This window comes from Haemorhous mexicanus, chromosome 27 (genome assembly GCF_027477595.1).
Source record: "Haemorhous mexicanus isolate bHaeMex1 chromosome 27, bHaeMex1.pri, whole genome shotgun sequence".
NCBI lineage: Eukaryota > Metazoa > Chordata > Aves > Passeriformes > Fringillidae > Haemorhous > Haemorhous mexicanus.
Window position 1 is genome coordinate 4033631 of NC_082367.1, and position 105838 is coordinate 4139468.

General features: G+C 49.4%; 5 protein-coding genes across 14 annotated transcripts; 4 read left to right on the plus strand and 1 right to left on the minus strand.

Moving 5' to 3' along the window:
* The first annotated feature begins 10657 nt into the window (after positions 1–10657).
* Positions 10658–13342, plus strand: LOC132338721 (interferon alpha-inducible protein 27-like protein 2A). Of its 2 annotated transcripts, none has more exons than XM_059868522.1 (5): positions 10658–10772; positions 11070–11125; positions 12196–12246; positions 12621–12782; positions 13008–13342. In XM_059868522.1, the coding sequence occupies exons 2-5, from the start codon at positions 11122–11124 to the stop codon at positions 13085–13087; spliced, it is 297 nt and encodes a 98-aa protein (XP_059724505.1). In that variant the 5' UTR covers positions 10658–10772; positions 11070–11121; the 3' UTR covers positions 13088–13342. The 2 variants fall into 2 exon arrangements, with proteins under 2 accessions (XP_059724505.1, XP_059724506.1); XM_059868523.1 differs by lacking the exon at positions 10658–10772 and adding an exon at positions 10781–10802.
* A 3976-nt stretch (positions 13343–17318) lies between these two features.
* Positions 17319–55468, minus strand: ZMYM4 (zinc finger MYM-type containing 4). Of its 7 annotated transcripts, none has more exons than XM_059868459.1 (29): positions 55294–55468; positions 44411–44453; positions 43483–44010; positions 41877–41944; positions 41140–41310; positions 38337–38415; positions 37376–37628; positions 36630–36804; positions 36308–36520; positions 34215–34365; positions 33416–33531; positions 33028–33297; positions 32400–32550; positions 31968–32140; positions 31721–31871; positions 30531–30671; positions 30203–30240; positions 28874–29018; positions 28574–28698; positions 28058–28229; positions 27410–27463; positions 27114–27293; positions 26503–26597; positions 26200–26371; positions 24398–24549; positions 23004–23115; positions 21680–21928; positions 20668–20797; positions 17319–19092 (listed from the first exon to the last, which is right to left on the minus strand). In XM_059868459.1, exons 1-29 carry the CDS (start codon positions 55333–55335, stop codon positions 18885–18887), a joined length of 4557 nt encoding a protein of 1518 aa, XP_059724442.1. In that variant the 5' UTR covers positions 55336–55468; the 3' UTR covers positions 17319–18884. The 7 variants fall into 7 exon arrangements, with proteins under 7 accessions (XP_059724442.1, XP_059724443.1, XP_059724447.1 ...); XM_059868460.1 differs by having other exon boundaries at positions 34215–34362; positions 55294–55465; XM_059868464.1 differs by having other exon boundaries at positions 43894–44010; positions 55294–55464.
* An 11345-nt stretch (positions 55469–66813) lies between these two features.
* On the plus strand, positions 66814–81693 carry SFPQ (splicing factor proline and glutamine rich). 3 transcript variants are annotated; one of them, XR_009489507.1, is made up of 12 exons: positions 66814–67552; positions 67943–68131; positions 68226–68527; positions 68637–68732; positions 70015–70211; positions 70493–70577; positions 70872–70989; positions 71196–71244; positions 71325–71446; positions 74061–80408; positions 80681–80755; positions 81615–81693. XR_009489507.1 is itself a non-coding variant. In XM_059868494.1 (11 exons), exons 1-10 carry the CDS (start codon positions 66929–66931, stop codon positions 80382–80384), a joined length of 1803 nt encoding a protein of 600 aa, XP_059724477.1. In that variant the 5' UTR covers positions 66814–66928; the 3' UTR covers positions 80385–80408; positions 80681–81693. The 3 variants fall into 3 exon arrangements, 1 of the variants encoding a protein (XP_059724477.1); XR_009489508.1 differs by having other exon boundaries at positions 80364–80408; XM_059868494.1 differs by having other exon boundaries at positions 80364–80408; positions 80681–81693.
* A 2093-nt stretch (positions 81694–83786) lies between these two features.
* TMEM35B (transmembrane protein 35B) lies at positions 83787–85526 on the plus strand. Its single transcript, XM_059868818.1, has 3 exons — positions 83787–83943; positions 84787–84967; positions 85059–85526. Exons 1-3 carry the CDS (start codon positions 83836–83838, stop codon positions 85187–85189), a joined length of 420 nt encoding a protein of 139 aa, XP_059724801.1. The 5' UTR covers positions 83787–83835; the 3' UTR covers positions 85190–85526.
* A 1957-nt stretch (positions 85527–87483) lies between these two features.
* LOC132338661 (platelet-activating factor receptor-like) lies at positions 87484–88488 on the plus strand. Its single transcript, XM_059868400.1, has one exon. The coding sequence runs from the start codon at positions 87484–87486 to the stop codon at positions 88486–88488; it is 1005 nt and encodes a 334-aa protein (XP_059724383.1).
* Positions 88489–105838: the final 17350 nt, after the last annotated feature.

Sequence of the window (105838 nt, forward strand, 5' to 3'; positions counted from 1 at the left end):
GGCTCGGGGGTGAGGGGCACGGGAGCTGCAGTGGGACAGCCCGGGGGAGAGCACAGGGACTCAGGATTTCGCCCCTTCGGGTGTCTGCAGGGCTGAAGGAAGGCGGTGCTGGGAGAGCTGCTGCTGCCTCTGGGACCCTGCCCTGCCTGGCACAGGGCACGGGGCTCCAGCCGGGAGGGGGTCTTTACTGCCCACACTGCTGCCCATTTGTCCTTTTCCTTCTTAGTTCCAGTTCCAGTCATCCTTGCAATTTTAAAGGTCCTTGGATTAGTTGTAGTCATGGCAGGAATTACAATTATAGGTGAGACTCTGGCGTGGGATAAGCAGAGTTTGGGTTCTCTCCGGGCGCTGCTGAGAGGGAAGGGGCTGCTCTGGGCACTGCCTGGCATTCTGCCTGCCCCTGCTGCTGCAGCCCTGCACACTGCTCCTCTCCTGCCACCCATGGGTGTCCCCGTCCCTGCAGCCCCAGCCCTCGCTCCCCGCTCTGGTCCCTGGGTGCTTTTGGGGAGGCCGGTTCTGGTGCTGATGGCAGGGGGAGATGTGGGTCACAGCAAGCAACCTAAACGTTTCTCTCTCCTCCCTGGAGCAGCGGTGTGCAAAGACAAGATAACCATCAAAATAAAGAACAGATATTTTTCCTTCTATTTTCAAGCTGGTGAGTGGGGAGGGCAGGAGGCATTGCTGTGCTGGGTGGAACACGGGGTTGTACCCTGGGCTTACTCTGAAGCCAAAGCAGCCCTTGAAGCCATCACTGGTCTGAATTTGCCCAGACTGTGGGAAAGGGATCCATCCCAATGGGGTGGGAAGAGCCAGGACCTGCTGGGGTAGGGGTCAGGGCTGAGGGCATCAGGGGCTGTGCAGGCAGGTGACTGCTCTGTGACAAGAACTGCTGTGTCCACTGGCAGCTGTGGCCAGAGGTGGAAATGGAGAGCAGAAAGGGGCTGGGTGTGCTCAGGGAGCAGAGCTGACTGCAGGCCAACTCTGTGGCACAGAGTGAGGAGACTCTTGCTGTAGAGATATTTTTGGCTGTCCCTGCCTCGTGCTTGTCCATCAGCAGGCAGCCTCGATGCTTTAGGAACTTGATACTCATGTCTTTAAAGAAGGGAAACACGAGGACTGACTCTGCCCTGCAAGCAGCAGCAAGCATGCTGTCCACTGGAAGAACTCCTGGTGCCCACTGCCATCAAACAGAAAGTGATTTTCTTCTTTCCAACTGGCTTGATTCGTGTCTTCCCACTACTGGAACTGGAAAGCTCCGAGAGACCGCCAGCTGCCCCTTTAAAAGTTTTGGATTGCCTTGAGCAAAAAATGCTTTTGAAAGCTTTAATAAAAGTGCATTGCTGGTGTGGCTGTGTGTGGTGGTGCCTGGTGTGCATTGTGGCTCAGGTTCCTGCCCTGCAGCTGGGGGTGTGCTCTGCTCCAGGAAGGGATTGCACAGGCAGTGTTTCCAGCCTTGCTCCCTGTCCCTCTGCACAGCCAGGGGCTGGCTCCCGGGCTGCTGGCAGAGCATCCTGGGGGGAGCATGGCTTGCACCACAAGCTCTGGGGGCTTTGGAGACCTGCTGTTTGCCTGGGGGCTCTTCTACTGGGGGGCTGTGTTGTGCTTTTGCTTTTGGGGCTTGGTGACTTTGGGGGTTTTGAGTTTGGGGGCTGGTGAGCCTTGTGTTTTTGCTTTGGCTCCAGCCTGCTGAGCTTCTGTGCTTCTTTGCCCTGGCCCTAGCCCGCTTTTTGTCCTTTTTGCCGTTACTCTCCGCCTGCCTTTTGGCTCTTCTGCCCTGGCGGGCTCTCGCTCGCCCTGGCGTCTGTCCCGCCTCCCTGTGTCCCTGCCCGCCGCCCTGCCGCTCTGTCCCTCAGTTCCTGCCTCAGCCGCCTGCGTCCCACCCAGCCCACCGTGCCGTGCCCCTGTCCGGGCTCCCGCACCTCCTGCCCCAGCGCCCGCTCACTGCCCGCGGGTCCGGCCGCCGGGAGCCGCAGCCCATCCCGCGTCCTGTGAGCATCGACGGCACTCCCCATCTGCTCCTGCTCGCTCCCGCTTTTTGTCTCTGGCTTTCTCTCTTTCTCTCTCCACCCTCTCCTTTTCCATTTTCCTTTCTCTTTTGTCTTTTCTAGCACTTTTTAGTAGGGTAATTTATTTTTTTGTTTGTTTTTCATCATCAATATGTGACTTTCAGATACACTGTTGTCTCAGTTGACTTAACTTCATTCCGGATCATCTGGTTTTAAAAGAATTCCTCACACTTTCCCAGAGTAGAAAGCCACAGGCTCCCTGCAGGGACAACTCCAAGGTCCAGTGTCCTGGAGATGGGGGAGCCCCAGCCCTGCTCAAGCAGAGACAGCATAATCAAGAACTGATGAGAATGAAAGTGAAACTCAGTGATTGAGCAATTTCTTGTAACTTACCTGTCCTGACATTTCCTTTTGGGCTCTTTCCTGCAGCCCTTTGACCCTCAGAGCACAGCAGACACAGGACAGGTTGGTGGTGTGGGGTGCTGTGTTCCCACAGTGGATGTTTGGGGACAGCAGCCTTCCTCTGTGCAGGGGGGCAATAACGGGGGGCTGCTCACCTCCCTGCACCAGTGGGGAGAGATAAGATAGAACTGAGTTACGGGCTGTGGGATGCGCCTGCAGAATGCCATGGCAGCATGGAGAAGCTCATCTCCCCTGCCCTTGGGAAGAAATGCCACTTGGTGGACGCCCTAAGGAGGGGAGCTTGCTGGAATCTGCCAGACACCTGAACAGCATGAGATGACCCCAGAGAAGGATGATAAGAAAGCGTTGAGAACATTGCTGATGTGGTAATGTGTGAAAGGTCACTTAGTGAAAAAAACCGTACAAGGAAATAGTGGGTCTTGAGGAAGGCTATAAAACCAGCTCCTTTCCCTCAATAAATAGCTCAGTTCCCTGCAGGTCTGAGTCTGTGCCTCCTTTGTTTACACAGGGCAGAGCACACCAGCTGTGGGCCCGGCAGGAGACTGGGCGTGGACTGAGGTGTGTCTGCTTTTATGGCATGTCCAGGGTTTCCTGGGTGGGAGAGAAGTGGTTGTGATGGTGCAAGGTGGCAAAGCCCTGCTAACCCCACCAGCAGCGCATGGAAATACATCTTGTTCTTGCTTCCCAAGGGACCTAGCTTAGAACAGCTCTGGCTCCTATGACCATGGGTAAGTTGGGTGGCTTGTGGGGTCTGGGACACGGGAAATGCAGTGGGACAGATGGGGGAGCACAGGGACCCTGGGATTTGCCCCTCCTCCCCTCCCGGGCATCCGCAGGGCTAAAGAAGGGCGGTGCTGGGAGAGCTGCTGCTGCCTCTGGGACCCTGCCCTGCCTGCACAGGGCACTGGGCTCCAGCCGGGAGGAACTTTAATGCCCACATGCTGCCCTTCTGCCATTTTCTTTCTTAGACTTTGAGGCATTGGTTACTGCACTCCTTCTGGGACTCATCGTGGTACTTCTGCTTATAGGTGAGATTTTGGCATGAGATGAGCAGCACTTGGCTTTGCTACTGGTGGTGCTGCTGAGGGAAGGGGCCACTCTGGGCACTGCCTGGCATTCTGCCTGCCCCGGCTGCTGCAGCCCTGCACACTGCTCCTCTCCTGCCACCCATGGCTGTCCCTGTCCCTGCAGCCCCAGCCCTCGCTCCCCGCTCTGGTCCCTGGGTGCTTTTGGGGAGGGGGAAGGCTGGTTCTGGTGCTGATGGCAGGGGGAGATGTGGGTCACAGAGAGCACCCTAACACTGCTCTGCCCTCCCTGCAGCACATGCAGTGATTAAGCCCGTGGACTTGACTGTGAATACCAAGGTTGCACATTTTCATATTGGTAAGTGGGGAGGGCAGGGGGCCATTGCTGTGAAGGGTGGGAACATGGGGTTGTACCCTGGGCTTGTTCTGAAGCCAAAGCAGCCCTTGAGCCCATCAGTGGTCTGAATGTGCCTAAACTGTGGGAAAGGGATCCATCTCAATGGGGTGGGAAGAGACAGGACCCATTGGGGGAGAGGTTAGGGCTAAGGGCATGAGGGGCTGTGCAGGCAGGTGACTGCTCTGTGACAAGAACTGCTGTGTCCACTGGCAGCAGTAGCCAGAGGTGGAAATGGAGAGCAGAAAGGGGCTGGGTGTGCTCATGGAGCAGAGCTGACTGCAGGCCAACTCTGTGGCACAGAGTGAGGAGACTCTTGCTGTAGAGATATTTTTGGCTGTCCCTGCCTCGTGCTTGTCCATACGGAGGCAGCCTTGAAGCTTCTGTGTCATGACACAACTGTCTTTATAGGGGGGAAAGGAATGGCCTGGCCTCCGACCAGCAGCTGATGCCTTGCTGTCCAGAAGAAGGACTCCTGATTACCATGGCCAGCGAACAGCATCAGATTTCCTTCCTTCCAAGAAACTTGACTTCTGTCTTCCAACTTCTGAAACTGAACAGCCCCTACAGAACCGCAGCTGCCCCTTCAAATATTTTGGATTACCTTCAGCACTGAATCCTGAGAAATCTTTAATAAAAGTGCATTGCTGGTGTGGATGTGTGTGGTGGTGCACAGCCTGAGCAGCCCCAGCCCGTCCCCCTCAACCCCCGCAGGTCCCGTCCGGGGCGGTCGGGGCGAAAGGGCTCCCTGAGGGGACACCCCCAGGGTGGGACCCCGAGGACGGGAGAGCCCCAGTCCTGCTCTAGCAGAGACAGCACCATTAACAGCTAACCAGAAGGAAAAACGGAGCGAGCGGCTTCAGAACTTCCCGGAATTCAGTTGGCTGACCCGGGCCGTTCCTGACGGGAGCTTTTCCGAATGCCATTGGTCACTCAGAGATCAGCAGACACACGGGTCAGGTGGCGTGAGGCGCCGCGGTTCCGGGGCGGGTGTTTGGGGACAGCAGCCTTTCTGTGAATAAGGGACAGTAGCGGGTGAGCTGCTCTCCTCGCCGCGCCGGCGGAGCAGCCACCGAAACCCGGCCGGGCAGGAGCCGGAGCGGGGCTGGAGGGGCGGGAGGGTGGGGGGGGGTCTCTTCTTGTCCGGGCAGGGGCTGCCTGTTTGGTGGTAGAGGGTGGCTGGGGACGATTGTGCAGGGCAGCAAAACCCCGCTGACCCCACCTGCTGCCTTCGCAAAAAAAATCTACTTCTTGCTTCGCAAGGGACAAGGCTTAGAGCGTACTCATGGAAAAGCTGACAGATACAGATACACATAGAGATCCCGTCGAAGGTAAGTTGGGCAGTGGTGGTGTGGAAGTGTTGGCCATAACGTGGAAGAGATCGGGGGGGATACGGGGACCCTGGGGTTCGCCCCTTCTCTCCCTCTCCTCCCGGGCCTCTGCTGGGCTGAAGGAGGGCGGCGCTGGGAGAGCTGCTGCTGCCAGCGGGACCCTGCCCTGCCTGGCACAGGGTATGGGGCCCCCGCTGGGAGGAGCTTTACTGCCCACACTGCTAATCTGTCATTTTCTTTCTCAGAACTTATTGTACTTGCAGTTGGATTCTTTGCCGGACTCATCACAGGTGCTGTAGTTTCAGGTGAGAGTTCATCATGGGATGAGCAGCAGTTTGTGTTGAGGTGCTGCTGAGGGAAGGGACAGATCTGGGCACTGCCTGGCATTCTGCCTGCCCCCGCTGCTGCAGCCCTGCACACTGCTCCTCTCCTGCCACCCATGGGTGTCCCCGTCCCTGCAGCCCCAGCCCTCGCTCCCCGCTCTGGTCCCTGGGTGCTTTTGGGGCAGCTGGTTCTGGTGCTGATGGCAGGGGGAGATGTGGGTCACAGAGAGCACCCTAACACTGCTCTGCCCTCCCTGCAGCACTGGCAATGAGAAAGCCTCTAGACCTCTCTATCAATTCCTCAGGTGTACGTCTCCGCGTTGGTGAGTAAGGGGGGCGGGGGGGGCTGGGCTGTGCTGGGTGGAACACAGGGTTGTACCCTGGGCTTACTCTGAAACCAAAGTAGCCCTTGAGCCCATCAGTGGTCTGAATGTGCCTAAACTGTGGGAAAGGGATCCATCTCAATGGGGTGGAAAAGGGTGGGGGTCAGGGCTGAGGGCATCAGGGGCTGTGCAGGCAGGTGACTGCTCTGTAACAAGAACTGCTGTGTCCACTGGCAGCATTGGTCAGAGGCAGAAAGGCAGAGCAGAAAGGTGCTGGGTGTGCTCAGGGAGCAGAGCTGACTGCAGGCCAACTCTGTGGCACAGACGGGGGGGATCCTTTCTGGAGAGACATTTTTGGCTGTCCCTGTCTCGTGCTTGTCGATCATTTGGCAGCCTCGATGATTCTGGGTCATGACACTCCTGTCTTTATAGGGGGAAAACAAAAGGACAACCCTCCAAATAGCAGCTCATGCAAAGAGGTTGTGAAGAAGGACTCCTGATTACTGTGGCCAGTGAACAGAAGCAGATTTCCTTCCTTCCAAGTGGCCTGATCCATGTCTTACAACTACAGGAACTGCAAAGCCCCTACTGACCGGCAGCTGCTCCATCAAAAAATAGGATTGCTTTGATCAATCAATATTTTGAAAGCTTTAATAAAAGTGCATTGCTGGTGTGGCTGTGTGTGGTGGTGCCTGGTGTGCATTGTGGCTCAGGTTCCTGCCCTGCAGCTGGGGGTGTGCTCTGCTCCAGGAAGGGATTGCACAGGCAGTGTTTCCAGCCTTGCTCCCTGTCCCTCTGCACAGCCAGGGGCTGGCTCCCGGGCTGCTGGCAGAGCATCCTGGGGGGAGCATGGCTTGCACCACAAGCTCTGGGGGCTTTGGAGACCTGCTGTTTGCCTGGGGGCTCTTCTACTGGGGGGCTGTGTTGTGCTTTTGCTTTTGGGGCTTGGTGACTTTGGGGCTTTTTGAGTTTGGGGGCTGGTGAGCCTTGTGTTTTTGCTTTGGCTCCAGCCTGCTGAGCTTCTGTGCTTCTTTGCCCTGGCCCTAGCCCGCTTTTTATCCTTTTTGCAGTTATTCTCCGCCTGCCTTTTGGCTCTTCTGCCCTGGCGGGCTCTCGCTCGCCCTGGCGTCTGTCCCGCCTCCCTGTGTCCCTGCCCGCCGCCCTGCCGCTCTGTCCCTCAGTTCCTGCCTCAGCCACCTGCGTCCCACCCTGCCCGCCTCCCACCCAGCCCACCGTGCCGTGCCCCTGTCCGGGCTCCCGCACCTCCTGCCCCAGCGCCCGCTCACTGCCCGCGGGTCCGGCCGCGCGTCCTGTGAGCATCGACGGCACTCCCCATCTGCTCCTGCTCGCTCCCGCTTTTTGTCTCTGGCTTTCTCTCTTTCTCTCTCCACCCTCTCCTTTTCCATTTTCCTTTCTCCTTTGTCTTTTCTAGCACTTTTTAGTAGGGTAATTTATTTTTTTGTTTGTTTTTCATCATCAATATGTGGCTTTCAGATACACTGTTGTCTCAGTTGACTTAACTTCATTCCGGATCACCTGGTTTTAAAAGAATTCCTCACACTTTCCCAGAGTAGAAAGCCACAGGATCCCTGCAGGGACAACTCCAAGGTCCAGTGTCCTGGAGATGGGGGAGCCCCAGCCCTGCTCAAGCAGAGACAGCATAATCAAGAACTGATGAGAATGAAAGTGAAACTCAGTGATTGAGCAATTTCTTGTAACTTACCTGTCCTGACATTTCCTTTTGGGCTCTTTCCTGCAGCCCTTTGACCCTCAGAGCACAGCAGACACAGGACAGGTTGGTGGTGTGGGGTGCTGTGTTCCCACAGTGGATGTTTGGGGACAGCAGCCTTCCTCTGTGCAGGGGGGCAATAACGGGGGGCTGCTCACCTCCCTGCACCAGTGGGGAGAGATAAGATAGAACTGAGTTACGGGCTGTGGGATGTGCCTGCAGAATGCCATGGCAGCATGGAGAAGCTCATCTCCCCTGCCCACGGGAAGAAATGCCACTTGGTGGACGCCCTAAGGAGGGGAGCTTGCTGGAATCTGCCAGACACCTGAACAGCATGAGATGACCCCAGAGAAGGATGATAAGAAAGCGTTGAGAACGTTGCTGATATGGTAATGTGTGAAAGGTCACTTAGTGAAAAAAAACCGTACAAGGAAATAGTGGGTCTTGAGGAAGGCTATAAAACCAGCTCCTTTCCCTCAATAAATAGCTCAGTTCCCTGCGGGTCTGAGTCTGTGAGCTGGTGGAGCAGCCAGGTAGGCCCGGGCTGGGCTGGAGCCTGGGCAGAGACTGAGGGGTCTCTGCTCTTATGGGATGGCTGGGGTCTCCTGGGTGGGAGAGGGGTGGCTGGGGGCAATCATGCAGGGTAGCAAAACCCCCCTGACCCCACCTGCTGCCCATGGAAGGATTTCTTGTTCTCACTTCTCAAGGTACGGGGATTAGAGCAGACTCATTGCAGCTCTTCCTCCTGCCTAGCTGACCATGGGTAAGTTGGGTGGCTTGTGGGGTCTGGGACATGGGACTTGCAGTGGGACAGACTGGGGGGGGGAACAGGGAGCCTGGGTTTGGCCCTTTCTCCCCTCTCCTCCTGGGCTGATGCAGGGCTGAAGGAGGGTGGTGCCGGGAGAGCTGCTGCTGCCTCTGGGCCCCTGCCCTGCCTGCACAGGGCACTGGGCTCCAGCTGGAAGGAGCTTTATTGCCCAACTCTTGCTCATCTGCCATTTTCCTTCTTAGAGACAGCGGTAGTCATCCTTGCAGTCAGTCTATGTGCATTTTTAGGTGAGATTCCAGCACGGGATAAGCAGCGTTTGGGTTCAGTTGTGGTGCTGCTGAGGGAAGGGACAGATCTGGGCACTGCCTGGCATTCTGCGTGCCCCCGCTGCTGCAGCCCTGCACACTGCTCCTCTCCTACCACCCATGGGTGTCCCCATCCCTGCAGCCCCAGCCCTCGCTCCCCGCTCTGGTCCCTGGGTGCTTTTGGGGCAGCTGGTTCTGGTGGCAGGTGACAGGGGGAGATGTGGGTCACAGAGAGCACCCTAACACTGCTCTGTCCTCCCTGGAGCAACAGTACTGAGATTCAGGCGAAATCGGACTTCTGCATGAATGCTGAGGGTGCACGTTTCCATGTTGGTGAGTGGGGAGGGCAGGGGGGCTGGGCTGTGCTGGGTGGAACACGGGGTTGTACCCTGGGCTTACTCTGAAGCCAAAGCAGCCCTTGAGCCCATCACTGGTCTGAATTTGCCCAAACTGTGGGAAAGGGATCCATCCCAATGTGGTGGGAAGAGACAGGACCCGCTGGGGTAGGGGTCAGGGCTGAGGGCATCATGGGCTGTGCAGGCAGGTGACTGCTCTGTGACAAGAACTGCTGTGTCCACTGGCAGCAGTGGTCAGAGGTGGAAATGGAGAGCAGAAAGGGGCTGGATGTGCTCAGGGAGCAGAGCTGACTGCAGGCCAATTCCCTGACACATTCCATGGAGACCTTTGCCTCTCCTGCCCAGGAGAAATCTCTGGCAGTCCCTGCCTCATGCCTGTCCCTCAACAGGCAGCCTTGATGCTCCTGGAACATCACACTTCTGTCTTTGCAGGGGCAGCATAAAAGGTCTGACTCTCCCCTCTGAGCAGCCAATTGCATAATGATTCTCTATGATCCACGCAAGGGAACGAAAGCAAGATTCCTTCCTTCCAAGCACTGGATTTGTCTTCGAACGGCCAGCACTGGAATGTCAAATCCCTCCCACAGCTTCTGCTTTACATGCTTTGCATCCATTTTACTAATAAAATCATGTTAAACAATAAATGAACAGTGTCAGCATGTCTGTCTGGTGGTGCCTGGAGTGCATAATGGCTCAGGAACCTGCCCTGTGTCTGAGGATGTGCAGGAAGGGATTGCAGCAGAGTTTTCAGCCTTGCTCCCTGTCCCCCTGCACACCCACTCTGTTTGATTTGGGGTGGGACAGGGGTGCTGGTCCTGCCAGACACGCTGTGCCCACGGCTCCTGCTGGGCTGGGCTCTTGTGTTGGCTCCTGGGAGCTGTGTCTGGGATCCTCAGGGCCAGATCCCTGGGGACCAGCCATGGGGGAGCTCCTGGGGTGCTGGCAGAGCATCCTGGGGGGAGCAGGGCTGTGGTGACAGCCACAGTGCTGGCTCACAGCAATGGTTGGTGTCTAAGGGGTGGCACTGAGTAGTGATTGTGCTGCCTGTGGGTGCTGTGAGCAGGGCCAGTGATGTGAGGCTGGACTTGACACCTGGGGGCTCTTTACCAGGAGCTGTGGCCACAGCTCCCTGTGCTGAGTCACTGCAAACAAGTTGGGCACGGGCATGGGGGTGTGGGGGTGGGGGCCCCCTACACTGGCCCAGCTGCACCAGCCTTCCACACTGCTCTGAAAAATGGACAGGGGAATGTTGATTTTGGAGTCCTGTGGGGTACAGGGGAATGACTTGCTGCATCCTGACCCAGCTCAGCAGCAGCAGCAAAAGGGGGGTGCAGACGGGGGCTTTGGCTGGTTTTTGAGGCTGCCCGCTGGGGAGGAGGCAGGCCGAGCGCTCCAGCTCTGCTCTCCAGACTGCTGTGGGTGCTCCTTAGAGCTGCAGAGTTTCATCGGTCCCACACCTGCTGGGCAAACGCCCCATGAAGCTGCAGGAGCCCTGGCACAGCCTGAGCAGCCCCAGCCCGGCACGTCCGTCCCCCTCAGCCCCCGCAGGTCCCGCCCGAGGCCTTCGGGGCGAAAGGGCTCCCTGAGGGGACACCCCCAGGGTGGGACCCCGAGGACGGGAGAGCCCCAGTCCTGCTCTAGCAGAGACAGCTACATCAAGAGTTAAGGATAAAGTGAAATTGAGCCAGCGGCTTCAGAATTTCTGGAAAATCAGCTGACCCGACACACCCCACATCGATCTTTCCTGCGGCCCTTGGCCTCTCAGAGCACAACAGACGCTCAGGACAGGTTGGTGGCGTGAGGTGCTGCGGTCCCGCGGTGGGTGTTTGGGGACAGCAGCCTTTCTCTGTGGCGGGGACAGTAACGGGGGCTGCTCCCCTCTCTGTGCCGGCCGAGCAGCCACCAAAACCGGGCTGGGCAGGAGCCGGAGAGGGTGTGGAGGGGGGACAGGTCTCTGATTTTAAGGGGAGGAAGCTGGCGTTCCTGGCTGGGAGAGGGGTGGCTGAGGGCGATCGTGCCTGGCAGTGAAACCCCGCTGACTCCACCTGCTGCCTAGGGAAAAAAATCTTGTTCTTGCTTTCCAAGGTACCGGGATTAGAGCAGACTCATCACTGATCTTGCTCCTGGCCAGGCGACCATGGGTAAGCTGGGAGGCTCGTGGGGTGGGGGACGTGGGCCCTAACAGGGGACAGATATTGGGGGGCACAGGGACCCTAAGGTTCGCCCCTTCTCTCCACTCTTCTCCCGGGTGTCTGCAGGGCTGGGAGAGCTGCTGCTGCCTCTGGGAACCTGCCCTGCCTGGCACAGGCAGCTGGGAGAAGCTTTATTGCAGGGGGGCTGGGCTGTGCTGGGTGGAACACGGGGTTGTACCCTGGGCTTACTCTGAAGCCAAAGCAGCCCTTGAAGCCATCACTGGTCTGAATGTGCCCAAACTGTGGGAAAGGGATCCATCCCAATGGGGTGGGAAGAGTCAGGAACTGCTGGGGTAGGGGTCAGGGCTGAGGGCATCATGGGCTGTGCAGGCAGGTGACTGCTCTGTGACAAGAACTGCTGTGTCCACTGGCAGCATTGGCCAGAGGTGGAAAGGCAGAGCAGAAAGGTGCTGGATGTGCTCAGGGAGCAGAGCTGACTGCAGGCCAACTCTGGAACAAACTGGGGATACCTTTAGGGGGGTGCAGCCTTCCAGGTGTCCCCACAGCCCAAACCGCTGAGCCTCGGCTGCATCCTGGAGCATCCCATCACCCACAAAGGGCAGCCAGCCACCCCCAAAACAGCAGCCTGAGCATCCTCCAGCCACTGGGGGGCTCTGGGTCTGAGGCACACATGGGTTGGCCATAGGTTTAAATACGAGGTAAGAATTTAAAAAACGAGCTCCGTGCTCAAGGGTGGCTGTGGGCACAGGGGCCATGTGGGCAGTGCAGGTGACAGACTGGGCTGACACGTGCCGTGTGTCCCGTGCTGTTCTGGGTTGGTGGGGGCGGCGGGCAGGGCACGGCAGGTCAGAGCAGGGTGGATGGGCACTACGGGGTGTGCCCCTTCTCCCTGTTCCTCCCAACCTTGGGGGGCACTGGGACCTACCCCACCAGTGGCCTCTTCCCAGGGGTCTTCAGGGGCTGAAGGCAAGGGGAGGCTGGAGGAGCTGCTGCTGCTCAGGGGAGCTTTGCTGTCCATGCTCATGTCCTTCCTCACCTCCTGCCATTTAATTTTTCAGGAAAGAATGGAAGTGCCATTAGAATTGTCATTGGAGCCACAGTGGGAGCAGGTGAGGGTCTGGCACTGGATGAGCAGCGCTCTGGTTCACTGCCTGTCCCAGCCCTGCGTGGTCCTGGGGACTGGGCTGGGCTGGGGGCCGCTAGTACCAGGGCTGGGGAGAATTGGGGTGCAGGTGGGAGGAGGAGGGGCAGCTGTCGCCCTCCTGGAATGGAATTCTGCCTGCAATTCTGCCTGTCCCCGCTGCTGCAGCCCTGCACACTGCTCCTCTCCTGCCGCCCATGGCTGTCCCCATCCCTGCAGCCCCAGCCCTCGCTCCCCGCTCTGGTCCCTGGGTGCTTTTGGGGCAGCTGGTTCTGGTGGCAGGTGACAGGGGGAGATGTGGGTCACAGAGAGCACCCTAACACTGCTCTGTCCTCCCTGCAGGATTGGCACTGATTGGCCTCCCTCTGGGCATTGCTGCGCTGGGGTTCACCGGGGCCGGCATCGCCGCCGGCTCCGTCGCTGCCAAGATGATGTCGGCAGCTGCCATCGCCAACGGCGGCGGAGTGGCTGCTGGCAGCACCGTGGCTGTGCTGCAGTCCATCGGTGAGTGGGGAGGGCAGGGGAGCTGGGCTTCATCTCCATGGCAGGGAAAACATGCTGGCTCTAGAGGCAAAGCAGCCCTTTAACTCCTCCCTGGTCTGAATTGCTCCAAGCTCTCTGGGCTCTCCCTGCCCAGGAGGGATCCTTGGCTGGCTGTGCCCAGGGCTCGGTCCCTCAGCAGGCAGCCTTGATGCTCCTGGGAGTTCACATCTCGATTTGTCTTTGCAGGAGCTGCAGGTCTCCCTCTTGCTGCCCAAGTTGGGCTGGGCTCAGCTGGTGCAGCAAGCGGTGCCTGGCTGTCCAAGTGAAAGAAACCTCCAAGTGACAAACCCAAGTGACAAACCCAAGAAAAAATAACTCAGATGACAAACCTGTGGAGGAGACAACTCCAGACGAGTAAACCAAGAAATGCCAAGCAGGTTCCTGATCCCAAGGCTTTGCCTGCAAAATGCAGATGCTGGGAAACCCCCACAGACCCCTCAGAGCTCTGCCTCCCCTTTTAAAAGCTTTGGATTCTTGTGAGCAGCAATTGCCCTGAAGCCAATAAATGTGCTTTGCTTGCAGCAGAGTTGGTGTTTCTGTGTGGCTGCAGCTCTTGGGTGAAGGTGGCATTAGAGGGGGACAGGGCACAGGGGATGTCAGTCCCCAGGACTGACCTGCTTGCTGATGGTGCCCCCAGTTCCCCTGCACTCAGTTTGGGGCAGGGGAGAAGTTACAGCCCACACCAGAGGAACAGAACCAAGTGTGAGTGGGAACCACCAGGTAGGAACACCAGGTGTGGCTGTGCAGGTGATCAGCTGCAATTTTAACTGTGGCTTAGAAACTGCTGAACCTCCCCATTTGAAATCTGTGAGATTGTGCTTTTAAGCTGTGTACTGGTTTGTAAACTGCTTTTAGATTCCAGCATCATACAGGAAAGGAGGGATGCACTCTTTTATTAAGGTTAAAGGTTTTTAATCACTTTTCCAGAATACAGATATGATTGAAACAGAAACTCTTTTGAGGGTCTCAATAATCCACTTATGAATACCATACATTGAACTCTATAAATTCTCATATTAGAGAATGTCTGTTTCATATAGGTTGTGATGCGCTGGTGACCTAGTTACATCTTCTGAATTAACACTTTGCAGTTTTATAGCACCTTTCATCACGGGGCTGCAAAGCATCCTGTGGAATTCTGCCTCATAATGCCCAAACGAGGTAGGAAAGTCTGGCCAATTTACAGAGGGTACAACCCAGGGACAGACTGGAAGGGACAAGACCTTGGGTGTCATCGACCCTCAGGAGTGACGGGATCTGTCAGGGCTGGGGCCGGGGGATGAGTCAGTGCTTTAGCTGGGGGGAAAGTTCAGGTGCCACCACCCTCACCCTTCCCTCCAAAGCTGCAGCCTGGCTCCCAGCAGGTCAAAAAGAGCTTTGCAAATTTCTCTGGCTGTTTGTGCTAGAAATATGCAGAGGAGAGGATAAAAAGCCCAGCACTCACAGGCCCAAGCCCCTGTGTTGATATATCCAAGGGCTGACTAAGAGTCAAGAAAACCAAGCTGGGGTGTGTGGCTTGTGCTGCCCACACCCACTTGGATCTTCCAAGATTAAAACCATGTTCTTGGGATTCATTTTGAGATGTGGGGTGTAAAGCTCTGTCTAACTTCACTGTTTCATTGTCATGAATTCCCTTCTCCCACCTGAGAGGTGAAAGTCAGGTATCCTAGCTCTTGTTTCTTTAATAAAAGCTGAATGTCTGCTGAAAATCCATCAGCTTAGGCAATGTGATGTCCAATGGACATTTCAATTCTGTGGCTAGAGGAATCCAAGCTGCCCAAGTTCTTTTGAGCCTTTATGACTTTAAAAACCAATCTGCATCTGTGCAACATTCCCTGGAGCAGAGCCAGCACTGGTGCCAGTGGCTGAGCACCAAGGACCTCCTCAATGAGATGTTTGGAATAGAAAACCATTAATCTTAGGGACTTAATATTTATCTTAGTGTTTTGCCATGTACCATCAATTACCTGCCTCCCCAAAGCACATTCCCAGCACCTTGCAACAGCTCTTCTGCCACTAGCTCTTCCTGGCAGGTCCAAAATTGCTTCCTCTGAAAGCACAACACAGCAGAAAACTTCTGGAATGCTCCTTGGGATTTTGGTGGGGAAACTGAAGATAAAAAGGCAAGTTCTTATAGCTTTGCTGCTGGAAGAAGTTGGTGCCAGTGGTCAGACTAAATGAGTGGGTTTTTTTTTTTTCCCTTAGTTTAAAAAAATCCACCTAAAAAAGGGCTGGGGACAACTTCCTTACAAACACAGTAATATTGTGCAAAACCATTTGTTCTCCTCATCATTTCCAAACCAATTGTTTCCTCCTGGGGAAGATGCAAAAGCAGAGTCAGTCCTACCTGCCCAGCTCTGTGGTGCTGGAGCAAAGGGATTTCCCTGTGAGGCAAAGGAGGAGATCCTGTGGGGACTCCTCTGTCACATCACCCACTGCAGGTGTGAAGCTCTGGCAACATGAGACAAGACCTGCAGCTCTCAGAGGCACAACACACCCATTCCACTGCTCCCAAAACTCCTTCTAGCCTTTCTCCTCAGCAATGGTCTGGGATTTTTACAGACTTTTGGTGCTCATACACAGGTAAAGATAAAAAACCCAACAGTTAATTCTTGAGAGCTCAAGGGCTCAAAACTTATTTCTTACATAGCATCTTACAAGGCTGATGATGCCACAGGGGAAGTACTGCCAGGGAGCAGCTCTTTAGTGAAGGCAGCAAATCTCTGTTTTGCCTCTGGAATGTTTAAAAAGGACAAGAGGCCAAGGAAGAACGGGGAGAAACCTGTTGTGCTGAGGGGAGCAAAGCTCCAGCCATGCCAGGGTTGAGAGCACAGTAAGCACTGGATGCAGGAGCAGTTGTTCTGGGTTCTTTGGTTGTTAAGGCAACAGTGAATCTGCTGCTCAGGAAACCTGGGAGTTACTGAGATTGTTACCAAAACCCAATGACTTCATTGCACATTCCTCTGAGTCACCTCTGTGAGCCCTGGCACTGAGGCAGCACGTGATGAGGGACTTTGCTGCTGTTTTAAGTCTCCGAGGAGCTGGAAATTATTCCAGAGAAATCCTGGAGTGGCTTTTTTTAGCAGTAGTTGGCAGAATAATTCCCAAGGTAATTTAACTTCCTTTTGCACCCAGTTCTGTGGCTTTCAGGGTGCCCCCAGTTCCCTTCTTTAGTGAACTGAAGCCAGGATGGAGCAGCAGGTTTGCACTGAGCACTTCCTGCACTGGAAGCTGCTGGAACCCTGTAGCAGGAAGTTTTCCATTTTTCTTTCTCACACCCATCTTTATTGCTTCTCTGTCCACACTGAAACTACCATTTTAGACTGGATGTGGCACTCAGTGCCATGGTCTGGTTGCTAAACTGGTGCTGGTCTCAGGATGGACTCAATGATCTCAAAGGACTTTTCCAGCCCAGTTAACTCTGGCATTCAGCAGGACACAGCATGATTTTTTTATTTAAAAGAATATCTCGATAAATGTTGTGTGCTCAGCAGCCAGAAATGGTGATTACAAACAAGATTGTGCTCAGAACTTTGAGCCTGTGTGTATAATTTGTATATACTTTAATCCTTCAAGGTAATCCTTCTTGTGTTATCTGAGTGAACTTGAGTTGAGCTGACAAGAAATCCCTCACGAGGCAAAAACAACCCAGGCAGACCCTGGGAAAAACAGACCATTGCCAAAGGGCCTCCAAGCAGGAGTGAAAGAGAAACTAACACTACTTACTGTGTTAATTATTACCATGGAACTGCAAGGAAATGTTTGTCATGTCACAGCCAGCACACCAAAGGAGTTTACACAATGTTTAACAACTCTGCCCTCAGCCAGTGAAAGTTCAAGTGGTTTCACTTGCCTTGCTGAGAGAATCTGTAAGGCAAGTATCTTTCATTCTCAGTGCCTGCAAAAAATTGGCCTCAATGAAAGTGTTCCCAGACAAGAAACAGTGAGGATGTTCAGAGGAGGAAAAGTGTTTCTCATAAGGTACAAATATCCTACGTCATTCTATGGGAATATTTCTGTTAAGGTCCATTAAGGATCACTCAGCTTTGGGATTATTTTTCACAGCATCCCCATCCTGCCCTCCCCACAGCCTGTCCTCACTGCTGCCCTGCTTCTTCCCAGGGGGGTCAGGGAAGGAGGGAGCACCCCCAGCAGCTGCCAGGAGACACAGGAATTCCTGGAGCCTCCCTGTGCTACAGCCACTGTGGCTCTGGGCACACTGTGAGCAGCAGACACACCTCAGACATTCTTAATCCCCTACAAACTGATCTTTCCAGCATGATTTTGTTTTCCCTGAACCTTCCCAATCCAAACCACTGTGCCTGCAATGTCACTGTTCAATGTAACAATGAGGAGGGGCAGGTTGGTGTTCATGGAGCAAGAACTGAGCCTGCAGGAGCATCCCTGTGCTGAGGAGTGGCCAAAACATCTCCCCTGGGAATGCCAGGCCATGGAGAAAGCAGAACCTTTGCTCAGAAATGACAGACACAGATGGGCTTTGGTCAGACAGAATCAGGGGCAGGTTTTACTTTTCACATAATTTTCTGTATTAAAAAATACATCAGTGAAATCTGTTACAGGCAGGGACAGGACTACCGAGTACACAACGTCAATAGAACTACTTTCTGATTTTATTTTTGTTAAATTACTTTTGTAACTGCTAAAAAAATAATAATAAAAAAAACAACCAACCAAAACAAAACAAAAAACCTGAAATATTATTCAAGGCTGTTGATTTTCATCTCTTGAAATTTTAGTGACAAGCTCAAATATCAGACCCTTGTTACAGAAGATGGATAACTGACCAGAGCTAGATAAAAACCATATAATTCTCCTCTTCAAAAATAGCTTGGGTTTCCAATGAATTTGTGACCACTGGTCATCAGAAACACACACCTAGAGCTTGAGAAAACAGATATACAGACAGTATCTGATAATGTCCTGTCCTCTAAACACCACATGGGAGCTTTACTCTTCCAAAAGACTCAGTAACAGCCAAGCCTTAAAAAAAAAATCTCTTTCAATTTCCAACACTATGACTAAATCTCTTTGGGTGGGGTGGGATAAAAACACACATGGTCATTTTCTACCACAGTTCTGTTGTCAGAAGTAATACTGCATCCTTTGTACAACACTGCCTGTGTTGCAAAGGTGGAAAGAGAAAGAGTGTGTGTGTGTATTCCTGTTTGAAATGACAAAGCCCTCTCTAGATTTGCCTTACAAAAGAATCAAAACCATAGGAGTAGGGAAAGAGGAGAAAGGAAAGCTGCCTTAAGGGAAATAAACTTTCCACGCACCACAGTATTCACTGGGTTATATGGACAGACTGCAGACTGGGATAGGAATTCTGCACAGAGCCCAGGACATCCCCTCCTGGACATTCCCCAAAGGTCACTCAGGAGTTTGACCTGCAGCACCTCTTCCAACACAGCTAGAGTTGGTGTGAGCCCAGAGCGGAGTCCGGCCTCGTGTGACCAGTGAACAGCAGCCAGAGTTGTCCCTTGGGATGGCCAGTGGCTCCTGCCTTCCTAACACTAGATCCCAGTTTCAAAAAAAAAAGTATAAAAGTGTAGGTGTGGGTGTATTTATAACGGAAGGTGTCTGTCTAAACCTCACCCCTTTCTCTCGCATCCTCTGGAAGAGCTCAAGGATCTCCACGTGTTCCTTGGCAGCAAGGGCTGCCAGCCAGCAGGCTGGGAAGTCACCTGAGCCACAATCTAGCTCTCCATGCCCACCAGTGTGAGGGTAGATTTTACACAACCATTTTCCTTAAAAATATCTCACAACTTTTAAAAATCCTAAACAGATAAAGGATTTATGCACCAATCCAATGGGTGAGTTCCACTTGGATTTGTTCTGAGGATTGATCAGTGCTGCAGGACGTTGGGATTTGCAGCTTACACAGCTTGCTTCCTTCCAGTTCCAGTTTGTACATCCACTGTGGTACAAAATCTGCCTGTAGGTGACGTTATCTTGGCTTATTTGATACACATTTCCAAAGGCTGGACGTATTCACATTTTGGTGCTTCTGATGTGTATTCAAAGGAAAATACCCCACTGCACTTAGTCTGATAACTCAATATCAGAGTCCTCTGATTTGACTTTGGCAAGTTCTTCGTGTACCTCCCTCACCATAAGAATCCTTGTTAACATGATGTCCAAGGTTCCTGGGTCTATTGGCAATGTGGAATACCATATGGGGCTGTTGGGAACACAGGAGCGCTCGGGCTGCAGGTAGAACACATCACTCCTCTGCTTCACACTTTCAGAACTGCCAAGGCAAAGGAAACAAGGTTCAGGAACTTCAGGCTGCATTTACAATCTTACCAAAAGTTTAAGAGAGAGTGGCAAAGAAATCAAAGTTACATTGGCATGGCAACACTGTCTCCCCCTTCTTCAGAGGGAACAGTTAAGTTGTTTCCAGGTCACTCAGCATTAGTTGCTTATAAAGAAACAAAGAAAATCAAAGTAACTTCTTTACAGCTGTGGTTCTTCAGTGTCATCCAATTAATGGTAGAGTGAAAAATGCATTTCACATGCAATCTGTGAGTGAAACTGGTTCTGGGACTCCAGAATTGCTGGAAATGACCTCAAGGCTTAGACTGGATATCAGTGAAAAGTCTTCACTGAAAGGGTTGTCCAGCCCTGCACAGCTGCCCAGGGCAGTGGTGGAGTCCCTGTCCCTGGAGGGATTTAACAGCCATGGGGATGTGGCACTTGGGGACATGGGTTGTAGTGACCTTGGCAGGGCTGGGGGAACAGCTGAATTTGATGAGCTTATAGGGCTTTTTGAACCTAAATGATTCTAAGGTGGAGTTTAAGAGTGAGTAAAACTAAACCCCAGCTTGCCTGGCCATGCTGCAATGCTGAGCCCATCTGCCTGAAAGCCTGACTGACTCCAAGGCACTTCCAGGCTCTGGTAGGGTTCTAAGTCCCTCCTGCCTGGTTTTGGGATAATCACACCAAAACAGCAAAGGGAATTTGTACTGCTGCTTGCACCACAGCAGAGCTCAGCTGTGAAATGTGATGGGGAGCAGAAAAATGCTTCCCCAGCCCAAGAACAATTAAAAGCTTCTAATAATGTGCCAGTGAAGACAAGGAAGGTAAGAAGAGGGAAAGAAAGAGTCTGGACAGCTGCATGCCTGCCTCTGCCTCAGGAATGGGATATTTGTAGTAAACTCAGTAGATACATTTCTGAGAGTGATTTATCTGAGTTTCAGCTGACACTAATGAGATGCTGTTTCATTTTACGTGTGTGTTTCCTTTGAAGAGAGAAGAACATCACCTTCCACCTGCTCAAGGATCTAACTGAAGTTTATATAGAAACAGGAGAGAAAAATGATTTATATCTCTGTCCTTCCTATACTCTCCTTCCTAACTCCTAAACACAAGTTAATCTCACATCTCAGCAGGCAAAATTTATCAGGAGTTTTACCTAATTCACTCTTCTCCTATACTCTTTCAGAAGAAACATGAAGTTCCCTGGGTATTAGTTATAATCTCCTCACAACAAGGATGGTGTATGGGAATTAAGGGAGATGAGAATGCCATGGGCACTGTAGTAATGTCTCACATTTATAGCAAAGAATTTATTTATTTAAAGAATGCATCTCTCTCTGTAACTCTGTTCTTGACTCAACACCATTAACAAACAAACAAAAAAAAGCTGTTTGGGTTTGGGGGTCTCACAGCAGTGCTGCTGCTGGAATTCCAGTTCTGCTCCCACTGAGGGATTGGGAACTGGGGAGAGGAACCACAGCACAGGCATAGAAGGTCTGAGTGGGCTCCTTGCCCAAATGCCTGTTCTAATCTACACACAGACCAAAACTCAAGTTCTGTCACTCACCATTTTGATAAGTAAAATTCATAAAGTCGGACAGGGCACCGGAGGGGATTATCTGTGTTTTCAGCCATTTCCACTGCTGTTGGAACCTCCTCATCTTCACTGCGTTTCCTCTTCCCTACTGATAATTTATCTGGATACACAAAAATGGCATCACAGCAGCTCAGTGAAAAGCAGCACCTTCAGAAACAAGGCCTGGTGTTTCAGCCCAGCACCCAGTGGTGACTCTGCATCACCCACACCGACTCCTTGAATTGGTTCTGTCACGTGTCACCACCCAACCATGGTCACCTGGTGTGATCTGCTGGGTGGGCAAGGACTGCACATCCTACAGGCCAGGTCCACAGCCCATTCCTCATCTAGGAAACCCACAAGAACTAGCAGAAAATATGGAGGATATAATTTTACTTATTAAAGACAAATTCATGTAATGCACTGGAGCTATGAACTGAAGAAGCCAAAAGGATTAAAGACTTTTCTTTCCCAAGTGCCAAAATTTATTGAGAACAAAAATCTGTGTCTTTGCCTCTGAGTGCCAGCCTCATATTGTTGTTCTCCACTGGGGCTGCCTGGTCTGTTCCCCACACAGACCCAGGACAAATATGGGAATTAAAAAGGCACAATAAAGGTCTGGACCTGCAAAACCCAAGGTTATGAAGTGCTGAGGAGGAGTTTAGAAAAGACCTTTAAATCTTGCAGTATTAATAGAGCTTTATGCAAGCTGAGGATGTTATGAAAGACTATTAAACAAATTTGCAGTCAAATCTGTGACACCTTTGTTAAGTTTTTCCTGGGTGCCTTGGCTCTTTGAGAATTTCTCTTTAAAGCAGTGAAAAATACTGCAAATGTATTCAGGATAACAGCATATGCTTAGCTCTGCTTCCTGCAGAACACATTTCTCCCCAGTAATTTTTAAAAGAGAAGCAGACAATACAAAATCACAGAATTCTCTGATTCTGTAATTCAGACCACACAAATGTGACTGCCCAAACACCAATGATCAGAGAGCACTCACCTGATTCTACCTCTTGTTTTGGAAAGGGTGGGAAAAAACGTAAATATGTCATCTTAGTATTATACTTCAGAGTTCGGGTGCGCCTCATAACATGGGCAAAGGACAGTTTCAGGTGCTCACTGACATTCTTTAGTTGGAAGTATTTGGTGTTGAAGAACAGAAGAGTGTTCAACAAAACGATGGGGGAATATGCACCCAGCTGCTTACATTCCCACAAGTGTTCCTCTTCGATTCTTGAGAACATATAACCTACAAAGAATGGGCAAAGAAAAAAGGAAATAGGTATTTATGCATATAAAGCCTCTTTCAGCTAACCTCTGTTAATGAACCACATATCAAATCAAATTCACACCTATCATCAGCAACTGTAATCCAACAAAACCAGAATAACTCCATGCACAAACATAAGAGGGAGCATGGAGAAGCAAGCTGTGGAACAGCATAATCTTCCAATACCTAAAGAGAAGGATAAAAAGGAACTGCAGACACCAGCAGATTCTCACCAAGTTCTAATTTCACTGTATTAATCCACAGTCAGCCAACTGCAACATGTAATTCCTACAATGTGAAGTATGAGTTTAAAATGTCCCATTTTGTGTATAAATAGCCCATTGTGATTATCCTAAATCAGGAAAGGGAGATGTGGGGGCTTAGAGGAAATTTGTTGTAAAAAAATGTCACTGTGTGCAGCAAACTATAGATAATTGGATTATTTCTGTATGAAATAAAAAGTTCATTTTTCTAAATGAAAAGGTAGTTGTGGAGTTGCCAACCTTATTCAAATTCCACTGATACTCTAAAGATGTGTGCTGGTCCACTAATACTCTAAAGATAGGGCTGCTGTCCAGCTCTGTAACCACATAATCAGGCTTGAAAATCAATTAAAAGTATCTCCAGAATTTGGGAAGTCTTAATTTGGAGTTGAGACAAGATTCCAATGATTTGCTAATGTGATCCCCAAACTCAGCAGGAGTATTTCCAGCACTAATAAGGAAATATTAGTACACAGATTTTGCAGTACCTCATCTCAAATACAGTATTAAATTCTGGCTACTTGTATTAAAAAAAGAGCAAAAATTTGAGGATGAAGAAAACTAATGAGCTGAGTGCCAGAATGGGAAACCTTTCTCTCCAAGGATTGATCAGAGGCAAAGATACATTGAAGTGTAATCATAACTGGTAGAAACAAACATAAAACCCATTATGTAGAGAGGGGAGACTAATGTGAGAGCTTCAGATCACATTCTCTTCCTGGCCCTGAGAAAACATTAATTTATAATACAGCTTTGTCATGCAGCTACACAAAACAAAAGAACTGTCTTACCATTTGGAAGAATTGTAGGTTCCCAGATTTTCAAAAGTTTTGTAAGTTCAATCATAAACCTGGAATAGGGCTCGGTGAAAATGTTATCTATTCTACCATTCTCAAACAGGTACTACAAGAGAAAAAAAATAGGAAGAAAACCAGTTTATGATTCTATAACATTGTAGAGAAGATACAGCACATCAAATTCTTCTCCTTTCTTATGGCCCAGTGGCTTATGGAGTCAAACACTTTGGTGAAATCTCCAGTAAAACAGCAAATCAAACTTTCTGCAGAGACTGGGACCACTCCAGTATGAAAGGAGAGATCTTGGCAAGAACTGTGGTTAATATTTCAAGCTCTAGAGCTGCTTTCTGCAAAATCATCTTCCTCTAAATATTTTTGAAAGAGTCTGCTGATAAAAACCAGAATAGGTATTGAGAATTTTTCTATTGAAATGAACTCGACATGTTAATACCTCCTGACAAGAGACACAGGCTGCTGAAATTGCTCAACTTGCAGCACCAAGGAGGAAAAGTTCCTTAAACTTTTCAAGGAGCAGTTTAAAAAAGTTTTCTCAAAGGAGTTTGTATCAATAAATAAGTCAAAACTGTGACACAAAAATCCCTGATACTCTGAGAACTTATCAATCTCCCTTTGAATTTTAACTCTGTCTACATTTTGTCCAAGCATAGCAAGGAAAAAAACAAAAGATAATTCCATGTCTAATTAAAGAGGTTTTATGTCAAAATAGCTTTTGACTGTTTATCTCAAAATGACTGTTTCAAAACAGGACCAAGCAGGCTGTTCTAAAGGAAAGAGAAATGTACTGAACATGGAGTTTTAAACACAAATTAGCATTATTCTAAGTTTGTATTGCTACTGTTGCAAGGCTGATAATAAGGACTTACTACATTATTCTTAGTATTTTCTAATTACAATGCAGTTATTCCCAGTGTATTTTCTCTGTAAATATTGCCAGAGGTATCTGTCTTGTCACTGAGAATCCTTCCTGGGCAACCTCTTCCACATAAAATTATAGATTGGAAGAGCTCTGTGCAATTATTTTAGCTCTAAACCATTCCATCTTAAAATAAGGATTTCTGAGGAGCAGATCTTTCCTAAACATGAAAAATGATCCACAAAGTTCCAAATCCAAGTACTTATAACTAGGTAGAAACACTCAGCCCCAACATCACACTCCTATAAAAGGACAGAAGAACTTGGTCACTGTGACCATAAGAAAATCCAGAAAAATGGGTCCTACACAGGACTAAGGCAAACAATGAAACACAAAAAAGAGACATTCTTGCCTCCCCTAAAAAGCCCAGGCTGCTCTGTGGGACTGTGGATGTCCCATAAGTGACCAGAGCAGTTCTGGATGTTCTCAGCAGTGCCCCAAGCCCCAGAGTTACCTGCTGAATTCCAAGGCACAAGTACAAGATGCTGTCAGGGTCGTATTTTTCTCCGTTTGGTCTCCGCACCTCTTGAATAAACTGGCACAAGCCAAAACTCAGCTCAGCAAATGTGCATGAGAGAATGTCCTCCTTGAGCTTCACAGGATGAACTGGGCCCAAAGAAATGATTAGAAAAATTATTTCAGCACATTAAATCTTCCCACTTTCCTTATTATTTCATGTAGGCAGAACTCCCAAATTCCTGTCTCACACATGAATTACCCTGTATGATTAAATGGTGAACTCCTTCCTATCTGTTGGCTGAGAACTGAATGATTTGGCCAATAAAACTCAACCAGCTGCATTGCAGTCAGTACAAATGTTACAATGAGTACTGAGGCTGCAGGAATTTAGAGCACAGACATGGAAATGTTTGGGAATCTGCTGAACCCAAAATGTGGGGCAGCAATGGCTGCAATGAGCTCGAGGCTGATAAATGGGTTTCATCCCTCCAGCTGGACTCAGGGGAGTGAGAGACTCACCAGAGTCAGAGAGAGACCCTGAGTATTTCTGGCCATGAGTTGAGTGCAACATATCCCACTTAAAGGAAGAGTTCAGTGGGACATGCAGGGGGTTTGGAAAGGGAAGCAGCACAACCAGGAATTGATTGATCAAATGATCTGCAATGAAATTACCAGGCTTGGCTGCTCCACACCTCAGAAATGCCTGCTTGGGAATAAGCAGGGAATCTTTCTGGGAGTGGGCACATTTTCCTGGAAATGACTGTAATATTTACTTCTTTGGCCTCAAGAAGAAAACATAGTAACTCATGTGAACACTCCTCTTCTGGGAAATAAACCCCAGCTGTTCTCATGGAGGGACAACAAAAATTCCAAGTAAGAGATGAAAAAGCAGATCTCATCCTAACCAGAATTCTTCCCTTTGCAGGTCTTTCTTATCAGAGTCCTGCCATGCTTAGTTCTTTAAATTGAAAAAGTATTATTATGGTTTGCTCTCTTCCCCACCATTCCCAAAGAGCTCAATTCTATTCCTAAATTCTCTGCTTGACTCTGAAAATTTGCCCACAAAACTCAGTGCAGTGATGTAAGATCTGAGACCAGGGAAAGGAGGAGTTAGACACTGCCAAATCCCAGTTCTGCTGGGCTTTTGTAAAAAAAAAAAAAAAATTAATCATTGGAAAAAACCCCAAAATTGTATTTGTCATTGTTATCTATCACCCCTGTGAGACATGAGGAGCAATAAAGTTTCAGGCAGGTTGCAGCACAGAATGGGTAGACTTTTGAAATGTTTCTTTCCAGCTATGAAGCCTAGAAATAAGGTGTTAAGATTTTGATGTTGGATCACAGGATTTTTTTACAGCAAACAGTTCTGCTGACCAACAAATACTTTGGGAATGTGCCAGCTACAGATAAAATGGATGGGGCCCAGTTGGTGTTGTCAACTTACAATTATGGCCTGATAGATCTGTAATTTCATGGTTCTATAATAGCTCAGAAAAGCTCTGCAGCTGCATAAAGCATCTGTGCTGCAAATGAAGAACTACTGCATGCAAAGGAAGGCAAAGTGGAGATTTCTAATGCTTTAGAGCCTTTTTTTTAAAGGAAACAGATCAATTAAGAATGTAATAGCTATGATTTTTAAATGCATGGAAAGATGTAAGACAGAATTCTATAAAATCTGTTTTCTACTCATGGGCATTGCAAAACCCAGTGGTATCTAATCCTAATTTTCACCTGAACAATTAATCAAGCCAAATGCTCTTCAACAGTATTTCTGTTTCCACTGAGAGACAAATTTACCTGAAAACTTCAGGTCCCCTTGTTCCTCCTGTGCATTTTTCCACTGGACCCAGTTCTTCCAGGCATTTACCCCATACATGTACTTGAGGGTCATCCCAGAAACAGAGCAGCCAGGGTAGGAGCCCTGCATCAGACTCCGGGGCTCCACAGCAACTACAGACTTCTTCCGTCCCTACAGGCAAGCAAAGACATCCAAACAAAGCAGCATTTCATCAGCTCCTCATCCATGGATGGTTAGATTAGGGCACATAATGTGGTCATTTCAAAATGGAAGGGGTTTGTGTTCCAGAAGTACTTCCTTACCCTTCTTTTTGGCTGTGGGAAGCCATCCCTGTGTCTCCGTCTTGCCCGTGAACGTGAATGCAAACCCGGTCCTTTACTGAGAGGGTCAAATGAGTCTGGAGTCAAATCAACACCATGAAGAGTTTAATCACATGATTTAGCAGCCCAGGTAGAAGTGTCACTGTCACTGAGATACTATGGAACACCTTACAGCTGACAATCACGCCTGTGTATTCAAGTAATCCTGACATTTGACTAATTTAGCAATCTGTGCATTTGCTGTATAAAGATGGTAAATTCTCAGTAGGACAAAAAAGCCCCCAAAACAGTGGGAGTGTTTATTCAGGCAAATATCTTAGCAACCACTCCACATGGATTATACCCAGGGACACAGAAGTGATGAACTCAAAGGAGGTAAGCCAGAACTTCCTGCTACTCCTGTCAGGGGTTCTGCAGAGTGCTGTCTTTAAAGACAGCAGTAATATTCTAAAAATAGTAATATTTTGTACTGCAGCTTTTAACATCCACTGTCACGACATGAAAATGCACAAGCAGGCTGCTGGGACAATGTTCATGCAGAAAATTGTGTGTGCTTTTATAAAACAATGAGTTTTTCTTCACATGACACCGACCTGATGGGAAATCTGCCTCCAGGTCCTGTTCCACATCACCTTTGGAGAACGGCTTGAGTTCTGGATCAGGTTCTGGAAGGGCATTGGATCGTAAGGTGTAGTGATTCAACTCCTCCTCCCAGCTGTGTGGAGTGGACACTGCCTCTGATTCCAGATCTCCACTGTACGTGCTGCCCTGGTCTGCAACGAGAGGGACCACAGGGACCATGTGCTACAGGAAAGGCAGAACCAGGAGTTTGCAAGAAAAGATGCAGCAGGATCAAAATTCATTTGTAAAATCAAGAAATCTGACTGACCTTTCTCAAATATCTTGGGGTCCAGGAAGAGCTCATGCTCAGATGTTTGTGATCCTTTAGAAAAAGAAGAAAATCTGTATCTACACATGACTGACAGTTTGAACAACTAATATAAAATACTTTGAACAGCAAAAATCCATGTATTAGGTCATAACATGAGCACACATGCGGTGCCTTCTCCTCCACTGGAGCTCCCCTACCAGCTTTCTACCTTGGTTATGCTATTGCAGGGGAAACAGAAATCACAACTAACATAGGTTTGGTTTTCCAAAGGCTTCCATCCCTCCCTGTTTGTTATTTGAGTCATCTATAGACCAGTAGGATATTTTGTTTATCTCTTTCCAGCTTGTTTCACTTTCATTACATGGACTGGTTGCTCTCCAACAAACTCTGACCTGCCTCACCCTTCACGAATCCTCCATAAAAAGCTTGATAGGAAAATATTATTTTAAGGCAGCTGCTCTGTCTTCTTGCTTTTGACTCTTCCTTCTAACACATGATGTACTGATCTGGAGGTTTCTACCTCTGGTAACCTGTCCCTGTCACCACAAGTCAAATCAGCCTGTAGAATCAGGGAAAGGGAAATTTCTGTGGTGAGAGGACCTTCACCTCACTGCATTTCATATCCTTTTTAAAACCACCACTTACCACCATGAGAGTGTGTTTTTTCTCTCTCTGCATCTTCTGCAATCATTTCTGCCATCTGAAGGAGATCAGCTTCAAATGGATTAATGGAAATCTTTTCCTTGTTTTCCTGAATGTTTTCAATGATTTTATCAGCATTATCTGGGGTGGTTGGGATGAGCATGGGAACTGGTACCTATGGAACATATGGAAAATATCAGAACATACTTAGGGGTGAAGGGAAACAGCAAATACACTAAGGAGGTCCCTCCCATTTAACTTTATGTATATTTTAGGACTACTAAAATGAAGTTAAAAATAACTCCAGACTGGACAACTCTGTACTCTCCCTCCAATTTGGTAGTTTTGTGTGATAATGTTTAACCAAATATGATGTAATAAGGAGGGAAATGGCATCAAGGACTCCAAATCCCACTTGCATGAGCAGACACAGCACCCAGTGACACAGTGCTGGGTGTGCTGGATGCAGAACAAGCCTGTAAACCACTGCCTTCTGTAGTGACCTGCAGCATAACTTACAGGTACTGGCATTCCCAGGGGAACTGGTGTGTACTGGGTGTAGAGGTGGAGGGGCACTGGCACAAACACTGGTACAGGAACAGGTACCACGATGATCTGGGGCTGAGCAGGTGGTGCTTCTCCTTCTGTTGTAACAAAAACAGAATACACCAAAAATTGTTGGAAAATACCATACAACAACTGAAAACTAGTTAAGGTTTAATAATACATTCAAAAATACTCTCTGTTACATAAATCATGTATTACTCTCTCAACTGCAGTACAGACAATTCCAACAGGGGTAAGAGATCAGACACCCACCTGTCTGGCATTCTTTGTTTTGTGTGTGAGGTTTGCACGAGGTGGCCTTAGTCTGAGTGATTGGCTTACACAATAAAGCTTTGTTTTTCAGAAGCCTGGGTGGTTTTGATGATGGGAGCTTTAGGGCATCTGTCTGGGTACTTGCCTGTTTGGAAAACACAAATGAGGGTCAAGTCAGATTTGGTTTGAAAGATAACATAAGACTAGAATTTGTTCCATACTAGGGGAAGCTGAACAATTTAAAACTGTATTTTCTGATAAAAATGATCATTGAAAAACTACTGCAAAATGAGCTTGCTTATTTGGTGCTTTCTGGTCTCCATCTTAATTTATTTTGATCCAACAATAATGTTGTTTAAAGCTAATTTTGCTAATAAAGCTTATTTTGTTAACAGTGCAGTGAACAAATCTGCAAGAATATTTGGTTTCTGACGTCAAATAACTGCTATAAACTTTTGACCTTGGAATTTTATTGATGGCAGAGACATAAGAGGAATTATGTTAAGATACTTTTGATGACTAAAAGTCTGCCTGATACAGACACTGATAAAACTGAGTAAACTAATGTGAAACCATTGAAAACAAATAAATGCAAAAATGAACAGCAATGCTGGCAGCAGCACTATAATTTCCTGATACACACAGACTGACTACTCATGCTTGTACTAATGTCCTGCTAACTGTAATTTTCAGTCATGCATTCAAATAACAGGATCTATTTCAAGAGGAAAAACATACTCTAATTCATAAGTGACACTCCAGCTAAAAGCAAAGCTGTCAGTCTTCCAGAACCTAAAGCTACATAAAAGCATCTCTGTATTTTAGGAGAGTTGCAGGATGTTATACCACATACCTCCAAGAGCTCAGGAACATGAACTCTCTGAGTTATCCCCAGATAAGTGGTGACAGTGGTTCCCCACAGCTCTGTCACCACTCTGCCAGGGAGTGGGGAAGGAAAATGAAGCTGCAGGAGCTTGGTCATGTCAGTCCCAGCAGCCCAGGCTGGTCCTTTTGCTATCCTATCCCACTTCTGGGCACAAAAGGCAGCCTCAAGTGCAGAAGCCACACATTAATTACTTGGGAAGCACAGACACCTCAAGAGCTACAATCTGACAAGTTTTGCCTTAAAACATCCAATCTGTCAGTGGACACAAGACTTCTCTGTACCACCTAGGTTATATTCATTTTTTAAAAAGCATCTGCAAGTTGGGTGAATTTTAAATCTTCATCAAAAATTAATTACAAAATGATTGTGCCAAACTCTTGGATACATTACTTGTTATTGATACAATCTCGGCAAAACTGAAAAAAGTTTTTTGTAAAACTTACATCTCCTATTGTTTTTGCTGTCACAGTAGGAACTGCACCTGTGAAGGAAAAAAAACATACAATAACATGTCTACTTATCATCAAGAACAATAATCCATATTCTGCCAAGGTCAAGAAAAAGAATTCCAATTAAAACTCATTCCCTGATGTATGTACATAAATTTAAGTCATTATTTATCCCTAGATAAAGGAAGGACAAAAGCAATCATCTGCACTGATGTGAAGCATAATGAAGAAGTGGCTGTTGTTCTCAGTAAAATCCCTGAGCAAATATAAATGTTCAGGAATAGAGATGTAAAAGTACAGGCATGGTATTCAGCTGCCTTACCCTGTAAAACATTGTTGGAGTTAACAGTAGGCTGGGCAGCTGGGGTGCTTGCAAGGGACACCACGTTTGCTATGACAGGGGTTGAGTCCTTTCTTAAAGAAGGAGGGCCTGAGGAGGAGGCTGGTGCCATGGAAAGGTTTGCTGGACACAGTGGACAGAAGAAAATGAGAATAAGCAGTAAGATAATTGAGAAAAAAAGCATTTCTGAAACAACACCCACCCTTCAGATCTGTCTCCAGATGAAAGAGGCTGCTGTGTGAGAAGGGGATGTAGGTGTCAAGTTGCAGCATTTCAGTTTAAACAGGAGCTAGTTCCACAAGCAAATCAAGCAAGAAGGGAAAAGAGCTCCCACCAACGTAAGCAGCAGATTGCACTGAATTGAAACAATGTGCACCAAGCTGAGCATGGCCTGGAGCACACTAAAAACTTAATATTTTATTGGTTTTGGGTATCCTACTCTTGCAGCCACTCAGTGGGAAATTATGCCCCTCTTCAGGATCACTGATATTCCTGTCTTTTGTTTCCCTTTCTCTTCCTGTCCTTGAGGGCTTTCCATCTCTTTGTGTCTCATTCTCTACAGAAACTCACAGTTCCTATTCCTGTGGGCTTCATTCCTACCCTCATTCCCATTCCACCTGCTCAAGCTACAGCACTTTACACCTTGGGATTGACACTTCCCAAGAATCAACACTTAGTGACACAGAAATGGGAAGCCTTCATGTGCCTACAGACTGCACAGAAGGGGCTGGTTAAAGTGCATATATAGGAGAGTGTATTTAAAACCATTAAGTCTATTAGTTTCACCACTTGATTGTTACAAGAATATTAACATTCTACCATATCTTGGTGTTATGAAGACAGAAGAGATATTTACCATGTCTGTACTAAATATCAGTAGATTTTACCCCAATGAAACAGGTTTTTGTTTCATGAAAGTGACTGAAAGCAAATGCTTTTGCTTCATCTTCTTTAAAATTTGTTTGGTACACAAAGCAATTGCATTTCACACCTACAGAAGTTTGAAATGGTCTCAGGTAAGAGTGATCTAAACCAGAGCCCATTCAACAGCAACAGAAAAGCTCCCCAGGAGAAGACAGATCTTAAAGAGTTCACTGAAGTGAATCTGCAGACAAACATCCATCTCACTACCCCACACATCAAAAGGCAACACCATCCCCAGCCTGCTTTACCTGTGTTGTTTGGGAGTGGAGGGTCAGGACCACCTTGCTGTTTACAAAACAACAGAATACAAAGCAGATTGCAAAAATGCTTCATCTCCCCTTGCCATTTTATGGACTCGTTGAGTTTACCTTGTCTCTTACAACCATCACACTTTGCCATCTAGGAAAACAAAGCGAGGGAGACATTGAACACATTTGGAAACACCAACAAGGGGTATAGGTATAAAAAAATAGAGGATGTGAGAATATAGCTTACCTGGTAAAACAAAACAGTGAATTTAGACATGCACTCCTCTGAGCAAAACTCCTCCGTTTTCCCCCCAAAGTGATTCTGGACCAGTTTGGGGGAGGTTTGTAAACAGTAACTGCACATTTTACAGTGGTTTCCCCAGCGCTTAGACAAGTCGTGTTTATAGAGCAGTTTACAAACTAAAAGAAAACAGCAAAAACATTCTTTAATACCAATATGATAATCCCTCAGCACTCCTAATTCCTGTACTAAGTGATATCTTTATAATTCACTGAAACATACCATTAAAATGTAAAGTGTGAACAGGGTTCTGTGTTCCTAAACCTAAAAACCAGATTCTTAACTTAAAAATATTAATTTCTTCTAGCATTACTGATAGCTTTTAGGCAAAACACTTGTGACTTGATTTCTTTGAGGCAGGGTTTTGCCCTTTCTTACCTTCACTACAGAATGTTTTATCTATGCCTGAGACCCTCACTGTCTCCTTGATAATTTTCTCAAACCTGCAGTATTCACACAAAGCCGTCATATTGCCCTTCTTCTTATACTCATCACAGCAGGTCTTCCCACAGAACTGGAACATTTTACCCTGCAACACAGCCAGAATGTTTTGGTTTCAGTGTTTGAATGAGTCACATCCTAGATAATACATTTAAATTGTTAATAGAAACGCAGAAGAGTATTTATACCCTTAGAAATCAACAACACAGCACTGGCAGATGAGTCTCCCCATTTAGTTTTATAATAAAGCAAAATTTCTTGCAGGAAGCCTTCACCAATGTTCTTTGTCCTTGGTTTAAAAGGTGCAAGAGACAGGGATGTGTTTATTTAGACAGGCAATTGTTTGGTTTGGGATTTTTTTTGGAGCTCTTTTTTTTCTGGTTTTAAGACCATACAGATTGTATCAGTATTCATTTGATATTGGTTAAACCAATTCAGTTTCAAAACCCTTCATAGCAGGTCTGTGCAAGCAACAAAGCAGTACTGACAGACCAGTGCACATAAACTACAATTTTTTAACTTTCTGTTGTGAAAAAAGAGCTTGGAAAGCCCTGATCTTTATTACCTTGTAGTCAAGCAGCTCTGGTTTGGTGGCAAATGATCTGTTACAGTGCTGACACTTGATTTTCACAACAGAACGGGTAAAGGTGACCTGCTGGCACTGGGCAGCCAACCTCTGGAGCCCTGCTGCAGCTGGGGTGCTCGTGGAGCTGGGGGATACAGTTGAGGTGGTGCCAGTGGCTGAGACTGTCCCCGAGGAGATGCTCACAATGACCTGGCCCTGAGACAGGGGCACCACCGAGGAGTTCAGTCCTGTTGGCTTGTTGAACAGATTCTGTGGGAAAGCAAACAGACAGGCTTTACTTTCCAGGGTTACATCTTGCACCTGGGTATTTCCACCATCAATTTAGCATTCTGTTAATTCAGCTAAGAAGAAATCCTAGATGTCACACCTGAAAAGCTACTACACAATTGTAGCTGCAAAAATTGCGAATGCTCCCATCTGACATAGCCAAGTGATACTGAGGGTTTGCTGAGGTTTTACAGCTGTTGCACTGAACTTGAACACCTGAGGGTGAAACAGAGAAGAAAAAGTGATTTATGCAACATCAAGTTGTATTGCAGCTAATTTTACAAAAACAGAGTCTGAGTGATGAGCCAAGGCACAGACAGAAGCCCAAGATGATGTTTCCACAGATTCAGAAGCAGACACTGCAGCTGCTGTGCCTGTTGCTTGCCAGAAATTTAATTAATCTCCCAGTATCCCTAGGATGTCAGTAAGCATTTTTCTATTTCCACATGAAAAATAGCTGAAAATGTTTGCCTAGCTCCATGCAACATTGGGCAGAGGTAATAAAGCTGATCACCCCAGGGAACAAGGGCCAGGAGAGTCCCAGCAGTGGGATGGCACATGTCCACACAAGAGCTTTGTCTAGCTGGAAAACCCACCAGCTGCACTTGCAAAAGCAAAAAAAAAAAAAAAAAAATTAAGATTGGTTATCATATGGAGTTCCCTAAAATCAAAAGTGAAATAGCTGTACTGTGACTGCTACATTTATCTACAATAGAAAGCCCTTTCAATCCCATCTCAGCACTTCCCTTTAAAAAAAAAACAACAAAAAAAAAACTTCTCACCCTCCCAAAAAAACTTCCCACCCTCCAAAAAAAGAATATCAGCCTTAATTCCAAGACAAAGTTGGGATATAAGTCACAGGAAATGAAGTTTCTACAGAAGTAAAAGGAAAAGCTTACCTGAAGAAGTGACCATTTTTACTCTGTATGCTGACAAACAGTTAACAGAACAAAACAGTTCCATCTTCCCCAAGTTATTTGTGCCCTCCACCATCTCAGCTGAAGATCTCAGAGATTTACACAGTGTGCAGGGTGTAATTTTAGCTGACTTCTGTGAAAACAGGGAAATTGCTTATTCATTTGAAACTTGGCATTTTTTATTAACCCGGAAATTGTTGCTAATATATAAAATATTGACAAAACATGCTGGTGTGCTTGGAACAGCACTTGTTTTATAGCTGTGTTATTTATGGTGCAGATTCATTGATCTGAGCTGTGGTTTGAGCACCTTCCCAGGCCACTTTAACCAGTTCCAGGCTCTGGGTGCTGCAAACACTCCTACAGGTACTAACACAGATCAGCACCTTGTAGCAGACAACTTGCAGTATTTGCTGAGGGGATTGACATTTTCCTAATGGTTTTAAACACATCAGCTCTGTAGATAAACAAGATTCCCACTGAAAAGATGAGGAAACAAGGAACAGGGAGAAGCAGATCCCCTGATGATGTTTGGTAGCAAAATGGGAAAGAGATCCTTATTCTAGTAATAATCACAGTTTTCAGTGTGTGGTCTACAAACTTCTTTTGAAGAGAGACACAGGAAAAAGCCTGATTTTCATAGACACATTTTCTGTGTTTAAGATTTTTTTTAAGGTCTTTAAGTTTGGAAAAAAGTTTGAGAATTAGTGCACTAGATTATTTTAGTATGACAGCCTTAAAAATGCACTTTGTTCTATCACCAGCTATTCCATTTTTTCACAGGACAGAACAGAATACAAGCTTTTAGGGATTTTAAAACACCCACAAACCTCCAGAAACTATCAGAATGTACCTGAACACTGTTTAAAAATCAATTAAAAATAGATTTGACTTAACCTTATAAGCTTTGAACACACTGTATTTTCAAGAGAACTATCACATATGGAGTTTTGATGTGTGATATAAAAGCAGCATGAAAATGTTTCCAGCTTATTTAATTTTATCTCCAGATTTGTTTCAGAGGACAACTAATTCTGAAGGCAATTTTCTGGATGAAATACATTAACCTTTTTTTTTTTTTTTTAATTCATTAGGCCTTTCTTGACCTAAGTGGCCTGGATAATGGGACAGCAGAGTCAAATCATAAAATGAAGGTCCATTCTTTTACCAGAGAGCAATTTTTCCTAGAGTTATTGCATTAGAATAAATAAGTCAAAAATAATTGAGCTATTATAATAAATTAAGGTTCTCTTAAATGCTCAGGTCTTCAATAATCAAAAAGAAATATGAAAAATATAAAAGTTAAAATCATAATTATCAACTAATTATTACTTTTCCTTTCCACTTCATTCAAAGGCTACAATGTAATAAAGAAAACTCTTTAAGGAGCATCTCAAGGCTAAAAACAGCCACAGGAGGCTGCTGCTGGGGGGTCCCACTGTGTCTTCTCCCACACTGGAATTGTCTGGTAGCTGGTCCAGTGGTGATAAAAAAACAGAACAACACATTTGGGCAAAGATTAAGCAGCAAATGATCATTTCTGGAGGTGTTCAAAACCCACTTTGACCTGTGACACTTTGTGATATGGTTTAGTGAGCATTGGGTATTTGTCTGAAGGTTGGATTTGATGATCTTGGAGGGCTTTTCCAACCTTAATGATTCTGTTATTCTTGAAATGACAAAATCAGTTACCTTAGACCAATACAGAAACTGAAATAATTAACCAGTAAATTTGGTGTTTCTTAAAACACTTAAAATCTAATAAAAAATTTGATGGATTCTATTTTTAGTGTTTTGTCCAAATACAGAACCATGGAATCCCAGAATGTTTTGGGTTGGAAGGGACCTTAAAGCCCATCCTGTTCCACTCCCTGCCATGGACAGGGACTCCTTCCACTATTCCAGGTGGCTCCAAGCCCCAATGTCCAACCTGGACACTTCCAGGGATCCAGGGGCAGCCACAGCTTCTCTGGGCAACCTGTGCCAGGACCTCCCCACCCTCCTAGAGAAGAATTTCTTCCCAATATCCACCTCTGGCAGTGGGAATCCATTCCCCCTTGTCCTATCACATGTACCTGCTTGTAACCTGTCACACATATGGAACTGCAGAACTTTTTGGACTGTCCCTCTATCTGCAGGATGTGACACTGGCCAGAGCCACTGTAGCAGTACCCCCCACAGTATTCACAGCAGTTCATGGTCAGGTTGTTGGCAGAGCGGAACTGGGAGAAACAGGCGTCACTGCAGAGCTTGTGCACCACGTTCTGGTAATTCACCTCGTGCCTGATCTGCAAGAAAAGGAATATACAGCAAGGACAGGAAGAATATGTGTGGTCATCTCTGAGACAGCAAGTTGTGCTGAGCTAAAGAAATTTAAACAAAGAAATTGGCAATTACCACCGCATTCTTCTGGCACATGCTGCACTTGCTGGAAATGCTGTTGGTGTGGATAGTGACAATGGGTTTCCTTTTCAGTTCATATGTGGACAGACAAGACTGGCTGCAGAAATCCTTACTGAAGTCTGTGTTGTCAAACTGGGCAGTGATTACATCCTTTGGATTTAGAATTTCTCTATGGAAAAAGAAAAACACAGACATAAAGGATTAATGTGAGTTTCATGTCAACTTGCTGTTCTTGCTTATCCTGGAAACTACACATTCTCCAGGGGAGGGTGGATCCATTTAATTGAAACCTTGAAAACATTAACTACCCATGTTTTACTACATTTTAGGGATTCATAAATCTATTTTTCTTTAGAAGAAATAATGCATAAAATACTTCTTGAAAGTGTACTCTTGTTAGTAATTTTGAGAGTGCAATGACATTTTGAAATGGCAGGCAGATGCTGCACCTTTTGAAACACAGTTTTTCATATTTGGCTCATTTAAATAAAAAAAAAGAGAAGATGCATTCTGCACCACAGAAGCTTTTAAATCTATATATGTGTAAAACCCAATTAAGGAAATGGAACTGCAAGCAGACAGACCAATTAACAAAGAACAGCATCAGCCACCAATTTTTGAAGGGAAGCATAAGAGGAGCAGCACTACCAACACAGCGAGGGGCACGAGGACAGAACTGAAGCCTTTCATTACTGCTTGAATATCAATTATTAGTAGAACAAATGAAAGCACTGTCCTACTTTGAGCAGCTTGAGCAGGTTTTCTTGGTAGAAGCTGGTGGGCGAGAAGCTGGAATGGTGTATCCAGTGAGGCACAGTGTGGAGCAGAAGAGCTGGGTTGAGCCTTTCCTCTGGTAGGCAGTTTGCCCCTTCTGCAGGATTTTTTTACAGCCAGAACAGGAAACCCGAACAGCTGTGCTTGGAACTGAGGGTAGCATTTTACTCATGCCAGAGGATGCCACAGCAGGCTGGAAACCTGATGACAGCTGTGGAACTAAAAAAAAACCACACAGAGAAAACACAGAGTAAGTGTTACAGATCCATTACAAAGAACTCACTGGTGTGCAGGGGCAAGCACAAAGCTCATAGCTTTATTTGGGTTGTCAGGGTCTAGAGGAGAATCAAATAGCAGATGAACTCTCCACAAATACATGCCCTGTGCTGTTTTTCTGCATAGCAGATTTTTATAACTACTCTGAAGATGGAGAATGCACTTTTAACAACCCTTTCAAGGAATCATAGAATGGTTTAGGTGGGAAGAGACTTTAAAGATCATCCCATTCCACCCCCTGGCATAAGCAGGGACACCTTCCACTATCTCAAGTTGCTCCAAGCCCCAATATCCAACCTGGCCCTGGACACTTCCAGGGATTCAGGGGCAGCCACAGCTGCTCTTGGCAACCTGTGCCAGGGTCTCCTCACCCTCACAGGAGAGCAATTGTTTTCTAAGACCTAATCTAAATCTGCCCTCCTTCAGCTTAAGACTATTTAACACATTCTCCTATGCATTTCACATTCAATTTTCCTATGCCTCAAAACAACAATTATTTTATAATCTCAATTTCATTCTCTCTAAACCAAACTAGTTCTTCATTCCTACTGGGATCAGACACAGTGAACAAAATGCAGAGTGAGACCTGCAAGACTATTTGCAAAGTGACACATACAGATTTAAATGAAATTAGTCTTGCCTATTCCTTACCAAGAGGATTGCCACTGACTGAAAATACAGCACTGATTTTCAGCTCCCCTTCCTGAGATTTTGGCTGTTGGCCGTACTCCTAAAACAAAGGGAAAGGAAAAGGAGAACAAATACACACATGTAATAACAGGTTACATCATTCCATTCTTTCACAATGCTGCATTGAACCTCAGGGAAGAGTGGGTGTCCTAAGCCTCCTCCAAAGGCTGGGTGACAAGTGAGCACCACACAGAGCTCCTGCTCAGAGCTCCACTGCAAACCACACCTGAGGGGGCACAAATGGACAGGTGGGGCTGCCTGGTGCATCCCCCTCTCCAGCTGCAGTCCAAGACACCTCAGAATTCAGCCAAAGCTTAAGGAAATCTCTGCTTTCCATTCCAACTTTCCAGCTGGAAATGCTTTTGCAGCCCTTGTCCCTGTTCTGGGAAAGAAGTTTTATCTTCACACAAAGGAGGATAGCAATGAAATAGAGCTGGGACCTCGTGGGGGAGCACTCTGTATTAACCAGGAGTTAGGACCTTGGAGCAGCCTAAGGTGAAGCTTTGCAGCAGACCAAGGCTGGCACCACCAGGGCCAGACCATCACAGTCCCAGCTCCAGCACGAGGGGAATCACCTCACATTTGGTACAGGATGAGAAAATCCCTGGACAGCTGCTGCTGGAATAGCTGTCATGCTATAAATGACTGGCTTAGTCCCCAGCAGCTATTCACACTGACAGCACACTTCCTGCCCCTGCTCTGCCTAGAAATCTGAGCCAGAAAGCAGCTTGGAACACTCCACATGTAAATCTTAATAGGCTGAATAACATAATCTCTTGGAACTACAGAGATGATAAGATTTAGCCTACTTACAGTCGTTTGGGAGTAGTGAGGCATGATGTCATGTTATGACTGAGCTAAATTCACAGTTGCTGCCTGGCTGCCAGGGAAACCAATTCAGAATCACTAAGCAAAAGGAAGCTCTCCCTTCCCAGTGGCAGTGAGATGCTCCCCCAGCTTCTGCCAGCTCCCAAAATCCCACAACAACCTCCAAAGAGCACGTGCTCAAACAGAGCACTCCTCTGACTCCTGTGGGAAAACTGGGAGTTTCTATATAGACAACCAAACTATTTCTCAAGATATTTCCCAGGAGACAGGCAGTGGTATTCCTTGACCATGTGAACCATCAGACTGAAACAATCAAATCTCAGGTTGAGAAGCTCAAAGCTGGGTATGGGCATGCTGTGATGAGATTCTTAAGCACCATTTTTATTATTATTATTATTTTAAAATTAATCATTTGCAGACATACAGTTTTTTAAGCACTTTAACTGTAATTGTATCATTAGTCAAGAGTAGGAAAAGAAATGGAGGCAAATCCTGACATCAACTGTGCATGATCAAGCAGTTTCACAGCAGCTAAACAGTGCTGAAAGCCAAAAACCTTCAGCTCCAACTATTGGTTACAGCAAGAAATGCTCTTATCTTTCAGGAAATATTGAAAAAAAAAAAAAAAATCCATAAAAACCCCCCCATAGTAATTCCAATCTAAAGCAAAACAAAATGAACTCAGTTCTCCTACTTTTCCAGTATCAGGCAGAGTTGATAATCACAGGATTTTACTCCAGGAAGGAATTTTTTGAACCATACGATATTTGACATTTAAATTCTTCAAGTCTTCATTTTTACTTATTAATATGATCTTTGATAACCACAGACATCTCGCCTTGCATTCCACACAAATCCACACAGCAGATGCCATCTTGGGAGGACAAAAGAAGAGACAGATTTAACTAATCTACACGTGGTTTGACATTCTACAGGTTCAAGGAAAAATAAACCCAAACAATCCCACAGAGACTGAACAAATCAGAAGGACAGTAAAATCTGAAGTTGCAAATATTTTACTTATTAAATTGAGAGTATTATGGGAAGAGAAGAAAAAGTGCTGGGAAGACAGGCCCAGAGAGCAGAGGAGGTTCAGCAGAAGGACAAAGACTGATGCTAAAAACTAACACCTGCACAGGAACACCAACACTCCTGTGTTGGTACAAAGGGATGCATCATTTTGGGAAGTTTTGCACACCTTTAACACATAAATTCTGATAAGTAACCCAGATATGAGCAGTGAAGAGACAGGAATTGCAGCACAGCTCGTTTCCCTGGTGTCACACAGCAAACCAGTGGCACAGAGACTGGCTGAAGCTCAGCAACCCTGGCCCCAGCACTGCTCAATCCATGGGTCAGACCTTCTCCAGATTGCAATTACTGAGTTTTACCTGTATCATTACAAAAAGTGTCAGTCTTGAATGAAAAAGTCACTTAAACACATATTTAAATTGACTTCTCTAATGTGTAAGTACTTAAATATTTGCTAAATCCTTTAAGTGCTAATTTAAAACAAGAACAAACTACTGTGCTTGCAAAGGCAGCTTTTAAGAAGGAAGCAGCAGCAATAGCTGCTTTAATTTATATCTCTAATTGTGACCACTCATAAGTTATTTAACAAAATGTGATTTACAGTTTATTTCCTAGTTAGATAAAGTGTCTATGTTGCCACAGATTTAGTTACAGAAGTTTTAGAGCACTTGGCTTTGTTTCTAACTGAAAAGAAAAACATTTTCGGAGACAAGGTAACAAGACATCAAAAAGTTGACGGGGGGTGGGTAATTTTTTCATAGTAGTGTAAGAGGGAAAAATCCTTCTACTAAACTATTCTCTTCAAGTTAAGTTTCGGTCAACAAACCAAATAAATGGCTGAATTTTTGTTCAGCTTAAGCGGTCAGCTGTCAGACCAAAATGAGAAATGCAATGGGAAACTTACCTCAGAATTACCAGGTTCATCTTTAATTTTGTCTAATAGTCCCTGCTGTGGGGCCATAGCTTTAGCATATTCGTCATCCAAAGGCTCCTTCTTAATTCTAATATTTGGTGCAAAGGAATTCCCCAGCTCTTGTCCAATAGATTCCTTACTAGAAAATAGGTAGCTAGACTCCTGAAACAATAATATGAAAAAGAATTCACCCTCCTGCATCTGCCATGAGGAGTTGGGCTGCTGCCAAGGGGAGTTTGTGTTGCAGACCAAGAGATTTGGGTCCTGCCAAGGTGGGAGAAATGCTGGGCAGCAGCTGCTGCCTCAACCTCCCTGCAGCCCCCTGTCTCATCCCGCCCCCAATGCTTTCCACTCCTCTGGCCAAAGCAGAAGACACCCAGCTCTGTAAGTTGGTTGTTTGGGAGTGTCTCCTGTGGATACAGCTGTTCCCTGGCTCATGTGGAAAAAAAGCAGCAGGTCAGGTGGATGCATCCAGCTGTAGGTTCGGCTCACCGGTCACTCCAACCATGCTGAACAGGAAAGTGGCTACCAAAAGAATCCTCAATCCAAAGAGAGGCTCAGGAAAATTTTACAAAATTATATGTACTGTTTAAGTAGCAAAGATGTCTAAGAGTCAGAAGATCAGTTTCCTTAACACTCAAATTTACACTCAAATACAAAATACGTATTTTGAATTATTCCAGCATATTGCTGCACTTGCAAAAGTGGTTGAAAGATCTATAGCTTACCCTGAAGTTAGTTTCTGGAGTTTGTGGCGCTAACTGCGTCCGTAATGTTTCTTCTACTTGATTATGAACTGAGGAAAACATATACATTAAATAGAAATGAATACAGGTTCCAATGCATTTCCTTTAAAACTATCAGAGTCTCATCCTGCTCCCCAACCCCAGTGTCTGACAGCACCTCACCACTATTAAACTACTCCCTTTCTCCTCCCTGTAGGTAAGGTGGTAATCCCTAAAGAGAATTGACTCTTTTTAAATTATTCTATTGGATCATTATTTTCCCATTCCAGCAAAATAGTTGCAAACTTCCGATGCAAATTCTTCATTCAGAATTTTCCACACCTCAGCAGGTTCTGAACTCCCCTGTTTTGACATTTAAATCAGAAAATACTTTTCAGAGCAACATCTTCCAGCTTTTTCTTTGCTGTTCTGTTCTTTTGCCTTTTCCCCTCTTCTCAGGAAATAGCATCTTCTGCTTTTTTAGAATATATAGTTTAAAAACTTTGGATTTGCCTAGATTCTGGATGCTACCATGAGCATTTATCATTCTGGTTTCAACTACTGACTACTTTACCTGATCTTTTAACTGTAGGTGTTTACAACTTTCTGAAATACATCTTATGTACAGAAACATTCTTCCCTTGACTTCTAACTGAAGGTACAAGTAGAGATACATCTGTAACTTTCTTTTAAAAGATATCTTTATTGCTTCTCTATCACTGGTGCCACCTGGAAGCACTGATTTGAAGATGCTGTTGCTGAACATTTAAAGTTTAAAGCTCAGAACTATAAGCTGTGAATGTGAACAAGCAGCCAGGAGTCCCTCACGTGCTGGCTCACCCTCCCTCTGCTGAATGAGATTAAACCATGTGTTCCTGCTTGGTTATTCTTAACTCCTTCATTCACTGTTCTGCTGTAACATTCAGAGCTTGGGAAGACAGAAATAAGTGTGTGGGCAGCAAGATTATGGAGACTGTCAAATGAGAAAGGGATTTTAGGCATCTTTGGTTCTTTCCATGTTGGCTGGATGAAGTCCAAGACACAAGTATTTGAGGAAGAAGGGGAGCAGTCTCCCAGGAAAAGCAGATTTCCAGCTATGTTCTGGCTTAGTTCCTGCAGACACTAACTCCTTTCTAGCAAGCCTTTCCCTGATACTATCAAATCCACAGTGTTTTAAATTCCTAGGCATTAGTGAAGAAATAGTGCTTTGCTCAAAAAATCTTTACTGGCCACCAACTTAACCTAAACTTCATCACCTTTTCTTTTAAGAAGCTCCATGGTCTATAAAAAACAGTGAGAAAAACCAAAAGGAAGCTTGAATTGTCACCCAGCTTGGTTTAGGAAACCACAACAACAAAGGATATGTTGAGGCTCTGTAACAAGCTGTGGAGGAAGAGACCTCCCTGACACTGCCAAGCCCTTTGCAAATCCTCCTTCTAAGACAGAGTTCATTGGATTTCAGGGTTCTTCATAAAATGCTCCCCTACACACAGCTCTGCCTGTTCTCTTCAACAAGGTGATGTTTTTAATAATTAGCCCTATTGCTGATTTCTCTCTAGTTCTTTCTTCCTCTTTGCTGGGCAGCCAGGTCTATGATGTCAACAGTTACCTGCTTTGTCAAGAAAACTGCTTTTCAATCTAGAATCCATATCTTTAGGGATTTTTTCCAACCGTTTTTCACGTTCTTGAAAATGTCCTTCTCTATTCTTGTCCTTTGCTGAAAAAGTCTCTTTGCCATTATCTCGTGTTATGCTAAAATCTTTTCGAAGTGATTTAAATATGGGGCCCTGCTCAAAGGGGGAAGTGAGATCCTTCTGGATTGCATTCTGGACCTGAATTTCTTTTTCACTGTCCAGTTCATGATCTCGAACTCTCTTGCCCTCTTCCAGATGATCTTCATCATGAATTGCTGAAGAAAGAGTGTCTTTTGGAGTGAAATTCTGATCATCTTCGTTGTCACTCCCAACAACAGGTATGCCTGCAAGATCCCCAGAGTTCAGAAAATAATCATGATCATCACCCTGCAGTGAATTCTCGGCTCCGGCTCGGTTCGCTACTCCGTAAGACAAGCTGTCCAGGCCAGGTGCTAAGTTGTGCTCAGCGTCCTCAGACATCTCTGCATCCAGAATTTCACCACCTAGGGAGAAAAAAAAATCCCAGTGAACTGTCAGAAAATGGACCAATTTCATGTGTAACAAAGGAGAAGTGTGAGTGTCCTAATCTGGCTGATGCTGTAATTCCTTGAATATTCTCAGCCTTTTCATGCCAACATAACTGTGAAAACATTGCTGGCATAGGAACGGTTCAGTCGCCCTCACCACTCTGAAGCAGCAGCTGAACTGAGTAAAACTAACCAAAGAAAGAAAAAATATTAATTTCCTTTCACCTCACTTGTAGCATTTGTGGAGAAGGCAATGCAGGAGGGAATGAGCAGGAAGGGCTGGGATGAGGGCAAGACAGTCTTGTTCAGCAGCAATGACACTTCCAAGAAAGGCTTTGTGAAACTATGACATTAGAGAATAAATAGAAATACTTACATTTTTCTGTAATATCAAATACCGCATCAGATTTATCTTCAAACTGTAAAAAAGGAAAGCACTGTGTCATTGTCTTGGTCAGCTGCCACGTACTTTGCTAAAAAGTATGTGATCAAAACCAAGCAGAAGGATCACAATTCCTCCTCCTCCTCCTCCTTCCTTCCTTGCCTCAAGCAAATTTTTATGAATTAAGACTGTTACATCACTGAGATGTCACACTAACCCTAATGAGTTCAGAATACACAGAAAAGGCACACAAGGAAAATTTAGAAATAGTGTTGCTTCCCAGAGGAGAGAGGAAAGGGAATGTCAATTTTCTCTGCTACCTGGGATACCAGTACCAGGCCAAGGCCATGGATTCTGCCCTGATACTCCACGAGCCTTCATTCCCTCTGAACACCATAAATAAAAACCAGGAGCATGGGCAGCTCCCACTGCCACAGGCTGCACAGGCCCAAGGGTTTCCCTCTCCTACAGGGAATTTTCTCCTTTCCAGGAACAGGGAAATGCAATGCTTAACTTCCCAACACAGAGTGTCAGTGTGAGCATAAGCACAGAAGACCCAGATGCTGACTGAGTGCTGTACAGACATCTGTCTGCATTAAACATCCTCTGACAGATGTTGAAGCTGTTGGCATGCTTGGATGGTGCCTGGAGAAGGATTATTAAAGTTTCCTTCAGAATGTCCAACTCATTAGCAGCCTTCTTTTCTGCCCAAGAGATAACAGTAATTCATTTAAGCCCTCTCTCCTTTCTCTGCCTTGCCAGCTCCACACTTCTTTCTTGGTAGATCCTGCTCACACTGCAATTCTTAAGCCATCTTAGGGACAGTAATGGGATTTGATAGCAAAGGGATGAGCCCTAATTTCATTTAACTCAAGTCATTTAGTTGATAAATCCGGTATTTCTCAGGACTGTGATGGGAGCTATCAGTTTGGTAGCAGGCAGCTCTAGGAAAGGATGACAACAGACTGTCCCAGAGGTCATTTGATGGCAAAATGTCCCTTTCCAATACCACTTGCAGGTCTGCAAAGACAAGGTAGCTCCTTCAGCTTAACTGGACACACATGGAATAGTGAGGACATGTCCAGCATGGCATCAAGTCACTTGGATACTGTACCAGAACTTTCTAGTTTCTCTGAGCAGACACTTGAGGCTGGAAAAGTAAAAGAGAACCAAAACAAAACAAAAAAAGGTTACAGTTCCACAAGGCTGATGCAAGTCTTCTCCATGTCATTATCTACAAGGAAAGAGTAAGGAAACACCTCTCAGGAAGGTTTGCAAGGCCTGAGCTCTGTTCCTGCTGTAATGATCTCAGGAGTGTCTGGAAGATGGAAATTTAATGTTGATCTAGAAGCCCATTAACAGTCAACTAAGTTTACACAGGTGTAAAACTAATCCCCATAAATACTGGATATACTAAGTGCTCATGCAAGCTGCTGAGGACAGGGACAGCAGGGGTGGGCTGCTTTTAGAGAAGAACATGGAAAGGAACTTGTTGCCATTTGATAATAATATCAGAGCATGAAGTTTTTGGAGGCAAAGAACCAACAGCCCAGGTCCTTGACTCTACACTGACCTTTTTTTGATCATTTTTTGCTTCCTGTCAGGAATTCTCTATCCTCTCCTAAAATGTCACAACAGAATTTGATGGTAGGATGAAGGGAATTTTCAGCTGAGATGAGCTCATCCTTTTCTCAGGGTAGATTTGTATCAAAGTAGTTCTTTAACTCTTTTGAGACTCAAAGTACCTGGGGAAAAATATTGCAGGTCCTGGCTGCATTAGACACTCAAACCCGAGGTATTCCTTCTCCTCTTCTGGTGGTTACAAATCTTTTGCCAAGAGCTGACAACCCCAGGAATGCTTGTATTACCAAGGGATACATTTTGCAGTGTGGATCTCTCTCACTGTTTCATTCAAAGAAACACTAACAGGCAAGGCAGCACCAGGGGCCACCTGCAAGAGCATGAGGGACTCCCAGAAACATTATGGAGAAGCTGGAAAACATTTACAATCTACCTGGAAAGAACCCAAGACACTTCCCAAACACAAGGTCATCCTAGGGAAAAAAAACAACCCTGTTTTGTTTCTTCACTCATTATTTTGTGAGGATATGAAAAGAAGACATCATCTTGGATATCTTCTTCTTTCAAAAGGTTTTTGAGTACAGAGGAAGATCTGTGTCTGTGGTCAAAAGCTTTCCCTGGAAATATTTATAAACCAGGAACTCCAGCATCTGACTATACCAGCAGCCTTATCTAAGCCACCATCTAGTTTCTGACTGTGAACAGCATCACAACTCCCACATTGAGTAAACTTAAAGGGAGAAAACCAGGGAAAGTGTTGGGATGATTGTGTGTGTGTACACATATGTATCTACACACACATAAATATATATATATATATATATATATATATATATATCCCCAACAAATTACTCATTCTATAAGTCTATAACTAGACTGTCCCTGAAATTAGAGCTTATATTTTTTTTTTCAGCATTAATGTGGGGTATTTTCTCAGTTATACATTTCTAGTCCCTTCCCCAATGTCACTACAGTCTTGTTCAATGCCACCTCAGGAGAAAATTTTGTGTATCACCAGTTACAAAAATGTGTCACTTTAATAAATCATGTACATTAGCTTTTAACTGGATTATGGTCTTGTATCACACAGAAATGTGAACAACAACACCCAAGTCACTATTTCTGTATTATTCTATTACAATTCTGCAAGGCAATTCCCTCCCTCCTGTCCTCATGCTTCCTCCTTTCATCACTGTTAATTCCTTTTATTTCTTCTGCTCAGATTTTTTAAGATTTAGTGAGAAGTGGAGCAAAAGTACTTGAGGGGCAAACATGGAACTGATGGCATTTCCTTTGGGTCACTTTTGTCAGATCTAAGGAGAAAGGTACCTCAACACTCTGCATTAAGTCTTTGATAAAAGACTTTCCTACAAAAGGAAAGTCTCAGGAACAGTTTTATGTTCAAATACTGAGGCTTCAACCCTTCAACTCAGTCCTCAAAACTCACTTGCAATTGTAAAATAAAACTCAATAATACAATATTCTAAACCACCTTCATTAAATCATCTTGGCAAATATTTGCCAGAGAATAATAATTCTTAGTGGTTTTAATCATTTAGCTCCATAAGAGTTTGCTACAGAACAGTTTGACTTTGGTATTAGTGGAATTCAATGTTTTTAGGCTATACTTTTTCAGTGACTGCCTCATTAGCTAGGACTGCACACAAAGTGGTGCTCTGCCTACTCAGGCTGTAAAAAGCAAATGAATGAATGAATGAAATGAAACAAGAATACAGAAATGGTGACAAAACAATGAGGCATTTCTGAAAGCAATGTGACTTGCTTAAAAGTAACTACTCTGTAAAAAAAGACAGCATTGCTTTTATAAACAAAATAAAATTCCACCAGATATGTCACTGTTTTTTAACAGAGGTACATGAGGCTGAGGGAGCAGTGTCACAGCCTCAGCACTAACCTGCCTTTGCTGGGAGTGGAGGACAGAAGGACACATTTACACTTCAATATAACATGCTAATTTGAAATAACTAAAAAGCTGATCCATACCTTCATGGTGTTCAACATAGCCATGTCATCCATAAATCAAACAATTCATAGATTATTTTGGTGCAATATAAAGAGAGAAGCTGCCTACGGCTACATTATTGCTTTGTATGCAAAACAGAGAATTCCATTAAGAAATAAACAAATCAGTGTATCTACTTTACACACACAGAATGTCTTTCTAGTAAGCTTCTGAAGTTTGATCCTAGATTTCAACATACCCATAAGCAAACTGTGGAAAGGAAGCAGATGTTAAGAGAACTGCAATTAAAAATAGTCAGAAATGATTCTCAGTTTGCCTGTAGTTTCCTTGTCCCTCCATGCACAGCATAACCCCCACTCCAGAAATCATTCAACTACAAGACACCGTATGAAACAAAACAAAACAAAAATAAGGAATTGAAATTTCAATCGCTATTCTTGAGGCAGGTTGGGTGAGCTCAGGAAGCACCCCCTGACCTTTTCCACATGGCAGGGATGTCGGGCAGGGATGCCGGGCAGGGATGCCGGGCAGGGATGCCGGGCAGGGATGCCGGGCAGGGATGCCGGGCAGGGATGTCGGGCAGGGATGCCGGGCAGGGATGCCGGGCAGGGATGCCGGGCAGGCAGCCAACCGCGCTGCACCTCTGCCACCGCTAAACTCCGCGGCACGCGCGGAATTCCGCAGCGGGTCCTGCCGGAGCTGCTTCCCACCGAAACACGGCCAGCCCTAGGGATCCGTACCTTCCGAGCACCTGGGGAGGGAAGAGACGGGGTAACAAAGAGCCAGGCTGCTGCAGATACCTGCCACAGGAAAGGAAAGGCTGCGGCAGGAAGAGAACCTGCCGGGGTCACAGCCATAGAGCCGAGCGCGGCCGGGCCGGCAGAGCCCCCCCTAGCCGGCTCCGGGACCCCCGGCACCTTCCTGCCTGGGGACAGGCTCCGAGTCCCTCTGGGGACAGGGAGAGCGCCAGCTCGGCAGGGTGGGTGTCTCTGAGGCTTCCCTGAGCCATGTTGAACACTTGAAAAGATTGTTCTTAATCTAGGCTGAGGGTAATACGGTGGAGATGGTGATGGGAGTTTTTAAAGGCAAATCTCAAACATGTAACAAGCAGGCATTTTCCAGCTGCTGGTGGCTCCCTACATTCTGGCCAAGAAATACAGTTTTACCTTGTGTCTCACTTACACATCTTCAATTTTTAAGTGTCAGGACAGAAGATTTAGGCATGTGCTGCTCCCCTTTCATTTCTGCATTTTAAGAATTCTGGATCATTCACCAGAAATCACAGGGAGCAGCTCAGCATGGAATTTTATTGTCCCTTTCTGTCACCAGGCTTTTCTGATATTCCTGAGCTTTTGGAATATTCACAGGCCAATTCCAAACAACTTTATAGTTTCCATACCTACCCAGCACACACACAGAACCTGCATACTGTTACCAACAGGTATGGGGCCAAGATGAATTTGTCAAACACACAGAAGTTGTAGGAGAGCCTTATTTTTTCTGGAATATTGGTGGGTTTAGTCTATACCTACAAAAACCACAGGAGGATCCAAGCCCTTCTCCCATTCCCACACAAAATCATGGATTTGAGAAGGAAGCAGCTCCACATGTGATGGTTTCACCTGGCAATCACAGGATCCCAGACTGGTTTAGGTTGGAAAGGACCTTAAAGATCATCTTGTTCTAAACCTTGTCATGGGCAGGGACACTCCCACTGTCCCAGGCTGCTCCAAGCCCCGTCCAACCTGGCCTTGGACACTTCCAGGAATGGGGACAGCCAGAGCTGCTCTGTGCAGCTGTACCAGGAATTCACTACCCTCAAAGGGAAGAACTTCTCCCTAATATCTGTTATTAACAACAAATTTCCTTGCAATGGTCTTTGCAAAGACACCAGATTTTGATGTGCTTTGGGTTTTTCAGTTAAAAAACAGACACAAACCACACAGCAAGCAAACAAACCAAGACATCCACAAAAAATACTTTGTTTCCAAACAAAGAACTTCTTCCCTCAAAACCTCACCCCTGGCTCTGTGCTGAACTTCCCTGTTGCTGGTAAGACACAACCAACCACTAAAGCTGGGATTTTGGTTACACTGAGGCTGAAAATGAGCTGAAATAAAAATAATTCCAGTTTCTCACAACATAAGGCAGGAGAACTAAATGGAAATTACAAGGATGTAAAAATGCCCAGTATCATAGCAGGGTCTATGTCACAATATGTCTGTTTATGCTGTGATGCTCAGCAGTAACTTACTGCAAGTGTTTCAGTTCAGTTACATATTTTAGCTTATTCCACAAGCAGGCCAGCACTGTCCAGATCACAAATGTGTACTTTTGGCCAAAGCTTTCAAAAGTATGGCTAGTGAGAAGGTTATGTTCTGCAAAGCATGGAATTCCCTTAATTCCATTTAGCTCAGAAGCTGAACAGCTCATCAAGAGAGAGCCATCCCTGTGTCCTTTGGGGAAAGCCAGCCCATGGAATACAACTAGGAAGTGCCAAGGGTGACAATCCAGGGTGGAGCAGCAACACTAGAACCTCAGGAAGATCTCTCTGCTCAATGTCTCTTCCAAAAAGATGATTAACTATATTAGTAATTAGTTGCTACTAGCTATATTACTAATAGGAGAAAAAATAAACCCAACCCACTGTAAATTAATTTTTAAAGAGAGTGAACTGTTTGAACCTGAAGTTCTCAGCTCGTCATTGCAATCTGTCCTCAATTCAGAAACCCACAAGGTGGTTTTGTGAACAAATTGGGAAAATTTACAACTGTAGCACTTTTTGCTTGACAAACTCAGCAGGACCATTTCCTGCCCAGCCTGGTTTGTGTTCCCAGCCCCACTCTGGTGACTGGGCTCAGCTCCATCAGGTACTGCATGTCCTCTCCCTTCTCCTAAGAGCTCAGTGCCAACAGCAATTGATGGTGCAAATGGGAGAGCCTGGATGAACATCCAATTCTATTTCAGTATTTCTGTCCTTAAAGAGACAAAATATCTACTTCATTCTTGAAAGTACCTTCCTAACTCTGGCTTCCTTTTTGCCTTTTCCACAATCAAACACAACAAAATCCTGTTAATAGCCTGCATTAACTGTACTTCATAAGGCTTTCTGAGCAAACAGCATCATATAAAGATGAATTTCAATGCAGGTGAAATCTTTTCATCTACTTTCAAGTCTTTAAAGAAATGTCAAGATTTGCAGAAATACACAAATAAGTTATTAAGAATTTAATAATAAAAAAGGAAGTATTCCAAAATGCCTCCTGTGGGAATAACTCTGTATAGTTGTGCTAATTCTGTTTCAAGTTCTTCTCACCTAAATTTAGACAACTAAACATTAGTTTATTAGGCTAATGATTCAGGTTTCCTCTCTTTCCAAAGGAAATTAAAGAATTCTGGCAGCAGTAATTTATCCTGCCCCGAGACTGTGGACCAGATATCAAAAGGGAAAAGGACCAAATGTAGAATTAAAGTCTTGGCTTAGTCACCAAAAATCTGATGTATTAAACTCTGGTTATGACAACAATTGGTCATCACACTTTTATGACTAAAAAATTCAAAGGCATTAGACACAACACACTTTTAAACTATCTCATGTAGAGGTAACCCCTATAATACTTCCAGCTACTCTTAAAATTAAACAAATTTATCTAAAACAGTAGAAAACTCAGTAACCAAAATTAAATACATTACCATCATTCTTCATTCAGTATTTGTAGAAAGGACAGATACATCCCATAATTTTCTGAGAGATATCAGTTTGGTAAAGCAAGTTACAGTCTCTTAAACTTTTCATTTCCCTTGGAATTTCTGAGGAGCACTTCCAGAGGAAGAGAGAATGACACTACAGGCAGAACACAGGCTGAGAGGATGGACACTGCAAGCCCCCCCAATCCTGCTGACATGTCCTCAATGAAATACTCTCAGAGGATCCCAGAGAAAAAGTGTTACAAGCAACAGCACGAGTGAGGTCCAAGAGCTCTTAGGTCTTTATCACACTCATGGAATGGTTGATGGAAATCATCTGAACTCAGTCATTGACAAAAAACCTTGGAGTTTGTGAGAGAAAACTCCCAGTAAGACGTAGGGAAAGGCATTCTGGAAGGAATGATGGGGTACAAGTCATCAGTCATAGAATCACAGGATGGTCTGGGTTGGAAGGGACCTTAAAGATCATCCAGTTCCAACCCCTAACAACAGAAGAGTTGAGACAACCACTTCAAGAACATTGTGAGGGATTTCAGAATTAAATTCCACAATCCTAAAGATGCAAAAGGCCTTGAATTGGGCACAAAGACCTGACTTAACTTTCTGTATTTTACACAATGTGAAAAGTTTTAACCTAAATGCCTGGGATTCATTATGCTCATTTTTGGAAAGAGAATTCAAAGGTTATGACATTAAAACATCCTTTGAGAGGTGCACAAGCCTTGGCAAAGAAACATTTTCATCATCTTTCTACCATTCTGGAGTCATTCAGCAACAAAACTTTCTAAACAAGATGCTCTCCTTCAATTTTTAATTACAGTCATGCAAAATTAAAAATCTTTTGCAAACATCTGTTTTATTAATGTGGACACCCAAGTGTTCACCTGTTCACACCACATTAATTTCCAACAGTCCAAGTGTCAAATTTCAGTACAGCCCAAACTGTCTTGCCTAGTCCAAGGGGTTATCAACAACTGTTGTAAATAAATGAACATTCCAACAATTAACTGTTCAAAACAATGATATTATACACAAATTAAAGTTGAATTGGCAAAAATATTTTTATAAACTGCATAAAAAACATACCAGCAGATATCTTTCAAGTTAATATTGATCTTATGTAGTAAATGTTTTCTTAGCACACACAACAGTTTGATTCAGAGCAGAAAATAACTTGCTTTAAAACAATTTAGCCATAAAAACTTCCCAAAACCTATTAAAATCAAATTAGATAAACTTCTGTCAGACTTAGACTGGCAAAAACTTTATTCTTTAGTTTGTTGCTCACTCATGGATTGAGTTAAAAGATGGTGACTGCTTATCCATGGGATTTGCAACATGCCAGTTTCAGTGTATGTGCTTCTGGAATAATTGCAGAGATTCTAATACTGAAAAGAACAATTCTAAAACACCACCAACTGCTAAGCTCCTGTCTGAAGAAATCATTAAATCACTCTTTATTTTCTCCACACAAAGGAAAATAATTTTTACAAGAAATCCTTGTTATGCCTTAGGCACAAGACTTGGAAGAATCCAAAACCATGACCTCCTGTAGAATGGGAACTGGGCCACTATGGGGAAGGGAACTGGGATATGCAGGTCATCCACGACCTCGTTAATTATTAGGAGATCTCTGTGTGCTGGATTTACAGTTTGCCATCCTCACTCCTCACAGGCTCCATCAGCCTTGGGAGCAGCCCAAGATTCACTTCTCCCCATGTTCCTCAAGAACATCTTGTGGCAAAACCAGCTTTGGGACGATGCCTCGTGGGCAAGTTGTGTTTCCTCTTTCTTAATTTACTTGCCCAGGGCAACACCACTTTCCTGGATCACTCCTAACTTTTACTGAAGCCCTCTGCTTCAGCAGGAGCAGAGAACATTGTCAATGCCAACAGCATGGGAAGCTTTCCATAACCTACAGGGACACGTGGAGCAGTAACTGATGGAGACTTCCAGACTTGGCACCCAGGGAATAATTAGCCAACGGAGAGAGAAATGATTTTTAGTGAGACCAATGAAGATGATATTGACCAGGTGATAAATTTGTTATTCCTCAGTGGGTAAGTGACAAGCTTGGGAGGAAAAAAGGCAACATTTCTCTTTTTCTGCAGGTAACACCAAGTAACTCTACAGCTAAAAGGAGCATGTCAAGGCAATGAGCACGGAATAAAAAGAGACACCAGGACAGACTGCACAACCTCTGAGCAACCTGCTCCAACTTGATTGTTCTCATGGTGCACAAGGGTTTCCTTATGTCCACTAACAGTTCAATCACTGGCAATGAAGTTTAATTCAAGATTTCTGAAGTTACTGTCCTACATGCAGCCATTTCCTTTCACACTTCTTGCAGCTAGCCAATATCTGATTCCCCCAAAGACCTGCACGTTTATGTACTATCTGTGAGCAATTCCACAAAATTCCTGGAGCCTGTAAGTGAAGTGTCTGAAAGACACAGGTTTAAGAAATTCAGAGATAATGTTCACTCCCTCACGGCCGAGGAGGCAGACATCTACACAACTCACTCAAGTGAGACCCTGAGAGGTCATGCTCTCTTTGGTTACAATTAGTTTCAATGTTGATCAACAATTACTTTCACAAGTTTCAAGTCCCCTGATACAAATTCAGAAATTAAATATCTCTCCCACGCACCAACGGAAAACTTGAGCCTCTGCTCTTGTCTTTCCCCAAGGCTGGAGAATGGGAAAGCTTCTTCATCTTTGGGGAAAGGGAAGTGGACAGCTCAGTCTTGTAGTGGCCTATGGACTCTTCCACACAAGCAGAAACATGATTTAAACATGACTTATTCATGGCAAAAAGCTTTCAACTACGTGCTACATGTGTGCAGGAAAGAGGACTGGACTCATGGCAAGATTATTTTCAGCACTGCTTAAAACATTCATCCACAGTTCCTTCACAGCTACAAAGTGTTGGCCACAAAGAACCACTGGTTTAAGAGATGAAGTAGTTCTTCAAGTAAAGTTGGACTTGATCGTCTTGGAGGTGTTTTCCAACCTTCATGATTCTATGATACCAAATAGATGAGAATGGACAGCGTGCTTACAGACCAAGAGGTGACAATGATGGCCCAAGCTGTGACAACGAAGGACCAAGAGCTGAGATGTTCATGGCTAAAGGTATAGGCACAAGGGTTACAGCCAAGTCCTGAAAGGGACATGGCTAACACGAGACACATGAGGGTTGCAGCCAAATCCTGGGATGGCCATGGCTAACAGAAGCCATTCAATGGTTACAGCCTGAGCACCCAAGAACTGGATGGTGCTGCCATCTTGACTCACTCTGGCCTGACATGGACAACTGAAATTAAGAGGAGCAGCAAGGACATCGTGCTTTAAACAAGGAGACGGACGGTGACGACAGCTCCTGCTTAGCTGCAAGTTTATTATTTAAGTGATGCCAAGACGCTCGTGGCGGTGATGCTTGGACACTGCCCGGGGGGAGAGGAAGCTGAAGGGCCCCGAGGGGCAGCGCTGCTGGCCTGCGGCCGGGCAGCTCGTGCGGCTCGGTGCCCTCGGGACCCCCGGCGGGGCCGCGCCTCGCCCGCCGCATCCCGCCCCCGCCCGCGCCCCCCGCGCCCCCCACTCACCCTGCCGCGGGGGCCGGGCCCCTCCTCCTTGGCCTCCGCCATGTTGCGCCCCCCCTCAGCTGTCCCAGCCCGGGGCGAGGGGCCGGGGGTCACTCCCTCTCAGCCTCCCCCGCGCTCCGGGGGGCGGCGGCTCCGGGGGGCTCCGCGGCGCGGCGGGCGGGGCTGAGGGGGGGCCCGGCGGCTCCCCGAGGGCGGCGGGGGGGGGGGGCTCGGACCCGCCAGGCCGCGTCCGCTGCTCCCGGAGCTGCCCCGACCAGCCCAGCGCGGGGCCGCTCCGCGCATGCGCCGCACGCCTGCGCGCGCCCGCGCAGGCGCGGCGGGGGCTCGGCGGGGCCGCGGGGTCGGGGGTGCCCTGAGGCGGGGGGGACGCTCCGGGATCCCGCGGCGGGAGCGGCCCGGGAGCTCCGCCGCCCTCACGGCGCTGCCAGCGGCGACACGGGGGCGGCGACCTCGTGGAGTGGCTGCCGGGGCTGTCGCGCTGGCGGCAGGTGGTCGGTGGTCTCCTGGCTCCTCTGGCGCCGCCGGGGTGAGGGCCCGGCCAGGCCACAGCACCGCCCTCACGGCGCCCACCTCACCTGTCCTGCCTATTGTAGCTCTGCTGCGTCATTCGTGAATGAATTCATTTTGAATTAAGTAATTTTTTAACTGAGTTTAATGTAATTTTGTTGGTACTGTTCAAAACGTGGAATACGAACAAATTTTCTAAAGGATGTTCTGTGATGTTTGATGTGCATGTGCTTTCAAGCCTCGTCAGCGAGGAGGGAGGTTTAATCTGTGGAACAAATAGCAGCTCACAAGATCTAAGCGATGTCCAGGTGTTAGAGAAATAAGTTATTTTTGGTAGAGTTGCCTTGTTAAGGTTTAGGCCTGGACATGATTCCTGATCTCAGCCCTAGAGGGAGTTTCACAAAGCCTGGGGAGAAGGATGTGCCAGTGATGGTGGACACAGGAAATGCACCATTGACGGGCCACAAAGAGGAACGAGCTAATAAACCCAACCTGACAATTGTGCTGAGTCAACTGCTGCTGGGTGAAAGGTAATTATGGCAGGGGGAGATCACCACTGCCAACTCATGGACGGCTGACCCAAGAAACCACCAGCCCAAAAGAAAGAAACACTGAGCATGGCACTAATTAGCATGAATAGCAAGAGATTCATTACCCAGCAGAACACTAATTAAAAGAAAACTAACATGTAGCCAACGAAGACTGATGGCCTATTAAGAAAACCTTTGAAACCATATGTGAGATTCAGATTATTGAGGGTTTTGTATTGTGAGCAATGTTGGACATTGCCAGCACCCAGAAGTTGATAAGGACAATGCATTCTTGTCTCTTTAATAATTAATTAATCTATCTGCTAATTAAAACTTGGACTTAAAGGAAATCTCCACTTCCCAGTTTATCTGATTTGCACAATTATAGACTGGTGCTGAGCTGCAGCTGCATTTCAGTAGTGACTGAAGTGATCCTTATATAAACAATGTCCTTCAGCTGGCCTGAAATGCTGGATGCAGAATATTGGGATTCATTTAGGAAATCCTGTCAGGTCTCTCTTAGAAATCATGGCATTCCAAGGACAAAGAGATAATTAATGTGATAATTTAATAATTAATGCTTTTCACTTATGCAATAATCCTCATCCTCAAGTCTAAATTAAAATAATCCTTATCTTGAAGTCTAAAATAATTACAGTTCCTGAGTTGTTTTATGAAATTTCTCAAAAAAATTGGGGTTTTTAAATGGCAAAAGATGTTTTATGTGAACTGTGAGCCTGATGTGAAATTTTATAGTAATTTAAAAAATAATTTTAATCTTTAGGTAGCTACAAAGTAAAGAATGAATATTTTAATATTTTTAATGGGGACAAAATACAATAACAATAAAAAAATTAATAGGGATTTATATTCCATTTTTTTAAGAGTTAGGAATTCTAATACTGTCTCAATATAGGGCTGCACATCTCAGGGTTCCCCAGGTGTTTAGCACAAAAGTTCACTGTGAACACACAGGTGTCCCAAAAGCATGGGGGTCACAGCACAGATTGTGCTGTACTGTGTGGACCAGCTGAAAATGCACAGATTTCTCAATGGGCTTTTCTAGGAAGACAGAAAACAGAGAAATAAATTTACTACATAATAAATGTAATGAAGAATAAATATTTATTAACTTATCTAAAATGCTGAGAAATTCAAGTATGAGGGAGACCTTAAAAGTTCGAGTTTGGTTTAGGAATTAAGATATTTAGGAAAATAAACTTGCTTTTTCTTTTTGCCCTCTGCCTTCTGAGGCTTTGCAAAGGCTGCCTTCATGTTTTCAGGCTGAAGTTTAGAAATTGTGGGTGTTTTTGTGTTACTAAACCTCTTTTTTCATGTCATCCTAGTGCCACATGCTGAGCCACTCAGGATAACCTCAAATACCACGAGAACTCGACAAAACTACTGTAACTTCTTGGGCTACATTGTAAGTTTCCATAGTATGGTATAAAATGAACTTGTTCAAGCATTTTCATGGGAACAGACATCTTTGTGCCATTGTGTGATTCTCCTAAGTAAACCAGGGAGTGGAGGAAATATCTGAACTTTGAACATCCAACAGAAAGTGCTTTCAGACCACTGTACAGAGAATTCTGTGAGAAATAGAGCCTGTCACTACAACAGGTGATAAATCAGCCATGTGCTGTTGAAATCTCTGCCTGCTGCAGGTTTGCTGAGGGTGATGCCACAATGGACAGACAAGGGGGTGACTGTGAGAGCCACCATTTAAAGCCAGATCGACCCTGGTGTGGGCTGAGACATCCATTCTCTGTAGGGTGTTGGAACCAGAGCAGGACATTCTTCAGCTTCTTCAGACTCTTGACTCTTGGGTGTTGTTGGCCCAGCTTTGGGAAGACCTGGCTGTGGCCTTCCAGTGCTTGAAGGGGACAAGAGGAAAGATGGAGAGAGGCTGTTTCCAAGGCCTGGAGTGATAGGACAAGGGGAATAACTCCCTACTGCCAGAGGGCAGGGTTAGATGGGTGATTTGGAAGGAATTGTACCCTGTGAAGGAACAGGGGGCTCTGTGTGTTCACAGGAGGCTCTGGCATAGGTTGCCCAGAGAAGCTGTGGCTGCCCCATCCCTGGCAGAGTCCAAGGCCAGGTTGGACATTGGGGCTTGGAGCAACCTGGGATAGTGAAAGGTGTCTCTGCCCATGGCAGGGAGTGGAACAGGGTGGCTTTAAGGTCCTTTCCAACCCAGAACATTCCATGATTCTGTGATTCTATAGGAACTGTTTGTGCACTAATGTGGCTAAAAAAGACACTGCAGATTACATAGATAATGTGGTGATGACTTCTGCAGAACAGAGCAAGATAAATGCCTGGATAAGGCAGGGAAAAGATAAGATTGTTCCACACTATTGTTTTTGAATTGCTTTTTATTTCACCCCTGGAGTGCCCATGTTCCAATCTGCTGCACAATCCTGAGTGAGACTATTCCTCTTTAAACCAGTGACATTTAAAAAGGAACCACAAAACCCCCTCTACATGCAGGCTGCAGTTCAGTGAACTGGATGAATGATCTTTGCACATCCCCACGGGCATGCACAGCTGAATATAGATCACCCAGAAAACCTGCCAGCTGTACAAAGTGGGGCTGGGCACTCCTGCAAACCTGCCAGCCCCGTGGGTTGGGGCTGGGCACTCCTGCAAACCTGCCAGCCCCGTGGGTTGGGGCTGGGCACTCCTGCAAACCTGCCAGCCCCGTGGGTTGGGGCTGGGCACTCCTGCCTCTGCTCCAGCACAGGGTCTACAGAGAATTCCAGCTGCAGGTGGAACAGCCCTGCTGTGTGTTTCAGGCCAAACATGAATTAGTAACAACAAATAATCTTGTTTCCTTTCCAGTGAGCATCCAAATAGGACAGCTTTGGGAGATGGGTGGAGGAAAACATGGCTATTGCAGATGTTGTACCCACAAAGAATCATGAAATGGTTAAGGTTGGAAAAGACCTCTAAGATCACCAAATCCAACCATCAGCACAGCACCACCACCACATTCACCACTAACCATATGGTGCTTTGGGCACTTCTCTGTCCTTCTTGTTGTCATGGACTGAAAAGGGATGTGGAGATGAGCAGCCAGTGGCCTTTTCTGTCCCACAGATGGGCAAAACTGTGGACACCTCTTAATTTTAGGTGCTCTCGTACTGCAGACTCTTCTGAAGCAGGGCTGTAATGCTGTGAGAAAATACAGGGAATATTTCAGGGGAAAAGCAAATGCAGTGGTGTCTCCTCTTGAGCCCGGAGCAGACAGGGGAGACCCGGGGGCAGTGAGGACGTGGGTTTGTGTCCCAGCTCAGGGCCTGCTCTGGTTTGTCCCTCCACGTGCTGGGTGGGATTTGCCTTTCCCTGGCGCTGGTGATGTCAGGAGCTGCCAGGACAAAGGGGAACAGGAGGCTTGGAAACAACAAGGATCAAGGAAAGAGAAAAGCCAAGTTTGAAAAAGCGAACGCTTAGTCATAGAGACACAGACGCAGGAGGGCTGGCAGGGGCCTATTTCCATCCTGAAACTCCCCCTCATTCCCAGACTTGCTCTGGCTGTGTTTGCTGTTAACATCCCCTTCCCCCACCACCCACAGATAACTGAAGGAGCAGCCGTTGAAAAAGGAAAAAAAAAAAAAAAAAAAAAAAAGGCAGTTGCCTTGCTCTGCCTGCAGGAGAAATGTCAGGAAGTGTCTGGTGGTGGGTGGGATGAAAGGAGGAAGCTGAACTCTAAAGAGAATATTCTAGCTCTGCTCGCACAAACAAATGTCCCTCTGTATTCTGTTTGATAAGAACATCCAGGAGCAGGTCCTCCTGCGTGCAGGAGTGTGGAGTAACTTACACACCTCTGAGTGATTTATTTGTACATGCTGTATTACCCCCAGCACTCCATGAACTGGAGGGGAAAAGATGGAAACAGCTCGGGAAAAGCACAAGCATCATCAATAATTAATAGTGCCTTTTTTGTAAAAGGAATGATCCAATATTAATTATGAAGTTAATTTCTGTTTGGATGGTTTGTGCATGTGTATGAAATTTGGACCAGGATTTAAGTTCAGTGCAATCATGCTTTTATTCTAATTACAATAATTATAAATCTATTTTGCATCCTCTTTTTAAGTCTCAATAACACAGGCTTTTGTTTCCAAACATGCCAGACAGCAGTTTTTGCACACCAAATATGGCAGCTCTCAGCTCCCCAAAGTGAATCTGGTTATAAATAAAAAAGAAATTGTTTTGCTTCATTGTCAGTGTGCAAATGTGAAAATAAGCCCAGAACATGGGTCAAGATAAATACTTTGGATTTCTGAAGTCACAGAGTCAACAGGGAGGAAAGAACTTAATTGCACACATCATGAAATATTTAAACAGACAGTGACCAATGTGCAGATGTGGGATGCAGACTTTTATAGCTAATTCTGTGTTACAAACAGCTGATGCTGCTCTGCATCAGGGACTCTGAATCTTTCTTACTCTGGAGCCTTAAAAATTGTCAGTGCACCATTTTGAAGCTTTTTTTTTCTACTGGGTGATCTGCTGGGAAAAAATTCTGGCAGAAGCACAAAACCTAGGCAGAGAACTGTGTTTCTTATTTATCTGTAGACCACCACCCTCTTGGGACATGGGTGCATCTCATCCACAGCAGGCTGGTGGGTGGAGGTTGCCATAAGAGCAAGCAGAAAATTTCTCTTTCTCTTATCCACTTGTTTTCTTATACAGTCATTATCTATTTTCCAGCTGTATTCATGCCTTTCTTGTGCTACCAGGACACTTACTGGAAAGTTTTTCTAATGGAAATCCAGTTTATGGTAACAGAAGTTTTGTAGCAGGTTCATGGCAGATTCTGTTGTTGAGGCAGAAGAAAGGAAATATGAGTTTTCTCTTAGCTCTTGGGTCTTTTTTTTTTCTATCTGCTCTTGTCTCTCTGCAGAAAATCCAAACTCCCACCCCAAGTAAACTCCTCCCTGTGACAGCCCTGTGGTCCTCTGCAGTGGGAGAGTTCATGCTGGCACCAAGCTCACCCTGTGACCCCCAGAGTAAAATGGGGAGAGATCAATAAAACCTGCACAAGACATTTCAGATTGCTTGCAGGCCCTGCTAGCCATCATCATGTTACTGTGATGTTTAGATCTTATTATTTGCCATAATAAGATGCCAAAAGTAATTTTCAAAAAGGGAACTGTTAGACTTTTGCAAAATCTGATTGTGCTCAAGATCTGGGATCGGTGTCAGGTTGTCAGAGCAGTCATCCCCTGGGAAGTCTCTTCAAGTGCCTGCTGCTACAGCAGGATTAATTTTATCTTTGTCTTCTGAGAGTCACTGAGGAATGACATGAATAACCTCTGGAGTTCTTTGGCCATTTGTGTTGTTTGGAGACCTCCTCTTGAATCTTTATTGGCAATTACTGCCCACTCACAAACTCTGGTTGCTGCTTTTTACTATCATCCTGAATTCATGCTGTCACTACATCACTTTTTCCAAAGGCAGATTAAAACTGTTTATTTTTAAATTTCCACCATTTTTGCGTTATGAAGAAAAAAAAGTTTTGATTTTGTGTTTGTCTCTTGGAAATAGCAGTGTATTAAAAAAAAAATTATAGAGAAGACATTGCCAGTCTTTGGATTTTTGAGAGAGTCATGGCAGCCTTATGAAATACAGCATTGTGAGTCTACTCCCTTCTGCCCCACTGACATTCCATGCATAGCCAAACATTAACCAGAGCTCAGCTCTGAACTGCTGGGATTTTGCAGAGTTGATGTATCTGTTTCCCTGCTTGTCTCTGTGAGATACAAGAACAGGATTCTCTGTAACACTTACATCCCATTCTTGCCACATATTTATTGTTACAGAACCCCACGCTGGTTTGGGTTGGGAGGGACCTTAAAACCCATCCAGTTCCACCTGCTGCCATGGGCAGGGACACCTTCCACCATCCCAGGGTGTTCCAAGCTCCATCCAACATGTCTTTGGACACTTCCAGGGACCCAGACACAGCCACAGCTTCTCTGGGCAACCTGTGCCCACTGTCACAAGGGAGAATTTCTTCCATATATCAAGCCTAAATTTCCCCTCTTCAGTGGGAAGCCATTCCTTGTCCTGTCACTCCAGTTTCTGATGCAGAGTCCCTCTCCAGCTTTCCTGGAGGCCCATGCAGATCCTGGAAGATGCTGTGGGGTCTCCAAACAACCTTTTCTTCTCCAGCTGAACAGCCTCAGCTCTCCCAAGTTGTCTCCATAGTGAAGGTCCTTCAGCCTCTTTATTAAATTCACATCTCTCCTCTGGACTTGCTCCAACAGTTCCATGTTCCCCTTATGTTGGGGCACCAGAACTGGGTGCAGTATTCCCAGGTAGTCTGAGAGAATCCCCTCGACCTGCTGGCCTCCCTCCTTTGGATGCAGCCCAGGGCACAGCTGGATTTCTGGGCTGCATCTAAAGGACTGTGGCCAGTAGGTGACAAAACGTGACAGAGTTTTAAATTCTCTTAATTGAAGAAATACAAAATTAAATTCTTTCTAGTAGAAAACCACTGAAAATTAAATTCTCCTATAGATGGCATGCATACTGTTAACTGTAGGGCAGTGTGATAAATTCTAGTTATGTCTATCTCATTTCTCTCCACAGCTCAAGGACATGTCTGGATTGACAGCTTTGTTGTACAACTGTGCTGAGTGTTCCTGCAAGGCAGTGAGCATCCTTAACTCCAATTACCATCACTGGGAGTGGAGGGCTCTTGGAGCCTCTCTGAAGACAGTCTTGGCATGCTCAGCTGTCCAAGGATCACTCTGCCCACTGCAAGAGCAGCTACTGCTGAGAGAGGAGACACAAGGAGCAAGAGGAGGGAAAGACCACTTTATCCACATTGTGTGATCTCATCAAGTCACTGAACTTCCCAACCTCAGAGCTCTCTATTTTTACCCTATAGGCATATTTGTGATGGTATAGAGGAAAAACCTCTTGGAGAGCAGATTTAATCCGTGCTCAAGGAGAGGTGAAAACAGCACTGGAGGGAGAGGAGAACCCTCATCACTGAGTGCCAAGGAAAGTTGCTGTGAGCTGAAGAGCCTCTACAGCAGCTCTTGGCCACTCCTGCAATCCTGCCTCAGCTTCAGATACCAGGTGATGCTATTGGCATTTTTCTCCTTTATTCTATCAAAGGTCACTTCATGACACTGTGGTGAGCCCCTGGATGATGGAATGTTCTGCAGGAACATTCCTGCAGAACATTCCTATTCTTCCAGGCAGGTTTATCCCAGAGCACCACAGACTTGGTTTAGGAGAGCCTGCAGCAGGACAAGGACTCTACCCTGCACCTTCTGGGTGCCTCCCTGCTCTGCACTCCCTTCCCACTCCTCCCTTTGCTTCCTGATTCTTCAAATTCCTGAGCACCTCTAGTTCTGGGACATACTGGAATTTGTGCACACAGCTCTTAAACTGTTTTCTTCTGGGTCAAAATTTTCCAGGGAATGCCCAGGGAGTGCAGACATCTCCTCACAGCATTTAATTGCTTCTTCAGTAGGAAGAGATGTTAGTGGGATTTGTGTTTGTTTGTACTTGGGACACTTACAGAACCTCATGGGGTAATTATTCCTAATTAGCAACTTGGACACACGCTGCTCCTTCCTCCTACAGTCTGCAATTAATAATACAGACATAATTCAGATTTCCCCTTGCCAGTCTTGTGTTTATGTTTAAAACAGGAGGAAACAGTTTAGGGGAAAAAAAAGTATCTGAATCAATCACCTGCTGAGCTTTGCACAGGGATTACCTGAGGATTATCCTGTGCTTGTGGCAGCTGAGACATTCAGAACTTTGGGCACCTCTGTGTCAGGCCAATTCCCTGTCATATTCCTCTAAGGTCTTTTCCTCATTAGTCACAGGCTGTTTCTTACCACGGCTTAATTCAATTTTTAGATCAGGTGTACAGTATGAAAAATCCTCAGAATTAGTAACACTAGTGTTATTTTAAAATAGATTAATATTTTGAGGGTGAGAAAGGTCTGGAGTTCTTCCTTTTTTGCTTCTCTCAACAACCCCTATTAAACTGAACTAATGTATGTATGCACTGAACATCCCAATGAAAAGATCAATGTAAGGATGCAGAAATTCTTCAACTCTTACCCCAGGTGTCACAGAACATTGCCAGTCTCAGATATATTTGTTTACAGTGGAACATACTGGGGAGAACATCCCAAGCTTTTTTCCTCAGTCTCTGTTTTTAAACAAAACCAGCCAGCTGCCCAGCATGAACACTTACAAAGAGGTGGCTGTTACCAGAGTTTGTTTTTTCTTCAAGTCCTACTCAGGAATCAGTTTTTCTCTGATTTGAAGACCAGGATAAACACTCATATTGCAGCTGCAAAACACGGACTCTTACCCGGGCCTTACTAGATCTGGAGAAATTCAAAGCCACTTTGCAGACTTCAGATAAATTCTACAGATTCTTGTATAGATTTTTCACAGAGTCATAGAATCACAAAATATCTCGAATTGGAAGAGACCCAGAGGGATCATCGAGTCCAGCTCCTGGTCCTGTCCAGACACCACATCAATCCCCCCTTGGGTCCTGTCCCTGGTCACACAGAGCAGAGATCTGAGCTGCCCCTCCCTTTTTCTGTTCTGATCTTTGTTCTGCAGATTTTTGCAGAATTAGGAGAAGAATGATACTCTTTATTTCTTTTGAAGAATGATAAAAATTAGTAGCTCTCAAAAATACAGTTCACTTATACCTATGACACAACACAGACAAACCCTTTTCCACTCAGTATTATTTGTTTCCTGAAGAGACAGAACCAGGTGTGACAGCAAGGCGATGCCAGTTGTTAGTTTGTGATAAGAGCCAGTCCCAAATTTGCTCTTGCAGTGATTTAACCTCTGAGACACCTCGTGGTGGAAACACTCACTGCCGGCAGCAGGGCCACGGCCAGAATCCATTTTAAAACAACCTGGAGTTTCCATCCTGCAGTGCTTGGAAGTGGCTGAAGTCCCACAGCCAGTATAACACTGATTCGGGGCCAGAATCAATCTGTGGCTCCATTTTAATTTAAAATATATAAAGCCACAGAGACATTTATTTTGTTGCTGTCCTATAAGGAAAGGCTGGGAGAATTGGGATTGTTCATCTGGCAGAAAAGACTTTGGGAAGACCTAATTCTTTCCAGTACCTGAAGGAGCTGACAGAAAAGATGGAGAGAGACAATTTACAAGGGAAAAGGGGAATGGCTTCCCACTGCCAGAGGGCAGGGATGGATGGCATTTTGGGAAGAAATTGTTCCCTGTGAGGGTGGGAAGGACCTGGCACAGGGTGCCCAGAGAAGCTGTGACTGCCCCTGGATCCCTGGAAGTGTTCAAGGTTGGATGGTGATTGGAGCAACTTGAGAGAGTCAAAGGTGTCCCTGCCCATGGCAGGGGGTGGAACTGGATGGCTTTAAGATCCCTTCCAACCCAAACTACTCTGTGATTCCACGATTCAGTGAAGAATGAAACTGACCTTTGACTTCCCCAGAGTATCAGAAATATTTATGCAATTGATGTTTGACCAGAGCACTGCCACAGTTCAGGGCTGTGAAATTAACGTGGGACTTTCCCTTGGGTTTCACACGGGGTTTGATTTTTTTTATTTCAGACCTGAAACTGAATGTGAAACATTCCTGGGAGCTTGAGAGGGGGATGGCCGGAAACACTGAAGGGAAGGTATAAAAATGGCACTGCTGAAATCAGGGACACTAAAGAGCTGGAATGTGCTTTTGGCCTGTTTTCTGTAATGGAACACGGGACTGTAAGCACTACGGTCTTGGTACAGCTGCTTTAATTTTCACCTCAGAATGCACCCTGGACATTTTGGAGAGCTGGCGTCGCTTTCTGTTTGCACCAAGCTCTGTCCTCCTTTCCTAGGGCGTCTGGAAAGTAACTGCGGATCGCTGTTCCCAAATCAGGGCTCTTTTTAGGTGCTTCCCTGCCCGACTTTTCACACAAAACGCTGAACCTGACTCCCCATGCTGGCGCCGGGGTTCCACTACCACCCTTGAATGCATAAATCGGATATTTTTAATCTCAGATTTGGTTTCAAAGCAGAAGCGAAGGCTCCGGCTGCGCTGAAGCAGTGAATTGTAATTGAAAATACGTTTATTTGACATTTTTCCAGCCGCAGCCAGGGTTGAGTGCGCCCTGAGGCGCCTCGCAGCCGTGCCCCGGCCACGCCTCCGCCTGACTGACAGCCCAGCCAGCCAATCACGACCCGCGCTCCCGCCGTGACTTCGCCTCCCGCCGCTCAAACTGCCCAATCAGCACGCGGGGGGTTAACGGACCGTCCCGTGCCAACGTCGGCGGTCAAACGCGCCAATGGACAGAGGGCAGGCTCGTTACCAATGAGATCAAAGAATTGGCGGAATTGCTACACGCTATTGGTGATTTTGCTTGTCAATCAGCGCCGCCGGTGCTGGTGGTTGGCTGGTGGGGAGGAGGGGGGCTTCCGGGGGCGGGCATACTATATTACGGGCGGACAAAGGCGGCGGCGAGGCCGTCCAGCTCACCGCCATTTTGCGCAGCGGGCGCTGAGCAGAAGCAGCCGCCGCGGCCGGAGCTCTCTTCTCATCTCCGCCTCCTCCCTCCGCTACACCATGTCGCGGGATCGCTTCCGTAGCCGTGGCGGCGGTGGCGGCGGCTTTCACCGGCGTGGCGGCGGTGGAGGACGTGGCGGTCCCAACCATGATTTCCGCTCGCCGCCGCCCGGCATGGGCATGGGACAGAACCGCGGCCCGATGGCGGGCGGCCCGCAAGGCCCGGGCGGTCCGCCGGGAGGAGGCCCGAAGCCCGAACCGCCGAAGCCGCCCACGTCCACCTCTGCTCCGCCTTCTTCATCCTCCTCGGTCTCCGCCACCACGGCGGGACCCACCGGTAGCCAGGCGGGAGCGCCTCCATCCTCTGCGCTTCCCTCGGGGCAGCAGCCACAGCAGCAGCCGCCAGTTTCGGCTCCTTCCTCGTCTCCTTCCGGTGCACAGCCGCAATCCAAGCCCAGCCCGAGCCCCACACCGGCCGGCGGCCCTAAGAAAGGACAAGGACAGTCTCCCGGCGGCGGCCCCAAGGGGCCGGGCGGCCCGCAGCAGGGGCCGCACAAGGGCGGCCCGGGGCACCGCGGCGGGCCGGGCGGGGAGCCGCGGGGCCGCGGGCAGCAGCACCAGGGCCAGCAGAGCCTCGGGACACAGCAGGGCTCGGGAGATAGGAGCGAGAAGCTGTCGGACGAGGTGAGTCACGGCCCCCCCACACCTCCCTGAGGCACAAGATGGCGGCGGCTCCGCGCGCCCGCGCCGCCATCTTGAGGGGAGGAGCGGGGGAGAGGCGGCGGCACCTCAGCGGGATGCGAGCGGTCCCCGGTGTCAGGGCGGTCCCGGGGCTGCGGTTTGCGTTCCGTCGCGTTGCCCGGGGCTGCGGTTTGGTTTCCCTCGCGGTGCCCCCGGCGGTGCCGGGGCTGCGGTTTGGGTCTCTTCGCGGTGCCACAGGGCTGCGGTTTCGATCCCCTCGCAGTGCCCGGGAGGTCCCGGGCTTGCGGTTTGGGTTCTCCGGGGGTCCTCAGGGCTCCCCGCAATTCGCTGTGCAGCACTCAGTGATAGCTCGAACTGGTCTATTCTTTGTAGGGGTTTAAAGCGAACCTCTCTCTGCTGAGGCGGCCCGGGGAGAAGACGTACACACAGCGCTGCCGGTTGTTTGTTGGGAACTTGCCTGCTGATATTACAGATGAAGACTTTAAAAGACTATTTGCCAAATACGGGGAGCCGGGAGAGGTTTTTATCAACAAAGGGAAAGGCTTTGGATTCATTAAATTGGTAGGCATTCGTGTTGTGTGTTCATCCATTTCGTTCTCGCGTTGTGGTGATGTACAGCTTAGTTTTCTAAGACTGGGTTTTGCACTTCCCCCAGGAATCTAGAGCTCTTGCAGAAATCGCAAAGGCAGAGTTGGACGATACCCCCATGAGGGGCCGGCAGCTCCGAGTTCGCTTTGCCACTCACGCCGCTGCCCTGTCGGTGCGGAACCTCTCACCCTACGTGTCCAACGAGTTGCTCGAGGAGGCTTTTTCCCAGTTTGGTCCGGTGGAAAGAGCTGTTGTGATTGTAGATGATCGAGGTAGATCAACAGGAAAAGGCATTGTTGAGTTTGCATCAAAGCCAGCTGCAAGGAAAGCATTTGAACGGTGTACTGAGGGGGTGTTTTTGTTGACAACGTAAGTACTTTGTCAGGATCTTTCAGTTTTAAGCTGAATAAAGACTGTAGGATTCTAGTTTTTCAGAACAAGGGCTTTTAGAGGAGTAAAACCAGTATTTTCTGTTCAGCACTCCCAGGCCAGTTATTGTGGAACCGTTGGAACAACTGGATGATGAAGATGGTCTTCCAGAAAAGCTTGCTCAGAAGAATCCGATGTATCAAAAGTAGGCACTGTTTTTGATATAAAGAGGGCATTAATGATGTTTTAAGTGGTATTGTCCCTGGCACTGAGGAATATGGAAAGTTTTTCAGAAACAGGCTTTAGATTTTCCGTTGTGTTGCCAGTTCTTGGGGGGTTTTTTGTTTGTTCATAGTTTAAAGTAACAATGATTTGTTTAGTGTATTCACTGTTACACAAGCAGTTTTCTAATTGTAGTACAAAGAAATAGCAGCTTGACACATGGTTTTGGTATGCAGAAGCTTGAAAAATCAGACTCGAACTGTTTCATGCTATTGTTAAAAGCTGTCATCTCCCTTAAGGCATGTCTCAGGTTGATGATCCTGTGGGGAACTTGGTAATTTACATTCATGGTTTGAAATGAGAAACAAAGCAAAACTTTAACTTCCATGATTTGTATAAACTTGTTGCATGTAGATTTGCCTTATGAGCTGACTACTGGCATAAAGGAACAAATAGTCTAGAGGAGTATTAAAAAGTCAAGAGAAATTTTTCTGAAACAGCAGTTTTGTGTAAGAATCTGTATATTAAACCTGTGGTAGGAATTTTATATTTTCCCAGATCACAAAAGGGAGTGCAGGGAGGGAGATCCAGTCAGTCTTGCTTGGCTTAGAAAGAGCTCAGAATTCCTTGCTTTGATCAAAAACTGTAAGTGGTTCAGAGGTGGCTTTGAGAACAATGTGGATTAATATGGTGTTCCAAGCGTTGAAATAGTTCATACTGGTAATGGCTGGAAAGCTTTTGAACTTGGTAATTTTGTTCCATAAATTACTGAATTTTAAATTGGAGCTTATTTATATGACAAAACAGCCTGTTGGCCCTCAGGCCAACTTTTAAAACTATTTACCTGAAAGTGAAGGCTGTTTGCCTTTGACACAGAGTGCTTTGGTACTGGAAAGCTCCACCTTGATTGTGCCTGCTTGGACAAAGACTTGTCTCTTTTGAAGATTTTCCACCTGCAGTTGTCAGCAGTGAAGTGCCTAAAAACAGTTAAGAATGAGGCAAACAAGCAGTAGCACTCTGAAGATTTGCTTGGATGTGATAGTGCAGGAGTCTCCACATGTGCTGTGCTAATTATTTGTGTTCAATGCTGTTGTCTAAGTGTGTAAGATGCAGCAGTTCCATCACAGCCAGTTCTCTCTCCTGTGCTGGTCAGATGTTCTCAGGGTGTCCTTGATGTTCCCTGATAATTCAGTTATTTTGGTCATGATCTTGTATTGACCTTGAGTTTCCAGGATTGCCCACTCTGAGTATCTTTCTTTCTGCAGGGAAAGAGAGACTCCTCCCCGTTTTGCTCAGCCTGGCAGTTTTGAATTTGAATATTCTCAAAGATGGAAATCTTTAGATGAAATGGAAAAGCAGCAGAGAGAGCAAGTGGCAAAAAATATGAAAGATGCCAAGGACAAACTTGAAAGTGAGATGGAAGATGCTTATCATGAGCATCAGGCAAACCTCCTGCGTCAAGGTAACAGGTTCTGAACTCTTATTATCTTTTTGCTTTAAATGCTGGCTTAAGTGTATGACTCTTTAATGGTTTAGTGAGGAAATCCCCGCTTCTGACTATGAACTTGAGAATTTCAGTGTTAAAGAGGAACTGGTAGCTTTTTGATATTTCAGTGGTGTATTGGTAAGAACAGTGATACTGGAATGTACTTGTCTGCCACAGTGCAGCTGAGGCAGATTTAATTCAGATGTAGTTAAAACAGGACATTGTGGAAAAGCTGCTCACAGGCTTCATTCCTGCAGACCTCATGAGGCGCCAAGAGGAGCTGAGGCGTATGGAAGAACTTCATAATCAGGAAATGCAGAAACGCAAGGAAATTCAGCTGAGGTTAGTTTGGCTTTCATGGGATGTTATTCAAAGTTACGTTTACCTTTTTCTTTTTTCAATTACTTACATATGAAAGTTTTTATTTTTCAAGAAACACCATTGCTGCTTCACTTTGTGTTTGCGAAATTGAACTGCTGTGTAAGTTTCTCCTTAAATATTTTGACATCATAGAGTATGGGGTTTTTTTTCTGAAGTGTAATCTTTCAGTGCCTTTATATTGCTGGAGAAGTTGATGTTAGTGTGTGTTCAATGTGCTCCACTTCTGGGATTTAACATCTGCTTTGTGGTGACCAGGCAGGAGGAGGAGCGTCGCCGGCGGGAGGAGGAGATGATGATCCGTCAGCGGGAGATGGAAGAGCAGATGAGAAGACAGAGGGAAGAGAATTATAGTAGAATGGGTTACATGGATCCAGTAAGTGATAAGGTGGTGGGTTTGGGTCACGTTACCATGCTCAGGAATTTTGTAGATGTGTTTTCAAGATGGCTGTGTTTTGTTTCCTTTGGGTTGGCGATTGCACCGTGTTTGTATAGGGGCAGTGGCAGCTGGCTGTACATGTGCTGAAAAGTTTGGATTTTGGTGGTTGATGATCCAAGTTAAAAGTTGTTTCTTCTATGCAGAGAGAGCGAGACATGAGAATGGGTGGTGCTGCCACAATGAACATGGGAGGTAAAGAACCTTTTAAGTGATTACTTTGTGTGGCTAACTTAGAAATGGTCAGAATATGATTATATATTTCTCTCTCTTAGATCCTTATGCTTCAGCAGCCCAGAAATTTCCACCTCTGGGAGGTGGTGGCGGCATAGGTTATGAAGCTAATCCAGGAGTTGGCCAAGCAGCCATGAGTGGTTCTATGATGGGAAGTGACATGGTAACGTATCCTGTGGTGGCTTTAGCTTAGCACAAGGGAGTTGTTGTGGTTGGGAATGAGTTCTCCAGTGTTCGGATGGTTGTGGAAATGTCACTGTTAACTGCTGACTCTCTTGTCAGGTGTTTAACACAGGACAACGTGGCAGTGTGTAGCACTAGAGTAGTTGATAACCTTTATGGTAGCTTACACACTCAGAAATTGTTTGTAAGTGGATTCAAATGTGCTCTTAAGCATATTTGCAATTAACTGACTTCATTGGACTTTGGAAATTCTGCGTCACTGTTAGGCTTGGAAGGATTTTTTATGAATTCTAGAGAATCTGACAAATTTCATCAAAATACTTAATGTAGTTTTTCAGTAATTTGATGTTCTGTATTGATGGACAAGAGAGGTTTTTTTTGTTCTCCTTCCCAATGTGTAACACTGTTTTGGCCCTTCCAAGCCTAGGTAGGCTGAATGCATGTTGGTCTGGGTGTGCTGTTCAGTCCAAAATCTGTGCTCAGGTCTGTTCCAGCAGCAGATGAACTTAAATTATCAATGGTAAACAGCATATCCCTTAGTCTGTGCTGATGTTGCTGTAGAAGAGCAGAAATGCTGGTTTTTAGCTTCAGGCATGTTCCAGCTATCCTGGACTGTAGCCATTTGTGGTTCCTGTCTCCCAAAGGAATGATAGCCCGGTCTGTTTTCCTGTGTTGGGCATGACACAAAGGTAGAGCCTGTTAAAACTACAGCATATCTCCTGTTCCGAGGTATGTTTCCAAACTGTACTAATTTCTGGCACACTACATGTGTGACTGGGCTTGGAGCCTGTTTGGTGTTCCTACACTGAAGCACCATGGATGTAGATGACAGAAGTGTTTAATGGGCAGGATGGGAATCTGTTGGCTTAGGTGGCGATACCAGTGTGCTTTCACCCTCCTGAAAGGGTGTACACTTGCAGCACAAGATGAACTAAATGATTTTTGGGTGGGTTTAGGCCTCTGGCCTAATGAGCTGAGCTACCATAGTAGCTTGTCAGACACCTTCTGTTTTATCTTTTTGTGGAACATATCTTTGGAATGGTAACTTCCCAGAGCATCATTGATTCAATAGGCAGTGCTGTTGGCCTTAAGGTACCTCAATATCCTACTGATACATAAGCAGTTCCTGAGCTTCCTGTGAGCAGTTAGGCAGTGTGTGGTGGATACTATGTACATTTTTCTCCTGAAAACCATGGTAACAGGTGCATGTTGAACTTGTGTAATACCTGAAATGTGATCTGGTCAAAAGATGTGACAGTGAGGTGGATTAACTGCCTGGAGTTTCTTAGGTTGGGGATCTCTGCCACACAATGCGGTCACAGTTCCTGGGCTGATACCTTTAAACAGAGCTGCAGATGAGCTGAATCTGCCACGATTTAGGCAGAAATAACCTAAGTAATATTTGTGAAACTCCTTTCTTGGAAGGATTGATGCTGACTTTCAGAAGTCAGGAGCTCTGAAGTGTGGAATTTCAGTTGCAGATACTTTTTGTAACAAACCACCTACCATTGTTCTGTGACTCGGTAGTGGGAACCTTGGTTGAAATGAAAATTTAAAGCTCTCTTTGACCTCATAATGTGTAACTTCTGTAGGTTGAATGCTGATCACACCTAGTAATACAGTAACTGAACAAAGTACATGCAACTAGAGGTACTAGTAAATAGACCTGAAGTCTCTGCTTTATTGCAGAGTAACTTAGCTGTTACACCTTGGTGTGAAACCTTTTCAACTGCTGTGAAGCTGTGAATTTTCCAAGAGCTTGTGGTGAAGCTGGGGTGGGAAGGGAGATACTGCCTGGATGCACACAACCCTCTGTGCATAGCTCTAACTGGAAACACTGAGTGCTTGGAACACGTTTTGCATCTGATGCAGCACCAGCAGCTCCGGAGTACGTTGGGTTTGAACAAGTGCCAGTCTTTGCTCGAGCAGTTGCGTTGGTTAGGTAAAGCACTGGTCAGTAGCTTTTTTCACATTTTTTTTTTTCTTCTTGCAATGCAGTAGTGCTCACAATGAGTTTTGGTACTGCCAAAGGCCTCTGCAGTTTAGTCAGCAGACCGTAGTCTTAACCCCATCTTGAAAAGCACATGGTCTCTAGACAGCACATGCCAGTCCTGGTGAGTAGGCATTCTGTTACATTTGATGAATGTCAGCTCCTGCTTCAGCCAACTGGAGCTGCATTCTCTCAATAGGCTTATTTGGAAATGACAGTGATGTAATCTGAGCTTTTACTGCACTAAAGGTGAGAAGTTCACAAGCTATTTGCATTAACTTGGTTGAAAATTTTGCTAGAGCTCATTTGGAAAAGTTGTTAATTCACATCTGCACTAATGCTTACATTTCTAGCACTGCAGGGAGGATCTGTTCTTTGTAACAGATGTATGAGAATGCATCAAGTGGGAACATACCTCAAGGCATGTATTACAATAAACTAATTTTTAAATTACCCTTTTTTCCTTTCTATGTTCCCGGTACCTGTGGATCGGCTCAATGGTGATTGTATCGACGAACCTTGACTACGGAACCTTCTAAAAATATATACTTAACACACATGGACATCAACTACTTATAATGAACTGTTAATTCTGTTCCAATAGCGTCCTGAACGCTTTGGGCAGGGAGGTGCGGGGCCCGTGGGTGGCCAGGGTCCTAGAGGAATGGGGCCTGGAACACCAGCAGGATATGGTAGAGGGAGAGAAGAATATGAAGCCCCAAACAAAAAGCCCCGATTTTAGATGTGACCTGTAGTTTCATTCCAGTTTGTTTTTGTCTGTCTTGTTTAGACACCGACTTCTTAATTCTTGCATTTTAGTAAGAAAGCTACGTTTTTATGGATGTTAGAAACTTACTGACCTAATATTTGTAAGTGGTCTGTTTGGGCGAGTACAATTTAATTATGTAATGCAGTGTTTCAAAATCAAATTTAGCTGTTTTTTTGATGTATAACGTCCCTAACTTGATGGCAGTGTACCTTGTGCCACTGAATTCCCAAAGTGTACCAACCTTTTTTTTACTGTGCTTAAAATAAATAGAAAACTAAATGTAGTAACTCTTCTTGCCAGTCGTGGTTAAACAAATGAGGCCAAATGCCACACCTGCCACAGTAACCTGAGAGCCTCGAGCTGAGGTCGGACCTAGACCAGGGTGTGGAACTACAGTGAAGAGTGAGATCTCTTCCCACAGTGCCTCTCTAGCCAAAGATTGGGTTAAATTGTAGCCGAACTTTGCAGTAGGTGCAGATTTTTTCAGCAGTAATTGTGCTGCAACAAGGAAGCAAATGGAAATCTTACAAATGCTGTGAGATACATTATTTAACGCTTCACTGCAAGCAGTGCAGTAATGAATTCCATATTTTAGCTATGGGTGGTGGGATGGTAGCACTTACCACCCTGGCAGTTACTGCTTGGAATCTTTCAAAGACTTTAAGCAGAAGACTAGCAATGGTTATTTTAAAATAAATTCCTAGAATGCCTTGTATTGGCTGACTTCCTCACTAAAGGATTGTTAATGTGATATTTATATGCTCTTAAGCTGTCTTGAGATTACAGGATCTGGCCTTGCTCCATATTGTACACCTGCCTGAAATTGCTTGGCAAAAAGACCAGAAGTGTTACTCGAGTGATTAAGGTTAATTTGCTTATGTCCTCATGCTAACAGTGGACTAATTTGCCTAGTTCAGAATACAATCATTTGTATTATGGGGACTGCAGGAACTATTCTTAAATTGTGTAGCTGGTGTGCAAATCCTAAAATCCTGTATGTAAAATACAGCAATCAGCTTGCTTGCATGATGGTTATCGCTTTTTTATTATTGATGTTTGGAGATAATGCTTCAAAAGTAGTATCTGAATCTGGAGTTTTAAGAGTTACTACTACACAGTGCAAATAAACTCCCTTTAAGGTTCTTTTTGTAGAAGATCTGATGAATTCGTTAGTTTGCTGTTCATTTTATTAAGCCCCAGAAGAATTTCAAAGCATTCTGGACTCATTGGTAAGGTAGTTGCTTTGCTTGTTATTACAATGTACCAGGTAAACTGGGAACGTGACTTCCCAGTGTCAAATACCTCAGTGTTAATGCAGGATACATCAACCTGCTTGGCACAAAGTAGGTAAACTTAGCTTGGCTGTAGCTTCACATGATTCCCAGCCACTGGAGTTCTGTGAATAGCTTTAATCTTCCCAATAACCTTCCATTCCTTGTGCTGAGCATTGGCTAATTCTAAATTTTCTGCTAAATTTTCCCTGTGGTTAAAACATAAAGTGTCAGATTGCAGGGTTTTAGGGTACAGATGTCTGATCCCTCTTGAAGTACTGTTACCCCTTAAATGACAGAATAGCAAGTTGGGAAATGCTGATCCAGGTAACACTGATGTGGAACACGAAGCTCACTGAAGAGTGATTCAGCTTGTTTGGTGAATGCTTTCTGTTTACCCAGAAACGTTTGGGGGTTGGTAACATGCTACAACAATGAATTGCTCTTGAGGAGGAAATTCCAAATTGGCAGTTCCTAAACTGCAGACCAAGTATTTGGGAGTTGTATTGGATAGTTTACAAATGAGCAGTATCGATGCAATTTGCATTATTGAAGCGGTTTTAAACAATATCTTTTCTGGAGGGTGTTCATGGGACACCCTCAAAAGGTGAAGGTGTCTGAGGTGGGGAATTCTGAACATGAACATTAAATTAATTTTTTCAGTTTATTTTTCAGATTACATGTCATTCTTTATTAAAAGAGATGCTGGTGCATATCCTAAAGTATGTTCTTTTATAGTTCTGTAACTTGGAAGAGTGAAGGATGCTGCTGTCTTTGTACCTTACAGAGCTTTTCTTTGGGTACCCCTGTTTTGTATGTAAGCTACTGTTGCTAGGTATTAAAATAGCTGAGCTGCAAAACCATGATTAGTAAATATATTTGAAAGATTTGGCAGTTTTCAAAAGATCTGAAAGTTTGGTTAAATCTGGCTTTGTTGTAGCTGCAGAAGCAGAATTTCTAAAACAAGTTCTGCTTTGAGTTGCATGTACTAAACAGGCATATGATGAACTAGCCAACTTCTTTTCAAGACCTTTTAAAGATGGTGTCTTAAAAGCTGGCAAACATGTCAACTTTAAAATCTGATAAAAGTTATTAAATGTGGGAGGTGAGAAAGTGACATTCCTGTGATCTATTCCTATGAGGTTTTGGACTTCTTTCATAAACTCAGATTTATATAATTGAATCTTCTAAAATCATTCAGAAAAGTGCTTTGCTGGTCAGACCTGTTTTTGGATGGTCTGGATCACGTAACATTTTTGTACTGGACTTGGAGGACATTGGCTGTTGCAATTTAGCTTGTTTTATCAAAATTGAGCCCATTTTGACACTCAGAGCTCTAAAAACTGCAGCAAGTAGAAACTGGTATCGTTACACATATGTCTTCACACTTTCTCAGAAATGAATACAGAATAATCTTACCTTCTGGCATAGATACACTAATCATTTATACAGCTGATGGGAAATTGAAAATGCTTTTGAGATTTTGTGGTATTTTTGTGGTAGACAAATTCTTGGCTTCTCCTTGGCAACCATTTACTGTGGCAGCAAGTTCTTGCTGGAGTTTGAGACTGCAATTTACACTTTAAACTAGTGGCCTGCTACATAACTGCACTTAGCCAGCATTTCTGCAGTTCATAACTGTGAGGAACGTAGTACCACAAATGGCAATGGACATTAGGACCCGGATGTAGTATTCCTGCTTGCTCCAAGATTCTCATTGCCGACTGCGTCCAGGTAGGTAACAAGCAATATCATATAACTTGGTGACTTTCTATGTAATCTTATACTGTGGGTATTCTGACATCACACTTCTGACTGTGGAATTACAGTGCAGCACTCCATACCTGTATGCTGAGCTTGCATCAAAGCTGTGTGGTTTTTGGTTTGAAGCTTTTGTCTCATTCAGAGACAACAAGTAACTTACTGTGGTTCTTAGATGAGGATTTCCAGACCCGATTCCTCTGTACTTACAACTTGGCTTGGGTGGATTTTTCTTAGTTCCGATGTAACGAAGATATTCTTAAATGAGCACTGTGGGGAAGAGGGAATGTGATCTTAAACTCAGCTGAGTAGTTGACAAGGTGCTCTCAGTGCCTGGAAAAGAACACGTTTAAACTTTCTGTAGTGATGAAGTGGCCCATCTGCAGCTCATCCATGTGTAGAGTCTTGGCTTGGTGGGAATGTGTTAGTAACCACTGCTCTTGCCTCGTGTGTGCTATGTGAGAATCACCTCAAGCTACTGGTGCAAGCAGTTCTGAGACTGATCCAGAATATTTTTGAGGACATAAATGAGTGCTTGATTGAATATCCCTGTGAGTTTCATAGAGCTTATTGGACATTGCAGTAGTCTTTATTTTAAACTTGGATTGACAAACCTGATATATTCCTCTGCTTTAATTGACAGTGATGAGATTCTGTACTTCTGCCTCGTAGAGTCATCTTGATAGTGTAATGTACAATTTCATTTTTCATCAGTCTTGGGATGTAATTCTAAACTCTTCATTACTAGAACTCCTAACTGTAGTGTTCCAGGATTAGCATGCTTACGTTGCTAGACATCCAGACATGCTGATCTCCAGCTCTTTTGCATTAGCTCTTGAACCTGAATTTCAAGGTCCCTTGTTCCAGCGAATGATCTGGCTCTTGTCTCATACTCAGTTTATTTAGCAAGTGCTGTGATGTGTTTTCCCTTGTTCTGCAAAGTTCTGCTTTGCATACTTGCTTCTGGTATTATTGTCACTTCTGGACCCTTCTTTGTTACCTTCCAGGCAGGACTCTTGCTGGTGAACCAGGGATCTGCTGGACAACCTTGCCCTCTGCTGTAGCCACCTTTCCATTGAACCCTTGAAGTAGCAGGTGCACCATAAGTTAATGACAACAGGTCTTTGGTTACACCACAGTGAGTGTAGCCCATGCCAGCTGCTCACACAGTGACACCTTGTCACAATGTCAGTTTGGCTTTTCATGATGGTTTACCTTTACCTGTGACTTGAATCCATTTGTGATGGCTTATCCTTACCTGGGACTGGGATCCAGTAGCAAACCTGCTGGCAGCCGCTGTGCTGTCAGGTAGCAAAACTGAACTAGTGATCTCAAACCATTGCTCAAGATCTGACTGAAGTTTTTCCATTGTGCTCTGGATACTTGACCTGCAGGAATGTCATGGAGGGGTTATTGGCACATCTGCCTCATTCTGCATACTTGAACTAAGCAGGTTTTTGACACTCTTGGAGCAAGCAATTTGTGACTGAAACCATGGGGCTCAAACCAGCTCTGGCTGCAGTAATGAAACTTGGTTGTGGTAGCAAACTTAGTCATGTCTGCTCTAAGTCAGTCTGTAACAAGTGGGTACAAGAAATGACATTCAAGTGCTTGCATTGTGTTTCATCTTGGTTTAATCTGTGTGTGAAATACACTTTTTCTCAAAAGCTTACCTGAAGCTCAGAAGTGTGGTGTCAGAATACATCTGCGTACTGCTAGGCCCTCCGAGCAGAGCCTGGTGCTGGCAGGAGAGCACAGCACAGCGTGGATGGGGCTTTATTGTAACATTAAGCATACAAAGTGTTGATTTGCTTGCAGTTCTCCCCATAGCTGAACACTGAGGCCTGTGAGTAGTTTTAGGACTGGAGCAGTAATGGGGTTGCATGTCTCTGTTAATCATTGCCAGCTGCAGTGACATGATCAGGAAGGCCAGTGTTCTGTTCCATTATGTTCAGTGAGGCTGAGCATGTTGGGAAGGATGCATCCAAGTATGCTGCTCTGGGGAATCACTTGGCTTCTTCCACTACCAGCAAGTTTTGCAATCAGCTAATTAGCTTCAGATTTTTTTTCACTCTCCATACCAGCTAGTGGGGCTGTTAAATAGCTGCTGCCTGGAAAAGGAAAAAAGGGAGGATTGGCCTTCTCCCACCTGTGTCATTGCTGCTAGGTAATGATTGACACATTAGGACTTGGCTGTGCAATCCCGCAGTGGTCTGTGAACACCCCATCTCTATAAATGTTGTTTCTGAACACCAGTACTGAGGAGCTAACTGGGGAGGGCTGGGAGGAGTGTGGCTAGCAGGGAATCTGCAGTGTTCAAAGGATGCACAAAGATATAGTATCCCTTATGCATGGTGTTTGTTGCTATGGCAGAGAAAACAAAACGTGCATAACTCTCCTGTTCCCAAGGGCTGTGAGGAAACCCAGGTGGGTGGTGGGTTGGAGACTAAAGCCTGAAGTTGTCCCTGCCTGGTCAGATCATGCTGTGCCCATGGTGAGATCTGCCTCCCAACTGGAGCTGTGCAGAGCCTTGCATCACATCCCCAGCTCTCCATTGCAGGCTGCCCTCAGCTGTAGTAAAGGGAGGCCTTGAGGAGGGAAGAACCTTGCTGAGGATAAAAGCAGTGACAGTGCCAACCTCTAGTGTCTGCCTTTGGCTTCTGAAGCACTTGTTCGACTGTGGAACATGAGGTCTCCAAGAGGCCAGGACCACTGCACTCCCTCAGGAAGGGGAAGAGAGAGGGCATTGCTGCAGGAGACAAATAGGGTCATAGAGTTGGAGTAGCTGATGAAATTAAAGCCTTCACATAAGGGATAGTATACCTCTGGCTGCAATCAGACCTCACTGTGCTCAGACTGGGGTTACGGTTTGTGCTCAGGGTGCAGTTCTTCAGGCAACTGCCTGCATATTCCTTCAGCTCTTGATGAGTGTTTAGGCTAGCCTATTTCTGCCCCTTATTCTTCCACATAATAGTTTGGAATAATTGATAAGTTCCCCCTCATAACTAATCAATCCATATATGTTAAAACCTTATTTTTAAGTTAGTTTTGAAATGGTCACAATTTGCTGTGTATGACTCTAATAACTTCAGTTGTTATCCTTTAGGTGAAGATGAAAGCTGAGTGACACCGGAGTGCTCATCCATTGGAAGTAAGTATCCCTTTTTTGTCCTGGATGGATGAAATAATAAAGGTTTTTGGACACTTGGTGTTCAGTCACTGAGTACCTTTGAATTGGGGAACACTGAGAAATGTGTAGGGTAGAACACAGTCCCTGCTGTCACACTGTGGGCTTGAGCACCCTGACTCCACCTGGGCTTGATATCTTGACAGCAGCAGCTAAAAATACCTTTCTAGACGTGGGTTTGTACAAAAGATTTCAAAATCATTTGGGGGTGTAATAACTTGGAAATGTTTTTCCAGTTGAGGAGTTGAACATGAGCACATCCAGCACGGTGCCCAGTGGTGTGTGGAGGGACCAAGGGAACAGGTGGACAAGTAAGTAGTTGGTGTCCTTACACTGCTGTGAGGGTTTGGTAGCCCATCACCCTGTGCTGGGTTACATAATTCCTGCCTGAAACGTGTGATTAATCTCAGTTCTGTGTAAAGTTTCTGCATGTTGCTTTTATAGAGCCAAAATGTAACCGTTGTCTGAGGCTTTTCAGCCCTGCAGCTGCAAATAAATTCTGTCCTTTGTCTGCAGCAGGTGGTCAAACAAGAAGTGACCATTCCTGCACTCAGGCTGCAGTTGGTGATTGTCAGCATGGGAAAAGGAAATAGAGCAGCTGCTTCTCAGATGTTGATTCAACTAAACCTTGTTAAAAAGCTATTAGCTGAAATACTTTAACAATGAATTTAAAAAATAACCTGGTGTATAAATCAGCGTGTATAGGAGTGAAGCAAATAGCAGCTCAGGGAAATAAACCAATATGCAGAGCTGGAATTCATGACATTTTCCCTCTAATTTGCCACTAAACTACAAGGGGAAACTTCAGATATTTAGAATCTTATTTGAGGAGCAACATGCTGAGTTCCTTAACTCGGGAGTCACAGGTGAGTAACAATAGACCTGTAAGGTGTGAAGCCAGTGGGATTCATTGGGTGAATTCCTATTGAATCCTCTGTGGTTTGTCACTGCTGCTCCTTGCTGTGGGGTAGGAAAACACACAGAGCCTTACCTGATCTTAGAAATACATGAATTCTGTTCATTTAATGTAAAATCTGATGTGAATACTTAAGAATATTTGGCAGGCACATGGCTTGTTATCCTGAATGATGGTTCCATGTTGTGTAGTTTCTGCTGTTGTTTTCTGTCTTTCTTTCACAATCTTTCTAATTGTGTGCTTTGCACTTGCAGAAAAAGAAGTCTGAGTGCAATGAAGAGGAACCAGGAACATACAGCTTTTAAAAATAAAATATTTAAATATTTTTATAAATGACTTCTGTTTCATTCCAGAGGGTATTCAGTGAATAAGCAGTCTGTCAGTGTGGAGTGGTATGGCTGGGTCTGAGAAATGGAAATTTCTGGAAATTTCACTCATTCCTTGCTCTCATTTGGTGTGTTACATAGTTTTGTATTGTAGAATTCCCCATGTTTACCTGTGCCTGGTTGGTTTTAATAGCTTTCTTGGTGATGACTGTAGTAATTAAGCCTGAGATGCCAAGAGTTAGAGTTCTGTAGAAGCCAGAGCAGTGCTGGGTTTAGCTATTGCAGCACAAATTGCAGTGGTTCACATTGCTTCACTTGATGTTTTGGCAGCTGCACTGTGCACATACACTGTGGTTCATGCTGTCACTGATTAAATACAGTCCTTTGTTTAAATATCAAGTTGTTTAATATGTTGAAATACACCAGTGGTGGCTGTGCTCATTGTAGCAGGGTTTCCTCCTGCAGTGGCACCAAGTGTTGTCAGCATTTGGCTTGGACCTGCTTTGCCAGATTAGAAACATGAAAATAAATTGAACTTCATGTGGCACTTGAGAGGGGTCTGAATGCCTGGGAGTGCTCATGGCAGGGGGGGTTGGTGCTGCACTAGGAGCTGCTGCTGTTCTCTCAGGCAATCAGGTGCTGGTTGAGGGCAATCTGAGGTGTTTCACTCTGACTTGATGACTTTGTGGTATTGTATGGATCCTGAAAAGGCTTCAGTGAGGTTTGTGGCTCCTCAATAGCTGCCCTGCAGGGGCTGGGGTTCAGTGTCTTTGTCTCCCCAGCTACTGCAGCTTGTGCAGCATTTTTTCTTCAGATTCTGTTATTTTCCAGTAACTTGTCCTCATTTCCACTGTTGCAGCACTGGCTGCTTCCTGTGAGAAAGTGTTCCAGCATTCCATGTGCTGAACTCTGCATCTCCTCAGCTCCCTGCCATAAGCCAACTGCAGCCTGTGTCCTGTAGGGACGGGATGGGTTTTCCCTGGTGCTGGTGTTGGCTGTTCCCATCACCTGGGGTGTCCTCTGCTGAGGCTGACACGTTGTTCTACCAAATAGTTCATTAGGTAGCTCCTGTAATCAATAAAAGATCAGAGACTGAGAGCAGATACACTTGAACAATATCCTGGGAGCAGTAGGTGCTGCCCTGATCTCACAGCCCTGCATGTGCACTAAGCTGCTGCACTCTGTTTTTCAGGTTTTGATGTTTGTTTTTTAATTCCTTTCTAACCAAGGAGCTTTCCCAGCCGTGGAGGCCTGGAGCATGCCCTGGCCTGTTGCTGTCATTGCATGGTGTGCCAACCCCAGCTCCAAATCATGTTGAGCAGCTGAAGAATCATGTGCTGCCAGGAGTATAAATAGTGTCACTGCCACTGGCCCCTGTCCAGCCAGTGCCTGTGGCAGCCCCTGCAACCTGGTTGCCGAGCTGGGGCCGGTGCGGGTCCAGGCTGGCCGTGATTTCTGTGCCCCACAGTGCTTCCTCGTGCCTGGAAAACACTTCAGGCTCTCATGATTTATTGGCATTAAAAAAATATTTCCACTTGAATTACACAAACGTCAGCGCCCGCGGCTCCCCTGGGCCCGGCTCTCACCAATCCCGAGCTGCCGTTCCTGGAGCTGGGCCGGTGCCGCTGCTGGAGCAGCGCAGGCGGTGACGCAGAGCCCGGGGGAGCGCGGCCGCCTCCGTCCCCCCAGAGCGGCCTCCCTGGGGCCGGGGCATCCTCGCTGCTGCCGCTGCCGGCTCCGGAGCCGTGCCCAGCACTGCCCGTGCCCTGCCTGCCATCGGTGCCCGCAGCCCTTCGCTCCCAGGTGCTGCCATGGATCACACCCGCTCGCAGAGCCCACGCACCCCAGCTGTGGGATTTGTTGCGGGGTGGTGGGGGTTCCCTTTTTCCTCCGGCTCTGTTTCGGTGGGAGAATGGTGCTGCTGGCAAGGACGTGTCACAGCCTGGGGGGTGACGCTGCACATCTGAGCACCCCCTGGCCCGGCAGCACCCAAGGGCTAGGGGGTCCCTGTCCCTGCGGGGCCGGGGCTGGGCCGCGCTGAAGCGGGCAGGGACCAGAGCGGAACGGGGCCGGGCTGGGAACGGGGCCGGGCTGGGAACGGGGCCGGGCCGCTCCGCCCCGCTCCGCCCCCGGGCCCGCCCGTCCCGCCATGGCGGCGGCCTTCATCGCCCTCCGTGTCCTGCTCGGGATCTTCTTCTTCCTCACGGGCGCCCTGAAGGTCTCGGACTGGCTCTCTGCCGACCTGCACCAGCACATGGTGAGCGCGGCCGCGGGCTCGGCGGACTCGAGAGCTGCCGGGCCGAGCCCGGGGGGAATGAGCGGGATGGGGGCAGTGCAAAGAGCAAAGAGCGCTTTGGTGTGCAGGGCTGAGCTCCGGGGGAAAGGAGAGGAACAGGTTGGGGTGCAGGGCTGAGCTCCAGGGGAAGGGAAAGGAACAGGTTGGGGTGCAGGGCTGAGCTCCAGGGGAAGGGAAAGGAACAGGTTGGGGTGCAGGGCTGAGCTCCAGGGGAAGGGAAAGGAACAGGTTGGGGTGCAGGGCTGAGCTCCAGGGGAAGGGAAAGGAACAGGTTGGGGTGCAGGGCTGAGCTCCCGGGGAAAGGAGAGGAACAGGTTGGGGTGCAGGGCTGAGCTCCAGGGGAAGGGAAAGGAACAGGTTGGGGTGCAGGGCTGAGCTCCAGGGGAAGGGAAAGGAACAGGTTGGGGTGCAGGGCTGAGCTCCAGGGGAAGGGAAAGGAACAGGTTGGGGTGCAGGGCTGAGCTCCAGGGGAAGGGAAAGGAACAGGTTGGGGTGCAGGGCTGAGCTGCAGGGGAAACGTGCAGGGCTGACCCGGTTGTAGTGCTCAGCAGGGCTGAGCCTTGGGTGAGAATGAGCAGGTTGGGACTGCAGGGGTTCAGGGTGGAGCACTTTGGCTACAAGTCTGAGCCTTTCATTGTGAGTCAGCCAGAGTCCCTTGGAGCGCAGGGCTGATCCCCTTAGGGTGTGTGGTTATTTAGGATGCAGAGCTGATCCCCTTGGAAGACAGGGCAGGGCAGAGCAGAGGGGCTGTATTTCCCTAGCCCCAGGCTCAGGGCTGCCTCACCCCTCTCCCACCCTTCCCAGGCATCGGAGTTCGAGCGTTTTGCCAAGGTGTTTCCCCTGAAGGACTTGGGCTTTGTGCCGGAGCCAGGCAGGTACCTGCTGGCCGTGGGCTGGGTGGAGGTGACGGCCGGGCTGTTGCTGGCATTTGGGCCCCAGCTGCTGCAGGAGATCAGCAACTTCATCCTCAGCGTCGTCATGATCGGTGAGAGCCAGCGGGTGCCCACTGCCCATGGTGGGGTCTGGGGACACCCTTGGCCAGAGACCCCCATTCCTACGCTCTGCTCCATGCCCAGGTGCCATCTACACTCTGCTGGCGCTGCAGGAGCCGCTGGCCATGTGTGCCCCGGCCACCCTCTCCCTTGGCCTCCTCCTGCTGCTCAACATCCGCGGGTACCCAGCTGCCCCCCGGCCCAAGTTTGAGTGACGAGAGACGGGAAGGACAGATGGGAAGGACAGACAGCTCAGCTGCTGGGGAGCAACGCCTTTATGGTATTTTCGGGGACAAGGTCGCATCCTTGCTGATGAGACACAGTGTGTCCTCTCCTGCCTCTGCCAGTGACTCTGGTGCTGGTTGTCCCCACATTGTGGGACCTGGGCTGGTGCTGTGGGACGGTGGCCATGGCACCGCTGTGACACTGCTGTGGCACTGCTGAACTCGCACAAAGTGTCCGGCTCTTTCCAGTGTTTAGCCACACTAAGCAAGGGCTGGCTCTGCTCTCTTGGGGGCTTTCAAATTTTGGAATAAAACCTCTTGTTTTTCATGTTTTGCCTCCCTGTTTATTTCTGCCTTCCCCCCATGCTGACCCTCGGGGGCTAAGGGGATGTCCTGGGGCTGGAGGACCCGGTCCCTGGGGACAGTGCCTGGACACAAGGCCTGGGGACATGTGGGAGCTTGTGCAGGAGCTGGCACAGAGGCAGATGGGCAGTGGGGAGAGCCCATCTGGGGTGGGATCCCTCAGCCCCCCCAACAGTGTGCCAGGCCTCTTGTTGCACACCCAGGAAGCGACAGGAGCGAGTGCCCAGGCAAGCATGTGCTTTTTGTGGATCTTGCTCCCACAGAGAGCCACCCTCTGCCACCCCCGATGGGCACAGCACGCTCAGGATAACCCACAGTTCACCTGAAGTGGCTCCCAGCAAGGAGGCTGGGATGGCTGTGTGGGGAGTCTCTCTCTTGGGATGAGCAAGGGGTGTAAGACACCCCTGTACCCCTGGTGGAACCTGAAGGTAGGTGTCACCTACCTCAGGGTGACATCTTTGGTGTCCCAAAAGAGCACACAAAAATTGCAAGACCACACAAAGCAGCGACTCAGATGCTCACAGATCTTGAGGGGGCCTGTAGGGCTGCTCCCCTTAAAACCAGCTTTGAAGCCAACAAAAGCACAAAGAGCCAGGAGGAGGCAGATTCCTGCTTTGATCCCTTTGGGGCATCCCTCTTCTCCCCAGCTGCCGGGTGCAGAAACTTGACCCTCTGCTGCTTTCATCCAGGCGTGGGTGGGAGAAGGGCCCTGGGAAATGGAATTAGATGTGGCTGGGGGCACGGGAGGGGGGTCAGCCAGGCCAGTACTGGCCACTCCCACATGCCCCCAGCCCCGTCAGCCGGCGCAGGGGATCTTAGGGTGGCTCCAGCAGGGAATTCCCCATTACATACACACACAGGTGCTCTCCCCACTCCAGCTGCTGTCCCACAGGCACTACCACAGCGGGGCTTGGGATGGTGGGTGGGGGTCAGGCAGCCCCTGCCTCCCCCAGCACTTAAAGCTGTCCCCAGCCTGGCTGGGTCAGAGTGAGGAGCAGCCAGAGGGGACGGAGCCGCTCCTGCCTGACCTGACAAGGTAAGTAGGAATCATGGTGTGGGTGAGATGGAGTATTCACTGTGCTTATAACAGGGAAGGAGGAGGAAAAGGGGAGCACTGAGGGATTCAGAGGTTCATTTGGGATCCAAGTGAGGTCCCCCAGGCTCAGCAGCTCGTGCTCCCCGTGCCTCAACCCGGGGCTGGGTGCTGTGCGTGCCGAATCCAGCCCTGCTGTGCTGGAAAACACCAGCTGGTGACTCAGTGCCTTCGTTGGCGAGGTGTGGGCAGGCAGTGATGGCAGGTGAAGTAACTGCAGCCCTGGATACAGCCACTGCAGCAGAGTGTGCTTTTCCATGGCCAGGACCAGAGGCAAACCCTGCTGTGCAGGACTGGGGGGCCTGGGGGGATGCTGGCCCTGTGTTTGTACCTCCTGTCCCTGCCTGGGTTTCTCCATTCTCAGCTCGCTGAGCCAGTCGGTGACTTCCTCATGCCTGGCTCCATGGGGAATTTGGGGTGCTGGGAGAGGGCTGGGGTGGGTGGCCCCACAGGCACGTGCTGTGTGGGAGGTGTTAAGCCCTGCAGCTGCTGACTGGAGCCAGTGTGGCACCTTCGGGTCCCTCCGGCTGCAGCTCTGTCCCTTGGCTGTGCTGCAGCTGTGCCTGCCACTCCCTGTGAGCTCTAGCTGGGCTGTTGACAGTGGTCCCTGGGCTTCCTTGTTGTGTGGGGGACAGAGCTGGGCTCTCCTCCTCTCCTGTGTGAGCTGAGCCCTTCTGGCAGATGAAGGCATCCCCGCAGGGCTCTGCCTCCAGTGCCCAGCAGTTACTGCAGGTGCCAGCCAGAGAGGTAGTCCTGTCCAGGTTAATGTCCCTCCCCTGTCCCCAAGGGTTGTGCCACTGACTGTTCCCCATCTTCGCAGGAGCCAGGGATGAACGGCTCGGTGCCGAGACCCCTGCTGGTGGAACACCCTGGCGAGTGCCTGCCCACCAACCCGGTGCAGTTCGTGCTGGTGCCCATCATCTACTGCCTGGTGCTGTGTGTGGGGCTGCCGGGCAACCTGGTGGCATTGCTGGTCTTCCTGCAGAGTGGCAAGGTGAGGAAGGCCATCCGCATCTACCTCATCAACCTCACTCTGGCTGACATCCTCTTCAACCTCACCCTTCCCCTCTGGATCCACTACTACCTGGCTGGGGGGGACTGGCTCCTCTCGGAGGCCACCTGTCGCCTGGCAGGGGCCGCCTACTACCTGGCGACCTACAGCGCCATCACCTTCATGGCTCTCATCAGCTTCAACCGGTTCTGCGCGGTGCGGGCGGCGCGGCGGGTGCTGCCGCTGACGGGGCCCCGCGGCGCCGCGCTGGCCTGTGCCCTGGCCTGGCTGCTGGGGCTGGGCTGTGCCGTGCCCACCCTGGCCACCCACCAGACCTTCCCCACCCCCGCCGGGACCATGGCCTGCTTTGAGCAGCACGGGCGGCAGCGGGGCTACGCCTACGCCATGGTGACTTTCTTCTCCGCTGCCTTCCTGGTGGTGCTGGGCACCTACGCCTCCATCGCCCGGGCGCTCTCGGTGCCCGCCGCTGCCTCGCCAGGCTCCCACCGGCAGCAGGCCCGTGCCATGGTGCTGGGGATGCTGCTGGTCTTTGTCGTCTGTGTGGCCCCCTACCACCTGACGCTGGCCCCCTGGGTGGGTAGCCGGCCCCCTGCACCTCTCTGTGGGCCCCCCGACTCCCTGGATGTGCTGCACACGCTGAGTGTGGCCCTGCTCAGCCTCAACAGCTGCCTGGACCCCGTCGTCTACTGCTTCTCCATCCGGCGTTTCCGCGCTGACCTGCATCGAACCCTGCGCAAGATCGGCCGGTGCTTCCCGCTGCCCCCGCCGGCCCCGCCCGGGCCAGCGCCAGCGGCCCGAGCATCCTCCTTCACCTCCTCCTAGCGGGGTGGGCACCAGGGTCCTGCCCCCGCCTGCCCCGGTGCCACAGTCCCGCTGGGACGTGGTCCCTGTTGCCAGGTGAGGGATCGGGAGCAGCGGGGGGGGGGAGCTCTGGCTTCGTGCGCTCCCCTCCTCCCACCCCGCTCTGCTCTCTGTGCATTCCCACGCGCCCGCAGCTCCTGCTCGAGCACAGATCCTGCCCCCCGCATTGCAGGCACTGGGAGGGCGTCACTGGCACTGGGAGAGCGGCACTGGCACTGGGAGAGTGGTACTGGGAGAGCGGCACTGGCACTGCGAGAGGGACTCACCCAGCAATGGGAGCTGAGCCACAGTGGGGTGTGGGAAGGCAGAATGGCGAGGTGGTTGCTGTCGTCTCCCGGGGGCCTCCATCCTGCAGGGACATGCATGACCCAAGACCCCCGTGCCATGAGCTGGGCTGCTGAAGGGGCTGTTTGAGGCCCCGTGGCCAGTCCTGTCCTGCAATGTCCCTAAGCCTCATGCCTGCGCCCCTCCTGCTCTTGGCCAGGATTAAAAATGAAGGAATCAAAGGCTTCTTCGCTGGTCCCTCACCGCGAGGTTTCTGTGTCCCGGGGAGGGCTGGAGATGGGGCAGCCCCGGCCCCCACAGCCCCGGCCCCCAGCCCAGCCCTGCTCCTGTAGCAGGAGCCTGTCCCAGGGCGGATATTGCACCGGGGGCTGCTGACCAGCACCCCCTGCCTGGTTCCCTGCCCCCTGCCCTGCCCTGCCCATGGAGGGGCTGCCGTGCTGGGCGCAGCCCCCCCCTCCCCCCCCACCCTCCGCCTCCGCCTCCGCCCCGTGAGCCCCGGCGCGGCGGGGGCGGCGGAGCCGGCTCGGGGCCGTGGGCGGCTGTGTGGGCGGAAGATGGTGTTTTCCCAGCCCTGGCTCATTCCTGCTGCCAGCACAGCCCCGCTCCCGGTGCTGCACCGGCGGGAGAGCAGAGCGGCTGCTGTGCAGCCACGCGGGTTCTGGGCGTGCTGGGGGAGCAGGGGTGCATCAGCTGCCCCCCAGCTCGGGGTCTTGCTCCCCCAGCACTGGCCTGCTCTCCAGCACACGTGCATGGAAGGAAATGTGAGGCACGGGACAAGAGGAAATGTGATGCCTGGGGACAGCTGGCACGGGATGGGGAGGGTGGCAGTGGGCACCAGGACAGGTGGGTGATGCTGTACCTGTGGGTGGTCAATTATTAAGGGCTGCCTGGATGCCAGCAGAGAGGTGGAGGCGCAGGGCAAGGCCTGACCCTGGGGAATGGGGACTCTATGTGCCATGGAAACTGTGCACCACTGTGACCCAGGGACAGCATGGTTCAGCAAAGGCAGTGTGGGTTCATGGGATGCCCGTGCTGCCCGTGGTGCCTGGACACTTTGCCCCCATGGCTGAGACTGGATGATGTCTCCATGTGCCGCAGTGCTGCTGCTCAGCAGAGCTGGGACGTGTCCCAAGGTGCCTCTGCTCCACACCCGGCCCCAGGCCAGCTGCCTTCGACCACCCAGTTCTTCCCCTTTTGAAGTTCATATTAAATTTTAATCCTTTTATATAACTGCTGAAGGAGGGGGCAGAGCTCTGCTCCCCGCATGCAGCAGGAGCAGCCGTGTCAGTAATGCAGGATGCTGCAGGGCCTGGTGGGCTCTGGGACTGGAGGTCTCTTCCTGGGAGCACCAGGACTTTTGGGGGGCTCTCTGCACACCAGGAGTGGGGACAGCCCCAGTTTCAGCTCTGGCTCTGCCAGCATGTCCTGTTCAGGGGGAAAACCTGGGCACTTGAAGCACAGCACTGGGACATGGACACCTCTTCTTAAAAACACACGTAGGGCACTCGATAGGGCCACGTCCCCCCACGCACTGGGCAGGGCCTGGTGAAGTGTTCTGGGCTCAGCTTGGCACCAGAATGGGGCTTGTGCCACCGCACTGCTCCTGCCACCGTGCAGGGCGTTACCCAGGTTATTGTTCCTGCACTTCCAGCCCGCGCTGGCTGTAATTATTATTATTATAATTATTATCAAATTACAGGGTGTGGTTTGAGTGGCTCAGCGGGCAGGCAGCAGCGGGTGGCCCTGGGTCTGCTAGGGGAAGGCTGGGCTTCGGGGCCGCACCCTGCCCGGGGCTGTCCTGGCACCCTGGGGCTGTTCTGTCACTCAGGGACTACCCCAGGGCTATCTCAATACCCCGGGACTGTCTCTGCACTCTGTCCCCTCCCTGGCAGGCTGTGTGCCCGTGGACAGGCGTGGGTGATGGTCCCGGAGTGCCCTCGGCTCGCTGGGGTGATCCAGAGGGGTGCCCACGGGTGGGTACCCCTTATCTCGGTGCCAGTCCGGCTCCGCAGGGTGCCTCAGGGGATGCCCACGGGTGGGTACCACTCATCCCGGCAGAGCCCACGCTGGCAGCATCTCCCCGGCCCCATGTGCGGCTGCCCCCGCTCTCCCCCGCCGGGGGTCCCGGGGCGCCGGGAGGCGGCGGCAGAGCCGCACCGGAGCCATTTTGCGCCGCCGCCGCCCGCTCTGGCTCCCGGGGAAAATCCACCGCCGTGTCTTGGCGGCGCCGCGGCGGCCCCGCTCCGCTCCCGCCGCTCCGCGCCCGCCCGCGCTGCACTGCGGGGCCGCCGCCACTCGCATGCTGCCGCCCGCCGCGCTCCCACGCGCGGGGCGCCGGCCCGGGCCGAGCCGGGACCAGCCGAGCCCAACCGAGCCGGGCCGGGAGCAGCCGGGCCGGGGGCGGCCGCGCCGGGCCGTCGGGGAACCGCCCGGGAGCCGCCGGAGGATGTAGGAGGCGGGAGCGGGGTAAGAGCGGCGGGGGCGGCCCCGGTGCCGGGGGTAGCGCGGTGCCCAGCGCAGAGTGGGGGTCGGTCCCCGGGGTCCGCGGTGCCCAGCGGGGGGGTGCGGGGAAGCGGTCCCGGGGATCCGCGGTGCTCAGTGCGGAGGGGGGCTCTCACCAACGAGGCACCGGAGCCGTGCGGAACCGGCCCCGCGGGAACGGGACGTGTCACCTGCGGACTCATCCAGCCCCGCCGAGCGGGTGTCCGGGGGTGAACCGGGGAGGTGGTGGAGGAGGGAGCCGGGGGATGGCCGGGGGCATCTCACCCGTACCATGGCCCTCAGCTCCGCCAGGATTCCCCGGTGGGTGGGGGAGAGGGGGTGCCAGCGGGCATCCCCATCTCCTGCTCCCCGAGGCACTGGGGAGAGAGGCACAGCCCGCAGCCCCTCCAGCCTCCCCTGGATGGCGACGCCAGCCAGCCATCCTGCGTTCTCCCGCTGCGGAGGGCTCGGGGCAGACCCAGGACCCCTCCCCACCCAATGGGCTCCCCCTCCCCATCCTGCTGGTGTGGGCGGCGAGGACCGTGCCCTGCCGGGTGCTGAGCTGTGCCCATCACCGTGCATCCAGGCGCCATGGTCCCAGCCAGCCTGGCAGGCAAGCAGAGCTTCGGCGGCCCCTGTCTGGGTGCTCCCTCTTGCTGCTGCCTTCCTTCCTCCAGACTGCTGGGGTTTCTTGGAGGAGTCGGTCTGGACTCTCCATCCTGTGCCAAACCTGCAGAGCAAGTTGGTGCTGGGACCGCTGGTCTCTCTCCATCCTGTGACATCCAGCCCCACATGTCACCTCCCTCACAGGGTCCAGGGCTGCGCTGCCCACTGCTGATCCCTGCCTGTCCCCGGGCCAGGAAGAGGGGACAGAGCCTGGCTGGTGGGTGTTGGTTATCCCCGTGGGAATCCAGGCTGGGAGCAGGCAGCCTTCCTTGGTGAAAATGGGTGCAGGATCCGGTCAGCAGTGCAGATTCTCCTTTAGGAAATGGATGTAATTTTTGGTCTTTCTGTTTCTCACCCCTGTTCCCCCTAATGCATCCATGGCTCCCAGCCCTTGAGGACTCTGTCTGTGCAGGGATGGAGCAGGGGAAGGCCACTGGGAGATGGGCATGGCTGCAAGGAGCATGTCAGCCCTTTTAAGCATTATTACAGCGCCGGCAGGGCTGTGAATGCAAAAATAGCCATCAAAGTGACCGTGGAACATCCGAGCCTGGAGGGGCCCCTTTTGGCTGTGGCGGTGGTGGGAGCACTGATGTGAGGAGCTGTTGGTGTGAGCCAACTTTGGGGCTGCCCTGGGTGTTGTTACCCCACTGAGCCAGGGCACCAGGACCAGCTCCAGCCATCCCTGCTCTGGGGAAAAGGGTGACAAAACCGTGGTGTCCCCCTCCGAGCCTGGGTGAGATGGTGCTGAGCTTGGTGCCCTAATCTCCCTCCTGAGTGCCAAGGCTTGTGCCACGTGGGCTTGGAGGAGCAGCCCCCAGCCCCCTCAGTCCTCCTGCTGGGCCTGGCTCCCAGCAGCTTGGGCAAGGCATGGGATGAGTGGAGGGTGTTGGGAAGCCCAGGCTGGGGGTGTCTGGGGGGCCCTTCCTTCAGCCTCCCCATCAGTAGCTCAGAGGCAGAGCAGTGCCAGGACCTGTGCGATGCAGAGCCTGTGCGGGTGGCTGGTGGCTGTGCTGGTGTGGGTGTCCCCAGCTCTGCCCACCCTCAAGGGCAGGATCAGGCCCCGTGCTGGGGTCTCATGCCCAGGTGGAGCTGCTGCGGTGGGGGCTGGGGCTCCAGATCCAGGTTTTGCAGACGCTCGCATCTCTCCAGCAAGCTGAGCCGAAACCCTGGATCCCACCCAGCCAGAAATTTGGATCTGGAGCCAAAGGTGACTCTTGGCCCTTATTGCCAACACGGGCGAAGCTAAAATCTGGATCTGAGCAGAAACAGGAGGAGCCTGGATCCAGCGCAGGGGCTGAATGTGCGGCTTGTGCTCCTCCTGGCCATCAAATTGGATTTCCTGAAATAGCCTGTTGAAGACCAGAGCCCAGCAGGGACCGAATGACAGGTCACCAGGGGTGTGGAAGCCCCATCATGATCCTGGCTGCCTGCTTCAAGACGTTGGCAGCCAGCAATAATAGTAATATACGGTGCCATTGCCGGGCGAGCGCAGCGCTGGAGAGCTAAGAATAGCAGGCGAGACGTGCCAGCAGAGGGGGACTCTGGGGCGGGCGGGGGCCGGGGCTGCGGCTGGACGTGCCCCGGAGGACACCCCGGCCATGGGGTGGCAGCTCCTCCCAGCGGGAGGACATGCCTGTGATGCAGGTGGCACAGGGCACGGCAGGTGCTGCGGAGGGCAAGGGGAGGGGGATGCCCGGTGCTGCAGAGCCTGGGTAGTGCCCCTTCAGCCTGGCCTCTGGGCTTTGCCATCCCCAGGGACCAGGAGTGAAGCCTGCTCTGATAAAGTGGCCTTCAGATCTTGGCCATCTCAATGGCCCTGCCATGCCTGGTCCCTCTATGAGCAGCAGCACAGGGAGCCACCTGGAAAGCCATGGACAGGGCAGACAGCTCAGCACTCCACATCACCAGGCAGGACTGAGCCCCTTCTGCTCGTCCTGCCCAGCAGCTCATTTCCAAGGCTGAACAGTGTCACTGGCAGGGGACAGAGAGGGCCTGGCCACCACAGGTTCAAAAGCTGAGCTTTCTGTCAGCTGCCACAGCATGTGGCGGCGGAGCAAGTGCCCATCGGATTAAGGAGAATTAATTTGTACCTTCCCCATTTCTGCAGGGCCAGGGGTGCTGCAGCACCCTGTGTCCCCCTCCCACAAGCAGTTGTGCTCCTGCAGTGCCTGTGTCAGTGCCTCTGCAACCTGCCCTCAATCTTAATTAGATTTTCCACATCGCCCCCCAGCTCACTCCTCCCCAAATGCTGGAGCAGGAAGAAGCCATGACATGGTTTGTAATCAGCTTCTGAATTCAGATTCCTCTTGGCTGGTTTTGGAGACTCCCCTCAGCCTTTGTTTGATGCTGCCCGAGCAGGGTCTGCTGTGTGGCTCCCCTTGAAGCCAGGACCCCTGGGAGCAAGTGGCTCAGCAGCTGGGACACCCTTGGAAACACACTCATGTTTGGTGAAAGCAACTTGAGGAACAGCCCCAGCAGGTGCCAAACCCATCAGAGAGGCAGCCTGCCCGCTGCCCCCAGCTCCAGCGGGCACTGTGGCTCTGCCCAGCCCTGGCACCACTGCTGTGCTTTCCTGAGGTTCATTCTGCACCTCTCCCTGGCGTCTGTGCAGCCGCTGTGGGAGCTGGGCACGGTGCCCCACGGCCGGTCCCGGTGTGGCTCCACTGCAGGCAGTGCCGTGCCAGGTTTGGCTCTGCCTCCAGCACCCAGACCTTGTCAGCAGCGAGTTGTGGCTCTGAGCAAAGCCAGGGGATGCAAACAGTTCCCAGTGCTGCCATGCCCCAATTAATAGCCTGTGAATCACGGTGCTGTTGGAAGAGCAGATGTTTGTGGCGTGGTTGCCAGAGCTCAGTGTTTCACCAGGAGTCTGCTTGGCCTTAAATTGGCAGCTCTGGGCAGTGGGTGGTGATGGGGCCTTGCTGCCTGCCTGGCCCTCTCCTGCAGGAGGATCAGGAGATGTTTGGGCTGGGAATCAGCTGAAGTTTTTGGTGGGCAGAGGGAAGGGGGAGAACAGCCTGTCTGTGGGCATGTGGGGGTGCTGTGTTGGAATGAGAGAAATACAAAAGCTGAAGGTGTGGAGTCCTGTTGTGACAGGACCTGCTGATTTCCCATTCTTGGGGAACCTCTCATCTTCCCAAAGGGATGCAGGTGCTGTGGTGGCACAGTGGGTGCTGGGGCACTTGTTTGGGAATGGTGAATGGTTGGTACTGGGGAAACACTGTATGCCTTGGAAGTGACAGTCCCTGCTGTGGTTGGTGTCCCCAGATGTGGGGTTGGGGTGAGACCCTGTGGTGGTTGATGCACCCAGCTTGGTGCCATCTGTGCAGCTGAGCTGAGGATTGGCCTCAGCTTTCATGTTTTGTGTCATGACACCCATCTGCCTCAGGCTCCCCTGGGCCCTCTCTGGGTGGGGGCACAGCAGGGACAGCCCCACAGTAGGGGAACAACGTGGTTCCCCTGCAGCAGGTGTGTGTGGGGAGCAAGGGCAGAGCTCAGGTGCCTGTGGGGTGCACTGGAGTGTGTGGGGTGGGGCACGTGGGACGCTGTGAGTGGGAGCAGCCAGGTGCATGTGGCCATGTGCAGTGATACAGAGCTGCTGAGTGTCCATCTGCGTGTGCAGGGTCCTGTCCATCCATCAGTGTTCGGGGCCGCGTGTCAGTCTGGCCGTGCAGGGCCGAGTGTCCGTCCATCCGTCAGCCTGCGGGGCTGTGTGTCCATCTGGCCGTGCCGGGTGTCCGTCCATCCGTCGGCCTGCAGGGCTGTGTGTCCGTCTGGGCGTGCGGGGCTGTGCGTGGGCGAGCGGCGCTGCCGGCGTGGGCAGCCCCTTCCCGGGGGTGCGTGTCGGTGCGCGGGGGTGGCCGAGCGCGCCGGGGAGCGCGCGTGGGTGTGTCCCCAGCGCGCGGGGGCGACGGCTCCGCCACCGCCTCTCGCCGGCTGCGAGGTGCCGGTGCCGGTGTCGGCACCCGGAGCGTGGCCGCCGCCGCCGCCGCGCTGCCGTGGGTGGCCGTGACCCCGGGGACGCCTCCGGCCTCGCTGCGCGGCCTGGCCGCGGCATGGGCAGCCCGCGGGGAATTTGCAGGATCAGAGGGAATCCAGCCGCCGTGCCGCGGCCATCCTCCGGCTCCTGCCGAGCCCAGGCCGGCAACTTCATGGCTTAGCAGCGGCGGAGGGTGAGTGGGGCGGTGGGTGGGAGGGGAGAGGGCCTGGCTGCGTGCAGGGGGCTCCGTGCCTTGCAGAGCCCCAGTCCTGGGTGAGCCCTGCTTGGTGTCCAGCTGTGCCAGTTCAGCGAGATCCCCCGGCCCGGGCAGAGCGGGAGCTCTCGAGCAGCCCACAGCCCTAACCCTTTCGTGGCCAAATCCTCCTCCCTGGCAGCCACGTTCTCGCCTCGGTGTGCAGCTTGTGGCTCCCGGCCAGCCCTCGCTCAGACGAGCCTCGGCACAGCCTTGGAGCTCGCCCGACCGGGATGGGGAGATCCCAGCCCCGAGGTCTCTGCTCCCGTTCCCTGCAGAGCTGGGCTGGGGGCTGTGTGTGCTGCAGGGGGTGTGTGCTGGGGCTGGGGGCTGTGTGTGCTGCAGGGGGTGTGTGCTGGGGCTGGGGGCAGGGAGCCGTGAGCATTGGGGGAGGGGATGTGCTGAGTGGGGGCTGTTCACTGGGGGTGTGGGGAGCAGGGCAGGGCTGCCCCTCTGTGTATGAGAGGGACAGGGTCCCCTCTGTGTGTCTGTGTGTCTGTGTGTCTGTGTGTCGGTCCGTGGATGGAGCTGGGGAGCCCCAGCTCTGCCTGCCAGACGGCCCCGCTGCTGGGGAGCGGCACAGCCGGTGCCGACATCTGTGCTTCGAGCCCTGCCTGTCTTCAGTTGGCTCCTTGGCACAGTCACAGTGGCAGTTGGGTCCCTCTGTACCTCTCCGTGGATTCCCCCATCACCCTGCCTCTCTGTGACACAAACCTGTATCTCTGCTGTGCTTTCTTGGAGGGGAAACTGAGGCAGGAGGGAGGGAAGCAGCAGAGCCCTCTCCCGATCCCTGTCATCCTGAGGCTTGATCCCACGCCTCACCCTGGCTTGTTTTTTCCTGCCAAGTGATGCCAAGAGCCGGGGGGGAGCGAGGGCGTCCTGGGACACAGCTCCCGGCTGGGTCTGCCCGGGGCCCTGGAGCCGCCCAGCTCCTCCTGCCGCTGTCTGGCACAGCCCTGGCCTGGGGCTGCCACAGGGACTGCTGGCGGGCCACCAGGGGCACGTGTTGTTGGGCGCTGTGGTGACACTGGTGGTAGTGGTGGCCATGGTGGCAGCGATGTTAATGGTGACTGTGGTGGCCGTGGTGGCCATGGTGGCCGTGGTGGCAGTAGTGGCTGTGGCAGTGATGCTCGTGGTGGGAGTTTATCGTGGTGGGAGTTTCTAGTACAGGCCATGGTGGCGGTGGTGCCACGGCAATGGCAGTGGTGGCCATAGTGACAGCGGTGGCCGTGCTGGTGGCGGTGGTGGCGCTGGCCATGGTGGCGCTGGCGGCGGGCGCTGTCCGCGGTGCTGATCCCCGGCCCCACGCTGGGAGTCCGAACGGCAGCACGAACCGGCGGCGGTCCCGACCCTCGCACCCCCGGGGGTGCCCACGGGCACCCTGAGGCTCGGGGGTCCCCCCCTTCCCTGGGAACGTCCCGCCCTGCCCTGACCTTTGATGTGCGGCAGCTCCAGACAGGGCTGCTGGGACGGGAACGGCTCAGAGCTGTGTGCCCGTCACCCCAGCGCTGTGCCCGTCACCCACACCCTGCCCGCCGGGCTGGGCACAGCCTCCCCTCCACGGGCGCTTCTGATCGTCCCGCCGGGCGGGTCGGACAGGGACGGGCTGTTGTGGATCGGGCTGGAGAGCGGGACAGGGCAGGGCAGGGCGTGTGGGGACATGGGCCACCAAGGCTCCATCACTCCCTGCCGGGTTTGGGACAGCCAGGGAGGGGCTGCCGGCCCTGCTCGGGGCTCCCGGGCTGGCACAGGTTGGCTGATGAGGAGTGCCTGGGGCAGCGCTGCTGGTTGGTGACACTGGGCTCACCTCGGCCCCCCAGAACCGTGTCCCCAACTGCAGTGCCGGTGTCACTGCTCCCAGAACAAAATGTCAACCCATGCAAATGAGACTGCGGGAGCGGCTGATTGAAGGGCCCTGCCCCGCCCCGGAGTTGCAATCAAATATGCAAATGGCTCCCGAGGAGGCTAGTGAAGGCTATTAATAGCGGGGATGAGGCTGGGAGAAAGCGTGGTGTTCCTGAGGGAATGAGCCTGGGGATGAGCTGGTTCTGTTTGTCCCTCTGCCCGGCGTGTCCCTGTGCAATGCCTGGGCAGGTGACAGTAGTCCCTGCAGGGAGCCCGTGGGCACCAGGGATTGCTTTGGCCACCATACCCTTTGAAGGGCAAGTGCTGCCCGTGTGCCCACTGCCCAGTGTCCACAGAGGGAAAATCACAGCTGCTGAAACCCCTGGGCTGAGATTTCAGCCCTGGGGAGTCCAGCCAGGAGGGATGAGGTGCCCAGTGGGACCTGGGCTCTGCTGGGGGGGTTCCTGTGGCTCAGCCTGGGCAGGGAGCTCAGCCTGGGGCAGCTGTCACCATTCTGGGGGAGGGAGAGAGGAAGGGGCTCCCTCCCACCCCCCACCCTTCACCCCGTGCTTCCACACCCCCTCCCTCACCTGGTTTCCCTCTGTTGCCATTGAGGCAGATGATGTCCCTCTCCTGCCAGCTCCTGTATGAGCACAAGGCACTGGTGGGACCCACATTGTCCCCAGTGTCCCCAGCCAGCTCAGGGGTCTCGGTGTGCTTGGCCTCTGCTGCAGCCCCTCCACCCCATCTCTTGGGTTTTGGGCTCCAGGAACCATTTGACCTTTTTATAGAAAATTGCGGAAGTCAGGCTGGAGTCAACAGTAACTAATTATTTAAAATCTGAAACTGGAATAATTAGCCCAATTAACAGTCTCAGGTGACATCTGATTCCATCTGATAACGGCTCGAGGAAGAGGGAAAGTAATTAACCTGTCAGCCTGACATTTGTAGGTCAGCACGGGCTCCTCATGATGTCGGGGTGGGCACAGGGGTATTTTGGGGGGGGTCCCATCTCTCTTGCTGCAGGGGGTCTGCACCCTTTGGGGGGTCTCAGAGCAGGGAGGGGGCTGTGGGTGAGCCCAGGTGGTGCCTGAGGGGGATGGGCTGGGAGTACAGACGGGGTGCTGTTGTTTGAGGCCAGGATGCTGGGCAGGGGCTGAGTGTCCCCCAGAAATGCCAGAGCCACTGGTGAGGCAGCACCTGTGGGCCTTTAAGGTTGCTGTGGAAACGGGGCTGCTCGTTACCAGGAGGAGCCTCCTGCTTTCCAGGCAGGGCCCCCATCCCTGCAGGAGGGGATCCCCACCCCGGGCACCTGGGACTGCACAAACCCCCCGTGTCTGTGAGGGACATGGCGAGGGCCTGTGCACGTGCAGGAGGGTGGCTTTGGGTGGCATGGACCCCTCAGCCCAGCTTGCCCTTGGCATGGTTGGTGGTGCCAGGTAGGGCTGGGCATGCCTGGACACAGCTGGACACAGCTGGACCCACATGGACACATGTGGACACAGGTCCATCCTGACCTGCCCGTGCAGCCCAGCCGTGCCCCCATGCCCCTTGGGGACCCTGTCCTCACACCTCAGCTGGCACATGGACCCAGCCTGGCACTGGGGCTGTGCTGGCTGCCCCCTGGCAAGGCACGGGGCCCACGGGGAGCAGAGTGTGCCGAGGCACAGCCCCCGGCCACAGCCCGGCGCCGCGCTCAGCTCTTGGAGTTTTAATGAGGTAAATTGTATAAAAAGCTCCGTTTGCCCTAAATGCCCATCCCTGCGTGAAGCTGCTGCAGCACGGCCCGAGCACACCCCTGGAGCTGGGCAGGGGGCTACGGGGCTGGGCACACGCTCCCGGGCTGGGCACGTGGCAGCGGCAGGAGGAGGAGGAGGACGAAGGCGGTTTAGCACATTTGCAATCATTTCCCTCCTCCCCCCCAAGTTTACAGCTTAGCTCAGCGGCTTATCAGCCTCCAATCTCATTAAATCAGGCAAATTGTAGCATCTGATATTTTATGGAGATTAAGGTGTGCGCCCAGACTCTATAATTATCGGCAAAGATGTATTTACAATACCTTGTTGCTAGTAAACAAAAAATAACTTCAGATCAAAGCTCTCTTACAGGGGAATAAATCTGCCCATCGAGCCCCGCTGTGGAGCACGGCAGGGAGACACCCGGGGTGGGTGGGCATCACGGGGGGACACGGGGGGGGCATTCCGGGGATGTCCCCGGTCCCACGTGGCGGCTGCGAGTCCCCTGCGCTGGATCCATCCCCAGGGTCTCCCTTGCTGGTGTCTCCCATGAGAGCCTGGTTGCACCCACCCCTCCGGCCCCGGCTCCAGCGGGGATTTCCACCGCAGGGACCTCCCTGCTGAGACAAGCCCGGGATTTATCGGCACATGTGCGTTGCCCCTGGATTCCTCACGGCGGTGGCAGCGCTGCGGATTACCGATGTGGTGACGCTGGTTTATTGCTGCCTGAAGTGGATTTATCCGTGCGGCAGGGCCCGGGCTCGCTGCTGGTGTAAATCACCACGGCACGGCTGGCAGGAGCCTCGGGGCTGTGGCTGCATCCTTGGCATTCCAGCCTCCCTGGGGGTTTCGTGGCCGGGCTCCCCACGGGACCATCCACTCCACGCCACAGATCAGCTGCCCCTTCTCCATCTCACTCTTGTGCCCACTGAAACGAGAATAAAATGGTGATAATGCTGCAGACGTCCTCTGGAAAGGGCTCTGAGGCAGATGAAAAGCCTCACTTAAGAGTGAGGCCATTATTATTAATAACTTGGAGCGAGGCTGTAAATTCAGCCGACACAGCTATTATGGGAAATGAACCTGCTCCCGTGCTGGATCACAGGTGTGGGATGGGGATGGGCACAGGAGAGCAGGGCTGCATGGCCCCATGGCTGCTGCTGGGTCCTGTCCACAGGTGGGGCAGCATGGCCAGAGGGGGCAAAACCACTTGACTCCATCTGGGATCTCTGGGATGATTTATTGGCTTTTTCCTGGGGCACAGGTCTCCTCCCAGCAGGAAAGGAGGTGGCTGAGCTTTGCAACAAGGTTGAGACCTGGCCCAAGCTCAGTTCAGGGGTGATGTAGGGTGTGAGGAGCGTGGGCAGAGCTGGGTGCTGGGAGAGGCCAGGGTGGTGCAGCTGGCCTGAGGCTGGGCTGGGCAGGACCCTCCGTGGCCATCCTGGGCTGACTGTGCCCATCTGAGGAGCATCCAGGGCAGCATCACACCTTGGCAAAGGTTGCATTAAAACAAAAATAACTCGGTGCTATTCAGTGCCCAGCGCCTGCAGCCAGGTCAGAAAAAGACAAAGCTGCCATGGCTCCCATTCCATTGGGATGACTTCACCTCCAGCACTGCCACCCCTGAGCAGGGCAGCCCCGGGGCCGGCGGGGGCCCAGGGTGGCAGAGCTGGGCATGGAGGGGGTGTGGAGTGCCATGAGATGGCACACGGGTGTCACGGGGGTGCAGAGCACGGCCATGGGCTCGTGGTGCTGCCTGTACCCAGCTCGGGAGCTTCTGCGGGGGAACGAGTTTGATATAAATATCTTTTTGCTCAGCACACGACCTACTTTCCAGACAATGCCATTAGCCTCCCGACTCCCTCATTCATCTTCTGCCGTCCTCCCCCAGCCCTCCCTGCGCTGGCACCTGCGCCAGCGCGGCACACAGGCCATGGAGGGGTGAGCCAGGATGGGCACCTGGCTCGGTGGCACCCTGGGGACCCTGTGCTGGCCTTGGGGACATCCGGCAGCCCCGTTGTCACAGCTGTTGCTGACTGTCCTCTGCCCCTGCTCTGGCTTGGTAGAGGGTGGCTGGGTCCCCTGGGGGGTTTCTCCACCCCATCCCACAGGATACTCAGATCTGTCTCCTCCCTCTGCCTCCAGCCCCCTTCCCTGCAAAGTCCGTGGCCTGGGTGGCAAATGGCCCCATCCAGGGACATCCTCAGCCAGGCACAGCCTCGCTGGGTACATCCTGGACAGGGCAGACACATGGACACATTGGCTCAGGGCTGGCCCAGGGGCTGTGTGTGGGGTCAGGACCCCTCCTGAGCACCCCCAGAGCTGGGGCTGGGCTCACACACACGTGGTTCATCTGAGGATGATCCTGCAGGAGCTCCACGTGCTGGCAGAGGCTGTGCTGTGCCGTTGGCAGTGGTGAGTGGCTGGTGGGATTAGGGGCAGCTTGGGCAGAGGGTGCCCAGTCCCACTGCCATGACAATGCCCAGCCCCTCTGGCTCGTGGGGATGGCTCTGATACCAGTTTTCCCCCAGGAGCTGGAAGCATCTCTCCAGGCCCACCACCTGCACACCTCCGTGCACCCCTGGGATGAGCCCCCGCTCCTCCCCTGCAGCTAAAATTAAATATTCAATTTGTATTGCTGGTAAATCCTGCAAATCTCTTTTATCTCTAAGCTGTTGTAGCAGGAATATCAGTGGTGTAATCTCCATGGGGGCTCATCCCACTGCCCTTCACAGCTCCCTGGCTTGGACCACGCTCCCTTTTCCCCACATTTCTCTCTGGGAGGCTTCTGGGTGGTGGAGCAGGTCTCCAGTGCCAGCCGCAGAGCTCCCCATGGCACTTATTCTGAGGGTGCTGCTGGCTTTGGGGACAAGGGTCTGCATGGTCCCCAAACTGTGATGGAGGTGCTCTTGGCCCAGGTGATCCAGGTGGTCCCACCAGAGCATCCCCCACGCCTACTGTGTCCTCACTCAGCAGCCGTGCCCCCCTCCCCGTGCTCTGTCCCCGCACTAAGAGCATTGTGCAGAATTATGTATTTAAATATTTAGGTTTTCATCAGCTTTGCAAATTAAGCCCATCCATTAAAGCGGCAGTTTGGGTCCTCTGCTGGCAAGCTGGGCTGAGCCATGCCTCGGGCTCGCTGTGCTCATCCCAGCCCCAGCCCCAGGGGATGCAGCCTGGGAATGGGACGTGACGGCCCCGGAGCATCCCTGCCGGCACAGGGACCAGGGCTCTGCTTCCTCCTCGTTCCTGGAAACTCCGGCCCCTGCGGGCCCCTGCGAGGGGGAGGTGCCTTGAAGGGAACCGGTTGGGATTGGTGTTATTTGGGTTGGAGCAGAGAGTGCCTCGTGCCGGGGAAAGCAGGATGAGGAGCAACGCTGGTGACAGGTGAGAGCCCCGGCTCAGCCGAGCAGCTGGCAGGAGCAGAGCAGGGATGGCAGTGCCAGCCTGCTGGGGGCTCAGTGGGAGTGAAGCTGGGCATGGAAGGGGCAGCCTGCCCAGGGGCTTGGAGGAAATGGGCAGGAGATGGCCAGAGCTGTCACTGCTGCCACGCTCAGTGCTAAGGCTGTGCTGCCCCCAGCTCACCAAAGAGGCTTTGGAGTGATCCCTGGCTTAAGTCATTACACGGCATGGCTGGGGAGTAAGTGGCTCTTTAAGCCTCAGCAGTGTGGCCTGGCTGGTGGCTCCATGTGGGTGGGAGGGAAAAATGGGGGTGATGGGAAATGGGGTTCATCCAACACCAGGAGGGAAAAATGGGGGTGATGGGGAAATGGGGTTCATCCAACACCAGGAGGGAGAAATGGGGGTGATGGGAAATGGGGTTCATCCAACACCAGGAGGGAGAAATGGGGGTGATGGGGAAATGGGGTTCATCCAACACCAGGAGGGAGAAATGGGGGTGATGGGGAAATGGGGTTCATCCAGCACTGCTGCCAGCTGGAGCCCCTGGCACAGCAGCGGGGCCTGAGGGGGCTGCCATGGCCCCCAGTGCCTCTGGCACAAGCAGCTCTGACTCCTGGGAGTTGCTGGAGCCCACCTGGGGCACTGCTGGTGCCTGGAATGCCCATGGGAGTGTGGGCAGAGCCCCCAGGGTGAGCACAGCACAGGGGATGCCCCTGCTTGTCCCTTCTATTCCCTGCAGGTGAACAGCAGGCTGTGGTCTCTCCCTGGTGTCACCTGAGTGTCCCCCTTTCCCACCAAGCCCTGGAGGCACCACAGGAGCGTGCTGGCTGCTGCTGGCCCCAGGCAGTGTGGGCAGATGTCGAGTGTGTCCATGGGAGGGGAGCTGTCCGTGGGCATCACCGGTGATGGGTGCTCATCCGTGCGCCTCAGTGCCCACAACCCCTGTGCCATCTGGCAGGGGCTGGGGTCCCTGGAGCCCTGCCTGGCCTGGGGGTCCCTCCACAGGTGTCTCCCAGCTCAGTTGGCTGCGTTTCTGATGCTCTGGCTATGGGATCCCACCTCTGGCAGTCGATGCCCCGTGTGCCATGTCCTGGCTCCTGTGGGCAGGATGAGCATTGCTGCAGGGTTGAGGGGTCTGGACGTGCCTGTGCCATGGGGCTGCTGGCTTCTCACCCCTGCCAGCCCTTCCTCTGCATGCTGCCATGGCCCATTCTCTGTGCCACCTCCTTCCTTCTCAGCCAGCTTCCTGTCATCTTGATGGTGTTCATCTTCCTGGCATCAGGCCCAGGTGTTCCCCATCTTAAAGGGCTTTTGAAGATGTGGCTCTTCCACCAAGATCTGGTTTGGGCTTTGCAGGGATGGAATTCCAGACTCCTTTCTCCGCTGGCTTTGCCTTGGCAGCTCCAGGATGCTCCAGCTCCTTTGCACACCCAGCACAGCTCTTGCCTCCAGAGAATGAGGTCTGGGGCCAGGGTGGGTGGTCCTGGGCTGTGTGTGCAGTGCAGGGAGGGGGTTCCTGCTCCCCCGAGGTGGCAGCAGCCATAGTCAGTGGTGTTGTGGTGGGAAGTCCCAGCGCTGGCGGCCGTGCCGGGATCCCTGGCAGCTGGGCGCCTCGTGGCCGTATTTCCTCGCTCTGCTCCAGGAGTAATTGCTCAGATGGGGACGTGGGGCAACTCCCATCCCTCTCCCGGCATGGTAATGAGTGAAGAAGACTCAAAGACAAATGGCTCATTAAGAAGCAGTGCTGCATTGCAGGATTTTTCATCCCACCAACCGCTGCATCAGCAGAGGCAGCACCTCTCGCGCTCGCTCTCCCAGCCCTGGAGAAGGAGCTGTCAGGCAGCTGGGGCTGGTGCCAAAATTAATCATGTGCTTAATAACGTGCCCAGCCCGTCGAACGGCCTGTCCTCAGCCTCCCAGCTCTGGAGCAGGGCAGCTCTGCTGGACTGGAGCCCTGGGGCACCGTGGATTTGGGGTTGGTGCCTAGGAAGTGCCCATGCTCAGGGAGAAGGGATGTGTCAGGGCAGGGCTGAGCCAGGGGAGATGCCCCCAGCCTCGAGTTGCCAGAGCCCCTCAGTTATGTTGGGGTGTCAGGATCCTCCAGATTTTTTGGGGTGCTAGATCCCCCCAGCCCTATCGGGGTCCCAGCCAGCTGTGCTGGCTTCTGTGGCCTTCCCAGTGGCCTCAGTGAACACTTCCTGCTCCACTCATATTTGCAAATCCTCAGCTTGTGTTCATCTTTCATGACTTTTAACAAATCTTGCCTCATCCCTTTTTTCCAGCGGTGCCCGGTTGGATCCTGCCCCTCACAGCCCTCTGCAGGCAGTGCCTGCCTGCAGCTGCTCTGCTTTCTTTTATTAGCAGTAATTGGTTTTGATTTCCTGATTGCTGCCAGTGTATTTTCTGTGATCTTTGCATCCTGCTCATACTGTTTTCCTCTTTCCCTTCTCCTCTTTCCCTTCTCCTTTTTCCCCTTCCCCCTTTTCTCTTGCCTTTTCCTCTCTTTTTTCCCCTTTCCTTTCCTATTCCCTTTCCCTTTCTTCACCTTTCCCCTTTCTCTTCTAAATTAGGTGATCTCTTACTAAGCCCCTCTTTTTTTTCCTCCAGACTGAGTAAATTTTACTAATTCAGCCTCATAAAATAACAGAGCAATTAGTAATAAAATAA

Coding starts and splice junctions, on each gene's coding strand:
- LOC132338661 (XM_059868400.1), top strand. CDS start 87,484: ATGAACGGCTCGGTGCCGAGACCCCTGCTGGTGGAACACCCTGGCGAG.
- LOC132338721 (XM_059868522.1), top strand. Junction 12,247..12,620: donor TGGAGCCACAGTGGGAGCAG/GTGAGGGTCTGG, acceptor TCCTCCCTGCAG/GATTGGCACTGATTGGCCTC. Junction 12,783..13,007: donor GGCTGTGCTGCAGTCCATCG/GTGAGTGGGGAG, acceptor TTGTCTTTGCAG/GAGCTGCAGGTCTCCCTCTT.
- SFPQ (XM_059868494.1), top strand. CDS start 66,929: ATGTCGCGGGATCGCTTCCGTAGCCGTGGCGGCGGTGGCGGCGGCTTT. Junction 68,132..68,225: donor GCTTTGGATTCATTAAATTG/GTAGGCATTCGT, acceptor CACTTCCCCCAG/GAATCTAGAGCTCTTGCAGA. Junction 70,990..71,195: donor GAATGGGTTACATGGATCCA/GTAAGTGATAAG, acceptor TCTTCTATGCAG/AGAGAGCGAGACATGAGAAT.
- ZMYM4 (XM_059868459.1), bottom strand. CDS start 55,335: ATGGCGGAGGCCAAGGAGGAGGGGCCCGGCCCCCGCGGCAGG. Junction 32,141..32,399: donor TAAAACATTCTGTAGTGAAG/GTAAGAAAGGGC, acceptor GTTTTCTTTTAG/TTTGTAAACTGCTCTATAAA. Junction 20,798..21,679: donor AAAACAAGAGGTAGAATCAG/GTGAGTGCTCTC, acceptor TTGTGTATCCAG/ATAAATTATCAGTAGGGAAG.
- TMEM35B (XM_059868818.1), top strand. CDS start 83,836: ATGGCGGCGGCCTTCATCGCCCTCCGTGTCCTGCTCGGGATCTTCTTC. Junction 83,944..84,786: donor CCGACCTGCACCAGCACATG/GTGAGCGCGGCC, acceptor CACCCTTCCCAG/GCATCGGAGTTCGAGCGTTT. Junction 84,968..85,058: donor CCTCAGCGTCGTCATGATCG/GTGAGAGCCAGC, acceptor CTCCATGCCCAG/GTGCCATCTACACTCTGCTG.